At 44.4% G+C, this 144179-nt stretch overlaps 4 protein-coding genes and 1 long non-coding RNA gene across 23 annotated transcripts in view; 3 read left to right on the top strand and 2 right to left on the bottom strand.

The window, feature by feature from the left end:
* LOC149970669 (uncharacterized) overlaps nucleotides 1-19888 on the top strand; it is a 21064-nt gene extending 1176 nt beyond the window's left edge. Inside the window, exon 2 of the long non-coding RNA XR_016492965.1 lies at nucleotides 18835-19888. This is a non-coding gene — a long non-coding RNA (uncharacterized LOC149970669). The remainder of the gene's footprint in view (nucleotides 1-18834) is intronic.
* Nucleotides 19889-50487: 30599 nt separating this feature from the next.
* ccl20a.3 (C-C motif chemokine ligand 20a, duplicate 3) lies at nucleotides 50488-51717 on the bottom strand. Its single transcript, XM_021588639.3, has 4 exons — nucleotides 51544-51717; nucleotides 51296-51410; nucleotides 51045-51122; nucleotides 50488-50944 (listed from the first exon to the last, which is right to left on the bottom strand). Exons 1-4 carry the CDS (start codon nucleotides 51629-51631, stop codon nucleotides 50908-50910), a joined length of 318 nt encoding a protein of 105 aa, XP_021444314.1. The 5' UTR covers nucleotides 51632-51717; the 3' UTR covers nucleotides 50488-50907.
* Nucleotides 51718-63646: 11929 nt separating this feature from the next.
* On the top strand, nucleotides 63647-86404 carry capn10 (calpain 10). 10 transcript variants are annotated; one of them, XM_090225908.1, is made up of 16 exons: nucleotides 63685-63742; nucleotides 64103-64207; nucleotides 65214-65304; nucleotides 68278-68412; nucleotides 73279-73397; nucleotides 75089-75220; nucleotides 78784-78980; nucleotides 79179-79411; nucleotides 79675-79816; nucleotides 80285-80451; nucleotides 80621-80883; nucleotides 81028-81230; nucleotides 81451-81706; nucleotides 82011-82210; nucleotides 83949-83994; nucleotides 85272-86404. In XM_090225908.1, the coding sequence occupies exons 4-16, from the start codon at nucleotides 68394-68396 to the stop codon at nucleotides 85299-85301; spliced, it is 2007 nt and encodes a 668-aa protein (XP_090082034.1). In that variant the 5' UTR covers nucleotides 63685-63742; nucleotides 64103-64207; nucleotides 65214-65304; nucleotides 68278-68393; the 3' UTR covers nucleotides 85302-86404. The 10 variants fall into 10 exon arrangements, 7 of the variants coding, with proteins under 7 accessions (XP_036823027.1, XP_090082031.1, XP_090082030.1 ...); XM_090225909.1 differs by having other exon boundaries at nucleotides 65214-65307; XM_090225905.1 differs by lacking the exon at nucleotides 64103-64207 and having other exon boundaries at nucleotides 63653-63742.
* A 141-nt stretch (nucleotides 86405-86545) lies between these two features.
* eif4e2 (eukaryotic translation initiation factor 4E family member 2) lies at nucleotides 86546-105243 on the top strand. Of its 10 annotated transcripts, none has more exons than XM_021588814.3 (8): nucleotides 86546-86711; nucleotides 94079-94193; nucleotides 102320-102454; nucleotides 102574-102678; nucleotides 103113-103265; nucleotides 103394-103530; nucleotides 103637-103713; nucleotides 103937-105243. In XM_021588814.3, exons 1-7 carry the CDS (start codon nucleotides 86692-86694, stop codon nucleotides 103683-103685), a joined length of 714 nt encoding a protein of 237 aa, XP_021444489.1. In that variant the 5' UTR covers nucleotides 86546-86691; the 3' UTR covers nucleotides 103686-103713; nucleotides 103937-105243. The 10 variants fall into 10 exon arrangements, with proteins under 10 accessions (XP_021444489.1, XP_090082025.1, XP_021444491.1 ...); XM_090225899.1 differs by having other exon boundaries at nucleotides 86578-86711; nucleotides 103637-103696; XM_021588816.3 differs by having other exon boundaries at nucleotides 86583-86711; nucleotides 94079-94223; nucleotides 103394-103466; nucleotides 103637-103696.
* LOC110508355 (phospholipid scramblase family member 5) lies at nucleotides 104419-110076 on the bottom strand. Its single transcript, XM_021588811.3, has 8 exons — nucleotides 109947-110076; nucleotides 108445-108802; nucleotides 108236-108313; nucleotides 107859-108051; nucleotides 106324-106435; nucleotides 106039-106138; nucleotides 105840-105898; nucleotides 104419-105692 (listed from the first exon to the last, which is right to left on the bottom strand). The coding sequence occupies exons 2-8, from the start codon at nucleotides 108797-108799 to the stop codon at nucleotides 105666-105668; spliced, it is 924 nt and encodes a 307-aa protein (XP_021444486.3). The 5' UTR covers nucleotides 108800-108802; nucleotides 109947-110076; the 3' UTR covers nucleotides 104419-105665.
* Nucleotides 110077-144179: the final 34103 nt, after the last annotated feature.

Below are 144179 nucleotides of genomic sequence, written 5' to 3'. Positions count from 1 at the left end.
ACTATCTGAAGATGTTGAGATACTAAGTCGAAATGTCGAGATACCTACTGCAAATCAAAATGTGGGATACTAGAACATACATATAGTATTTGTGTCTTCATTTGGAGCGTTATTTCCATCTATCCACGTTGCAGACATCGGCACAGCAGGGTCGCTGGAAAATGTATGGCGAGCTGGCATTTGCCCCAACTCTTATCCTGTGCTTCAGTCTGATCAACTGTAGCCTACTGACAACAACCACAGCTGCAGGTAGCCTAGAGAAGCATATTAACTGATTCGAACAAATCTGGTCCCATCATAGCCCATATAAAACCGTTTTACAGCTGATTTATTACTGTCATACCCTACAACTAAGGTCCGGAGTTTTACCTAGTTAGGTTAGCCTACCAGTTCACGGAAAACTCTGGGCCCCAGGAAAACACTCCTGTGATGACACCTCTGAAATGACCACACAATGTTACAAATGAAGAAACGTGTCCTATAAGTTTGAGAAAGTATATTGCATTTTTTACTTAGGCATCTTGAAATTTTGACTTGGTATCTCGCAATTTTGAACTAGTATCTGGAAATGTTGAAATTATGAGGTAGTATCTAGAAATCTTGAGATAGTATTGATTAAATTTTTTAAATGGGGCCAGAATGGGCTTCTAAAGGATTTAAATGAACCATCCCATCCATAACAAGAGTTTATCAGGGCCATAATAAAGTCAAACCTATAGAGAGCCTCGTGGCCTGGACACACCAGCTTTGTCTACAGTATATATCATACACATCCCCCGACCAACCGCAGCCCAGCCAAGCAGACGAGAGACACCTGAAGTCCAGACGAATGATCAACAGTCTCCCTCCCTCCGTCTGTCAGTGACCACCCCCTCCCTCCCTCTCTCCGGTTACCGCACAGTCACAGGTCAGTGCACAATGTTCTCTAGTTGGTGCACCGCATTGGGCGCAGAGTGGTGGCGCGGTGGGCACACCTACGCAGGCGCAGTAAGGTCCTCGTAAAAATAATTTGTTAGAGTTAGGCTAGATAAAATCAAAGAAGAGCCTTAGGGTACAATACTTTCATGAATTAATGAGTGTAGTTGACAAAATGCCCACGTACAAGGAGGAAGGCTTCTTGCGCACTGCGTGTCCCACAAAGTTTTTGAGATTGGAGGCAAAATAGGACCCATGTTGTGCTCTAATTGCAGGATTTTAATTGATATGCTAGGGGTTATTAGGCTACTGTTTTGTTACCATCTGTCTGCCTGTAGCCTACTCACTTCAAAATGTATAAAGAAACGCAGAAATGCACATTTGTGGTTTTATGAATTCTTGCCAATCCATTCATGTCTCTGAAAGTTGAATCGGTTAGCTATTAGTCTAGACTAAAATGGCTAATGTGGATGCATTTCTATCAGCAACCCTATTGCTTTATACCCAGACTACAATGCCTGCAATGCTTTGATGCTTTTTGAAATCTAATACAAACGGCCGGAGTTCCTCTCTTTGTGCCTGCATGCAGGTTAATTAATGAGGCAATCTGCATAAATTCTTCTGCCGTCTGGGTAGAGATGCTTCGTGGCAGCGGATGTTTAATGTGTGGAGTGTTTCCATATAAACGTTGGTGAACAAATGTGGTAATGTGGTAATGACTATTCTATTGTTGACAGTGCATTATCCTCCACGTAATGAAAAGGACTCTGTATTTATAGCAGCAGGTAACGTAGTACAGAATAGTACACCAATGAGGTCGATTACTACTTACAGTGCTGGTGGTGGATGAACCATGGTTATTTGGAACAGGTAACGTAGTACAGAATAGTACACCAATGAGGTCGATTACTACTTACAGTGCTGGTGGTGGATGAACCATGGTTATTTGGAACAGGTAACGTAGTACAGAATAGTACACCAATGAGGTCGATTACTACTTACAGTGCTGGTGGTGGATGAACCATGGTTATTTGGAACTGGGCAGAGCAGGCCAGAGGGACTGAACAATATTGATTGGCGCAGAGAGGATGGTCTGAGATACTGTATCCTTACTTCCTCTATCCTCTCTGGGCTAAGTTACAAGTAATTTATTTTAGCCTCGTCTGTTGTCTGCACAGGAACGACAGAGTAGGACAAGATGTAGAGGATCAGTGTGTGTGTGTGTGTGTGTGTGTGTGTGTGTGTGTGTGTGTGTGTGTGTGTGTGTGCACTGTAAAAAGTGGGACGGCACTGTTGTTCATCTGAAGTGTTTTTTCTGATTGTTATGATCCAGAATTAGGATTTGGTTCGTTTAACCTGTTCTATTCAACTTGTCTGAAATCAGATTGTGAATTTGACAGATCAATGTGATTCTTTTTTATTGAATGAAAGCTTCTAAATTTATTTTAACAGCTCATGCGTATTAGCATTGCATAGCAGTGGGTGCAATGAAGCGGTGGCCTATTGGAGGTGTGGCCTATTGGGGGCGTGGCTTTTGGATGTTCTTTTTGGCCATCTGTGAGTCTGAATGTCATTCCACTTTGCTGCTATAATAGCCTCCACTGTTCTGGGAAGGTTTTCCACTAGATGTTGGAAGATTGCTGCTATTGTTCAGCCACAAGAGCATTAGTGAGATTGTGCACTGATATTGGGCAATTAGGCCTGGCTCTCAGTCGGCATTCCAATTCATCCCGATGGGGTTGAGGTCAGGGCTCTGTGCAGGCCAGTCAAGTTCTTCCACATCGATCTCAAAACTGTTCGTATGTCCCTCATTTTGTGCACGGGGCCATTGTCATGCTGAAACAGGAAAGGTCCTTCCCTGAACTGTTGCCACAAATGTGGAAGCACAGAATCATCTAAAATGTCATTGTATGCTGTAGCGTTAAGATTTCCCTTCACTGGAACTAAGGGGCCCGAACCATGAAAAACAGCCCCAGACTATTATTCCTCCTCCACCAAACTTTACAGTTGGCACTATGTATTGGGGCAATTAGCGTTTTCCTTGCATTCGCCAAACCCAGATTTGTCCGACGAATTGCCAGATGGTGAAGCGTGATTCATCACTCCAGAGAACGCATTTCCACTGCTCCACTGCTCGGCCATGGAAACCCATTTCATGAAGCTCCTGAAGAACAGTTCTTGTGCTGATGTTGCTTCCAGAGGCAGATTGGACCTTGGTGTTGCAACCGCAGACAGACGATTTTTACACGCAACGTGTTTCAGCGCTCGGCTGTCCCGTTCTGTGAGCTTGCGTGACCTACCAATTAGCGACTCCTAGACGTTTCCACTTCACAATAACAGCACTTACAATTGACAGGGGCAGCTCTAGCAGGGCAGACATTTGACGAATTGACTTGTTGGAAAAGTGGCATCCTACTGTATGACGGTGTCACGTTGAAAGTCACTGAGCTCTTCAGTAAGGCCATTCTACTGCCAATGTTTCTCTATGGAGATTGCATGGCTGTGTGCTTGATTTTATACACCTGTCAGCATCCACTAATTTGATGGGGTGTCCACATACTTTTGTATAGATAGGTTAATCGTAATTGCATTTTGGTACACCAGAAGTACATTCATTTCCAATGGAACACTGTTTGCATGCGTAGACGGCTTGACAGAAACGGTTGCAGAAGGTGAATGTTGAACTTTGGTTGCGCACATATCCAGTTTATGCTGCGTACCACTTTGCGCAAAGACACTCTAGGTGTGATCGAGGCGTGAAGAGTAGTGATGGAGAACAAAGCTACCTGAAGCATTGAGCATTAACAGAAAAGAGGTTCATTACTTGAGGCTTTGATCAACACAGAGTACACTAGAACATTATAGATGACGTCAGACAAGCCGTAGTACATGCTCAGCCTTTTTGTCTTCTACCGACACCAATCAGTTGGTTGTTCGACAAAACAAACCTTCGGACGTCGTTGATCACATGCTTCGGATAAAGTGATAAGTAAACTGCTTTGTGATTTCGACGCATGCCTCGCAGCTCCTGTATCAAACGTAGCATAACTACTAGAGACCCTGGAAAGGTTTCTGTTGATGAGATGGTCACCATTTGGTTACGATATTGTAACCAGTTAACGTGAAAGTCTAATGAAAAGAAAGTGTTTGAGGTCATTATTTCATGTTATGGAACCAACTTCATATCTCGATTAACAGGAAATTGAGTTTGTATTTACAGTGCCTTCAGAAATTATTCATAGCCCCTTGACTTATTTCACATTTAGTTTTGTTACAGCCTGAATTCAAAATGTATTAAATATTTTTTGAAATCTCACCCATCTACACACAATACCCCATAATGGCAAAGTGAAAACATGTTTTTAGAAATTGTTGCAAATGTATTGAAAATTAAATACAGAAATATCTAATGTACCTAAGTATTCAAACCCCTGAGTTAATAGATGTTAGAATCACTTTTGGCAGTGATTACAGCTGTGAGTCTTTCTGGGTAGGTCTCTAAGAGCTGTGAGTCTTTCTGGGTAAGTATCTAAGAGCTGTGAGTCTTTCTGGGTAAGTGTCTAAGAGCTGTGAGTCTTTCTGGGTAAGTCTCTAAGAGCTGTGAGTCTTTCTGGGTAAGTATCTAAGAGCTGTGAGTCTTTATGGGTAAGTGTCTAAGAGCTGTGAGTCTTTATGGGTAAGTTTCTAAGAGCTGTGAGTCTTTCTGGGTAAGTCTCTAAGAGCTGTGAGTCGTTCTGGGTAAGTGTCTAAGAGCTGTGAGTCTTACTGGGTAAGTGTCTAAGAGCTGTGAGTCTTTCTGGGTAAGTCTCTAAGAGCTGTGAGTCTTTCTGGGTAAGTGTCTAAGAGCTGTGAGTCTTTCTGGGTAAGTGTCTAAGAGCTGTGAGTCTTTCTGGGTAAGTGTCTAAGAGCTGTGAGTCTTTCTGGGTAAGTCTCTAAGAGCTGTGAGTCTTTCTGGGTAAGTCTCTAAGAGCTGTGAGTCTTTCTGGGTAAGTGTCTAAGAGCTTTGCACACCTGGAATGTACAATATTTGCACAATGTTATTTTTTAAATTCTTCAAGCACTGTCAAAGGTTTGCAACAAAGGGCATCTATTGGTTGGAGGGAAAATAATGTTTTAAAAAAGCAGACATTGAATATCCCTTTGAGCACGATGAAGTTATTAATTACACTTTGGATGGTGTATCAATACACCCAGTCACTACAAAGATACAGGTATCCTTTTTAACTCAGTTTCTGGAGAGGAAGGAAACCGCTCAGGGATTTCACCATGAGGCCAATGGTGACTTTAGAACAATTACAGAGTTTAATGGCTGTGATAGGAGAAAACTGAGGACAATGTAGTTACTCCACAACATTATAGTTACTCCACAATACTAACCTAATTGACAGAATGAAAAGAAGGAAACCTATCCAGAATACAAATATTACAAAACATGAATCTTGTTTGCAATAAGGCACTAAAGTAAAACTGCTAAACATGTGGCAAAGACATTAACTTTATGCCCTGAATACAAACCATTATATTTGGGGCAAATCCAACACAACATATCACTGAGTACCACTCTTCATATTTTCAAGCAAGAGGCCAATGGTAACTTTAAAACAGTCACAGAGTTTAATGGCTGCGAAAAGAGAAAACTGAGGATGGATTCACAACATATTTTCAATCATAGTGGTGGCTGCATCATGTTATGGGTATAGTTGTCATCGGCATGGACTAGGGAGTTTTTTTTAGGATAAAAAGAAACAAAATAGAGCTAAGCAACAGCAAAATCCTAGAGGAAAACCTGGTTCAGTCTGCTTACCAACAGACGCTGGGAGCCAAATTCACCTTTCAGCAGGACAATAACCTCAAACACAAGGCCAAATATACACTGGAGTTGATTACCAAGATGACATTGAATGTTCCTGAGTGACCTAGTTACAGTTTTGACTTAAATCGCATTGAATGACTATAACAATACTTCAAAATGGCTGTCAAGCAATGATCAACAACAACTTGACAGTGAAAACCTCCCTGGTCTTTGTGGTTGAATCTGTATTTGGAATTCAATGTTCGACTGAGGGACTTTTACAGATAATTGTATGAACATTTCTAAAAACATAATTCAATTTTGACATTATGGGTTGCTGTGTGAAGCCCAGTGACACAGAACCTCAATTGAATCAATTTTAAAGTCAAGGGGAGTTAATACTTCCTGTATGTTATTTATTAGGTTTAATCAAAGGGGAGTTAATACTTCCTGAAGGCACTGTATGTTATGTATTATGTTTAATCAAAGGGGAGTTAATACTTCCTGAAGGCACTGTATGGTATTTATTAGTTTTAATCAAAGGGGGGTTAATACTTCCTGAAGGCACTGTATGTTATTTATTAGGGTTAATCAAAGGGGAGTTAATACTTCCTGTATGCTATTTATTAGGTTTAATCAAAGGGGAGTTAATACATCCTGTATGCTATTTATTAGGTTTAATCAAAGGGGAGTTAATACTTCCTGAAGGCACTGTATGTTATTTATTAGGTTTAATCAAAGGGGAGTTAATACTTCCTGAAGGCACTGTATGTTATTTATTAGGTTTAATCAAAGGGGAGCTAATACTTCCTGTATGTTATTTATTAGGTTTAATCAAAGGGGAGTTAATACTTCCTGAAGGCACTGTATGTTATTTGTTAGGTTTAATTAAAGGGGAGTTAATACTTCCTGTATGTTATTTATTAGGTTTAATCAAAGGGGAGTTAATACTTCCTGAAGGCACTGTATGGTATTTATTAGTTTTAATCAAAGGGGGGTTAATACTTCCTGAAGGCACTGTATGTTATTTATTAGGGTTAATCAAAGGGGAGTTAATACTTCCTGTATGCTATTTATTAGGTTTAATCAAAGGGGAGTTAATACTTCCTGAAGGCACTGTATGTTATTTATTAGGTTTAATCAAAGGGGAGTTAATACTTCCTGAAGGCACTGTATGTTATTTCTTAGGTTTAATCAAAGGGGAGCTAATACTTCCTGTATGTTATTTATTAGGTTTAATCAAAGGGGAGTTAATACTTCCTGAAGGCACTGTATGTTATTTGTTAGGTTTAATCAAAGGGGAGTTAATACTTCCTGTATGTTATTTATTAGGTTTAATCAAAGGGGAGTTAATACTTTCTGTATGGTATTTATTAGGTTTAATCAAAGGGGAGTTAATACTTCCTGTATGTTATTTATTAGTTTTAATCAAAGGGGAGTTAATACTTCCTGTATGTTATTTATTAGGTTTAATCAAAGGGATGTTAATACTTCCTGAAGGCACTGTATGTTATTTATTAGGTTTAATCAAAGGGGAGTTAATACTTCCTGAAGGCACTGTATGTTATTTATTAGATTTAATCAAAGGGGAGTTAATACTTCCTGAAGGCACTGTATGGTATTTATTAGTTTTAATCAAAGGGGGGTTAATACTTCCTGAAGGCACTGTATGTTATTTATTAGGGTTAATCAAAGGGGAGTTAATACTTCCTGTATGCTATTTATTAGGTTTAATCAAAGGGGAGTTAATACTTCCTGAAGGCACTGTATGTTATTTATTAGGTTTAATCAAAGGGGAGTTAATACTTCCTGTATGTTATTTATTAGTTTTAATCAAAGCGGAGTTAATACTTCCTGTATGTTATTTATTAGGTTTAATCAAAGGGATGTTAATACTTCCCGAAGTATGTTATTTATTAGGTTTAATCAAAGGGGAGTTAATACTTCCTGAAGGCACTGTATGTTATTTATTAGATTTAATCAAAGGGGAGTTAATACTTCCTGAAGGCACTGTATGTTATTTATTAGGTTTAATCAAAGGGGAGCTAAAACTTCCTGAAGGCACTGTATGTTATTTATTATATTTAATCAAAGGGGAGCTAATACTTCCTGTATGTTATTTATTAGATCTAATCAAAGGGGAGTTAATACTTCCTGAAGGCACTGTATGTTATTTATTAGGTTTAATCAAAGGGGAGTTAATACTTCCTTTATGTTATTTATTAGGTTTAATCAAAGGGGAGTTAATACTTCCTGTATGTTATTTATTAGGTTTAATCAAAGGGGAGTTAATACTTCCTGAAGGCACTGTATGTTATTTATTATGTTTAATCAAAGGGGAGTTAATACTTCCTGTATGGTATTTATTAGGTTTAATCAAAGGGGAGTTAATACTTTCTGTATGTTATTTATTAGGTTTAATCAAAGGGGAGTTAATACTTCCTGTATGTTATTTACTAGGTTTAATCAAAGGGGAGTTAATACTTCCTGAAGGCACTGTATGGTATTTATTAGTTTTAATCAAAGGTGAGTTAATACTTCCTGAAGGCACTGTATGTTATTTATTAGGGTTAATCAAAGGGGAGTTAATACTTCCTGTATGCTATTTATTAGGTTTAATCAAAGGGGAGTTAATACTTCCTGAAGGCACTGTATGTTATTTATTAGGTTTAATCAAAGGGGAGTTAATACTTCCTGAAGGCACTGTATGTTATTTATTAGGTTTAATCAAAGGGGAGCTAATACTTCCTGTATGTTATTTATTAGGTTTAATCAAAGGGGAGTTAATACTTTCTGTATGGCATTTATTAGGTTTAATCAAAGGGGAGTTAATACTTCCTGTATGTTATTTATTAGGTTTAATCAAAGGGGAGTTAATACTTCCTGAAGGCACTGTATGTTATTTATTAGGTTTAATCAAAGGGGGGTTAATACTTCCTGTATGTTATTTATTAGGTTTAATCAAAGGTGAGTTAATACTTCCTGTATGTTATTTTTTAGGTTTAATCAAAGGGGAGTTAATACTTCCTGAAGGCACTGTATGTTATTTATTAGGTTTAATCAAAGGGGAGTTAATACTTCCTGAAGGCACTGTATGTTATTTATTAGGTTTAATCAAAGGGGAGTTAATACTTCCTGTATGTTATTTATTAGTTTTAATCAAAGGTGAGTTAATACTTCCTGAAGGCACTGTATGTTATTTATTAGGTTTAATCAAAGGGGAGTTAATACTTCCTGAAGCCACTGTATGTTATTTATTAGGTTTAATCAAAGGGGAGTTAATACTTCCTGTATGTTATTTATTAGGTTTAATCAAAGGGGAGTTAATACTTCCTGAAGGCACTGTATGTTATTTATTAGGTTTAATCAAAGTGGAGTTAATACTTCATGTATGTTATTTATTAGTTTTAATCAAAGGTGAGTTAATACTTCCTGTATGTTATTTATTAGGTTTAATCAAAGGGGAGTTAATACTTCCTGAAGGCACTGTATGTTATTTATTAGGTTTAATCAAAGGGGAGTTAATACTTCCTGAAGGCACTGTATGTTATTTATTAGGTTTAATCAAAGGGGAGTTAATACTTCCTGTATGTTATTTATTAGGTTTAATCAAAGGGGAGTTAATACTTCCTGAAGGCACTGTATGGTATTTATTAGTTTTAATCAAAGGTGAGTTAATACTTCCTGTACGTTATTTATTAGGTTTAATCAAAGGTGAGTTAATACTTCCTGAAGGCACTGTATGTTATTTATTAGGTTTAATTAAAGGGGAGTTAATACTTCCTGAAGGCACTGTATGTTATTTATTAGGTTTAATCAAAGGGGAAAAGTAAGGTGAGTGTTGAAAGAAATACAGTTCATTTCAAAATGAAATCTAAGTTAGTTAATAATCAAATATAACAGTTGGCATTGAATCGTATATTTTGTTTAGACAAATTTGTTTTTTTTCAAGTGACGAAACCTAAGTTATTTACTTGTAACCAGTTGACACCATTTTTTTCAGTTCACCCAAAGAGTCTTAATTATTTAATTTTTTTTACAGTGTGTGTGCATATGCCTTCATGTGGCGGGTGTAATTTTGCTTTGAGGGGAAATGGTTTTAAACGGACAGGATATTTTCTATTAAAGGGTTCCATTTGATATTTGGGTAACCCCATCCTGTCTTCCTCCTGGAGAGGAGAAAGAAGCAGACAGGTGGGTCCTGTCCTATCTCCTTTCCCCCTGTGGCGAACGATGGATCAGTGTCTGTCGCCCTGGAGGTACAGTCCATCTAATATGTGTGCTGAGTTTCAAAGTGCATTCTCTAATCACTACAGGGAGAGGAGAGAACTGAGTTTGACAGAGGAATGCACGTAAACCCTTTATTTGTAGGTAAATTATGTCCTTATCTGGATCTATGTCATGAATTACATTTTGGATAGAATCACAAGAATTACATTTTGGATGGAATCACAATAATTACATGTTGGATAGAATCACAAGAATTACTGAATTACTGTAGATGAATTGTAAATATATATATATATACAAAAAATCTTCCCATAAAGACTATTCTGTCATTTTAGTGCCGTTTTTATTTGCTGCTTAACCATTACATGATCACATGATTAAAGATACCCCTCCTAAACCCACATGCCCCTGTGTGTGTCCACAGTTCATAGGAAGGATATGAAACACACACATCCTCCTCGTTGGGCTTTCTACCCCAAATCATTTAAACATATGAAAGAGAATGAAGCGCCATCACCTAGAAGAGAGAAAAACAACAGGAAACTCCTTGGAGAAAACTGTACTGTACTCTACATCCAGTATTGAAGCAGTCAGAGGCAATGAGCTGACCTGACAGTTTTTTCCTTTGTATATTCACACCATCCCTCTGGAGGGAAACAGAGCTTCACATTACATTTAAACAATTGTGAAGAAAGATGTACTATTTCCGGTATCCAGGGATGCTGTAACCATAGTATAACAATTAATCATGGAATTAATCCATTAGTTGTTTTTTAATTCACAACCCTCTCTATCTGAGGCCTAACATGGCTTTAAGTAGTTGCTATTTTTAGAGGGGGTTAAGGGTCGAGGTACATTAATGAGTTAAGGAAATGGGATGAACCTCTGCACTGCGCCTGGGGCTTCAGCCTCTATGTCAGTATAGATGACTGTGTCACCTCTGATCTCTTGTGTACCCAATGGGCTGAGGTAACTCTCAGGTGTACCCCTACAGCTAGCCAGGTGTCGCTCCTGTGTCATCGCTCCGGTTCCCAGGAGCTGGTTGGTCACATCGGTGGCATTTCACCTTTGACCTTTGGTCCCTCTGACCCTTTATTGTAAAGCTGTCAGGGTCAGTATGCAAATGGTATATCTCAGATAACTGAAAAATTGTGTGTGTGCTCGCCCATGCGTGTGTGTGAGAGCCTCCTAAATTGATTTCACAAATGACCTGTATAACAGGTAAGACCTGGCTATTCCCCAGGGCCAAGTGACCCATGATCAGGTGGTTAGAGGTACCACCCCAACCCAATTACACCCCATTCATCTCTCAATTCATCGACTCCTCACCCCTCTCACCTGGCAGATCCCGAGCGGCTTAGCTGTGTCTGAAAACCTGCTCTCTAAAACGGACTCTAAAACTGTTGCGGTGTGTGAGCGTCGCCTTTCATTCCCCTTGACACCTTACGGTATCACACTGAATGAACTGAGAAACACCACAGAAGTCTGCGTAGCATCAAAACAGATAGCAGAGATACAGTAAAGGCAAAATGGTGGAGCAATGGAGAGATATTCTTACAACAACCTGGAGCCACCAATGTTCAGCATTTAAAATAAATGGACAAAGAGCTGCTAGTCAGTTAGGTCATGAAGACTCAAGGCAAGCCTCATTTCCATTATCATCCCTGCAGGATACTCATTCTGTAAGACTACCATTTATTGAGATACTCTCCTCATGCTGCCTTGAAAGTTATCAGACAATAGGCTAATAGGCAAAATATAGGCCCTGTTAGTCAGTACCTACTATCAGAGTCTAGTACTGGAATCAGAGTCTATGTAATACTGTCACCATTGGAGAAAATTCCATTTGGAAAGTTTTGAATCTCTCCCATTGTTCCAAAAAGAAACAGGGGGTTTCGCATGGAAGCAGGAATGCCAGGAAATGACAGGCATTCTTTGTGGATGATTCAAAACTAAACTTGGGTTGGAGTAAAGGGGGGAACCAGAAGACACAATCAGTTCTGTCTCTGCTGTGAGATGAAGTCAAGAACCCTTTTAGTGACGTTTTAGTTTTAGGTCACTTGCCCTAATTCCATACTCAATGCTTTCCCTGCACACTTATACCAAGTATACAAATGGGCATCTTGAATAGTCATTCTGGTGCAGATAGAAAGCCTCTGCCTGTAAATTAAGTGACGCTGCAGGTATGTTGCTCAGGGTCCTGTGTGGCTCAGTTGGTAGAGCATGGTGCTTGCAATGCCAGGGTTGTGGGTTTGATTCCCATGGGGGACCAGTATGAACATGTACTGTATGCACTCACTGCTGTATGTTGCTTTGGACAAGAGCATCTGCTAAATTGCACCTTTTTTTAAAGTAAAAATGTTTACAGATGTTGACATTTTAATAGTAGGCCTTCTATGTTTCTGTTAAGCAGCGAGGTTTAGTATCAATATAGTTTCTATTTGTTTAATTCCCGTGGTAGAACAACCTTGTAGGCCCCCATTTGTCCTTGTTTGCCTCTCATTTCCCTTGCCTTACTGCATAGCTCTCTGTATGTTACTTAATGAGGTGTTACAGTACAGTATCGTAGCCAAGACAGAGCTGGCTGTAACTTATACACTGTAAAGCTTTACATTCAGTCAACCATTCAGTTGGTGGTTGAGGGAGGAGTTTCAACCCGCCTAGTTTCACAAACCCCTTTGCTATTGCTGAGGTGGCAGGAAAGTGCAGAAACGAAAGAAGAAAAATAACGTTTGACTCCCCTCTTTCACCCTCAATGTCCTCAGTGACACTCATAACTAGAGAGAGAGTATGTGTGTGTGGGTGTGTCTGAGAGAGAGCGAAAAGAGAGATTACTTGGGCAAGAGCGGTGCATTTTCACTGTAAGAAAAGGTACATTTGGCCATTCATAAGTGACACAAAATGCATTTATTTACACAAAGAAAGGTCCTTCAAAATACGCCAGGCCATAGTCTTAAATCTGGACCTCCTCTATCATTCGTCTTCATTCTATCCAGACTACCTGGTCCCATGGTCTACATGTAGTAGTGCTTCTCTCACCCAGCCCCCCCCCCCCCCCCCCCCCACCCTTCCTCATCTTCTTCCTCCTACCCTTTTGGACAGCTTTTATTTCACAACCTCTTCCCTCTCCAGCTGTTCTCGGTTCCTACACACACGCACACACAAAGACACACACCCGTCCCTCGTTCCCGTTCCTCTACTCCTCCTCCTCTTGTTATTTAGTCCCACTGTGCAGGTAGTGGTAGTAGTTCCCGGTTCTTTGACCAGCGTAACGCGGCGGCACACAGTTCCGTCCATCTCCCGCCAGACAAAGGGGGGGGGCCTTGAGGAGGGGGATGAAAGGAAACAGGGACCGTGTGTGTGTGTGTGTGTGTGTGTGTGTGTGTGTGTGAGAGAGAGAGAGAGAGAGAGAGAGAGAGAGAGAGAGAGAGAGAGAGAGAGAGAGGTGTACGTAGCATTTAACTAGCACTTAAGATTCTTCCCAAAGAGCATTTGTTTTTGTTATCTTGTGGTTGCAACTGTAAGGAGTGAGTCCAAAATGAAGAGGGTTTTATCACCTGTTTTCTTGGATGGGAAAATAACAACATGTAAGCAATGTTTGGTTGCACATTACGAAACAACAAATGGTCAGTGGTGTAAAGTACTGAAGTAAAAATACTTAAAAGCACAACTTTGGGGGTCATCTGTACTTTACTTTACTTGTTGACAACTTTTACTTTTAGTTCACTGCATTCCTAATGAAAATAATGTCATTTTTACTCCATACATTTTCCCTGACACCCAAAAGTACTCGTTACATTTTGAATGCTTAGCAGGACAGGACTGGTCATCCCTACTACATCTGATCTGGAGGACTCACTATGCTTCATTTGGAGTGTGCCCCTGGCTATCCGTAAATACATTTTAAAAAACGTACCATCTTGTTTGCTTAATATAAGCAATTTTAAATTATTTATACTTCTACTTTTAAAAAAAATTACATTTACAAAATAATTGAAGCCTACATCTCTATTTACATGTAACACAGACACGTAGTCAGCAAAAAAGTCAGACCCAATGTCTTTGTTAGTTTTGGAGCCATATACAGTACAGTATCGGATGTAACACAAAAAAACATGTTGTTCCAGTCTTACCAGCCAGACATAGACTTTACTATAATTGTTCCTGCACAGTAGCAGCAGCACACAGTGCAGTGGCAGTTTCTGTAGCCTGGGGGAGGTAAAACCACAGGAGTATTTTATGGTCATAGACAACCTACAGTCCTGAGACAACCGGTTCCTTGAGACCTCTCTTCTGGCCCTCTTTTATGGCATCATAAACCCTTCCATTTCCTCTGGCCAGCCCTAGGTGGATATAACCGACATACCTGCACAGTAATTGTCTGTCTGGGTCTCTTCTCTGTCTGTCTCACCACCCCCGGATTGTTTGTTGCCCCCCTCTGGAGCCAGACACTACAGATGTCTGAACCTACTAACTTAGAGATCTTTCAGATCTGGGTTTTACAGTGCTACAGTGATGCAAATCTGAATTGACACTCTATTCCCTGTATTATGTACTACTTTTAACCTGAGCCAAGAGACTGATACCTAGGCTAGTGGTTTGGGTGTAGAAAGGAACGAGGCAGGCTGCCTATAATATACAGTTGAAGTCGGAAGTTTACAAGTTCACATCAGTTTTTCACAATTCCTGACGTGTAATAAAAATGTCCTGTCTTAGGTAAGTTAGGATCATCACTTTATTTTAAGAATGTGAAATGTCAGAATAATAGTAGAGAGAATGACTTATTTCAGCTTTTATTTCTTTCATCACATTCCCAGTGGGTCAGAAGTTTACATACACTCAATTAGTATTTGGTAGCATTACCTTTAAATTGTTTAACTTGGGTCAAATGTTTCAGGTAGCCTTCCACAAGCTTCCCACAATAAGTTGGGTGGATTTTGGCCCATTCCTCCTGACAGAGCTGGTGTAGCTGAGTCAGGTTTGTAGTCCTCCTTGCTCACACGCGCTTCTTTCAGTTCTGTCCACAAATTCTCTATAGGATTGAGGTCAGGGCTTTGTGATGGCCACTCCAATACCTTGACTTTGTTGTCCTTAAGCCATTTTGCCACAACTTTGGAAGCATGCTTCGGGTCATTGTCCATTTGGAAGACCCATTTGCGACCAAGCTTTAACTTCCTGACTGATGACTTGAGATGATGCTTCAATATATCCACATAATTTTCCTCCCTCAAGTGCACCAGTCCCTCCTGCAGCAAAGCACCCCCACAACATGATGCTGCCACCCCGTGCTTCACGGTTGGGATGGTGTTCTTTGGCTTGCAAGCCTCCACCTTTTTCCCTCCAAACATAACGATGGTCATTATGGCCAAACAGTTCTATTTTTGTTCCATCAGACCAGAGGACATTTCTTCAAAAAGAAAAGTACTTTTTCCCCATGTGCAGTTGCAAACCGTGGTCTGGCTTTTTTTCTTCCTTGCTTAGTGACTTTTTAGGTTATGTCGATATAAGACTTGTTTTACTGTGGATATAGATGCTTTTGTGCCTGTTTCCTCCAGCATCTTCACAAGGTCCTTTGCTGTTGTTCTGGGATTGACTTACACTTTTCGCACCAAAGTTCGTTCATCTCAAGTAGAGAGGTATGACGGCTGCGTGGTCCCATGGTCTTTATACTTGTGTACTATTGTTTGTACAGATGAATGTAGTACCTTCAGGCATTTGGAAATTGCTCCCAAGAATGAACCAGACTTGTGGAGGTCTACATTTTTTTTTTGGAGGTCTTGGCTGATTTCTTTTGATTTTCGCATGATGTCAAGCAAAGAGGCATTGAGGTTGAAGGTAGGCCTTGAAATACATCCACAGGTACACCTCCAATTGACTCAAATGATGTCAATTACCCTATCAGAAGCTTCTAAAGCCATGACATCATTTTCTGGAATTTTCCAAACTGTTTAAAGGCACAGTCAACTTGGTGTATGTAAACTTCTGACCCACTGGAATTGTGATACAGTGAATTATTAGAGAAATAATCTGTTTGTAAACAATTGTTGGAAAATTCATTGTGTCATGCACTAAGTAGATGTCCTAACTGACTTGCCAAAACTATAGTTTGTTAACAAGAAAGTTGTGGAGTGGTTGAAAAACAAGTGTATGTAAACATCCGACATCAACTGTATATACAGTACCAGTCAAAAGTTTGGACAGACCTACTCATTCAATGCTTTAAAAAAAAAAAAAAAAAACTATTTTCTACATTGTATCATAATAGTGAAGACATCAAAACTGTGAAATAACACATATAGAATCATGTAGTAACCAAAAAACAGTTAAACAAATCAAAATATTTTAGATTTGAGATTCTTCAAATAGCCACCCTTTGCCTTGATGACAGCTTTGCACACTCTTGGCATTCTCTCAACTAGCTTTATGAGGTAGTCACCTGGAATGCATTTCAATTAACAGGTGTGCCTTGTTAAAAGTAAATTTGTGGAATTTCTTTCCTTCTTAACGCGTTTGAGCCAATCAGTTGTGTTGTGACAAGGTAGGGGTGGTATACAGAAGATAGCCCTATTTGGTAAGTCCAAGACCAAGAATAGCTCAAATACAGTGCCTTGCGAAAGTATTCGGCCCCCTTGAACTTTGCGACCTTTTGCCACATTTCAGGCTTCAAACATAAAGATATAAAACTATATTTTTTTGTGAAGAATCAACAACAAGTGGGACACAATCATGAAGTGGAACGACATTTATTGGATATTTCAAACTTTTTTAACAAATCAAAAACTGAAAAATTGGGCGTGCAAAATTATTCAGCCCCTTTACTTTCAGTGCAGCAAACTCTCTCCAGAAGTTCAGTGAGGATCTCTGAATGATCCAATGTTGACCTAAATGACTAATGATGATAAATACAATCCACCTGTGTGTAATCAAGTCTCCGTATAAATGCACCTGCCCTGTGATAGTCTCAGAGGTCCGTTAAAAGCGCAGAGAGCATCATGAAGAACAAGGAACACACCAGGCAGGTCCGAGATACTGTTGTGAAGTTTAAAGCCGGATTTGGATACAAAAAGATTTCCCAAGCTTTAAACATCCCAAGGAGCACTGTGCAAGCGATAATATTGAAATGGAAGGAGTATCAGACCACTGCAAATCTACCAAGACCTGGCCGTCCCTCTAAACTTTCAGCTCATACAAGGAGAAGACTGATCAGAGATGCAGCCAAGAGGCCCATGATCACTCTGGATGAACTGCAGAGATCTACAGCTGAGGTGGGAGACTCTGTCCATAGGACAACAATCAGTCGTATATTGCACAAATCTGGCCTTTATGGAAGAGTGGCAAGAAGAAAGCCATTTCTTAAAGATATCCATAAAAAGTGTTGTTTAAAGTTTGCCACAAGCCACCTGGGAGACACACCAAACATGTGGAAGAAGGTGCTCTGGTCAGATGAAACCAAAATTGAACTTTTTGGCAACAATGCAAAACGTTATGTTTGGCGTAAAAGCAACACAGCTGAACACACCATCCCCACTGTCAAACATGGTGGTGGCAGCATCATGGTTTGGGCCTGCTTTTCTTCAGCTGGGACAGGGAAGATGGTTAAAATTGATGGGAAGATGGATGGAGCCAAATACAGGACCATTCTGGAAGAAAACCTGATGGAGTCTGCAAAAGACCTGAGACTGGGACAGAGATTTGTCTTCCAACAAGACAATGATCCAAAACATAAAGCAAAATCTACAATGTAATGGTTCAAAAATAAACATATCCAGGTGTTAGAATGGCCAAGTCAAAGTCCAGACCTGAATCCAATCGAGAATCTGTGGAAAGAACTGAAAACTGCTGTTCACAAATGCTCTCCATCCAACTTCACTGAGCTCGAGCTGTTTTGCAAGGAGGAATGGGAAAAAATGTCAGTCTCTCGATGTGCAAAACTGATAGAGACATACCCCAAGCGACTTACAGCTGTAATCGCAGCAAAAGGTGGCGCTACAAAGTATTAACTTAAGGGGGCTGAATAATTTTGCACGCCCAATTTTTCAGTTTTTGATTTGTTAAAAATGTTTGAAATATCCAATAAATGTCGTTCCACTTCATGATTGTGTCCCAATTGTTGTTGATTCTTCACAAAGAAATACAGTTTTATATCTTTATGTTTGAAGCCTGAAATGTGGCAAAAGGTCGCAAAGTTCAAGGGGGCCGAATACTTTCGCAAGGCACTGTAAGCAAAGAGAAACGACAGTCCATCATTACTTTAAGACATGAAGGTCAGTTAAGCCGGAAAATTTCAAGAACTTTGAACATTTCTTCAAGTGCAATCACAAAAACCATCAAGCACTATGATGAAACTGGTCTCATGAGGACCACCACAGGAAAGGAAGACCCTTTGCTGTAGAGGATAAGTTCATTAGAGTTACCGGCCTCAGAAATTGCAGCCCAAATAAATGCTTCACAGAGTTCAAGTAACAGACACATCTCAACATCAGCTGTTCAGATTAGACTGTGTGAATCAGGCCTTCATGTTCGATTTGCTGCAAAGAAACCACTACAAAAGGACACCAATAATAAGAAGAGACTTGCTTGGGCCAAGAAACACGAGCTATGGACATTAGACCAGTGGAAAATCTGTCCAAAGTCCAAATTTGAGATTTTTGGTTCCATTCCCCCGTGTCTTTGTGAGACGCAGAGTAGGTGATCCGATGATCTCCGCATGTGTGGTTCCCACTGTGAAGGATGGAGGAGGAGCTGTGGTGGTGTGGGGGTGCTTTGCTGGTGAGACTGTCTGTGATTTATTTAGAATTCAAGGCACACTTAACCAGCATGACAACCACAGCATTCAGCAACAATACGCCATCCCATCTAGTTTGTACTTTTTGGGACTTTCATTTGTTTTTCAACAGGACAATGACCCAAAACACACCACCAGGCTGTGTAAGGGCTATTTGACCAAGAAGGAGAGTGATCGAGTGCTGAATCAGATGACCTGGCCTCCACAATCACCCGACCTCACAATTGAGATGGTTTGGGATGAGTTGGACCGAAGAGTGAAGGAAAAGCAGCCAAGTGCCCAGCATATGTGAGTACTCCTTCAAGACTGTTGGAAAAGCATTCCAGGTGAAGCTGGTTGAGAGAATGCCAAGAGTGTGCCAAGCTGTCATCAAGGCAAAGGGTGGCTACTTTGAAAAATATTAAATAGATTTTGATTTGTTTAACACTTTTTTGGTTATTACATGATTCCATATGTGTTATTTCATAGTTTTGATGTCTTCACTATTATTCTACAATATAGAAAATAGTCAAAATAAAGATAAACCCTTGAATGAGTGTACACACTTTTGACTGGTACTGTATATATAGAGCCTGGGTCCCAAATCCCAAATTTCTCTGGCTTACACACAGTCAATGGAAGAAGAAACATGTTTAGTAGCAGCTTACTGCTTAAGACTGAACTGACCACGTTGTGAGAGTTGCTGATGTCTTTTGTTTGACAAAGCCTATGGCTGCTGAGGACAATAAGGAGGATTTACAGAGAGAGGCCTCAGGAGAGAGGACGTTGACACAGATGGTGCTTTGGGGCTCTTCAAAGAGGGACTACGAACCAAGTAACTTGACTAGATAGGATACTTTGTGGTTGTCTGACACTACTAACCCATTGTTCTCTGATATAACAGGCAGACACATGGACTAGTTCTCCTTTTCTGTTCCTTTTGATATATGCCAGCCATTGCGGCTCAAGCATTAAGTTTTACAAATTTTACTACTTGGATGAGACGAATGAGCAAATCTGTTTTTCACGGCTTTGATTTGACGAATGGAGCCTGAAATATCTTTCTCACCTCATGGTGATAGTGAGATGTGATTGCATATTCAAACAGGAGTTAGGATAAATCTGTCTTCAGGTAGTTTAATCCTGCTGGGCTCAGAGAGAGAGAAAGGATAAAGGAGAGAGAGAAAGAGAATGATGTGATCCTACTCAGCAGATGCAGCAACACCAGGAAATAGCAGTATCAGTAACAAGTAGTAACAACATTACCCTCAAAAGGATTGTTTTTGTCAGATGTTTAAAGTAGTTGTAGTGAAGTGGAAACAGTAGCTATACTATAGGGCCAGTGGTTTTTCCTGTGGCAAGAATAACTGCCACTTGTCATTCTGTATGATAAAAACTCCCTGACAGAGGTAGCAAATGAGGATTGAACTGAAACAGGGTCCTGGTCTTGTGTGTTGTATGCCACAGGCAATAACTTTACCACATGTTTACAAAGGCCAGACCCTCTTTAGGTAGTTAACCATCACAATGAACCATTCTCTCTAACCCCATCTGATTATGGCCCTTTACTGTAATGACTGCAGTACATGTAGTCACTCTGAGTAGGCCTAGAAGTGGATAAGAAAGCATTAGGAAGGCTACTGTTCAGTATCTAATGTTCACTGTTTAAGGGGCTGTAATAAGGTACTCCACAGCAGCAAAGCAGTTTTCTGACTCGTGTGAGGGTACTAAAAGGGTAGCCAATGCAGTGTATTTCTTTTTTTAATCTATTTTCGGGGACAAATATAGTTCTGGGTAATGGGACATATTTTGGAGGCCATTACTACAGAAGTCTTGTTTTAATCTATTTTCGGGGACAAATATAGTTCTGGGTAATGGGACATATTTTAGAGGCCATCACTACAGAAGTCTTGTTTTAATCTATTTTAGGGGACAAATATAGTTCTGGGTAATGGGACATATTTTAGAGGCCGTTACTACAGAAGTCTTTTTTTAAAGACCACATCCAAAACGCAGCAAATGTTTCTATAATTCTTTTTAGGTTGGGATGTGTGGTTGTGTGTACTATGTATATGTCAGAAGTCTGTTCTGTGTGATGCCCTTCCAGGCAAACTGTAGGTCGGTGAGTCTGTAAGTCATTATGAATAGATGCATACAGTGTATGGGACATACTGTAGCTAGCTACATTAAAGCTTCGCCCATGGCAGACCACCCTAGAGACAGACCAGTGGCACTTCCTGTTATGTTTTCATTGGCTGGCCCTCAGGGAAATGTTTTTATGACTTCCTGCTTGAATATACTGTGACATTGTTGGAGAAGATGTTCATCGCTTAAATATAAAACAACGGGGTGATTTGATCCCATTTCATCAGAAATATATGAATTCATATCTTACTGTGTTTCACATTAGGTTTCTACAAGAATCAGCCATCTGAGAATCCATGAACATTTAAACTCAGGTAATTCTTCCCAGGATAGACACACATGGCTGATTTCCTGGATACAGATGAAGCATAGTCTTGGAATATAAAGCACTTTGGATGGAAATTCTACATTTATTCTGTTTTTTAGTCCAGGACTTAATCTGTGTCTGTGAAACAGCTTCATAAAGTATAACTGCAGATACCCATTGGACATGCAGATACCCATTGGACATGCAGATACCCATTGGACATGCAGATACCCATTCTCACATTAATTGGCTTGTAGAGCATATAGATAGTGTAATGGCTAAACCAGTGGATCTATGTGAGTGTTATGCAAACAAAAACACATCTCGAAAAATCAAGAACCAAAGGCATGTGTCACAGTGTGTCTTGTTACTATTGAATAATGACTGGACACATGCCTTTGGTTCTTGATTTTTCGAGATGTGTTTTTGTTTGCATAACACTCACATAGATCCACTGGTTTAGCCATTACACTATCATTATGCGTTGAGTTAATTAAGCCAATTTTTATCATGTCCATAGAAGTACAGTAAAAATAAATAGTTCCCTTCCTGCCCGAAATGTAATGAAAGCCAATCTGGTGGCAGCTGTGGAGTTTTTCCAAGATGGCCAGCGTTTATTGTGCATTACAAATAGAGCCTTTTTATTTAGTCTATCATCTGAAGCCTCTCTCCACCCTCCCCTCTCTAAAGCTCTTTTGTCTGAGAGGGAAAGTGTCCTGTATAGACAGGCAAAGAGAGACACACTATCATATTCATAAGTGAATAAGCAGAAACCAGGGGTTGGACTGTAAATGCACTCCACAAAGGAAAGCCCTGCTGTTTGCCATATGGTGTAATTGTGAAGTTATTTCTGAAGTTTATCTCTGGGGGGGGGGGGGGGGGGGGTCCCTCTCATCGGTGCCTCCTGTGTAATGTCCAGGTCCAGACTCTTCAGCCTGCAGCTTGGCCCCTCATTCAGCAGTGGTTAGCTATGATCTCCCCTCGACACACACACACACACACACACACACACAATGGCAACATTCAGCTGTAGAATAAGGGTCCTCCCCTCTGCCCCCCACCCAACTCTGAGGGCACGACAATGAACGGGGGGATTAAGAAATGCCTGGCCGACACTGAGGTTGCCATGGAGAAACCGTTTTTCTCCCCTCCCTCCACCCTGCGACTGATTCTCATTTCAGGTCTCATTGGGGGACAAAGGGAATGTGTCTTTGTGTGTTGTTTTGTGTGTCTGTTTGTGTTTCTGTGTGTAATATAGATTATCATGTCTAATTATAAGGCCTTGATCCTGGCCTCTTATCAAGGATGGTGAATGAATGGGGTTATTTATCTCAGAGAGAACCCTTTACCTGTTGGTGTCTATAAGAAAAAATGAAAAAACCCACACTCCCTGTTGTAATGTCTTTTAAGCAGCAGAGGTCTTAGCAAACAACCAAGAAGCCTTCTATAGTATAAAGAGACTATGGGTATTTGTCATAGTCAGAGAGGGAGAACGATGACCATATTAGGATTATTATCCCATTGACAGTGATTACCTCAATCCATAAAGCATTGTTAGAGTGGTAGCGTGCAAGCATGACATATACTCCAGTTTGTGAAGTGTGGTAACAATACTGCTAGCATATTAGCATAGTCCTTCATTCATCCATTGTGGTAAAGCTACTAGCATGCTAGCATGACGTTAGTTTCCCAGTCAATGAGTTTCCCAGAGCCGTGGGCACGCTAGGCTAGCATCACTAACTCTAAGTCTATGAAAGAGATTGATGAATGAGCGCATTAACATGTAGCATCATGACCTCAGCCTCGGCCCATCTTGCTGTCTTGCTGGCCAGGAGGCTGGCAGGGGTCGTTTGTCCACCAAGCAATGACCTGCCAATGACAATTGGAGTATTCATTCGTGAGGGGATTGGGAGATATATACACACACACACACACACACACACACACACACACACACACACACACACACACACACACAGGCACACACACACGCACGAACGCACACACACACACACACACACACACAGTCTTGTTTTACTAACCTTGTGGGGACACACAATTGATTCCCATTCAAAATCCTATTTTCCCTAACCCCTAACCCTTTACCCTACCACTAACCCTAACCCTAAACCTAACCTTAAATCTAATTCCTAACCTTAAACCTTTAACCCCTAACCCTAATTCTAACCCTAACACTCATTCTAACCCTAACCCCCGTAGAAAATGTTCCAGTGTCTGGTAGATCTTTTGTTCATTTACGATTCTTGTGGGGAATTCTGGTCTTCACAAGTATGGTTAAACATGTCCACACACACACACACACACACACACACACACACACACACACACACACACACACACACACACACACACACACACACACACACACACACACACATACACACACACACACACACACACACACACACACACACACACACACACACACACACACACACACACACACACACAGGCTAGCTCAGTCTCACTGCTGGGACAGCACAGTGTGAGTCTGTTGTATTGTTCCCCGTGCAGCAAATCTATTAAAACTGTGACTGCTGGGGAAATGGTTCAACAATATCATTCTCCAACAATATCATTCTAACTCCGGGATTCAATTTACACGGGGTGTCCATTGGTGCTAGCAGAATAATTAAATAGTCCAACAATAGAATATCTTTGTCCATTCGTGGAGAAGGGAAATTAGTCATTTTGCATCTTTCAAATCAAATCAAATTGTATTGGTCACATACACACGGGTTAGCAGATGTTATTGCGAGTGTAGCAAAATGCTTGTGCTTCTAGTTCTGACATTGCAGCAACAGCTAACATGTAATCTAACAATTCCCCAACAACTACCTAATACACACACATCTAAGTCAAGGAATTGAAAAATAATATATACATGTAAATATCCAACCCCCTGAGACAACATATACCAGTAGACACGTCCCCCATTGTGTTGCTATTCATGTCAGCAAACTCTGTCTATACAGTATCTGTAATGCTTTTTCATACTGCATTTCTTCACACGGATTCAGCCATACTAGTGGAATGCTCTCCTTCTGTCTCTATTTCAGGTGCTTCTATGGATGCTCCGGACAGTGTGGCCCGTCGGTCAATGAACAGACGCCATGGATCCGGCCTTTCTTGTTGTGTCACAGCTTTTTCATTGGTTATAATGTTGTGGGAATACAAACAACTTTTCAATGTATGTAATAGAGCACTGTGGCTGTATATTTATGTGTAATGTGCATCCAACCCTGTAGACACTGCACTAATTCTGTCATTCTATCATTCTATGTACCTGTGCCTCGCTCCTGTCTCCTGCTGTCTCCCTCCTGTCCTGTTCCCTCCCCTCGGCCCTTAGTAAGCACATCTGTCAGCTCTGCTCACTCTCACGCACTCACTGCGGTCCTGCTCACCTCGGTGAACATTCAACGCTGTCGGTGAGTTTGGTATGGATCACATAAAAACCATCGACCGTTGACTGTGCCCCGCGGCCTGCCCTGACCACTTGAAGAATTGGTGCGGTTATGATGGACGAAAACCTGGAGGGAGGGGAATGTGTACAAACACACACATGCCACAGGCTGCCTTTCTTTCTTTGACTACAAGCATGCACACACACTCACACACACAGTCTTTTTTTCTCCCCATCTCGTCCCCCAGTCCAGCCCCTCCAAAGGCCTCTCAACTCCAAAGGTCACAATCAACATTCATTGCTGTCGCTGGGTTAGACTGTGAAAAAGCTCACTGAACAATGAGTGCAACTGTGGCCCAGTTTTTCCCTGACTAACATCGGATGGAATATCTCTGCCAGATCCTCCTGGATGTACCACGTTCTGATTTCTTCATTTATTTGATCTCTTCGTTTCCCTTTTCTCTCTCTTTCCATCTCTTCTCTCTCACCCTGGCTCTGGATGTCTTCAGGGGGGAGAGAAAGAGACGTAAATAGAGTCTTTGTCTGGGACTGCACCCTCATCCTCATCTTCCTCTCCTCTAATTGGTGGTTGTGTGTGCAATGAGGGGGAAGGAAGCCGAGTGAATGTGTAATCATCTGGAGTATCTTCTCCTTTAGCTGTTTCATCCTCTCTTTTTGTGTGTGTAATTATACAGTGGGCTGTGATAGCTCGGTGTGTGTGTGTGTGTGTGTGTGTGTGTGTGTGTGTGTGTGTGTGTGTGTGTGTGTGTGTGTGTGTGTGTGTGTGTGTGTGTGTGTGTGTGTGTGTGTGTGTGTGTAATTATACAGTTGGTTGTGTTAGCGCTTACTGAAATGGCCCTCAATAAAGCTGCTGTCTGATGCATCCTCAGCTGGAGTTCTGTTCTGCTCCGTTCCTGTGTGTGTGTATGTGTAGCATGTGTGTGTAGTGTATGTAGCAAGTGTGTTGTTGTATCTGTGTGTGTGTATGTGTGAGTTGTGTATGTGTGAGTGTTTGTCTGTGTGTGGAGCACGTGTGTAGCACAAATGTGTTGACGTATTTATGTGTGTGCATGTGTTTGTGTATGTGTGCGATAGATGAAGGGGTGTGTGAAAAAATATTCTGTTATAATGAATTCAGCTCACACACAACCCAAGACTGAGTTTTTCAGCAAGTTCCAAATGCAGAAATATGATCATTGCAATCTCTGTGACTTTGAATATGCTTTCTCATTCCCTGCCTCATTATCTGTGTTTGGGCAGCGGTAGAGAGGGAGTGTGAGTGAGTGAGTGAGTGTGTGTGAGTGAGTGAGTGAGTGAGTGAGTGAGTGAGTGAGTGAGTGAGTGTGTGTGTGTGTGTGTGTGTGTGTGTGTGTGTGTGTGTGTGTGTGTGTGTGTGTGTGTGTGTGTGTGTGTGTGTGTGTGTGTGTGTGTGTGTGTGTGTGTGTGTGTGTGTGTGTGTGTGTGTGTGTGAGAGAGAGAGAGACACGATCTTGCTGTCTGCGGGAGGTTAGCGCGTTAGGCCTATAACTGAAAAGTCGCTGCTTCGAATACCCGAGCCAACAAGTTGAAAATCTGTCAATGTGCCCTTCAGCAAGGCACTTAACCCTAATTTGCTCCAGGGATGCCGTACTACTATGACAACACATTTCACTGCATCTATCCAGTGTATGTGACAACAAAACATCTTATATTTGCATTTAGTTTTACACCCATATCGACTCACCACACACACACGCACCCTCACGCACCTAAACACACAAATACAGTGAAGGCTCATAACATGGGGGTCTAAGAGCCAAACGTATGATGACCACACTTTGGAATAATTACATTTGACATTTGACGTTTGGTTGGATTTGTATTTAGTATTTTATAATAACTGCTTAATAAAATGTTGAGATCCAAACATCTGTGCCTCATTCTCATTCCTTTATTCCAGCACATGTAGTGTTTCCTAGAAGGACGAATAGATGCGTACTTGACATGAGTAAGACATCCATCCAATACCTCTATAAACTTCCACATCCATCCAATACCTCTATAAACTTCCACATCCATCCAATACCTCTATAAACTTCCACATCCATCCAGTACCTCTATAAACTTCCACATCCATCCAATACCTCTATAAACTTCCACATCCATCCAATACCTCTATAAACTTCCACATCCATCCAGTACCTCTATAAACTGCCACATCCATCCAGTACCTTTATAAACTTCCACGTCCATCCAATACCTCTATAAACTTCCACATCCATCCAGTACCTCTATATACTTCCACATCCATCCAATACCTCTATTCACTTCCACATCCATCCAATACCTCTATAAACTTCCACATCCATCCAATACCTCTATAAACTTCCACATCCATCCAATACCTCTATAAACTTCCACATCCATCCAGTACCTCTATAAACTTCCGAATCCATCCAATACCTCTATAAACTTCCACATCCATCCAGTACCTCTGTAAACATCCACATCCATCCAGTACCTCTATAAACTTCCACATCCATTCAAAACCTCTATAAACTTCCGAATCCATCCATTACCTCTATAAACTTCCACATCCATCCAATACCTCTATAAACATCCACATCCATCCAATACCTCTATAAACTTCCACATCCATCCAGTACCTCTATAAACTTCCACATCCATCCAATACCTCTATAAACTTCCACATCCATCCAATACCTCTATAAACTTCCACATCCATCCAATACCTCTATACACTTCCACATCCATCCAATACCTCTATAAACTTCCACATCCATCCAGTACCTCTATAAACTTCCACATCCATCCAGTACCTCTATAAACTTCCACATCCATCCAGTACCTCTATAAACTTACGAATCCATCCAATACCTCTATTCACTTCCACATCCATCCAGTACCTCTATAAACTTCCACATCCATCCAATACCTCAATAAAGTTCCACATCCATCCAGTACCTCTATAAACTTCCACATCCATCCAATACCTCTATAAACTTCCACATCCATTCAAAACCTCTATAAACTTCCACATCCATCCAGTACCTCTATAAACATCCGAATCTATCCAAAACCTCTATAAACTTCCACATCCATCCAATACCTCTATAAACTTCCACATCCATCCAATACCTCTATAAACTTGCACATCCATCCAATACCTCTATAAACTTCCACATCCATCCAATACCTCTATAAACTTCCACATCCATCCAATACCTCTATAAACTTGCACATCCATCCAATACCTCTATAAACTTCCACATCCATCCAATACCTCTATAAACTTGCACATCCATCCAATACCGCTATAAACTTCCTCATCCATCCAATACCTGTATAAACTTCCACATCCATCAATACCTCTATAAACTTCCACATCCATCCAGTACCTCTATAAACTTCCACATCCATCCAATACCTCTATAAACTTCCACATCCATCCAGTACCTCTATAAACTTGCACATCCATCCAATACCTCTATAAACTTCCTCATCCATCCAATACCTGTATAAACTTCCACATCCATCAATACCTCTATAAACTTCCACATCCATCCAGTACCTCTATAAACTTCCACATCCATCCATTACCTCTATAAACTTCCACATCCATCCATTACCTCTATAAACTTCCACATCCATCCAATACCTCTGTAAACTTCCACATCCATTCATTACCTCTATAAACTTCCACATCCATCCAATACCTCTATAAACTTCCACATACATCCAGTACCTCTATAAACTTCCACATCCATCCAATACCTCTATAAACTTCCACATCCATCCAATACCTCTACAAACTTCCACATCCATCCAATACCTCTATAAAGTTCAAATCCATCCAATATCTCTATAAACTTGCTTTATAAACTAAACTAAACTGTTTAACTAAACAAGAAGACTATGTACACTACTGTTCAAAGGTTGTTTTTTTTTTAAGAAAAGCACATTTTTTGTCCATTAAAATAACATAAAATTGATCAGAAATACAGTGTAGACATTGTTAATTTTGTAAATGCTGGAAACAGCAGATTTTTAATGGACTATCTACATTGGCGTACAGAGGCCCATTATCAGCAACCATCACTCCTGTGTTCTAATGGCACGTTGTGTTAGCTAATCCAAATGTATTATTTTAAAAGGCTAGTTGATCATTAGAAAACCCTTTTGCACTTATGTTAGCACAGCTGAAAACTGTTCTGATTAAAGAAGCAATACAACTGGCCTTTTCCTGACTAGTTGAGTATCTGGAGCATCAGCATTTGTGGGTTCAATTACAGGCTCAAAATGGCCAGAACTACACTTTTAATTCTATTTAACTCAGCAAGTCAGTTAACAACTTCTTATTTTCAATGACAGCCTAGGGTTAACTGCCTTGGTCAGGGTCAGAATGACAGATTTTTACCTTGTCAGCTTGGAAGTTTGATCTTGCAACCTTTCGGTTACCAGTCCCACACTCTAACCACTAGGCTACCTGCCACCCCGGAAGCAGTTTATTCTGAAACTTGTCAGTCTATTCTTGTTCTGAGAAATTAAGGCTATTCCATGTGAGAAATTGCTGTATGTATGTACTTGTTCTCTTGCTCAGTTGTGCACTGGGGCCTCCCACTCCTCTTTTTATTCTGGTTAGAGCCAGTTTGCGCTGTTCTGTGAAGTGAGTAGTTCACATCTTTGTACGAGATCTTCAGTTTCTTGGCAATTTCTCACATGGAGTAGCCTTCATTTCTCAGAACAAGAATAGACTGATGAGTTTCAGAAGAAAGTCCTTTGTTTCTAGCCATTTTGAGCCTGTAATCAAACCCACAAGTGCTGATGCTCCAGATACTAGTCTGAAGAAGGCCAGTTTCATTGCATTCTTAATCAGAATAGTTTTCAGCTGTGTTAACATAATTGCAAAAGGGTCTTCTAATGATAAATTAGCCTTTTAAAATGATAAACTTGGATTAGCTAACACAACGTGCCATTGGAACACAGGAGTGATGGTTGCTGATAATGAGCCTCTGTACGCCTATGTAGATATTCCATTAATAATCAGCTGTTTCCAGCTACAATAGTCATTGCAATATTGGGGCGGAAGGGTAGCCTAGTTGATAGAGCATTGGACTAGTAACCAGAAGGTTGCAAGTTCAAACCCCTGAGCTGACAAGGTACAAATCTTTCGTTCTGCCCTTGAACAGGCAGTTAACCCACAGTTCCTAGGCCGTCATTGAAAATAATAATTTGTTCTTAACTGACTTGCCTGGTTAAATAAAGGTTAAACATTTTTTTGAGATTTTCTGATTTTTTGATGTTATTTTAATGGACAGAAAATGTGCTTTTCCTTCAAAAACGAGGACATTTCTAAGTGACCCCAAACTTTTGAATGGTAGTGTACTTCAGCCAGAGAGCGATGACAGCATGATGGGTTACTGATGGAATGTGTGTCCTTTGTCCCTGCAGGGAATCTCTCTTTTTCTCTCTTTCTCTCTTCTTTCTATCTTTCCCTCGCTCTCTCGCTTTTTCTCTCTCTCTGCTCTAGCTCTTTCTCTCTATCTGTCTCTTTATTTCTCTCTCTTTTTTGCTCTCTCAGCTCTCACTCTCTCTGTGTCTTTCTCTCTCTTGGCCCCTTCTCATCCCTGTCCCCAGTCCCCTGTATTATTCATGGAGAAGCACTCTGCTAAGTCGTGCAGAAATGGTGATCATGATGATGTAATAATGGCTGTGTGTGGGTGAAGAGCATCAGTTGGGAAGGCTTCACATGATTGGAGGAACGTGGCCACTGTAGAGATGGTCCGTCTCTTACAATGATGGGGGCTAGTGTAGTTAGGCCCCTCTCCAATTATTCACTGACATTTACAGCCGAATACTAAAGTATCTAGTTTGAGAAGGTCGAAAACTTGTCCAAACTACTTGGCAGTCACCAAATTATTCACCAGCCAGGCATCAACATGTGTCCAAAGATGAAGATGGAAGTGATTTGGAGCTCCTGATTGGCGCAGCAGTCTAAGGCACTGCATCTCAGAGCCAGAGGCGTCACTGCAGACCGTTGTTCAATTATGGGCTGTATCACAACCGGCTGTGATTGGGAGTCCAATAGGGCGGCACACAATTGGCCCAGCGTCGTTAGGGTTTGGCAGAGGTAGGCTGTCATTGTAAATAATAATTTATTCTTAACGGACTTGCCTGGTTAAATAAATACATTTAAAAAAAATTGTTGAGCAGCTCCCTATTCATCAGACTGATCCTTTATCCACAATCATTCACATATTATTTTCTAACATTGGGGACTGCTAGAAGGAAACCAGGGCATGAATAGAATACAGTCCATTTTGTGAAGTTGGTACTTGATACAAAAAATGACTGAGGGTTAGTACTGAATCCAACATGGCCAACCTATCAGGCCTAATGCAATGGTACTATACTCCCATCTAGTGTTGGTGGCCTGTACTACAGCTATTCCCTGCACAGTCCTACAGTAGTCTGGTTAAATTACAATAATGAAACGTGGTGATAAATCAATATGGCAGAGTCATTTATATCCACTTGAAAAATCTTAGCAGTCAGTAAAGAAGGCGAGATAATAATAATTTATACTGTCTCTTTAAGGTGTCCACCTTCACCTCCCTTAATTCTCTTGGCGTCTATTATTTTAGTAAAACCTTCAAATAAACTTTGCACCTCTTGGGCATGACAACAACAAAAAATATCTTTAGTGAGGGAATTCCATGGTCCTGCATGAACTGAAATTTTACAGCTTCGATAATAGAAATAATAGTTGGTGTTGTGACAGTTGGAAATATGGGAATTAACCAGTGATTGACATCTCAGTAGAGCTCTGCTATCCAAGACATTGTACATCGGGTTAGGGCCGGGTTGGGCCTGTTCTTCATCAATAATTGGGGTACACGCAGCGCTCAGAGATCACTAAATTTGAACCTGAGCCATTTACGTGTGCTCTGCTGTGCAGTACAGTCAGTACAGCTCTTCTAGTTTGAAAAGTCAAACAGTGTTTTTGTTCTCAGCTCCTTCTTTTCCCAGTCTCTCTTTTTCTTGCACTCCTGGTTTTGACCCTTGCCTGTCCTGACTCTGAGCCCGCCTGCCTGACCACTCTGCCTAACCTGACCCTGAGCCTGCCTGCCATCCAGTACCATTGCCCAACCTCTGGTTTACTGACCCCTGCCTGCCTTGACCTGTCTATAGCCTGCCCCTGCTGGAATATTAAACCATTGTCAATTCGACGTGTCTGGGTCTTACCTTGATTCCTGATGCTAAGATCATAACATGGTGTCAGAAGTGCTTCAACCTCGTCAAAAATAAGACAGGAGGAATGATTTCACCGAAAATAATATGGTTCCTTGAGTTTTGTCTGACTTTAGAGTGACGAAATGTAGCTAGCTGTTTACTGTTGTCCCATGTCTTTTAATTGAGCAGCCTAAGTGCAGCTGTTGCTATGGATACTTATATACTCAGAGCTGACAAGAGCAGAGCACATGCAGAACGAGCTGAGTCAGGGAGCAAGTGACAGATATAGAGGAGCAGTTAATAGATTTACTAACTTTTTGATTTTGGGCTTCAGGTCGGGCCTCAAATTTGTCAGAAGCATTCGTGGCTGGGTAGGGTAGGGCTTGGGGTGTCAGGGGCATTAAAATTTGTGCTCGCGCAGGGCCCTATATCTCAGTGCTGTTGTCGTTTGCTGCTCTTCATTTTGCAATCTTTAGATAGCTATTGTAAATGACAATATACTGTATCTAAATGTTTCCATTTCAAATGCATCTATAACAACATGCTTATAAGCAACTCTGGCCCAAACACCCAAAGCAGCAAGCAAAGAAGACTTCAAGGAAAAACTCCTCAAAAAGGAAGATTTTGAGGGGTCCCATCCTTCTCTAGTTGGCCAGGTATAAGTAATATATAACCATCAAGACCAGATCAATGTAGATTTCAATGTACATAAAAAAATGTAGGATTTGTATGTATATTGACTGATATAAACTGAATATAATGTATGCCACACTGTTAGAATGAATTGCTTTGTAACACTAAAACGTAACGTTATGACTATAATTACTTTACCCTGAAAGACAGAAACAACATATGTAGTGTTGCTTGAAGGATCAACTATCACACCTGACAAGGCCAATGAAATCCGTGCCTCGCTGGAAGCCCTGCCTTCCACAGGTGATAAGCCCTGCTTCCACAGGTGATAAGCGTGAGGCTCCAATTCATTCCTTCAATTTATTACCGCTCTTCACCAAGCACAGGAATGGGTGGTGCGGGGCCAAACAACCCCACGTCCAAGCAGACCAGATATTTGCTCCGACCACCCAATCCATCTCCGCTTCCCGTGCCTCGATCCCAGCCGTGGTACCGGCATCTGGTGAAAGTGGCCATTGGTAATTACAAGCTTCCTCAAGAATGCTACACGTCTTTCCAGGGAGTTTGCATGTAGTGCGTGGCAATGGGCACATGGACTGGTGCACAGGACTGGTTCGAGCGAGGACCACCTGAGCGTGATCCAAGCCAAGACAAACTGCTCATAGATTGGGAGTATCTTTCAGAGAAATGCTATTACCACATGACTGGGGGCATGTGCTTAACCCCAAACCCGTCTTAGGCAACACCGTCTCGAGTGTTTTCTTAGCCATCTTACTCATTGCACCAGCAAATTGAATAATAACTAATTGTTTGTTTTAGTAGTGTGAATCGTTCCTGTTTGCACCGAGGTGAAGAGTAGAATAATTGAAGGAATGAATCTGAGCCTCATGCTTATCACCTGCGTGATTGTAGATCTTTCAACCGAAGTCGCAAGAGTGCGACTACCCATATAGTATGTTGTAATGAAGTTGACAGACTGAAATGGAACTAGTGGCAACTGAGCTGCCACCAATGTTTAGGAGCGACTGCCCCTATAAATCAATTAATTATTTTGAAACAGCCTTGTGGCATCGATATGAGTCAGAAACATTGATTCACGAGTTAAAATTTACTACAAAGTTTAAATAGGATAATTATAGTCATAAAGTCAGTATTGTCTAAAATGGAGTTTAGAACCTAAGTGTGTCACAACAAGTACATTAAGGTTGGGTTTGGATTACAGTTGTGTCAACAAATCATGCTCCTTTTTGCCAAGCTCCAAGTGCAAATTGCCCCTCTGCCCACTTCGCTTCCCTTCATTGAATGGGGATTCTTTCTTTCATCTCCCCCTTCCAACGCGTTCAAAGGATCACGGACATTTGAGACTAGCTAGCTGGCTAACATTAGCCTGCCTCAATATGACTTAGATTTGGCTTGGAAACATGATAACATTGCACAAGAAGGAAAATAATTAGTAGGAAACCCTTTTCTTATGATTGTGATGTCGCCAAATTAACTTTAGATGCAGTATAACTTAAGCCAGCTAATTAAGATTGTGGGGACTTGTAGAGCCGGCTGAGGCGAGGGAACCTGTAGACCCGGCTGAGGCGCATGAACCTGTAGAGCCGGCTGAGGCGAGGGAACCTGTAGAGCCGGCTGAGGCGAGGGAACCTGTAGAGCCGGCTGAGGGGAGGGAACCTGTAGAGCCGGCTGAGGCGAGGGAACCTGTAGAGCCGGCTGAGGCGAGGGAACCTGTAGAGCCGGCTGAGGCGAGGGAACCTGTAGAGCCGGCTGAGGCGAGGGAACCTGTAGACCCGTCTGAGGCGCGGGAACCTGTAGAGCCGGCTGAGGCGTGGGAACCTGTAGACCCGGCTGAGGCGTGGGAACCTGTAGACCCGGCTGAGGCGAGGGAACCTGTAGAGCCGGCTGAGGCGAGGGAACCTGAAGACCCGGCTGAGGCGCGGGAACCTGTAGAGCCGGCTGAGGCGCGGGAACCTGTAGACCCGGCTGAGGCGCGGGAACCTGTAGACCCGGCTGAGGCGAGGGAGCCTGACGAGCCAACCGAGGCTTGTGAACCAATCGAGCCAGCTGAGGCATCCCCGTTTGCTTCGGCAGCCGCCCTTGGACCCGATGTCACCAGTAAAAAAATAAAACAATTCTGTTCCTTCCCATTGGGGAGCCGTTATTCTGTAGCGTGTACGCTAATAATCGGGAAGCATGTACAGGGAGCGAATTTTATAAATAAACTAACATGGAACAAAACAAGAAACACGAGTAGCGTACAGACATGAAACAGAAACAATAACGCCTCAGGACAGAACCAAGGGGAGTGTCATATATAGGGGAGGTAATCAGGATGGTGATGGAGTCCAGGTGAGTCTCATAAGGCGCAGGTGTACATAAAGATGTTGGCTGGTATGCGTAATAATGTGACTTCCGACGCCGACAGAGATGGCCGCCACGCTTCGCGTTCATAGGAAACTATGCAGTATTTTGTTATTTTACGTGTTATTACTTACATTGGTACCCCAGGTAATCTTAGGTTTCATTACATACAGTCAGGAGGAACTACTGAATATAAGAGCAACGTCAACTCACCATCATTACGACCAGGAATATGACTCTCCCGAAGTGGATCCTGTGTTTTGCCTTCCACCCAGGACAATGGATCGGATCCCTGTAGGCGAACCTAAACAACGTCGCTGTAAAAGGGGCAAACGAAGCAGTCTTCTTGTCAGGCTCCGGAGACGGGCACATCGCGCACCACTCCCTAGCATACTACTCGCCAATGTCCAGTCTCTTGACAACAAGGTTGATGAAATCCGAGCAAGAGTAGCATTCCAGAGAGACATCAGATACTGTAACATTCTTTGCTTCACGGAAACATGGCTCACTCGAGAGACTATCGGAGTCGGTGCAGCCAGCTGGTTTCTTCATGCATTGCGCCGACAGAAACAAGCATCTTTCTGGTAAGAAGAGGGGCGGGGGGGGGGGGGGTATGTCTTATGAGACGTGGTGTGATCATAACAACATACAGGAACTCAAGTCCTTCTGTTCACCTGACTTAGAATTCCTCACAATCAAATGTCGACTGCATTATCTACCAAGAGACTTATCTTTGATTATAATCACAGCTGTATATATTCCCCCCCAAGCAGACACATCGATGGCCCTGAACAAACTTTATTTGACTCTATGTAAACTGGAAACAACATATCCTGAGGCTGTGTTCATTGTAGCTGGGGATTTTAACAAGGCTAATCTGAAAACAAGACTCCCTAAATTCTATCAGTTTATCGATTGTGCAACCAGGGCTGGTAAAACCCTGGATTGTTATTCTAACTTCCGCAACACATATAAGGCCCTCCCCCACCCTCCTTTTGGAAAAGCTGACCACGACTCCATTATGTTGCTTCCAGCCTACAGACAGAAACTAAAACAAGAAGCTCCCGCGCTCAGGTCTGTTCAACGCTGGTCCGACCAATCTGATTCCACGCTTCAAGACTGCTTCGATCACGTGGATTGGGATATGTTCCGCATTGCGTCCAACAACAACATTGACGAATACGCTGATTCAGTGAGCGAGTTCATTAGAAAGTGCATCGGCGATGTCGTACCCACAGCGTCTATTAAAACATTCCCAAACCAGAAACCGTGGATTGATGGCAGTATTCACGCGAAACTGAAAGCGCGAACCACTGCTTTTAACCAGGGCAAGGTGACCGGAAACATGACCGAATACAAACAGTGTAGCTATTCCCTCCGCAAGGCAATCAAACAAGCTAAGCGTCAGTATAGAGACAAAGTAGAGTTGCAATTCAACGGCTCAGACGCAAGAGGTATGTGGCAGGGTCTACAGTCAATCACCGATTACAAAAAGAAAACCAGCCCGGACCAGGATGTCTTGCTCCCAGACAGACTAAATAACTTCTTTGCTCGATTTGAGGACAATACAGTGCCACTGACTCGGCCCGCTACCAAAACCTACGGACGTGAGTAAAACATTTAAATGTGTTAACCCTCGCAAGGCTGCAGGCCCAGACGGCATCCCCAGCCGCGTCCTCAGAGCATGCGCAGACCAGCTGGCTGGTGTGTTTACGGATATATTCAATCAATCCTTATCCCAGTCTGCTGTTCCCACATGCTTCAAGAGGGTCACCATTGTTCCTGTTCCCAAGAAAGCTAAGGTAACTGAGCTAAATGACTACCGCCCCATAGCACTCACTTCCGTCATCATGAAGTGCTTTGAACGACTAGTCAAGGGCCATATCACCTCCACTCTACCTGACACCCTAGACCCACTCCAATTTGCTTACCGCCCCAATAGGTCCACAAACGACGCAATCGAAACCACACTGCACACTGCCCTAACCCATCTGGACAAGAGGAATACCTATGTGAGAATGCTGTTCATCGACTACAGCTCAGCATTTAACACCATAGTACCCTCCAAACTTGTCATCAAGCTCGAGACCCTCGGTCTCGACCCTGCCCTGTGCAACTGGGTACTGGACTTCCTGACGGGCCGCCCCCAGGTGGTGAGGGTAGGTAACAACATCTCCACCCCGCTGATCCTCAACACTGGGGCCCCACAAGGGTGCGTTCTGAGCAGGGAGTTCTCCTGTACTCCCTGTTCACCCACACAGACAGCGTTGTGAAGAAGGCGCAGCAGCACCTCTTCAACCTCAGGAGGCTGAAGAAATTCTACAGCTGCACAATTCTACAGATGCACAATCGAGAGCATACTGTCGGGCTGTTTCGGCGCCTGCTACGGAAACAGCTCCGCCCACAACCGTAAGGCTCTCCAGAGGGTAGTGAGGTCTGCACACCCCATCACCTGGGGCAAAATACCTGCCCTCCAGGACACCTACACCACCCGATGTCACAGGAAGGCCATAAAGATCATCAAGGTCAACAACCACCCGAGCAACTGCCTGTTCACCCCACTATCATCCAGAAGGTGAGGTCAGTACAGGTGCATCAAAGCAGGGACCGAGAGACTGAAAAACAACTTTTATCTCAAGGCCATCAGACTGTTAAACAGCCACCACTAACACTGAGTGGCTGCTGCCAACGTACTGACTCAACTCCAGCTCACTTCAATAATGGAAATTGATTGAGCTGTCAAGGTTGTGTGGAGAGACGGACCAAGGCGCAGCGTGATTAAAGTTCCACATATTTATTTACGCAAAACTTCCAAACAAAAAGAAACAAACAGCGAACTGTGACATCAGAGGTGCCACATGCACTAACTCATAACAATATCCCACAAAACACAGGTTGGAAAAAAGGCTACTTAAATATGATCCCCAATTAGAGGCAACGATTTCCAACAGCCCGACAGTATGCTCTCGATTGTGCATCTATAGAATTGTGCACCGTGCCTGTACAGGTAGCACCGGACTGGTGACACGCACTTCAGGGCGAGTGCGAGGAGGAGACACAGGACATACCGGACTGGGGAGGCGCACTGGAGGCCTGATGCGTGGGGCCGGCACAGATGCGTGGGGCCGGCACAGAAGTTTGCGACTATCAAGATTCTTCCTAGAGCTGGCCGCCTGACCAAACTGAGCAATCAGGGGAGAAGGGCCTTGGTCAGGGAGGTGACCAAGAACCCGATAGTCACTCTGAGAGAGCTCTAGAGTTCCTCTGTGGAGATGGGAGAACCTTCTAGAAGGTCAACAATATCCGCGGCACTCTACCAATCAGGCATTTATGGTAGAGTGGCAAGACGGAGGCCAATTCTCAGTAAAAGGCACATTACAGACCGCTTGGAGTTTGTCAAAAGGCACCTAAAGAAACAATATTCTCTGGTCTGATGAAACCAAGCTTGAACTCTTTGGCATGAATGCCAAGCGTCACATCTGGATGAAACCTGTCACCATCCCTATGGTGAAGCATGGTGGTGACAGCATCATGCTGTGTTTTTCAGCGGCAGGGACTGGGAGACTAGTCCGGATCGAGGCAAAGATGAACTGAGCAAAGTACAGAGAGATCCTTGATGAAAACCTGCTCCAGAGCGCTCAGGACCTCAGACTGGGGTGAAGGTTCACCTTCCAACAGGACAATGACCCTAAGCACACAGCCAAGACAACCCAGGAGTGGCTTCGGGACAAGTCTCTGAATGTCCTTGAGTGGCCCGGCCAGAGCCCGGACTTGAAAATAGAGACCTGAAAATAGCTGTGCAGCAGCGACGCTCCCCATCCAACCTGACAGAGCTTGAGAGGATCTGCAAATACAAGTGCGCCAAGCTTGTAGCATCATACCCAAGTAGACTCAAGGCTGTAATTGCTGTAATCGCTTCAACAAAGTACACCCACTCTCTGAGTGTTGGCCCCCCTTCTCCCTGGGTTGTTCCCATCCCTCGATCTCCCTAGTGCAGGGAGCTAGGTGGATATAATGACCATAAGCGTTCTCATCACCTGTAAATGCACACTGGACAGGTGTAATGAACATGTGTAAAATGACCAAGACAAGCTTTCTAATCCCCTGTAAACACACACTTGACAGGTGAAAAAAGTCACGTGCACATTTTTTTTAACCGGCCGTGATTGGGAGTCCCATAGGGCGGCACACAATTGGCCCAGCATCGTTCGAGTTAAGGTTTGGCCGGGGTAGGCCGTCATTGTAAATAAGAATTTGTGACTTGCCTAGTTAAATAAAGGTTACATTTTTTTGAAATTAAACATTTGACACTTGAATAAAGCAAGTGAAAAACTTGCATTACTAGTGTTTAAATCACCTGTCAACACACAATGGACAAGTGAATAAAACACCTGTAAATGATATTTGACACTTGAAAAAAGCAAGTGAGAAAATATAATTATAATATGTTAAGATATGTTCCGGGTAAGACGATTTGAACTTTTTGGGTATCCATAACTCCTTGGCCAGAGCGTCCATTGTGTGCTATGAACGCTCTGAGAGTGAAACACTCTGAACTTACAAACAGACAATCTGACAACGCTCTGGATTCTCTCTGATTTGAAACTCCGGCAGCTGCGACAATAGTCTTCCTCCTCATCTCGGGCCAGTGGAACCGGACGGCGATCCGTTCCTGGGTCTTCTCCATTACCAGGTGCGCACCCAACAGGTGGGTGTGGGCCAACTGAAGAACGGTTCCCACGTACCCTCGGGGAAAAACAGTACCTCTCGAAGTTCCCCCTGTTGGCGCAACAGCTGATACAAGAGGTTATTCTTGATTTGGAAACGGGGGTATCGCCAGTCACTCACCCCCAGAAGTAGCTGTCCATCCACCAGCATCACTTGGGCTGCGGCGGCTTTCAAGTTTGTATCCTCCCAATGGGTCTCGACTGGTCCCTCGAAATCGAGGAGAGGGAGAATGGGCTCCTCCTCCAGTGGTTCACCAGGGGGTTCGGGCTCTGGCGCCCCCTTCCGACTCCGACTCCAGTCACATAGATCTGCGTTTGTCAACCGCTTGCTTCGGGTTGTCCTCGCTCTTGTCTCCGGCCGGCTCGTACCTTTTTCCTCAGCTCGTGCCTCCACAGTTCCGCGAACAGCGGACAATCTCGTCCCACGAGGAGGGGTACCGGCAACACCGGTACAGCACCCACCATCATCTTGCAGCTCCCTTGTGGTGTCACGATATTAGCTCGTACGGTTGGATACCGCTTTTTGTCACAGTGGACACAGGAAATGGACATCTCCCTACCACATTCGGTCCCCTGGTTCAGCAGGCTCGTGGTTACGAGCGTAACCACACTTCCGTAGTCTAATAGAGCTTCTGTGTCGTGTCCGTGGGTGCCGTTGGTTTGTGGTGCGCCCAACAGGAGATGACGTAGTTCACTGCGGGACCCACCTCGCCTCCGGGGCTTGCTGACAGCATCGACTCTTCTCGAACCGGACAATTCCAGGCCACACTCAAAACACGTCCTTTGGTCTCCAACTACCTGAGGTCGTTGGGGGCGGGTCAGCTCTCCCCCAGCCATCTGTCCACGGGTCTGCAGCCCTTTGGCCCCTCCGGCGGTCAGTTCTGAGTATACAGAGGTGGGGCTGTCCTTCCGTCCACTCGGACGGGTCCCCAAATCGGCCTCAGTGTTCTGATGCGTCTCCACTGCTCCCAGCAGGCGCTCCAAGGTCTGGGGCGTGTATAGACTCACTGCTCTTTTCGTGTTGTGGGGTAGCGCCCATAAGACGCGATCCAGGACCACTTTGTCTAGGATGGAGAGGGTGAATATGTTGGTTAGGAGCCATGCCCTGGTTACGCTCAGTGGGCCTCTCATCTGGGCTTGGGGGGGATGTGTCAGCCACGAACCTCCAGTGGTGGAAGAGTTGGGCCCGATGGGCCAGGCTATACCCGTAGTGGCTGAGTATCTCCCATTTGAGTCCATCATAGTTAGCCGCCTGTTCGTCGTTAAGGTCCCAACATGCCTTTTAGGCATTCCCGGAGAGGAGTGGGACCAGCAGACTTGCCCACTTTGGCCTTGGCCATCCTTCCCGTAGTGCTGTCCGTTCAAACATACAGTGGTATGTTTCGATGTCCTCGTCTTCCGTTAGCTTGATTTAAAATGGTTTGGATGTGATTCAGTAGGCGCTCCTCCTTGGAGCTTCCTGATTTCCTCAACGAGGTGGATGAGCCGATTTGGACATATTTGTATAAAAGACTGAACATACGGAGCTCCATGTACATTTGTGTAAATATATTAAATATTAATGTACATGATGAAATATTAGGTACGTACCTTTATGATTTATATTTACCCTATTGAGATGTATTCATTTGTTGTTAGTGTAACTCATTTTTTGGCCCCCCCTCTTGCCCATTCGTTGTATTGTGGTAAGTGTGTTAGGATAAAGCCAGGAAGTTGGGCCTTCGGGGGAGGGAGTTCTTGCTAGAAGCGGGAGCGGTATAGTTTTTTGACCATACAGACATACAGACATACATACAAACAGGTCATATTATGTATTTTCCATATCAAGTAATCTATGCTTTAAGTTGATTGGATAATCATTTCTTTGATATAAGAAGAATAAACATTTTTGTTGCACCATATCACTGGATGTCATTGAATGTTTGGCCATTTTGAAACCTTCAGTGTGAACTGTATGTGTACCAAACAACCCCGCTTCAGGCTTGGGCAGTGGCTATGGTAAAGAGGAAAGGAAGCCACAACAACCCTGATCTGACCACGTTATCAGAATCAAATAAAATCAATTTATTTATATAGCCCTTCTTACATCAGCTGATATCTCAAAGTGCTGTACAGAAATCCAGCCTAAAACCCCAAACAGCAAGCAATGCAGGTGTAGAAGCACGGTGGCTAGGAAAAACTCCCTAGAAAGACCAAAACCTAGGAAGAAACCTAGAGAGGAACCAGGCTATGAGGGGTGGCCAATCCTCTTCTGGCTGTGCCGGGTGGAGATTATAACAGAACATGGCCAAGATGTTCAAATGTTCATAAATGATCAGCATGGTCAAATAATAATAATCACAGTAGTTGTCAAGGGTGCAGAAAGTCAGCACCTCAGGAGTAAATGTCAGTTGGCTTTTCATAGCCGATCATTAGGAGTATCTCTACCGCTCCTGCTGTCTCTAGAGAGTTGAAAACAGCAGGTCTGGGACAGGTAGCACATCCAGTGAACAGGTCAGGGTTCCATAGACGCAGGCAGAACAGTTGAAACTGGAGCAGTAGCACGGCCAGGTGGACTGGGGAAAGCAAGGAGTCATCATGTTAGGTAGTCCTGAGGCATGGTCCTAGGGCTCAGAAAGAAAGAGAGAAAGAGAGAATTAAAGAGAGCATACTTAAATTCACACAGGACACCGGATAAGACAGGAGAAGTACTCCAGATATAACAAACTGACCCTAGCCCCCCGACACATAAACTACTGCAGCATAAATACTGGAGGCTGAGACAGGAGGGGTTGGGAGACACTGTAGCCCCATCCGATGATACGCTGTTAGAGGAATTAAATTCCTATATGTTTATTACCCAATTCAGTTAATACACTCAGCCCATTTCTAAGGATTTGTAAGAAACTTATTTGCATAAAATGGGCGGAGACCAGTCTCAAAATCAAGCACTAGCGTTTATTCTCGAGAGTACTGAACATGATACAATTTACAACAGGTTATAAACTGAAAATAACGTTGTTAGGTTTCAAACCGTCCCGTCCCTCCTCCACTCCGGTACAATGGCAGTATAGTTTATGACCAGGCCAAGGCCTTCCTGTGTAGATAAGCATTCGATAAGACGATAAGTTCATTCATTTCTACCAAGGAAAAAAACAGTCATTGTTCTAATTCTTGATTATAATTACACACATTATATTCAGTACTAGGATTCAAATAAAATTCATACATCTATACAGAAACATAATAGTATTCTGATTAGTCAGTCCTGATTGAAATGTATACATAATTAGTCATTATTGATAAAAAAAATACTTTAACATATCCACCCAATGATTAAATACGTATATCCCCTATTCAGATTAAGTTCTGCTTTAAATTCTATCGAAAAAGTAAAACCAACCGAACTTCTCAACTTTCTATACCCCAAAATTTAAACGTAAATGTTCTTTGCTAAATTTATATCATATGTCAGTCGATTCATAAAAAAATATAACTGATCGCACAAAACTGTATCGTATCTCTCCGTTATTCCCTACATTTAACTTTAGGTGACTTTCTCATCTATGATACATTTATTTAAATACGACTCCCGTCTCAATATATTATTCCAGCAGATCATTTTGGGCAACACAACGTATTACATCGAAATTGCCTCGCCATTATTTTGAATGAATTATTCTCGTATTTCAACCTAAACAACCTATTAAAAACGTTCAGTTCATATCTTATACAAACACTAGCGACCGTATTTTTCCAGGCAAAATAAATAAATAGCTGAATCACATTCTAAAATCTATTTTAGTCTATCGGTGTCAAAGCTGAGATACGAAACTCAGTCTCCCGCATTGTAGGCAACAACTTTACCACTGAACCACCAACGCTATTGAAATGATTGAGTTTCCCCGCCAATAACTACAGTGCCTTGCGAAAGTATTCGGCCCCCTTGAACTTTGCGACCTTTTGCCACATTTCAGGCTTCAAACATAAAGATATAAAACTGTATTTTTTTGTGAAGAATCAACAACAAGTGGGACACAATCATGAAGTGGAACGACATTTATTGGATATTTAAAACTTTTTTAACAAATCAAAAACTGAAAAATTGGGCGTGCAAAATTATTCAGCCCCCTTAAGTTAATACTTTGTAGCGCCACCTTTTGCTGCGATTACAGCTGTAAGTCGCTTGGGGTATGTCTCTATCAGTTTTGCACATCGAGAGACTGAAATTTTTTCCCATTCCTCCTTGCATAACAGCTCGAGCTCAGTGAGGTTGGATGGAGAGCATTTGTGAACAGCAGTTTTCAGTTCTTTCCACAGATTCTCGATTGGATTCAGGTCTGGACTTTGACTTGGCCATTCTAACACCTGGATATGTTTATTTTTGAACCATTCCATTGTAGATTTTGCTTTATGTTTTGGATCATTGTCTTGTTGGAAGACAAATCTCCGTCCCAGTCTCAGGTCTTTTGCAGACTCCATCAGATTTTCTTCCAGAATGGTCCTGTATTTGGCTCCATCCATCTTCCCATCAATTTTAACCATCTTCCCTGTCCCAGCTGAAGAAAAGCAGGCCCAAACCATGATGCTGCCACCACCATGTTTGACAGTGGGGATGGTGTGTTCAGCTGTGTTGCTTTTACGCCAAACATAACGTTCTGCATTGTTGCCAAAAAGTTCAATTTTGGTTTCATTTGACCAGAGCACCTTCTTCCACATGTTTGGTGTGTCTCCCAGGTGGCTTGTGGCAAACTTTAAACAACACTTTTTATGGATATCTTTAAGAAATGTCTTTCTTCTTGCCACTCTTCCATAAAGGCCAGATTTGTGCAATATACGACTGATTGTTGTCCTATGGACAGAGTCTCCCACCTCAGCTGTAGATCTCTGCAGTTCATCCAGAGTGATCATGGGCCTCTTGGCTGCATCTCTGATCAGTCTTCTCCTTGTATGAGCTGAAAGTTTAGAGGGACGGCCAGGTCTTGGTAGATTTGCAGTGGTCTGATACTCCTTCCATTTCAATATTATCGCTTGCACAGTGCTCCTTGGGATGTTTAAAGCTTGGGAAATATTTTTGTATCCAAATCCGGCTTTAAACTTCTTCACAACAGTATCTCGGACCTGTCTGGTGTGTTCCTTGTTCTTCATGATGCTCTCTGCGCTTTTAACGGACCTCTGAGACTATCACAGTGCAGGTGCATTTATACAGAGACTTGATTACACACAGGTGGATTGTATTTATCATCATTAGTCATTTAGGTCAACATTGGATCATTCAGAGATCCTCACTGAACTTCTGGAGAGAGTTTGCTGCACTGAAAGTAAAGGGGCTGAATAATTTTGCACGCCCAATTTTTCAGTTTTTGATTTGTTAAAAAAGTTTGAAATATCCAATAAATGTCGTTCCACTTCATGATTGTGTCCCACTTGTTGTTGATTCTTCACAAAAAAATACAGTTTTATATCTTTATGTTTGAAGCCTGAAATGTGGCAAAAGGTCGCAAAGTTCAAGGGGGCCGAATACTTTCGCAAGGCACTGTATATTATTATAGTTGTCTGTAGTCGCAAATCCCGGCCCCGAGAATTCCCAGAAAATAGTTATATTTTAAACCCTTCCTGATTATTTTAGCAGCATCAGTTTCTATTCAGGGTTCATCATCGTCTTTGTCTGAGTCAGATTTTGGACGCCTCCCTTCCTTTTCCTTTGTTCTCAGCTCTCTTCCTCGCCTCGGCTAACCATATCCTAGCTGTATTTAGCCCCTCTGCCCGTTGCTTATCTGTCTTGTCTCCACTAACCCTATTTATTTGTTTAATCATTGATTCCAGTTTTTCTTTATTTAAACGTTCATCAAATTCGTACTTACTCCTCCATGTCTAGCTAAAATAGGTGTTCCTCTTATCTTCTTCCTACATATATTTCTCATCTCCCGTTAATTTCGGGGCCTCCTCTGAGGATTTACTACTCATGTTTAATAAATCCTTGCCGCTCCTAGTAGAAATGTTCGTACTTACTATCTATGTGTATGTATTTCTATGTTCTATGTATGTGTTGTTTACCCTTACCTAGTTCTCTCCTTTGTTTTCTCCTTTGTGGAAACGTTGTCTATAGCTTTGACTCTCGATCAGATACCATGTCTCACCCTTACAACTATAAGCTATTACCCAGGGGTCGTAAATCCCTAGTTAACCTGCTATTTCATGTTGCCTCATAGGACTTTTAAAGTACACCAATATCTTGTATCTCACTTCGCTAAATTAGGCTTCCCTCTCTCCTGTCTAGAGATTTGGCTTTTATCCCATTCCTCTAGATTTTGGCTTCCCTCTTCTCCTCATTTGGACTGCCTGTCCCGTCTTAATAACCCCTCTGGCCTCCAAGGCACCCGAATCTATTAAGCTAGTTTATTTATGGTGTGCACTTAACCCCAGGTTGTCGCGAACTTGCCAGTGTATATACAAAACCCAGTGTATATCGGTCATACACAACCCAGTGGATCTGTTTGGAATAGCAAAGCTCCTATTCTTGATCAATTCTAAACCTTTTAGAACATCAAATCAAAGATAAGTTAAATCATTCCCCCCAGAATCGAGAATATAGGCTACTGACCTTGTCGCCGACTGGGAAAAGTAATGTTCGTTGGATCTAGTCACTGTCCCTGTCAGTCTGGGGTGTATACCGGCCTGTTCTTTAACCTCAATTCAGAGGCCAGGTCTTAAAATAACGGGACTAGACCGGTTGCACGGTTTTCAGCATACTACCATCAGATGACAGAGACAGATATTTAGACTCGCCGTTCGAAGGACCAATTGTTAGAGGAATTAAATTCCTATATGTTTATTACTCATTTCAATTAATACACTCAGCCCATTTCTAAGGATTTGTAAGAAACTTATTTGCATAAAATGGCCGGAGACCAGTCTCAAAATCAAGCACTAGCGTTTATTCTTGAGAGTACTGAACACGATACAATTTACAACAGGTTATAAACTGAAAATGACGTCATTAGGTTTCAAACTGTCCCGTCCCTCCTCCACTCCGGTACAATGGCAGTATAGTTCTCAAGCCTTCCTACATCGACCCCCACTAGTATAGATAATTTATGACCAGGCCAAGGCCTTTCTGTGTAGATAAGCATTCTAGCCAGTCTGACAATAAGTTCATTAGTTTCTACCAAGGAACAGACAGTCATTGTTCTAATTCTTAATTATAATTACACACATTATATTCAGTACTAGGATTCAAATAAAATTCATACATCTATACAGTAACATAATAGTATTCTGATTAGTCAGTCCTGATTGAAATGTATGCATAATTAGTCATTATTGATAAAAAATCCCTTAACATACCCCCGGACAGGGCCAAACAGGAAGGATATAACCCCACCCACTTTGCCAAAGCACAGCCCCCACACCACTAGAAGGATATTCAGTAGTTTAGTTGGAATAGGGTCCAGTATGCAGCTTGACGGATTAGAGGCCATGATTGTTTTCATCATTGTGTCAAGAGATATAGTACTAAAACACTTGAGTGTCTCTCTTGATCCTAGGTCCTGGCAGAGTTGTGCAGATTCAGGACAACTGAGCTTTGGAGGAATACGCAGATTTAAAAAGGAGTCCGTAATTTGCTTTCTAATGATCATGATCTTTTCCTTAAAGAAGTTCATGAATTTATTACTGCTGAAGTGAAAGCCATCCTCACTTGGGGAATGCTGCTTTTTAGTTAGCTTTGCAACAGTATCAAAAAGATTGTTCTTATTTTCCTCAATTAAGTTGGAAAAATAGGATGATCGAGCAGCAGTGAGGGCTCTTTGATACTGCACGGTACTGTCTTTCCAAGCTAGTCGGAAGACTTCCAGTTTGGTGTGGCGCCATTTCCGTTCCAATTTTCTAGAAGCTTGCTTCAGTGATGAGGATATTGGAGATTTTCTGTATACCAGAGAGCTAGTTTCTTATGACAAATGTTTTTAGTTTTTAGGGGTGCAACTGCATCTAGGGTATTGCGCAAGGTTAAATTGAGTTCCTCAGTTAGGTGGTTAACTGATTTTTGTCCTCTGACGTCCTTGGGTAGGCAGAGGGAGTCTGGAAGGGCATTAAGGAATCTTTGTGTTGTCTGAGAATTTATAGCACGACTTTTGATATTCCTTGGTTGGGGTCTGAGCAGATTATTTGTTGCGATTGCAAACGTAATAAAATGGTGGTCCGATAGTCCAGGATTATGAGGAAAAACATTAAGATCCACAACATTTATTCCATGGGACAAACCTAGGTCTAGAGTATGACTGTGACAGTGAGTAGGTCCAGAGACATGTTGGACAAAACCCACTGAGTCGATGATGGCTCCGAAAGCCTTTTGGAGTGGGTCTGTGGACTTTTCCATGTGAATATTAAAATCACCAAAAATGTGAATATTATCTGCTATGACTACAAGGTCCGATAGGAATTCAGGGAACTCAGTGAGGAACGCTGTATATGGCCCAGGAGGCCTGTAAACAGTAGCTATAAAAAGTGATTGAGTAGGCTGCATAGATTTCATGACTAGAAGCTCAAAAGCGAACACCGCCATGTTTAGTTTTGCCCAACCTAGGTCAAGGCACAGACACGGTCTCAATGGGGATAGCTGAGCTGACTCCACTGACTGTGCTAGTGGCAGACTCCACTAAGCTGGCAGGCTGGCTGGCTAACAGCCTGCTGCCTGGTCTGCACCCTATCTCATTGTGGAGCTAGAGGAGATAAGTAGATAAGCTAGGTAGATAAGATGAGAGCACCCCTCCAGCTAGGATGGAGTCCATCACTCCTCAGCAGGCCAGGTTTGGTCCTGTTTGTGGGTGAGTCCCAGAAAGAGGGCCAATTATCTACAAATTCTATCTTTTGGTATGGGGCAGAAAGCAGTTTTCAACCAGCGATTGAGTTGTGAGACTCTGCTGTAGAGCTCATCACTCCCCCTAACTGGGCCAGAGACAAGTACTCGATGCAGACACATCTTTCTAGCTGATTTACATGCTGAAGCTATGTTGCGCTTGGTGACCTCTGACTGTTTCATCCTAACATCGTTGGTGCCGACGTGGATAACAATATCTCTATACTCTCTACACTCGCCAGTTTTAGTTTTAGCCAGCACCATCTTCAGATTAGCCTTAACGTCGTTAGCCCTGCCCCCTGGTAAACAGTGTATGATCGCTGGATGATTCATTTTAAGCCTAATACTGCGGGTAATGGAGTCGCCTATGACTAGGGTTTTCAATTTGTCAAAGCTAATGGTGGGAAGCTTCGGCGTCTCAGACGGGAGGAGTCTCTACTCCCTAGTCTCTAGTCTCTACTCTACAAGAGAAGGCTCGGCCTCTGACTGCGACTCGTTGCTTCAGGGGGAAAACCGGTTGAAAGGTTCAATATCTGTAGCTGTTTCATCCTTTCCTACACTGAAATTACCCTTGCCTAATGATTGCGTCTGAAGCTGGGCTTGCAGCACAGCTATCCTCGCCGTAAGGCGATCATTCTCCTGTACATCATGAGTACAGCGACTGCAATTAGAAGGCATCATGTTAATGTTATTACTTAGCTTCGGCTGTTGGTGGTCCTGACGAACCATGTCCAGATAAAGCATCATGTTAATGTTACTACTTAGCTTCGGCTGTTGGTGGTCCTGACGAACCATGTCCAGATAAAGCATCATGTTAATGTTACTACTTAGCTTCGGCTGTTGGTGGTCCTGACGAACCATGTCCAGATAAAGCGTCTGGAGTGAAAAAGTTGAATGAAAAAAAGTTGAGTGAGGGGAAAAACTACAAATATAAACGGTAATTAAAAAGAAAAAAACATAAAGTTGTCAGGTAGCAAAGTAAGGTTGGCAACAAAACGCACAGCAACACGTAAACAAGTCTGCAAGTTGTGACCGGAAATGAGCGGAAATGCACTTAAGGCAGACCAGGGGGTTTGGTCAAGACGTTTACACAGATCAGACACAGACAGAGTTGGGTTAGCTTGGTTTCAGGGGTGTTTATTTAAGTAACAAACAAAAAGAAAAGATAGGTCTCCCCCAGGAGACCTTCTCTGGGATACCGTCTTCTGGGCTCCGGGTCTTGCTGTATCCTGTGGGGAACAATACTGAACTCCTTCCGTTATCCCTGGGACTGCACACGACTATACAGGAGTAAACTCTCTTCCCCCAGTCCCCTCTCCTGTGTGCTGCCCTACCGGCAGCTTTATGGGACTCGTCCAGCTGGTGAGCGATCAGCCCCTTGATTACACACTAACCACAATCAGCCCAAATTAGTCCAGGCCGGAGAGCCCATCGAGACCTGGCATGTCCAGTAGAGGGAGCCATCGCCTCGTGATGTAGACTCCGTCTGTCACCAGCCCTCGATGAGTCTTCCCCTGGTGGCTGACCTGCTGTACGCCACAATTACTTAAAATATTTTCTTAAAAATCATCGTCAATCAATATTTACGCTATAAATCCTTTGCAATTTATAACCATTTGATTGTATGAGAGACTGCGGAAACGTACTTTTTGTGTTTTGATGATGCCTTTTACATGCACTAAAACACCAACAACGGTTTTCACAGTCCTAACAAGAACACACCAAAGTTCAGATTGATGGACCGCTGTCAGTGTTTCAGAGTACTTCTATTCTGTTTCGAAATACATTCAGTGTATTATAACACTTACACTGAAGAACACACCAACGTTCAGATTGATGGACCGCTGTCAGTGTTTCAGAGTACTTCTATTCTGTTTCGAAATACATTCAGTGTATTATAACACTTACACTGGGGTTACATTCAAACACCCTCCAAACACCAGATCTCAGGTAAGGACGCACTTCTTTTCATGGTTTCACTACACCATCATGGTGTTTTGAGTCTTTCTGTTCTCACATACAAGGACTATCTTTATGAGAAGCACAATAAGTGATCCATCCACTGGTGAACTCTCATGGTGTAGTGCACTTCACACAGTAACTAAGACGACACAATATCTTCTCTATCTGCTTTATCTGTCGTTATCTGTCACTGTGCTTCCTCTTCCTTCCACCAGACACAAGATGAAAACAGAAGTATTCTTAGTAAAATATAAGACATTTATTATAGATGAAAAAATTTAACAGAAGCAACCAAAGTTAATGAATAAAAACATACAAAGTCTGAATTTTCTGATGCTCTTACAATGAGATCAACAACAAAAAAAAGTATTATATTATAACAATATCCTTCATATTTACAAAATATATTTACATAAAATCACCCCAGAAAATATAGAACTAAGAAGAAACAGGGTCTTGTGACACCCTTGTCATTGATTTGGTTCTTGGTGCTGAGAGGAAAGATTAACAGTAGGTGTTCAGTTTTTGACTGCGTACTATTCCTTTATATCCTGAGTTGTGATGACGTCATTGGATTAGGCCTGTGAGGTCTTGATGTGAGACGCTTTGGTCCTAAAACAGATTTAAAATGTCAAATGGATATCATTCATTTGTATTGTCTACAACCACACTTTTAGTCTTACAGTTCTCTGTTCATGAGAATGATTCATACCCCAGTCGGATGACGTGCTCTATCACCCAGTTCTGGTCAGGGTCTGCACACACATCATTACCCTTTTCAGTGTGGAACCTGGAAGAGACATAAAGTTCATATTCAACTCTTTGTTTTTACACGTACAGCATTATATAATTGTTTGATTGCTAAAACTACAGTATAGTAGGCTATTTATAGTAGCTATAATGGCATTCTTCTGGCTTTATTACTTGCCATACAATGCAATCAGATACTCCAAAGATACTCACATGATGGCAAAGATACGGCAGGTTTCTGATATGGTCTGTATGGTATAGCCTTCGATAACTGCGAAAGGTGTTTTACGAAGAGTATAACTCTCACAGCATCCTCTCCTACGACGTGCTGTCAAAAAGGAACAAATAAAGGATTTACGAGGAATGTTGAGAAACACAAAATATTACCCTATTTGTCCAGTTGTTCATTTCTGTTTTTCAGTAATTACACACAGACTAAACTTTCACAGCAGAATATTTACGTCGTTTAGCTGCAGAAGTTTCCGTAGCAAAGAGTCCCAAAGCCAGTAGCACCAGCAGTACAATCACAGGGGCTCTCATCTGGGCCATGTCTTCTTCTGTGATGCTGTGGTTAGTGATGAGCTGAGTTGAGATGCTGTCTTGTCTTCAAAGAGAAAGCTTCAGTGGCTGTGTGAGGTCCTACTCTCTACATATATATATACTCCTTCTGCAGGGGGAAACTTCTGCTTTGAGAGGTGAAATGGGCGTTCTTACCCACCCCTTAATGGCAACGTCCCACGAAAGAATTTCCCCATCACTATCCCACATTGATCAAAAAAAGGAACAACATTACTCAACAGAGGGACAACAAGGGATGTTTTAACACAACTTTTATTTGTTTATTCAAACATTTATCCTTAGATGGTTAAAATATACTACAAAGTACAATGAGTTGATACTCTATCCCATGATCCTTTATGAGCTTGCCAAACATATTTCCAAGTGTCAATTTTATTTTTTACAGTATAGACTATTGAGTGGTGCAGTGGTCTAAGGCACTGCATCTCAGTGCTAGAGGCATCACTACAGACCCTGGTTTGAGTCCAGGCTGTATCACAACTGCCTGTAATTGGGAGTCCCATAGGGCGGCGCACAATTGGCCCAGCGTCGTTAGGGTTTGGCCGGGGTAGGCCGTCATTGTAAATAATAATTTGTTCTTAACTGATTTAAGAACAGTTAAATAAAGTTTAAATAACTTTGGAAGCTTTCAACTTTCCAGCTGAAATAATACATTTTATTAAAATATGATATACATGTCCTAAAGCTAAAATATACACAAATAATACATTATCTGATAAAATTGCTTTAGAAAGGGACACAAGACAGGGAAGTCCCCTCTCCCCCCTCCTGTTTGCACTGGCAATTGAACCGCTTGCAGAAAGAATTAGACAGCACCCAAACCAAAGTATCAGTATTGGTAAAAGGGAATATAAACTAAACTTATTTAGAGATGATCTCCTGATATACCTGACCAATATTGGAAACTCAATGCCCCCTTTGCTAAAATTATTTTCAGAATACGTGGAGACATTTTTTTATTTTACAAGAACCAATATCACTCCCTAAAAACACAACCTTATGGAATAATCCTTGAATATTTTTTCAGAATTCACAGTTAAATTGGGCCACATGGAAAACTATAGGCATAGAAACCATAAATGGAAATACATTTATTTCCATGACAGCTTTAAAAAGCAATTTCAGATTGGCCATTGTAGATATTGTCAAATACATGCAAATTAAATCTCATTTTGACTTGAAAAAATCCCCAAATTTCAACTTGAATTTTTTTTGGACATAAGACCTTGAGGGAATTCTATTTGAGTCAGAAAGGGATATTCATATGATAGGTAAGCTATACAAAACTTATGCATTCAGTTTATCCAACTGACTCTTAGAAAAAAATATAAACAATTGGATTCAAGACTTGAAAATAACAAATATTGACACAAGATGGAGAGAATGTTGGAACATAACTAACGAGATTATAGTTAAGGAAAATGTATGTTTAATACAGCATAAATGTATGTATAGAATTGATTATACAAAAGACACAATTCGCAAATTCTACAGCACAACGGCAAAGTCATGTCTGAAGTGTAAAACTAATAATGCATGCCTTCTGGGAATGTTAGAAAATCCAAAAGATATGGGTGGAGTTAGTGTAGGGACCAATGCTGGGAGACGAGAAGCAAGTATAGGGAGTGCACATTTAATGGATAACAGACAATAGACAAACAAGGACAGCGTCTGGACAGGGGAAAACGTAATGACGTCAATGCAGACACGGAAGAAACTGAGGAAGTGACAGATATAGGGGAGGTAATCAATAAAGTAATAGAGTCCAGGTGAGTCCCATGAAGGGCTGATACGTGTAACGATGGTGACAGGTGTGCGTAATGATGGGCAGCCTGGTGCCCTCGAATGCCAGAGAGGGGGAGCAGGAGCAGGCGCAACAGTACCCACCCAATGGGCGCCACCCGGCGTCCCAACTGGACGACCCGGCTGAGTCGAGGTGAGTCCCATGAAGCGCTGATGCGCGTAACGATGGTGACAGGTGCGCGTAATGATGAGCGCCAGACGAGGGGGTGCAGACGTGACAGATAGAAAGTTTACTTTTAATCAATCTATCTGCATATTTCAAGACATGGCATATGATGGAACAGTGAGATACCCCATGGCTTGGACGATACTTCTCATGTCAATCATCTTAAATAAACGTATACTTAAAAACAGGAAATGAACCAATCCTCCATTAGTAACGCAATGGTAAGGTAAAATGCTTTATTATCTAAAAAATGTAAGTGCGTGGGCTACCGTGAAAAACAAAATGGTGCAGTTTGAGGCCATGTGGTGTAAAGTGACGTGAGCATTGGATATGGGGATGTGTGCTAGTGGGTCTGGGCAGATGTGATGTAGTTGATGTTTGTATGATGGTGTCGTTTGTATGTGTGTGTTTTGTATTGTTCATAAAAACAATTACAAAGTCTTACAACAACAAAAAAGTGTCACAGCACTTTTGGCTTCATAACCAAATCAAGGCCTATATTCAAACAGAACAACACTTTGGTCTCAAATTCACACCTTTGCAGTGATTTGTGTTCTGGAACCAAAAAGGTTTCTTCAAAGGGATCTCCTATGGGGAAAGCCGAAGAACTATTTAAGGTTATAGATAGCACCTTATTTTTTCTAAATGTGTGTACACACATTTATCAGATGTTTCAGTTGATCTACCCCAGTGAGTAAGTAAGTTTTCTAAATGTGTGTATACACATTTATCAGATGTTTCAGTTCATCTACCCCAGTGAGTAAGTGTTCTGTAAGGCTATACAGTCATACCAAGGGATTGCCGCTGTTTGTGGCCTATGAAGTGGTGAATGGCAAATTTGAGATTGTGATATTGATCAGAAAATAAACTTAGCAAAAAAAGAAACGTCTCTTTTTCAGGACCCTGTCTTTCAAAGATAATTCGTAAAAATCAAAATAACGTCACAGATCTTCATTGTAAGGGGTTTATTAAACACTGATTCCCATGCTTGTTCAATGAACCATGAACAATTAATGAACATGCACCTCGTTAAGACACTAACAGCTTACAGACGGTAGGCAATTAAGGTCACAGTTATGAAAACTTAGGACACTAAAGAGGCCATTCAACTGACTCTGAAAAACACCAAAAGAAAGATGCATGCTGCAAGGAGGCATGAGGTCTGCAATTGCAATTTCCGTACTGTGAGACGCCTAAGGCAGCGCTACAGGGAGACAGGACGGACAGCTGATCATCCTCGCTCTGGCAGACCACGTGTAATAACACCTGCACAGGATCGGTACATTAGAACATAACACCTGCGGGACAGGTACAGGATGGCAACAACAACTGGCTGACTTACACCAGACGAGGCACAGTCCCTCCATCAGTGCTCAGACTGTCCACAATAAGCTGAGAGATGCTGGACTGAGGGCTTGTAGGCCTGTTGTAGCAGGTCCTCACCAGACATCACCAGCAACTACATCGCCTCTTCACTGATGAGTCGTGGTTTCGTCTCACTAGGGGCGATGGTCACATTCACATTTATCGTCGGAGGAATGAGCGTTACACCTAGGCCTGTACTCTGGAGCGGAATTGATTTGGAGGTGGAGGGTCCGTCATGGTCTGAGGCGGTAAACCAAATAAACCATAATAGCACCACAGAGCCCGTAAGAAAACTAGGAATTCAGGTTGAGTGTTGCACTGAAGATGATCAAAAACTATATGCTTACAAAAGGTATGACAGCTATTGAACTGTTTACATAGACAAGATTACATAATGACCTCAGAGTTCTGATGTATGGTCCAAATTCCACACTACCGCCTCCCGAGTGGCGCACTGCTAGCTGTGCTTCTAGAGATCCTGGTTTGAGTCCAGTCTCTGTTGCAGTCGACCGCGACCGGGACACCCATGAGGCGGCGTCCAATTGTCCCAGCGTCGTCCGGGTTACGGGAGGGTTTGGCCGGCAGGGATGTTCTTGTCCCATCGTGCACAAGCGACCCCTGTGCCGGGCCAGGCGCAATGCACGCTGACACGGTCGCCAGGTGCATGGTGTTTCCTCCGACACATTGGTGCGGCTGGCTTCCGGGTTAAGCGGGCATTGTGTCAAGAAGCAGTGAGGTTGGCTGGGTTGTGTTTCGCGCAGCTCTCGACCTTCGCCTCTCCCGAGTCCGTAGGGGAGTTGCAGCGATGGGACAAGACTGTAACTACCAATTGGATGCCACAAAACTGGGGAGAAAAAGAGATAAAACATTTACAAAAATAAACAAATACAAAAAACAATAATTGTACACACTATAGGATCCCTCCTAGAGCCTGTGGAGGATTGGGGAGTTATGAGGGAAAATGTCATGTGTAACTTTGTTTGGGTAGTGCTGTAAATCTACACAGCATTGAAATACAATACACTGAAAGACAAAGAAAAGTAATATCTTATCTGTTCAATCTAATAGTCATGTCTGTGTGTGTGTGTGTGTGTGTGTGTGTAACTTGCATGGATGTGGGCTGTTGCATGTAGGTTGTCTTGAGGTATAATATGGTTATTTTCTAGGTCAGAGGAACACATAGAAGTGATGCTGTGACAACTAAATAGGTCATTATGAAGTGGTTTTGAGTTCTTCTTCATTTGTTGCATCATAGCTGTCCCTGTGACAACCACAACCTTTTTACCCATGCATATGTCACGCAATGCTTTAATTGGGACATTTTATCATGTTCATATGAATACTGAAACATTTCCAATGTTGGTGTTGCTTTAGCACTACAAACATGTATTTGCATGGTTATTACAATGGTAGGTACAATGTGAAAACTGCAGTTAAGCTGTTGTTACATACAACTTAACCTTAAACAAGGTTAAGATAGAAGGCTACTTACACTACCGTTCAAAAGTTTGGGGTCACTTATAAATGTCCCTTGTTTTTGAAAGGAAAGCACATTTTTGTCCATTAAAATAACATCAAATTGATCAGAAATACAGTGTAGACAATCTCAATGTTGCAAATGACTACTGTAGCTGGAAATGGCTGGTTTTTAATGGAATATCTACATAGGCGTACAGAGGCCCATTATCAGCAACCATCACTCCTGTGTTCCAATGGCACGTTGTGTTAGCTAATTCAAGTTTATAATTTTAAAAGGCTAATTGCTAGCCCAGCTGAAAACTAGTGTTCTGATTAAAGAAGCAATATAACTGGCCTTTTTTTGATTAGTTGAGTATCTGGAGCATCAGCATTTGTGGGTCGATTACAGGCTCAATATGGCTAGAAACAAAGGACTTTCTTCTGAAAATCATCAGTCTATTCTTGTTCTGAGAAATTAAGGCTATTCCATGCAAGAAATTACCAAGAAACTGAAGATCTCTTACAACGCTGTGTACTACTCCCTTCACAGAACAGCGCAAACTGGCGCTAACCAGAATAGAAAGAGGAGTGGGAGGCCCCGGTGCACAACTGAGCAAAAGGACAAGTACATTAGAGTGTCTAGTTTGAGAAACAGATGCCTCACAAGTCCTCAACTGGTAGCTTCATTAAATAGTACCCACAAAACACCAGTCTCAATGTCAACAGTGAAGAGGCGACTCTGGAATGCTGGCCTTGGGAATGTTTATCTGTTTAAAGGTCTTACTCACATCGGCTACAGAGAGTGTGATCGCACAGTCTAAAACAACTGGTGCTCTCATGCGTGGTTCAGTGTTGCTAGTCTCAAAGCGATCATAGAAAAGGTATTTACAGTGCCTTGCGAAAGTATTCGGCCCCCTTGAACTTTGCGACCTTTTGCCACATTTCAGGCTTCAAACATAAAGATATAAAACTGTATTATTTTGTGAAGAATCAACAACAAGTGGGACACAATCATGAAGTGGAACGACATTTATTGGATATTTCAAACTTTTTTAACAAATCAAAAACTGAAAAATTGGGCGTGCAAAATTATTCAGCCCCTTTACTTTCAGTGCAGCAAACTCTCTCCAGAAGTTCAGTGAGGATCTCTGAATGATCCAATGTTGACCTAAATGACTAATGATGATAAATACAATCCACCTGTGTGTAATCAAGGCTCCGTATAAATGCACCTGCACTATGATAGTCTCAGAGGTCCGTTAAAAGCGCAGAGAGCATCATGAAGAACAAGGAACACACCAGGCAGGTCCGAGATACTGTGGTGAAGAAGTTTAAAGCCGGATTTGGATACAAAAAGATTTCCCAAGCTTTAAACATCCCAAGGAGCACTGTTCAAGCGATAATATTGAAATGGAAGGAGTATCAGACCACTGCAAATCTACCAAGACCTGGCCATCCCTCTAAACTTTCAGCTCATACAAGGAGAAGACTGATCAGAGATGCAGCCAAGAGGCCCATGATCACTCTGGATGAACTGCAGAGATCTACAGCTGAGGTGGGAGACTCTGTCCATAGGACAACAATCAGTCGTATATTGCACAAATCTGGCCTTTATGGAAGAGTGGCAAGAAGAAAGCCATTTCTTAAGGATATCCATAAAAAGTGTCGTTAAAGGTTTGCCACAAGCCACCTGGGAGACACCAAACATGTGGAAGAAGGTGCTCTGGTCAGATGAAACCAAAATGTAACTTTTTGGTAACAATACAAAATGTTATGTTTGGCGTAAAAGCAACACACCATCACCCTGAACACGCCATCCCCACTGTCAAACATGGTGGTGGCAGCATCATGGTTTGGGCCTGCTTTTCTTCAGCAGGGACAGGGAAGATGGTTAAAATTGATGGGAAGATAGATGGAGCCAAATACAGGACCATTCTGGAAGAAAACCTGATGGAGTCTGCAAAAGACCTGAGACTGGGACGGAGATTTGTCTTCCAACAAGACAATGATCCAAAACATAAAGCAAAATCTACAATGGAATGGTTCAAAAATAAACATATCCAGGTGTTAGAATGGCCTAGTCAAAGTCCAGACCTAAATCCAATCGAGAATCTGTGGAAAGAACTGAAAACTGCTGTTCACAAATGCTCTCCATCCAACCTCACTGAGCTCGAGCTGTTTTGCAAGGAGGAATGGGAAAAAAATTCAGTCTCTCGATGTGCAAAACTGATAGAGACATACCCCAAGCGACTTACAGCTGTAATCGCAGCAAAAGGTGGCGCTACAAAGTATTAACTTAAGGGGGCTGAATAATTTTGCACGCCCAATTTTTCAGTTTTTGATTTGTTAAAAAAGTTTGAAATATCCAATAAATGTCGTTCCACTTCATGATTGTGTCCCAGTTGTTGTTGATTCTTCACAAAAAAATACAGTTTTATATCTTTATGTTTGAAGCCTGAAATGTGGCAAAAGGTCGCAAAGTTCAAGGGGGCCGAATACTTTCGCAAGGCACTGTAGCTCGTCTGGTAGGCTTGCGTTACCAGACAGCTCGCAGCTGTGTTTCCCTTTGTAATCCATGATAGTTTGCAAGCCCTGCCACATCCGACGAGCAACAGAGCCCGTGTAGTAGGATTCGATCTTGGTCCTGTATTGATCCTTTGCTTGTTTGATGGTTTGTCAACGGCGTAGTGGGATTTATTATAAACTTCTGGATTAGTTTCCCACTCCTTGCAAGCGGCAGCTCTAGCCTTCAGCTCAGTGCGGATGTTGCCCGTAATCCATGTGTGAGGTTTATCACTCGGTTGGATTTTAACAGTGAGAAGGCAGAAGGCAACAAGGTAGAGCTGACTTTCTGCCCAGGGTGAGGGATTTTTATTAGCAAAGGTGAAGATAATAGCCAGCGAAATGTACAAGTATTTACAAAAATAATTAACTGGATCAAATAGCGTCCTTCAAACAAAATCCAGCAGCATGCTGACTTGTCTCTGTTTCTTTCTCTCCCTAAATGAAAATGACAGGTGCTTAAATAGGACTGCCCATCATGGAGAAGTGACTCACACAGGCTTACTAATCACAATGATCAACACTTTTTCTGTATGAATTGAACACTCCAGCTCATTTTAAGGTAACTGTACATCACATTATGTAACACAATCCTAACATTATGTAATCATCTAGTACAAGAATAACTTCTTCCTTAAATTTGATCTGACACGCATCAACATATAGTTGCTGTTAATTCTTGATGCAGACAGAGTGGAAGGGGGTTTTGTATCAAGTTACCAACAATGCGGCCTGTGCCATTCTTCCCATCTGAGAACTTTCCACCTTGTTCTTCAACCACTGAGTCTGCGGTCCAGAAAAGGCAGCATATTTCCAACTGTGTATTTAAACTACATTACAATGCCAGATCATTGTATCAGATTATCTTTGTATCTTATTCAGACACTAGAGTTACATGTATCTATCCAACTTTACTGCCTGCCTAGAACTCTGAACCTGACAAGATGGCAAATCTTCTGGTGACTCTCTCTACTCTGCATGTGCTGCTGGTGGCACTGATGACTCTGTGTGAAAGTAGTAAGTAGGACATGAACGGTCATTTATTGTGGGTTTAGTCATATTTTAGTAGAGAAAAGGTTGTGCATTGCTTCTGTTTTGAGCTATGCTTTATTTTTTCTTTTTACTTTGAAAATGACAATCTATTTTTACGTTGTCTTTTCTACTAATACGTCTAAATATCTGTGATGCTGTCTGTCAGAATACACAGAGAAAGCTATCCCTGTGACAAAAGCTGAAAGAGTGCAGAATGAGACTGGGATCTGCGACATCAATGCTGTGATGTAAGCACATAGCTATATTATTTGTCTTTAAACAGTTTCAGTACATAGAGTTTTTAATTTTTTTTTATGTTTAAGTGACATTATTGGATTGATTGTTGAATCTGATGTAACATTTCTAAATCCACCCCTCCTCTCTTTTATAAAGGTCTACCACTGTGAAGGACAGACATGTCTGTGCTGACCCCGACAGCAAGTGGGTACAGGACAACATTTAGCACATAAGTAAGATTAACTTTGTTTTTTATTTTATTGATCACAGTAGCAACACTTTTCCATTTTATTAAACAGTAACACAAAAATGTTTGAATTGTATATGATGTTGTAAATGACCAAACACTCTTTTTTTCTTCCCAAGGACCAGAAGAACTGCAGCCTGAACGTGATGGCATCTACACAAACATAATCTGTTGGGTGATGACAGACATGACATACGTCTCTTTCCCAGTTACGGTGTCTGTCTGTCCACTGTTAAGAACAACATTGAATGTCTAGTTATGCCTGGAAAAAAGTACTTCAATGTCAAGATGTAAATGTTCAGCACAAGAAGTTATAATGTAGCTATATTTTTTGGAATCATGGTGTGGTTCACTGAACACTACAGGTCAATTGAAACCAACACAGAGCACCAGCTCAACACAAGGTAATATCTCGTCCCTGTGCTGATCTCGATTGCAGCCATCATTGGCCGCCATATTATCGCTCCCTGCAGTTGATGTCAGTGTTTAACTTGAAGTCCTGGTTGCTGCCAACATTTTTCAAGACTATTTATGCCTCTGGTGGGTAATATGTTCGGTATAAATGAAACCTAATATTTGAGCAGACTAAGTCCAAATTGAACTATTTCACATCATTTCATACAAGTGAAATTAGGTATTTCCTCATTTACCAGAGAGAATCTACTGTGACAATGTACTCTACACATTTTATTAATGTAAAGCTTATGTTGGTATACTTACTTGTAATTTTCAAATAATTTAACCCATGAATAAAACCTTAATAGAGTATGGTCATTTCTTATCAAAAGGGAAAAATAAAGTATTCCTGTATTGTCTACATCTAAAATTGGTAACTTATTGAAGACAATTATGATTGAACTAATACTGGCAAATCTGTTTTCATTCAATTATAATCTAATCAAGGTATGTCAAATGACAAATTAGTATATTCTAATGTGGCCCAAACATAGATGTCTATAATGTACTGTATTGTACTTTACAGTAAACTCAAGTATAGTTCAGTGCAGTACAGTACAGGAAAGTACAGTACAGATCAGTACAGTATAGTTCAGTACAGTACGGTACTCTACTTTTCTATACGATTTAAACTGTACTGTACTTAACTATACTCTACTTTCCTGTAAAATCAAATAAAATGTATTTTGTTACATGTGCCGAATACAACCGGTGTAGACTTTACTGTGAAATGCTTGCTTACGAGCCCTTCCCAACAATGCAGTTTAAAAATAAAATAGTAACATGAGGAATACAATAAAATACACAAGAACGGAGCTATACTGAACTATACTGTACTAAATTGTACTGTACTATAGTTTCTTACAATTCACGGGGTCTATAGTCTTACAATAAATAGTTTTAATTAAATACTAGCCTTGCTTTTTTCAATGGTCCTGGTAGGTCATATGTCATTGGGGCCTGGAGTAGAGAACCTAGACACAGCTGTCTGATATCAAACTTGTTTGACACAGTGACAACGGGAGATCAACTGATCTGCTGGTTTATTCTTGTGGGTTTTTGGTTGCAAGCAAGTCTGTTTTAACACGCAGGTGCATGTGATCTCCCATTAGTAACGTTTCAAGTCTGTTTTAACACGCAGGTGCATGTAATCTCCCATTAGTAACGTTTCAAGTCTGTTTTAACACGCAGGTGCATGTAATCTCCCATTAGTAACGTTTCAAGTCTGTTTTAACACGCAGGTGCATGTCATCTCCCATTAGTAACGTTTCAAGAAATACAGCGCTAAAAGTTCTGCCTGTTGGTTGCAATTGACCATTACTTGTTTTATGATGGACACACAAACAATGATACAGAGCATAGACAGTACACCTTGGGATCAAAATGGATCTACAGGGTTATAACCAACCTCAACACACACCATAGGGTAATGTCTAAAAAAACACTATATTCTGGATATCATTTAGTCATCTCAGAGCTCTAGCAAAACCAGAACTTTACTGAGACTGTCTCATAGGAACCACTGTGGCACTGTGAAGGATGCTGTTTGACTAATTCCTTGTATCCAGATTTTCAAGATTGCTCTGGTAGGTAGTGATGACTGATCGCACTGGGCCACTTTGGCCCCATCCAGTCTGCCCAGGTGAATCAGCATCTGGACATGGAGGGACGCTCCGTTGACCCACATCCTCAGAGCCCACAAGCTCATCTGTCCGTCCAGCAGCAAGGAGTTCTTCAACTGAGTCAGGGCAAAGCTCAGGTTACGCTCCACGTGCTGGATGTCACTCTTAAACTCTGCCTTGTTGCGTATGTGCATGAGGTGTCTCTTGAGGTACTCATTCATTTGGTCTCTCACAGCGGAGGCCTCTGCAAAGATACAACGCAGCAGATAATCTGTGCTATCCTCTGGGGGCTCTATGGCAGCTACAGATCTGTCTATTACTATAGAGATAACCAGGGACGTATTCATGCTGCAGCATTTTCATTCGGTTCCATCTCTCTTTGTTTGTAGTGTTTGAGCAGCTTATCCAAGGACCTAGGACCTGAGAATTGCAGCAGAGCTTTGTCTATGCCCACACCGGGAAAGTATTTTGAGCTCATCTGATTATTGAGTTCATCTGATATCATTTGCCTTTCTTCCTTTATCTTTTATTCTGTACTCTTTGATTGACCCATGTTTTCTTTGTTCTGGTCTCTGGTAAAGGGTGTTAGAGTAATTTCCTTTGGTGTGAGCAAGCAGTCGTTGGTCTCTGTTGAGCATGTCTTGTCTAGGGCACTTAGACAGGTTCCTTCAGTGAAAACACAAAAACAAAAGGACAAGTCCAAATCAGATTCAGAATACAAATCAGAATTAAATATCCTGTGTAGGGCAGTAGCTGGATTGTGTGCAAACACATATTAAGAAACAGAAGAGGGCATTGATCTCAAGATGATTAAGCACTTAACCGTGATTGCTCCTGTAATTCGGTTTGGATAAGAGCGTCTGCTAAACGTTGGCTAAATATTATTCGAAGTAGCCTACAGCAGTAACCCTCTTAACCTCAACCTGTTTTCTTATATCCAAACGTCCATCCAAGCAAGCGAATGTTGCTATGTCATGTGATGTGATGCCTGTCCATTCCAGATAAACCTTGTGTAATGCAATGTATAGCCACGGGGTGGGACCATAATACCAAAAACTGGAAGGATTCGCATAATGAATGGGCCGCTTGCTGTCACTGTCCTTCCGGGAGAGATTTGGCAGGACTATATTCAGGTATTTGCCTGCTACGTTTCTTTTCAGAGTTTTCTCAATTGTATTTATGCACTCTTATGGTAAAAATGTGATTTCAGCGTTTCAAGTAGTTTTTATCATTGTCTAATAGCGATGTAAAACGTAGTTAGCTAACATGCCTAGTTTACTAACGTTAGCTAGCTAGCTGGCTAACGCTAAATAACTAACGTTAGCCAGCTAGCCATCATCCACATTATTTAAAAAACGCTGACTGCAGTCAACGATGCACGACTTTGGCAAGGAGCTAGCTAGACCTCTCACTCTGAGGCTGTAACCCAGGGTTCTTTAATGACTAGTCTGATATGCATTGTGTTTCTTCTCTATTTGGGATTACCTTTATAGCTAGCCTACTACCAAAGATGTTTATAACCAACCCAAGATAGACCAGAGCCTGTCGTTTCCCATGGGAGCAGATTAATCATAGTAGTGGGCAGAACAAACAAGGAGGTGGGCAGAGCCAAGCGTGAGCTACTATTGGCGCATTCTATCATTGATTTGCATGTATCCGTTAGAGAACGCCTCACTTGTGAAATGCGTGTGTGCACACACTTAATTCGACCTTGCACTCCTAAACAACGCAATTAAAAATATAACTACACTTTGGCAAAGTGCCAAGTCTAAAAACGTAGTGCAATGTGTTGGTAATATATTTGTAGTTATGTGAACCGAATTTATTTTGAGAAGATGTTTCATCGATGAGAAAATTTGCAGAATGTCCGGCAGTTTCACCTAGTTCTATCCTCTTCCAATACCCTCGACTGGACTTCACCTCACTACCACATTCGGTGGTTAGAAAACCTTCTGAACGATGCTTCATCTTTATAGCCCCATGTGACGTGCCCCGGTTACCCCCTCTGTGCTTGCACTCCTAAACAACGCCATTTTTTGAAACTTTGGAAAGGGGTAAAGTCTACAAATCGCAGTCCACCCTGCTTGTTACACATTATAGTTTTGGTAATGTAAAACTGTGTGGCCACTGGGCTTCCTCTCGTCCCCGTATTTGTTATTGAGTGGAAACGCAAACGGAATGCTTCACATTTAATACATCCGGCGAAATATCTGTCTCTTTGTTCTATCAGTGTTACTACTGTTCTCCAGAGACAAACTCCACTCCGTTGATCTACGTGTGATTTTTGGAGTAGCAGCAGGGTTGCCAAGTCGAGCAATACTTTATGACGCAATGACAACTCAACCCGCCCACAAAGCTTAAACTAGCACCCACATTTTTTACGCAGCATGTGGAGTTGGCACATGTTTCCAAAAGGTGTCTCTATAATGACAATCTATGTAAATACAACTGGTAAAATTGCTCTAACTTTAAATTGTTCTCTTCATATCTCCCTTTGTTATTGGTTTACACCAAATTATTTAATATGAACTATAGAAGGGAAAACCCGAAAAGCCCCAACATTTTGCTATTTGTCTTTTATTGAATACATTTTTTTAAATTAAGGTGTGGCTGCAGGCAGCTTGACGTACCAGTTATCCATCCCTCTGGAGCTAAATGGAAAGAAAAGAGCGAAAGGAGATCCATCACATCAAGAGTTGTATTCTACTATTAATCAATCACAACTATTATCGTTTTTATTTTACCTTTACCGCAAGTCAGTTAAAAACAAATTCTTACTTTCAATGACGGCCTAGGAACAGGGGCAGAACGACAGATTTTTACCTTGTCAGCTCGGGGATTCGATCTTGCAACCTCGCGATTACTAGTCCAACGCTCTAACCACTAAGCTACCTGTCACCGCTGACTACTTAGTCAGTAATTAAGTTAATTGGCTCCTCTCTGTCCTCACCGCCGCTGTGCTCCGCACTGCTGCACGCTGCTCTCTCTCTCCTCTGTCTTCAACTTTCTAGCCAATGTTAGCTAGCTAGCTTGCTACATACAGGGCTCAATACTAACTTTTTTCATCACTGTCCCAGAATTGTCCTGAAGTGCAATTTAAATTGTCCCAAACTGAACATGAACTTCCCAAATTCAAATGCGTGTTGATGTTTTTTGATATGCCAACATGGGTCTACTTTAGAACATATAGGTAATTCATTCATAGGGATTTAAACGACTAATAAGAAGAGCCTACTAATAAAAGAAATGCATGCAACTGTCAACTGAGCCAGAAATTCACATACAATTGCCTCTAAAATGGCCAACAAAATATTTACATATATTGTGCATAAATATACGTAAATAATTAGTCTACATGTAAAAGTGTAGTCTAGGTTATTTAAGCAATAAGGCCAGAGGGGGTGTGGTATATGGCCAATATATAACGGCTAAGGCTGTTCTTATGAACGGCGCAACACCGGAGTGTCTGGACACAGCCCTTAGCCGCAGTATATTGGCCATATACAGTGCCTTCGCAAAGTATTCAGACCCATTGATTTTTTTCCCCCACATTTTGTTATGTTACAGCCTTATTCTAAAATGGTTTTAATTAAATAAAATCCTCAGTAATCTACACACAATACCGAATACGGATCCAAATCTCCTGAGAGGGAAAAGGTTTTTGTCGTGCCCTCTTCACGACTATCTTGGTATGTTTGGACCAAGATAGTTTGTTGGTGATGTGGACACCAAGGAACTTGAAACTCTCGACCCGCTCCACTACAGCCCTGTTGTTGTTAATGGGGGCCTGTTCGGCCCTCTCTTTCCTGTAGACCACAATCAGCTTCTTTGTCTTGCTCACACTGCTGCCTCAGTGTCTTTAGATATTTTTGTCAGATGTTACTATTGAATACTGAAGTATAATTACAAGCATTTCATAAGTGTCAAAGGCTTTTATTGACAATTACATGAAGTTGATGCAAAGAGTCCATATTTGCAGTGTTGACCCTTCTTTTTCAAGACCTCTGCAATCCGCCCTGGCATGCTTTCAATTAACTTTTGGGCCACATCCTGACTGATGGCAGCCGATTCTTGCATAATCAATGCTTGGAGTTTGTCAGAATTTGTGGGTTTTTGTTTGTCCACCCGGGCCTTGAGGATTGACCACAAGTTCTATATGGGATTAAGGTCTGGGTAGTTTCCTGGCCATGGACCCAAAATATTGATGTTTTGTTCCCCGAGACACTTAGTTATCAATTTTGCCTTATGGCAAGGTGCTCCATCATGCTGGAAAAGGCATTGTCCATCACCAAACTGTTCCTGGATGGTTGGGAGAAGTTTCTCTCTGAGGATGTGTTGGTACCATTCTTTATTCATGGCTGTGTTCTTAGGAAAAATTGTGAGTGAGCCCACTCCCTTGGCTGAGAAGCAACCCCACACATGAATGGTCTCAGGATGCTTTACTGTTGGCATGACACAGGACTGATGGTAGCGTTCACCTTGTCTTCCCCGGACAAGCTTTTTTCCAGATGTCCAAACAACCGGAAAGGGGATTAATCAGAGAAAATGACTTTACCCCAGTCCTCAACAGTCCAATCCCTGTACCTTTTTGCAGAATATCAGTCTGCCCCTGATGTTTTTCCTGGAGAGAAGTGGATTCTTTGCTGCCCTTCTTGACACCAGGCCATCCTCCAAAAGTCTTCGCCTCATTGTGCGTGCAGATGCACTCACACCTGCCTGCTGCCATTCCTGAGCAAGCTCTGTACTGGTGGTGCCCCGATCCTGCAGCTGAATCAACTTTAGGAGACGGGCCTGGCGCTTGCTGGCGCTTGCTGGACTTTCTTGGGCGCCCTGAAGCCTTCTTCACAACAATTGAACCGCTCTCCTTGAAGTTCTTGACGATCCGATAAATGGTTGGTTTAGGTGCAATCTTACTGGCAGCAATATCCTTGCCTGTGAAGCCCTTTTTGTGCAAGGCAATGATGACGGCGCATGTTTCCTTGCAGGTAACCATGGTTGACAGAGGAAGAACAATGATTCCAAGCACCACCCTCCTTTTGAAGCTTCCAGTCTGTTATTCGAACTCAATCAGCATGACAGAGTGATCATGCGGCAGGGTAGCCTAGTGGTTAGAGTGTTGGACTAGTAGCGGTTGCAAGTTCAAACCCCTGAGCTGACAAGGTACAAATCTGTTGTTCTGCCCCTGAACAAGGCAGTTAACCCACTAGGCCGTCATTGAAAATAAGAATTTGGTCTTAACTGACTTGCCTAGTTAAATAAAGGTATATAAAAAAAAATGCCTTGTCCTCTTCAACACTCACACCTGTGTTAACGAAAGAATCACTGGCATGATGTTAGCTGGTCCTTTTGTGGCAGGGCTGAAATGCAGTGGAAATGTTTTTTTTTTAGGATTCAGTTCATTTGCATAGCAAAGAGGGACTTGGCAATTAATTGCAATTCATCTGATCACTCTTCATAACATTCTGGAGTATATGCAAATTGCCATCATACAAACTGAGGCAGCAGACTTTGTGAAAATTAATATTTGTGTCATTCTCAAAACTTTTTGCCACAACTGTAGTCTATATTTGCATCAAAGCTCATCTGTTCATCTGGCTGTTTGTTTTGATATGAAAATGCTGGCTACCAATTTATCTTGTCATTACAGTCTGTTCTGATTATTTTGAAGAAAACATAATGCTGTATCTTCAAGAATGGTGGGGTCATGAAAAACCCAGCTCCTTGGTTGTGGAGTAGAGGAGAAGTAGTGCATCGTGGGTGATTCACAGACAAGACAGGGAGGCGATGGAGGAAGATGAGCGGGGTAAGTTTGAGGGTGACAGTCTCTTTTTAGTAAACAACTGTTGGTAACTTGACATTACGTTGCCCCTATACCTGTGTACTGCTGTTATTAGCCTATGAATTTATTTCGCTTTACTGTTATGTTGAACGATCAATTACAGTTGAAGTCGGAAGTTTACATACACCTTAGCCAAATACGTTTAAGCTCAGTTTTTCACAATTCCTGACATTTAATCCTGGTAAGAAATTCCTGTCTTAGGTCAGTTAAGATCACCACTTTATTTTAAGAATGTGAAATGTCAGAATAATAGTGGAGAGTGATTTACAGTGCCTTGCGAAAGTATTCGGCCCCCTTGAACTTTGCGACCTTTTGCCACATTTCAGGCTTCAAACATAAAGATATAAAACTGTATTTTTTTGTGAAGAATCAACAACAAGTGGGACACAATCATGAAGTGGAACGACATTTATTGGATATTTCAAACTTTTTTAACAAATCAAAAACTGAAAAATTGGGCGTGCAAAATTATTCAGCCCCCTTAAGTTAATACTTTGTAGCGCCACCTTTTGCTGCGATTACAGCTGTAAGTCGCTTGGGGTATGTCTCTATCAGTTTTTCACATCGAGAGACTGACATTTTTTCCCATTCCTCCTTGCAAAACAGCTCGAGCTCAGTGAGGTTGGATGGAGAGCATTTGTGAACAGCAGTTTTCAGTTCTTTCCACAGATTCTCGATTGGATTCAGGTCTGGACTTTGACTTGGCCATTCTAACACCTGGATATGTTTATTTTTGAACCATTCCATTGTAAATTTTGCTTTATGTTTTGGATCATTGTCTTGTTGGAAGACAAATCTCCGTCCCAGTCTCAGGTCTTTTGCAGACTCCATCAGGTTTTCTTCCAGAATGGTCCTGTATTTGGCTCCATCCATCTTCCCATCAATTTTAACCATCTTCCCTGTCCCTGCTGAAGAAAAGCAGGCCCAAACCATGATGCTGCCACCACCATGTTTGACAGTGGGGATGGTGTGTTCAGCTGTGTTGCTTTTATGCCAAACATAACGTTTTGCATTGTTGCCAAAAAGTTCAATTTTGGTTTCATCTGACCAGAGCACCTTCTTCCACATGTTTGGTGTGTCTCCCAGGTGGCTTGTGGCAAACTTTAAACAACACTTTTTATGGATATCTTTAAGAAATGTCTTTCTTCTTGCCACTCTTCCATAAAGGCCAGATTTGTGCAATATACGACTGATTGTTGTCCTATGGACAGAGTCTCCCACCTCAGCTGTAGATCTCTGCAGTTCATCCAGAGTGATCATGGGCCTCTTGGCTGCATCTCTGATCAGTCTTCTCCTTGTATGAGCTGAAAGTTTAGAGGGACGGCCAGGTCTTGGTAGATTTGCAGTGGTCTGATACTCCTTCCATTTCAATGTTATCGCTTGCACAGTGCTCCTTGGGATGTTTAAAGCTTGGGAAATCTTTTTGCATCCAAATCCGGCTTTAAACTTCTTCACAACAGTATCTCGGACCTGCCTGGTGTGTTCCTTGTTCTTCATGATGCTCTCTGCGCTTTTAACGGACCTCTGAGACTATCACAGTGCAGGTGCATTTATACGGAGACTTGATTACACACAGGTGGATTGTATTTATCATCATAAGTCATTTAGGTCAACATTGGATCATTCAGAGATCCTCACTGAACTTCTGGAGAGAGTTTGCTGCACTGAAAGTAAAGGGGCTGAATAATTTTGCACGCCCAATTTTTCAGTTTTTGATTTGTTAAAAAAGTTTGAAATATCCAATAAATGTCGTTCCACTTCATGATTGTGTCCCACTTGTTGTTGATTCTTCACAAAAAAAATACAGTTTTATATCTTTATGTTTGAAGCCTGAAATGTGGCAAAAGGTCGCAAAGTTCAAGGGGGCCGAATACTTTCGCAAGGCACTGTATTTCAGCTTTTATTTATTTCATCACATTCCCAGTGGGTCAGAAGCTTACATACACTCAATTCGTATTTGGTAGCATAGCCTTCAAATGGTTTAACTTGGGTCAAATGTTTTGGGTAGCCTTCCACAAGCTTCCCACAATAAGTTGGGTGAATTTTGGACAATTCCTCCTGACAGAGCTGGTGTAACTGAGTCAGGATTGTAGGCCTCCTTGCTCTCACACACTTTTTCACTTCTGCCCACAAATGTTCTATAGGATTGAGGTCAGGGCTTTGTGATGGTCACTCCAATACCTTGACTTTGTTGTCCTTAAGCCATTTTGCCACAACTTTGGAAGTATGCTTGTGGTCATTGTCCATTTGAAAGACCCATTTGCGACCAAGCTTTAACTTCCTGAGTGATGATGTCTTGATGAGAGGTCGACTGATTAATCAGAATGGGCGATTTTAAAGTTTTCAGAACGATCGGAAATCGGTAATTTTGGACGTCGATTTTGCAGATAAAAAAAAAAAAAAAAGTTTTATTTTATTTTTCTCTCTATTTTTCCCACCTTTATTTATCCTTTATTTAACTAGGCAAGTACTTTAAGAACACATTCTTATTTTCAATGACGGCCTACGAACGGTGAGTTAACTGCCTTGTTCAGGGGCAGAACGACAGATTTTTACCTTGTCAGTTCAGGGATTCAATCTTGCAACCTTACGGTTAACTAGTCCAACGCTCTAACCACCTGCCTCACGAGGAGCCCGCTTGTTACGCGAATGCAGTAAGAAGCCAAGGTAAGTTGCTAGTTAGCATTAAACTTATTCAATCATAACCACTAGTTATAACTACACATGGTTGATGATATTACTAGTTTATCTAGCGTGTCCTGCGTTGCATATAATCGATGCAGTGCGCATTTGCGAAAAAGGAATGTCGTTGCTCCAACGTGGACCTAACCATAAACATCAATGCCTTTCTTAAAATCAATACACATAAGTATATATTTTTAAACCTGCATATTTAGCTAAAAGAAATACAGATTAGCAGGCAATAATTAACCAGGTGAAATTGTGTCACTTCTCTTGCGTTCATTGCACGCAGAGTCAGGGTATATGCAGCAGTTTGGGCAGCCTGGCTCATTGCGCATTAATTTGCCAGAATTTTATGTAATTATGACATAACATTGAAGGTTGTGCAATGTAACAGGAATATTTAGACTGATGGATGCCACCCGTTAGATAAAATACGGAACGGTTCCATATTTCATTGAAAGAATAAATGTTTTGTTTTCGAGATGATAGTTTCCGGATTCGACCATATTAATGACCTAAGGCTTGTTTTTCTGTGTGTCGTCATGTTATAACTAAGTCTACGATTTGATAGAGCAGTCTGACTGAGCGATGATGGGCACCAGCAGGCTCATAAGCATTCATTCAAACAGCACTTTCGTGCGTTTTGCCAGAAGCTCTGCTGTTTATGACTTCAAGCCTATCAACTCCCGAGATTAGGCTGTTGTAACGATGTGGTGTGAAATGGCTAGCTAGTTAGCGGGGTGCGCGCTAATAGCGTTTCAAACGTCACTCGCTCTGAGACTTGGAGTAGTTGTTCCCCTTGCTCTGCATGGGTAAAGCTGCTTCGAGGGTGGCTGTTGTCGATGTGTTCCTGGTTCGAGCCCAGGTAGGAGCGAGGAGAGGGACGGAAGCTATACTGTTACACTGGCAATACTAGTGCCTATAAGATCATCCAATAGTCAAAGGTATATGAAATACAAATGGTATAGAGAGAGATTCCTATAATAACTACAACCTAAAACTTCTTACCTGGGAATATTGGAGACTCATAATCGGTTGACCTCTAGTCTTGATGTTGCTTCAATATATCCACATAATTTTCCATCCTCATGATGCCATCTATTTTGTGAAGTGCACCAGTCTCTCCTGCTGCATAGCACCCCCCACAACATGATGCTGCCACCCCCGTGCTTCACGGTTGGGATGGGGTTCTTCGGCTTGCAAGCCTCACCCTTTTTCCTCCAAACATAACAGTGGTCATTATGGCCAAACAGTTCTATTTTTGTTTCATTGGACCAGAGGACATTTCTCCAAAAAGTACAATCATTGTCCCAATGTGCAGTTGCAATCCATAGTCTGGCTTTTTTATGGCGGTTTTGGAGCAGTGACTTCTTCCTTGCTGAGCGGCCTTTCAGGTTGTCAATATAGGACTCGTTTTACTGTGGATATAGATACTTTTGTACCTGTTTCCTCCAGCATCTTCACAAGGTCCTTGTGTTCTGGGATTGATTTGCAATTTTCGCACCAAAGTACGTTCATCTCGAGGAGACGGAATGCATCTCCTTCCTGAGCAGTATGACGGCTACATAGTCCCATAGTGTTTATACTTGCGTACTACTGTTTGTACAGATGAACATGGTACCTTCTGGCGTTTGGAAATTGCTCCCAAGGATGAACCAGACTTTTCTTCTGAGGTCTTGGCTGATTTCTGTTGATTTTCCCATGATGTCAAGCAAAGAGGCACTGAGTTTGATGGTAGGCCTTGAAATACATCCACAGGTACACTTCCAATTGACTCAAATGATGTCAGAAGCCATGACATAATTTTCTGGAATTTTCCATGCCGTTTAAAGGCACAGTCAATTTAGTGTTTGTAAACTTCTGACCCACTGGAATTGTGATACAGTGAAATAATCTGTCTGTAAACAATTGTTGGAAAAATTACTTGTGTCATGCACGAAGTAGATGTCCTAACCGACTTGCCAAAACTATAGTTTGTTAACAAGAAATTTGTGGAGTGGTTGAAAAATGACTTTTAATGGCTCAAACCTAAGTGTATGTAAACTTCCGACTTCAACTGTATATGTTGCAGGAAATTACATTTTATAAAATAGAATTGAATATCCCTTCTAGTGTTGATAACATGCTCCTCCATCACTGTTTTAGCTGTAGAATTCAAGGGTCTGTTTGAGGACCCTGCCTTCATCTGTGAGGACTCCCTGTTCTCAGACTACTCCACCCCTATCGCCAGGTTCCAGGATGACATCACATGGCTCCGGCCACAGGTGAGACCCGGGCCTACAACTTATCCAATCAGAATTGGCCTTCGGCATGTCAAAATATACAGTGCCTTCTGAAAGTATTCAGACCCTTTGACTTTAACATTTATTTTGCTACTTTACAGCATTATTCTGAAAATGATTAAATAGTTTATATATACACAATACCCCATAATTTACTGATTTATAAAAAATAAAAAATTGAATGACATTTACATAAGTATTCTGACACTTTACTCAGTTCTTTGTTGAAGCGCCTTTGGCAAGGATTACAGCATCAACTCTTCTTGGGTATGACACAACAAGCTTGGCACACCTGTATTTGGGGAGTTTCTCCCATTCTTTTCTGCAGATCCTCTCCTGCTCTGTCAGGTTGGCTGCTGCACAGCTATTTTCAGGTCTCTCCAGAGATGTTCGATCGGGTTCAATTCTAGACTCTGGCTGTGCCACTCAAGGACATTCAGAGACTTGTCCCGAAGCCATTCCTGCGTTGTCTTGGCTGTGTGCTTAGGGTCGTTGTCCTGTTCGAAGGCGAACCTTCGCCCCCAGTCTGAGTTCCTGAGTGCTCTGGAGCAAGGATCTCTCTGTACTTTGCTCCGTTCATCTTTGTCTCCATCCTGACTAGTCTCCCAGTCCCTGCCGCTGAAAAACATCCCCACAGCATGATGCTGCCACCACCATGCTTCACCGTAGGGATGGTGCCAGGTTTCCTCCAGACCTGACACTTGGCATTCATGCCAAAGCGTTCAATCTTGGTTTCATCAGACCAGAGAATCTTGTTTCTCTTGGTCTGAGAGTCTTTAGGTGCCTTTTGGCAAACTCCAAGCATGCTGTCATGTGCCTTTTACTGAGGAGGGGCTTCCGTCTGGCCACTGTAACATAAAGGCCAGATTGATGGAGTGCTGCAGAGATTGTTGTCCTTCTGGAAGTTTCTCCCATCTCCACAGAGGACGAGAGCTCTCTAGAGCTGTGTCAGAGGGACCATCACATTCTTGGTCACCTCCCTGACCAAGGCCATTCTCCCCTGATTGCTCAGTTTGGCTGGGTGGCCAGCTCTAGGAAGAGTCTTGGTGCTTCCAAACTTCTTCTATTTAAGAATGATTGAGGCCACTGTGTTCTTTGGGACATTCAATGCTACAGACATTTTTTAGTACACTTCCCCAGATCTGTGCCTCAACACAATCCTGTCTCGGAGCTCTACGAACAATTATTTTGACCTCATGACTTGGTTTTTGCTCTGACATGCACTGTCAACTGTGGGACCTTTATATAGACAGGTGTGTGCCTTTCCAAAACATGTCCAATCAATTGAATTTACCGCAGGTGGACTCCAATAAAGTTGTAGAAACATCTCAAGGATGGTCAATGGAAGCAGGATGCACCTGAGCTCAATTTTCAGTCTCATAGCATAGGGGCAGAATACTTATGTAAATAAGGTATTTCTGTTTTTTATTTGTAAATTTGCTATAATTTCTAAAAAAAGTTTTTTCACTTTGTCGTTAGTAAAAAGGGTTCTGAATACTTTCCCGAATGCACTGTATATGCGATTTATATTCTGTGTTCCTTCCATTCATGTTATTTTTTCCTCAACACCGTGTGAACACTTGATCACATAATGGAAACAAGCATGTCCAATCTGCTCACAATGATTCTGTGTGTCTGTTAATGGTGACATATTTCTCTCTCTGTCCTTACAGGAGATCTGCCCGTCTCCTGCACTCTTCCCTGACAACACCAATGACGGCCATGCAAAGCAAGGCCTCCTGGGAGACTGCTGGTTCCTCTGTGCCTGCACAATCTTACTGAAGTACCAGCATTTGATGAACAAGGTAAAGCTCCACAAATTTGTAACGTATATGTGACCGATCAGCTCGATTCCGTCTTATGTAGCAACATTTGAAATGGTTTTTAACAAACACGTTTGAGAAAATGGCCCTTGAATGTTTTGGTACCTACTGGACAGCATCGTTCACACCCTTTTGAGCTTTAGCCCCACATGTGAGGCTATGTACTAAACAACCAAAGATGTCAATACTAAAGGCTGGTTTATACTACGGGTGTGTTCGTACATTTTATCTGGAGTGGTGCCAGAGTGTTCTCTGGCGTTCGTAATCTCAGAGCGTTGTAAGATTCGCTCGTAAATTCAGAGTGTTTCGCTCTCAAAGTGTACGCTGGACTTTCTGGCCAAAAAGTAGGGTTGACCCGAACGTTCTGTCCTAACAACAGCAGTCAAGCACCCAAGCTAACTGGCTAACATTGGCTAGCTTGCTAGCTACTTCCAGACACAAATGAGAGAACAGCTCACTCTGACCATTTTACTCACCCTAGCAGAGCTGGTTAGGCTGTTTTTATGTTATCCAGAGTGTTGATGACTGCAACTGTGCTGCTGGCAACAATTTAATTACGCTTTTTTTGCCAACGTTTACTGACACCGGCCATATTCAACGGGTGTTGAGCGTTCGTAAATTCGTCAGTTATTCTGCGCTCTGGCACACTCAGACGAGGGTACTCTGATATCGGACTAGATAGCCAGAGCAAATTTTCCAGCTACGTCTATCGACGGTTGTTGCAGTGACGTCATACAAATTCTATTGGAATAGTTACTTGCATAGCGGAGTCTTTTGTTTAGACATGTAGCTAGCTAGCTAAACAATTAACCATAATCCCAAGTCATAAGGTTACTTCTTTGCATGAATCTTCAGGTAGCTAACCAGGTTCAATGTTAGCTAGCTAACATTAGGCTATATCTAGCAATGCAAATGGCTTTGAGATACAAATAACATTACTACACAGACCATACACGTAAGTTAGCTAACTAGGCAGCCAGCTACAGTGCCTTGCGAAAGTATTCGGCCCCCTTGAACTTTGCGACCTTTTGCCACATTTCAGGCTTCAAACATAAAGATATAAAACTGTATTTTTATGTGAAGAATCAACAACAAGTGGGACACAATCATGAAGTGGAACGACATTTATTGGATATTTCAAACTTTTTTAACAAATCAAAAACTGAAAAATTGGGCGTGCAAAATTATTCAGCCCCTACTTTCAGTGCAGCAAACTCTCTCCAGAAGTTCAGTGAGCATCTCTGAATGATCCAATGTTGACCTAAATGACTAATGATGATAAATACAATCCACCTGTGTGTAATCAAGTCTCCGTATAAATGCACCTGCACTGTGATAGTCTCAGAGGTTCCTTTAAAAGCGCAGAGAGCATCATGAAGAACAAGGAACACACCAGGCAGGTCCGAGATACTGTTGTGAAGAAGTTTAAAGCCGGATTTGGATACAAAAATATTTCCCAAGCTTTAAACATCCCAAGGAGCACTGTGCAAGCGATAATATTGAAATGGAAGGAGTATCAGACCACTGCAAATCTACCAAGACCTGGCCGTCCCTCTAAACTTTCAGCTCATACAAGGAGAAGACTGATCAGAGATGCAGCCAAGAGGCCCATAATCACTCTGGATGAACTGCAGAGATCTACAGCTGAGGTGGGAGACTCTGTCCAAAGGACAACAATCAGTCGTATATTGCACAAATCTGGCCTTTATGGAAGAGTGGCAAGAAGAAAGCCATTTCTTAAAGATATCCATGAAAAGTGTTGTTTAAAGTTTGCCACAAGCCACCTGGGAGACACACCAAACATGTGGAAGAAGGTGCTCTGGTCAGATGAAACCAAAATTGAACATTTTGGCAACAATGCAAAACGTTATGTTTGGCGTAAAAGCAACACAGCTGAACACACCATCCCCACTGTCAAACATGGTGGTGGCAGCATCATGGTTTGGGCCTGCTTTTCTTCAGCAGGGACAGGGAAGATGGATGGAGCCAAATACAGGACCATTCTGGAAGAAAACCTGATGGAGTCTGCAAAAGACCTGAGACTGGGACGGAGATTTGTCTTCCAACAAGACAATGATCCAAAACATAAAGCAAAATCTACAATGGAATGGTTCAAAAATAAACATATCCAGGTGTTAGAATGGCCAAGTCAAAGTCCAGACCTGAATCCAATCGAGAATCTGTGGAAAGAACTGAAAACTGCTGTTCACAAATGCTCTCCATCCAACCTCACTGAGCTCGAGCTGTTTTGCAAGGAGGAATGGGAAAAATTGTTAGTCTCTCGATGTGCAAAACTGATAGAGACATACCCCAAGCGACTTACAGCTGTAATCGCAGCAAAAGGTGGCGCTACAAAGTATTAACTTAAGGGGGCTGAATAATTTTGCACGCCCAATTTTTCAGTTTTTGATTTGTTAAAAAAGTTTGAAATATCCAATAAATGTTGTTCCACTTCATGATTGTGTCCCACTTGTTGTTGATTCTTCACAAAAAAATACAGTTTTATATCTTTATGTTTGAAGCCTGAAATGTGGCAAAAGGTCGCAAAGTTCAAGGGGGCCGAATACTTTCGCAAGGCACTGTAACATTAGCTAGCTAGCTAACAGTACACTTTAACTTGAAATGAAAACGACTTTCTGACAATTTGAAACGTGTAATATCTGAAAATGTAGCTAGCTAGACTCTCATACCCATACATGGATGGACAATTCTCCCTCTCTGTCACGGATGCCATGATTGCCCTTAGCTTGAAGATGTAATCCGGAGCCTTCTGTGTTCTCTTTTTGACTCCGTCTGCTTATTTGCAATCAAACGCCAGAATTTTCTCCATCTCCTTAGCTATCACACTCTAATTGCAATGCTTTCAAAACTATGTCCCCTAGAAAGTGGAGAGCAACACTTATGCAGTTCTACTACGTTATATCTTCCAAAAAAGCTGCATTAGAAAGGATTACCTACACATATTGACCAGCTCATATTATAAACAGAAGCATGCTACATGGCAGACCAATCCAAACTCGGTCCTCCAGAAAGTTGAGAGCATCTTTATAAAAAGCCGCATTAGAAAGGATTACCTACACATACTGACCAGCTCATGTTGTAGACAGAAGCATGCTACATGGCAGACCAAATCCAACGCATCTCTTGGCATGTCCAGCCCACTCATTATCTCAGTCAATCATGGCTAGCGGGAAGGTTCCTGTCTCTTTCCATGGCTAAACCAACTAGGCTTGTAACATAACATTTTTTTTGTATTTACAGATTGCATACAAGTTTGTTATTAAGACCCATGAAAGTTCACGTTTCAGAAGGCATTTCTGCCAAAAAACACATTTTGATCAAAAATGTAAAAGAAAAATGGTGTTCCTGTGAAGTAGTTTCCTGAAACGAGTCACATATGTTATTGCATACCACAAATTCAAGTCTTACAGCAAATACGCCATGCTTCTGCCACTGACCTAGTCCGTTAAGTACTTGGTGACTTTTATCAATACCACCAAAATACTGTGATAAACACAGTGCTCTGTACCCTTTCTGTCCCCCAGGTGGTGCCCCCTGCCCAGCCCCAGTGGGGGGAGAGGGGGTACCGGGGCTCCTTCCTCTTCCGTCTCTGGCAGCATGGCTGCTGGACAGAGGTAACCGTTGATGACCGGCTGCCCTGCCTCAACGGAAAGCTCTGCTTCTCGCGCTGCCAATCCCCCACTGCTTTTTGGGTTGCTCTGCTGGAGAAGGCCTACGCCAAGTGAGTGACAGGTGGAAGGTTGAAATTGACCTCAAAAAAATTACTAACAGCGTTTCTGCATCTAGTCATTAATATTGGGTCTCCAAATATTCTATACTGTTCCAATCACATACCATTACATACCATACAATACTCAGTTAGGTTTTGTGACATTCTCTGATACACCCATGTTGTCTCCTGTCCCTACTCCTCCCCCAGGCTGCAGGGGTCATATGAGCGCCTATGGGCGGGGCAGGTCTCTGAGGCCCTGGTAGACCTGACAGGGGGGCTGGCGGAGCGCTGGAGCCTGGGGGATTGTGGGACAGAGGAGGACCAGGGTCGGGGGTCATCTGACAGTGACTGGGTCAGGAGGAGGAGGCTGGATCTGGACCTGCTGCATGCGGTCAGAGAGGGCTGTTCAGTCAGCTGCTCTGTACACAGCGCCCCCGGAGGTAAGGAGGAAAAATGACTGGTCTGGGAATATTCTGCTGTTTTCACATTTTAAACACAAAAATAGCTCTGGGCTGTGCAGACCATTGTTCTCCAATGGAGAAGGAATGCAGTTTTCTAAGAATCTTACTGAAAGCCTTCTATTGAAATCTTGTGACTGACCTTTCAAAGTAAGGGACTGGCACACCCCCAAGTCTGCTAATAGGCAAGTAGCTAAAATATTGTTTAGGGCTATATTTACCCCAACTGCCCCCTTATACCCTAGGTGCCAGTGAGTTGGGGCAGTTCCATGCCCTGAGTGTGATGGAGTGGGTGGACGTGAGGACGGTGGAACGGGGAGGAGTACGTCTAATCAGGATCAGAAACCCCTGGGGCAGACGCTGCTGGGAGGGAGCATGGAGAGAGAGGTAGGGTGTTTGTGTTAGAGCTGTACTACCCGAGCCCGCACAGCTGCGGTCCCAGGGGTAAGGTTCCCCCCTCTCCCACTAGACCCCCCCCCCCCCCTTCTGCTTTTCTGCCTGTGTGTTCGCCATTTCTGTGACTTCTGTTGCACAGACAGCTTCTCCCACTCTCGTTTGCAGCAGAATTTAGTGGGAAATGTGTAGCTAGAATCCTTTAACGATTTAAAGTCACTGGAAGGGTCTGAAAAAACTCACTACATATAATTACATTTGGGCAGGGCTGGGCCTTAAATTTGTCAGAATTTAAGGCCCAGGGCATGAACACTGCGGGCATGGGTAGGGCTTAAAATTCATGCCCGTGCAGGGCTCGCGCGTGTGTGTGTTCTTTTGTGTCATTTTGAGCCTGAATCCATCTATAATTATTTTCTTAAGAACCCCTGTCTCAGTAATAAACTGGCCACTCTCACCTGGCAGTGGAGAAGGCTGGAACTCTCTGGACCCGGCCTGTACTCTGAACTTGCTGGGCCGGGCCCAGGAGGCAGAGTTCTGGGTGGACGAGACTGAATTCCTGTTGCAGTTTGATGATGTCACAGTGGGGTATCCTATCAATGAGGAGGGACACCTGCAGAGCATCTATTCTGGTATACTCACTCAATACTTCCTCATTATACAAGCATGAGACAAAGTTGAATAGTTTTGAATGTATGAGAACGTCTGACGATATTTGGTTTGGGGGTGAACTATCCCTTCATAAAAGCAAAGCCAGTGTTGTTGTGAAAGGGGCTGTGAATCACACAATCTGTCCAATAGGAAAGCTGCTGACTCATAGCCACCAAACCAGCGATCGCTGGGTCAAAGGTCACTCAGCAGGTGGTTGCCGTAACAACAGTAGCTTTGGCAGCAACCCTCAGTTCTGGCTTCGGGTGTTTGAGAGGGGAGAGGTGCTGGTGTCTCTGCTACAACACAGAAGGTATAGCAGGAACACAGGACACCACTACACACAGTCACCAGAAGAGGGCAGCAGCACCACACAACACCAGCACTACCAGGCCATCGCTTTGCACATGTGGAAGGTTGGTACTGCACTGTAACCTTGTAGCTGATAGATGTTAAAATAAGAATGTGTGTGTGTGGCTTTTAATTATTTCATATTTATCTCCCTGTGTGTGTGTGTGTGTGTGTGCAATACGTACATCTGTCTGTCTGTCAATCCCCAGGTAGAGAAGAAGTGTTTGAACCTGTCTGGGACTCTGAACAGCCCTCCCTGTGCCTCCACACACTGCCACGCCTACGAGCGTGAGGTGGTACTACACACACACCTGGACCCTGGCTGCCACCTGCTCATCCCCAGTACCTTCCTCCAGGGGGGTGAGGGGAGCTTCCTGCTCAGGGTCTTCTCCTCTTCCCCCACCTCACTCAGGTCAGTGGGACTAACATGTACACTTCATTTAGCAGAAGACTGTGACCATAAAGAGATGGGTCGAATAGGGAGCCAGGACCAAATACTGAATCAAAATGTATCAGAAGTTTTGCTTTTCATACATCAAAAGTGGTTTATATATCATTCCATTTGTTTTGTAGATCATGTTGTCTTACAAGTCTAGGAAACTGGATCTATATGTTCCCCCATCCTCCTGCAGTGCTGTGAAGACCCCGGGGCCCTCTTTGCCATTGGTAACAGAGGGGGAGTGGGAGACAAACTACTTACGGGGCGCATGGGTCACAGGGTCATCGGCCGGGGGGAGCAGGAACTTCCTGTCTCACTGGCAGAACCCAAGGTTCCCGGTCACCATGGGTGACAACATAGCGGGGTCAACAGGGGTCAATGTTAGGGTCACCCTCCACCAGAACTGCCCTGACACTGACCTCCAGGCCATCGGCTTTCACCTGTACAAGGTGAGCTGAGTTGTATTCATTAGGGAATACTCTAGCAAAACGTTTTGCAATGAAAAACACTAAATGAGTTTATTATTGAAGTCCAAGTAGTCCCTCTTTGTCTTAGTCCATTTTCTTCTGCTTGTTCCTAATAAAATATGACCCTGGTTTATTAACAGTATGTGGTTAGACTATCTAAAATATGTCCTTAATGTAGAATCTATGGTTTAGCCTGTTGATATGTTGTTTTAATCCTCCTTTAAAATCTGTCTATATGAAGATGATTCTGTTGTGACAAGTTACATGTGAACCTCTGTGTATCCAGACTCCAGAGGGACAGGAGCAGGCCGAGTCGACAGTACCCAGGGAGGAGGAACCGGTGGCCAGCTGCATTCCTCACTGCTACACCCAGGCTGTCAGTCTGGCCTGCTGCCTTCCTCCAGGGGCCTATGTCATAGTGCCCTCCACCTACCAGCCTGACTCCCCAGGCCAGTTCACACTCACTGTGGCTCGCAAAATACACAGGTAGACCTGGTTCTATTCCACTCCCTACCCCCTTAATACAGTGCCTTGCGAAAGTATCCGGCCCCCTTGAACTTTGCGACCTTTTGCCACATTTCAGGCTTCAAACATAAAGATATAAAACTGTATTTTTTTGTGAAGAATCAACAACAAGTGGGACACAATCATGAAGTGGAACGACATTTATTGGATATTTCAAACTTTTTTAACAAATCAAAAACTGAAAAATTGGGCGTGCAAAATTATTCAGCCCCTTTACTTTCAGTGCAGCAAACTCTCTCCAGAAGTTCAGTGAGGATCTCTGAATGATCGAATGTTGGCCTAAATGACTAATGAGGATAAATACAATCCACCTGTGTGTAATCAAGTCTCCGTATAAATGCACCTGCACTGTGATAGTCTCAGAGGTCCGTTAAAAGCGCAGAGAGCATCATGAAGAACAAGGAACACACCAGGCAGGTCCGAGATACTGTTGTGAAGAAGTTTAAAGCCGGATTTGGATACAAAAATATTTCCCAAGCTTTAAACATCCCAAGGAGCACTGTGCAAGCGATAATATTGAAATGGAAGGAGTATCAGACCACTGCAAATCTACCAAGACCTGGCCGTCCCTCTAAACTTTCAGCTCATACAAGGAGAAGACTGATCAGAGATGCAGCCAAGAGGCCCATGATCACTCTGGATGAACTGCAGAGATCTACAGCTGAGGTGGGAGACTCTGTCCATAGGACAACAATCAGTCGTATATTGCACAAATCTGGCCTTTATGGAAGAGTGGCAAGAAGAAAGCCATTTCTTAAAGATATCCATAAAAAGTGTTGTTTAAAGTTTGCCAGAAGCCACCTGGGAGACACACCAAACATGTGGAAGAAGGTGCTCTGGTCAGATGAAACCAAAATTGAACTTTTTGGCAACAATGCAAAACGTTATGTTTGGCGTAAAAGCAACACAGCTGAACACACCATCCCCACTGTCAAACATGGTGGTGGCAGCATCATGGTTTGGGCCTGCTTTTCTTCAGCAGGGACAAGGGAAGATGGTTAAAATTGATGGGAAGATGGATGGAGCCAAATACAGGACCATTCTGGAAGAAAACCTGATGGAGTCTGCAAAAGACCTGAGACTGGGACAGAGATTTGTCTTCCAACAAGACAATGATCCAAAACATAAAGCAAAATCTACAATGGAATGGTTCAAAAATAAACATATTCAGGTGTTGAATGGCCAAGTCAAAGTCCAGACCTGAATCCAATCGAGAAGCTGTGGAAAGAACTGAAAACTGCTGTTCACAAATACTCTCCATCCAACCTCACTGAGCTCGAGCTGTTTTGCAAGGAGGAATGTGAAAAAATGTCAGTCTCTCGATGTGCAAAACTGATAGAGACTTACAGCTGTAATCGCAGTAAAAGGTGGCGCTACAAAGTATTAACTTAAGGGGGCTGAATAATTTTGCACGCCCAATTTTTCAGTTTTTGATTTGTTAAAAAAGTTTGAAATATCCAATAAATGTCGTTCCACTTCATGATTGTGTCCCAGTTGTTGTTGATTCTTCACAAAAAAATACAGTTTTATATCTTTATGTTTGAAGCCTGAAATGTGGCAAAAGGTCGCAAAGTTCAAGGGGGCCGAATACTTTCGCAAGGCACTGTACCTTCTCCTAGCCCCTATGCCCTTGTGATTGTGTTCATTTTTAATTTAATTTTATGGAATAATATGATGGTGTGTTGTACTTGTGTTTCAGGAGAGTGGTGAAGAGTCAGGAAAGACTGGGGAGAGCCATTCAAGAGGTGAGTGAGTGTTGGGCTATGTGTACAAGACCTATACTTTGCAACAAACACACTTCCTAAACCAATTTAGTGTACCATAGTGCACAAACACTTTTCAACTGTGTTGAATGGCAGTATTTAATCACTGTCTGTTAGCGGTGTGGGTCAGTTATGTGTTCCCCGCACCCGTCCGCAATTGCTAATAACCCATCCGCAACCGCCCGACTATATGATAAGGTGAACATCTGAGGCCCGCACCCGCCCCTAACCCGCTAATATAGGAAATGCGCTGTAGGCTACATTCAGAGACGGCAGAACGATGTTTTGACAGGGGGTGCAGGATTTATTTTGCCTGATTTGAATGTTGAATGTTTGTGTTTTTAATATACTACATTTTGGTAGGCTATTTGTTATAATTAGATACATGCAGCTTCTCTTCTGCAATTATATGTTGCCCTAGAAGACTAAATAAACCCTTGGTCACCAGAATAATTTATAGAATCTAAAGTCTCTGCTTCTTTCGCAGAGCAAAATGTCCAAATGACATCAGTTTGAGCTGTTGTGGGGAAATAGAAATCTGTGAAAACAACCCAACATGTTTCTGATGAGATTTCAGTTCGAGTTGGGTGCATATTTTATGTGGTTGAAATGCTATTTTATGATGCAGATAAAGATAGATATCATCTGTAGAGGTGGCAACTGCGCATTCGCATTCTCTCAAGATGCTGAAAGAAAGTAACCATATTTCTCCACTCCTGTTCCCCAGTCAAGATTTTGTTGCAAGAAATGGTTAATTCTGCAGGAGTTAATATTAAGGCTATGTGAGAGGTTACAGGCCTACAGTCAGTGTCCAGTCAGTTTCCATTTAACCCATCTGAACAGTAGACTATTGTTCCCTTGACGTTCCGTAGGCCTATAGGAAGTCCCCATCTTGTGACTGCGCTTCACAATCATCACACATAACACTGCTATCATCCTCTTTTACCACATCACCAAGACTTTCCCAAACATACCCTTCTCTTTACTTTCAACTCACCATTTTGCAGATATTCTCTTATTGAATTAAACTCGGACGTTTCCCTTTTGCTCGTCCCCAAAGGCATTTGGCGATTGGCGTGGAGGCTATTTTGCGGGTGTGCAGCTGATTATAACATACTAATACCAGATGACCTCAAATAATTAAAGAAAAACCTCAATGTAGCCTGTAGATATATATTGCACAAGAATGATACATTTATGGATTTTATAAGGTCTCCCTCTCTCTCTCTCTCTCTCTCTCTCTCTCTCTCTGGCGACAGGTCTCTCACATATCTGTGATGCGTAGTTAGCTCTGGGAGCTGTGCTGCCGCTCTGCTGACGTGGGCTCACATCACTTCGGCCCTTGGCCACACATGAAAGGAGCGGGTCTCCCCCCCTCTTCCCCATGCCGAACACTGTGTGTGTTTGTGTGCGCACGCACGGCCTGGGCTCAGGGCCTTTATCCCCAGCCTGGCGAGGCTCAGGGAGCCGATCGGCATCTCTTCTTTCTTTCTGTCTCTCTCTCTCCCTTTCTCTCTCTCTCCCGGCTGCGATTAGCACATCACAGGTTGTCGTTGGGCCAGGCGCTAATGGGAGCTGACGGGGCTGGCCGGTGTAAACAAACAGCCGCCATTGAAGAGGCCCGCTCACTATGCTCACTCGCTGGCCCGTCGGCCTGGGACAAAGGGCCCACTCATGGAGCTCCTTGCTGGGGCAGAGAGGGCAGAAGCAAGGGGTCGGACCTCACCACACTGCAGTGCACCCACCCAGCCTCAGACCCAAACCCCAGGGCTGCCTGTGACTGAACTTTGCCTTCATCCATGCCCCCAGAGTAGATAGAAGTTTCCCCTAACCATTGATATTTTGTCATCCCCTTAATGTTTGAGTTTAGGATTAAGGGTGTGGTGAATGTGATTATAAATATTTGGCTAAGGACAGCTTTAACATCAAGCCCTTGTCCTCCGACCACAAACAGAGTAGCCCCCTCACCCCACAACCCCCACACCTGAGACTCTGCTGCAGCCCCCCCGTCCCTATCACCCTCACACCCATAGAACTGGACCTGGACTGCTGTTTGAAGTGGCTGCATGATGAACAGTACAGGGGGCGATATGGGGCGAAGCGGCACTACTTAAGGCAACAGATTCTTTGGAAGAAGCCGCCAGTGTTTTGGCTCTGCACGCAGTGGCTGAAAAGGCAGGGTGTGTGTGTGTGTTTGTGTTTGTGTGTTGCTGGTGTGGTAACTAACTTGGGTACCACTGCCACTCCAACTGTTGACTGATTACAATGGTTTTATTATCTGAGAGTATTACTGTGTTATTGTACTTTTGTTGTCAGTGTGTTTGTGTGTTTAAATATACAGAAGATGCAGGTGCTGATTGAACTATAATAAAGTTGTATCCTGCAAACCACACTTCAGCTGTGACCATCATGATTGCACTATTTGTGTTATCTAATGATGATTTTTAGTGTCCACAGATGAGGGACAGTACGTTTTCTGCAACAGACAGCCCCACAGTAGCAGAATGCAGTTAATCTACTCATTAATCTGTAGGCAATATGCTCACTGGGGCACGTCAACATCGCACGATACTGTAGCCTACGCGCGCGTGCCCCGCTTCGGTCGTGCGCGCCGCCGTTCCTGCGGAATTCAGGGAGCTGTGGTCGGACTCTGAAGACTCCCACCCCACCTAGAGAATAATGAACAACAAATTTGATGCGTGAGTAATCAAAGCTATTTTGAATATTTGGTGGACAATGGGCGCCCCGCTGTGAATGCAAATTCGTTGAGCAATTAGGCCTATGCCTTGCTCGTGGGTTGCTTGGAGAGAAAGAGGTGTGTCCGGTCTGGTCTGCATGCCTTGCAGGGACTGGGGGACACGCGAGTGCTTGTCATGTCTCATCGTAGTTACGCATTTCACATAACAAGATTCATGGTGACAACGAATAAATCGTTTAATAGGGAATGCTTTCCCCTTCTTGCGATAGCCCTTTTAGCGTTGAGGCCCCGCGGGCCGTGGATGAATCCTCGGCTTGCAAGTGGTTGAAAGTCAGGGGCAGGTGTGCGCAGAGTCGGCTAAAACTATCCCCCATGTCCCTGATCACATTTAGTTATTTTAGGAGGGACAGATGGGGAAAGGTTTTTATTTAGCAAATGTTAATACGCTATTCCGCTTGGAAACGTTGACAGCGACAAGCAGCCGTGTGTTATGTGTATATTGGAACCACTGTGGAACCACTCACCAGTGCTACAATGTTGCACATGCTTATAAATGTCAGCACTGCACATTCGACCACATTGCTAGTGAGAGATGTTGACAAGACCCTGTTACTATACACAAATACGAAGCAATGAAAAGCCAATCACTTTCAGCTGTGACCTATAGTATTCACATTTATATAGTGATTATTACAATGTAATAAATTAGTACATGTACACTGAACAAAAATATAAATGCAACATGCAACAATATCAACGATTTTACTGAGTTATAGTTGATATAAGGAAATCAGTCAATTTAAATAAATTAATTGGGCCCTAGTCTATGGATTTGGGAATGAATATGTTGGTCACAGATACCTTAAACATTTTTTAGGGGCGTGAAATCAGAAAACCAGTCAGTATCTGGTGTGACCACCATTTGCCTCATGCAGCGCTACACCTCTCCTTCGCATAGAGTTGATCAGGCTGTTGGTTGTGGCCTGTGGAATGTTGTCCCGCTCCTTTTCAATGACTGTTAGAAGTTGCTGGATATTTTCAGGAACTGGAACACACTGTTGTACACGTTGCACCCCAAACATGCTCAATGGATGACATGTCAGGTGAGTATGCAGGCCGTAGACGGACTGGGACATTTTCAGCCTCTAGGAATTGTGTACAGATCCTTGCGACATAAGGTGATGGCTGCAGATGAACGGCACGACAATGGGCCTCAGGATCTATGCATTCAAATTGCCATCGATAAAATGCAATTGTGTTCGTTGTACGTAGCTTAAGCCTATTCATAGCATAACCACACCTCTGCCATGGGGCACACGTTGACATCATTAAACCGCTCGCCCACACGACACCATACAGTACATGATGTCTGCCATCTGTCCGGTAAAGTTGACACCGGGATTCATCCATGAAGAGCACACTTCTTCAGCATGCCAGTGGCCATCAAAGGTGAGCATTTGCCCACTGAAGTCGGTTATGATGCCGAACTGCAGTCAGGTCAAGAACCTGGTGAGGACGATGAGCACTAAGATGAGCTTCCCTGAGACGGTTTCTGACAGTTTATGCAGAATCTTTTTCAGTTGTGCAAACCCACAGTTTCATCAGCTGTCCAGGTGGCTCGCAGTTGAAGAAGCCGGATGTGGAGGTCCTGGGCTGGCGTGGTTACACGTGGTTTGCAGTTGTGAGGCCGGTTGAACGTACTGCAACATTTTCTACAACAACCGTAGAGTTGAGTAATTATCGTAGAGTAATTGACCTTAAATTCTCTGGCAACAGCTCTGGTGGACATTCCTGCAGTCAGCATGCCAATTGTACGCTCCCTCAAAACTTGAGACATCTGTGGCATTGTATTGCGTCACAAAACTGCACATTTTAGAGTGGCCTTATATTGTCCCCAGCACAAGGTGCATCAGTGTAATGATCATACTGTTTAATGAGGTTCTTGATATGCCACACCTGTCAGGTGGATGGATTATCTTGGAAAAGGAGAAATGCTCACTAACAGGAATGTAAACAAATGTGTAAACAAACATTTTAGAGACAAAAGCTTTTTATGTGTATGGAAAATGTCTGGTGTCTTTTATTTCAGCTCATGAAACATGGGACCAAAACTTTACATGTTGCGTTTATATTTTTGTTCAATGTAGTAACTAATATTTTACAATAACCTAGTTAGATAAGACTATTCAAAGTGTGTACTCAACAAGGACCTTCATTGTTGTAAGTAATTACAGTTCAATATCATGCTTTGCTTATGTGAATGAGTACAGAATTTGTGTGGATGGATGGATTAGTCTTGTCATGATGTCCCATTGTATTTTTGATAAGGTTCTGTACAGTATCTTGTGGTCTTGTTCTCCTCACTGACTAGATATCCCATTTCCTCTCCTCTATATATTCTATCTATCCTGTTTATCCTCCATATATTCTGTCTGTGTACTGTTTATCCTCCATATATTCTATCTATCCTGTTTATCCTCCATATATTCTGTCTGTGTACTGTTTATCCTCCATATATTCTATATATCCTGTTTATCCTCCAGATATTCTGTCTGTGTACTGTTTATCCTCCATATATTCTGTCTGTGTACGTACTGTTTATCCTCCATATATTCTGTCTGTGTACGGTTTATCCTCCATATATTCTGTCTGTGTACTGTTTATCCTCCATATATTCTGTCTGTGTACTGTTTATCCTCCATACAGTGCCTTGCGAAAGTATTCGGCCCCCTTGAACTTTGCGACCTTTTGCCACATTTCAGGCTTCAAACATTAAGATATAAAACTGTATTTTTTTGTGAAGAATCAACAACAAGTGGGACACAATCATGAAGTGGAACGACATTTATTGGATATTTCAAACTTTTTTAACAAATCAAAAACTGAAAAATTGGGCGTGCAAAATTATTCAGCCCCCTTAAGTTAATACTTTGTAGCGCCACCTTTTGCTGCGATTACAGCTGTAATTCGCTTGGGGTATGTCTCTATAACTTTTGCATATCGAGAGACTGAAAATTTTTCCCATTCCTCCTTGCAAAACAGCTCGAGCTCAGTGAGGTTGGATGGAGAGCATTTGTGAACAGCAGTTTTCAGTTCTTTCCACAGATTCTCGATTGGATTCAGGTCTGGACTTTGACTTGGCCATTCTAACACCTGGATATGTTTATTTTTGAACCATTCCATTGTAGATTTTGCTTTATGTTTTGGATCATTGTCTTGTTGGAAGACAAATCTCCGTCCCAGTCTCAGGTCTTTTGCAGACTCCATCAGGTTTTCTTCCAGAATGGTCCTGTATTTGGCTCCATCCATCTTCCCATCAATTTTAACCATCTTCCCTGTCCCTGCTGAAGAAAAGCAGGCCCAAACCATGATGCTTCCACCACCATGTTTGACAGTGGGGATGGTGTGTTCAGCTGTGTTGCTTTTACGCCAAACATAACGTTTTGCATTGTTGCCAAAAAGTTCAATTTTGGTTTCATCTGACCAGAGCACCTTCTTCCACATGTTTGGTGTGTCTCCCAGGTGGCTTGTGGCAAACTTTAAACAACACTTTTTATGGATATCTTTAAGAAATGGCTTTCTTCTTGCCACTCTTCCATAAAGGCCAGATTTGTGCAATATACGACTGATTGTTGTCCTATGGACAGAGTCTCCCACCTCAGCTGTAGATCTCTGCAGTTCATCCAGAGTGATCATGGGCCTCTTGGCTGCATCTCTGATCAGTCTTCTCCTTGTATGAGCTGAAAGTTTAGAGGGACGGCCAGGTCTTGGTAGATTTGCAGTGGTCTGATACTCCTTCCATTTCAATATTATTGCTTGCACAGTGCTCCTTGGGATGTTTAAAGCTTGGGAAATCTTTTTGTATCCAAATCCGGCTTTAAACTTCTTCACAACAGTATCTCGGACCTGCCTGGTGTGTTCCTTGTTTTTCATGATGCTCTCTGCGCTTTTAACGGACCTCTGAGACTATCACAGTGCAGATGCATTCATACGGAGACTTGATTACACACAGGTGGATTGTATTTATCATCATTAGTCATTTAGGTCAACATTGGATCATTCAGAGATCCTCACTGAACTTCTGGAGAGAGTTTGCTGCACTGAAAGTAAAGGGGCTGAATAATTTTGCACGCCCAATTTTTCAGTTTTTGATTTGTTAAAAAAGTTTGAAATATCCAATAAATGTCGTTCCACTTCATGATTGTGTCCCACTTGTTGTTGATTCTTCACAAAAAAAAACTGTTTTATATCTTTATGTTTGAAGCCTGAAATGTGGCAAAAGGTCGCAAAGTTCAAGGGGGCCGAATACTTTCGCAAGGCACTGTATATTCTATCTATCCTGTTTATCCTCCATATATTCTATCTATCCTGTTTATCCTCCATATGTTCTATCTATCCTGTTTATCCTCCATATATTATATCTATCCTGTTTATCCTCCATATATTCTGTCTGTGTACTGTTTATCCTCCATATATTCTATCTATCCTGTTTATCCTCCATATATTCTGTCTGTGTACTGTTTATCCTCCATATATTCTATCTATCCTGTTTATCCTCCATATATTCTATCTATCCTGTTTATCCTCCATATATTCTGTCTGTGTACTGTTTATCCTCCATATATTCTATCTATCCTGTTTATCCTCCATATATTCTATCTATCCTGTTTATCCTCCATATATTCTGTCTGTGTACTGCTTATCCTCCATATATTCTGTCTGTGTACTGTTTATCCTCCATATGTTCTGTCTGTGTACTGTTTATCCTCCATATATTATGTCTGTGTACTGTTTATCCTCCATATATTCTGTCTGTGTACTGTTTATCCTCCATATGTTCAGTCTGTGTACTGTTTATCCTCCATATGTTCTGTCTGTGTACTGTTTATCCTCCATGTATTCTATCTGTACTGTTTATCCTCCATATATTCTGTCTGTGTACTGTTTATCCTCCATATATGCTATCTATCCTGTTTATCCTCCATATATTCTGTCTGTGTACTGTTTATCCTCCATATATTCTGTCTATGTACTGTTTATCCTCCATATGTCCTATCTATACTGTTTATCCTCCATATATTCTATCTATCCTGTTTATCCTCCATATGTTCTGTCTGTGTACTGTTTATCCTCCATATATTCTATCTATCCTGTTTATACTCCATATATTCTGTCTGTGTACTGTTTATACTCCATATATTCTGTCTGTGTACTGTTTATCCTCCATATGTTCTGTCTGTGTACTGTTTATCCTCCATATGTTCTGTCTGTGTACTGTTTATCCTCCATATATTCTATCTATCCTGTTTATCCTCCATATATTCTGTCTGTGTACTGTTTATCCTCCATATATTCTATATATCCTGTTTATCCTCCATATATTCTATATATCCTGTTTATCCTCCATATATTCTATATATCCTGTTTATCTTCCATATGTTCTAGCTATCCTGTTTATCCTCCATGTGTTCTGTCTGTGTACTGTTTATCCTCCATATATTCTATCTATCCTGTTTATCCTCCATATGTTCTGTCTGTGTACTGTTTATCCTCCATATATTCTATCTATCCTGTTTATCCTCCATATGTTCTGACTGTGTACTGTTTATCCTCCATATATTCTATCTATCCTGTTTATACTCCATATATTCTGTCTGTGTACTGTTTATCCTCCATATGTTCTGTCTGTGTACTGTTTATCCTCCATATATTCTATCTATCCTGTTTATCCTCCATATGTTCTGTCTGTGTACTGTTTATCCTCCATATATTCTATCTATCCTGTTTATCCTCCATATATTCTATCTATCCTGTTTATCCTCCATATGTTCTATCTGTCCTGTTTATCCTCCATATATTATGTCTGTGTACTGTTTATCCTCCATATATTCTATCTATCCTGTTTATACTCCATATATTCTGTCTGTGTACTGTTTATCCTCCATATATTCTGTCTGTGTACTGTTTATCCTCCATATGTTCTATCTATCCTGTTTATCCTCCATATATTCTATCTATCATGTTTATCCTCCATATATTCTATCTATCCTGTTTGTCCTCCATATATTCTGTCTGTGTACTGTTTATCCTCCATATATTATATCTATCCTGTTTATCCTCCATATATTCTATCTATCCTGTTTATCCTCCATATGTTCTATCTGTCCTGTTTATCCTCCATATATTATGTCTGTGTACTGTTTATCCTCCATATATTCTATCTATCATGTTTATCCTCCATATATTCTATCTATCCTGTTTATCCTCCATATATTCTGTCTGTGTACTGTTTATACTCCATATATTATGTCTGTGTACTGTTTATCCTCCATATATTCTGTCTGTGTACTGTTTATCCTCCATATATTCTGTCTGTGTACTGTTTATCCTCCATATATTCTATCTATCCTGTTTGTCCTCCATATATTCTGTCTTTGTACTGTTTATCCTCCATATATTCTATCTATCCTGTTTATCCTCCATATATTCTGTGTACTGTTTATCCTCCATATGTTCTATCTATCCTGTTTATCCTCCATATATTCTGTCTGTGTACTGTTTATCCTCCATATGTTCTGTCTGTGTACTGTTTATCCTCCATATATTCTATATATCCTGTTTATCCTCCATATGTTCTATCTATCCTGTTTATCCTCCATATATTCTATCTGTGTACTGTTTATCCTCCATATGTTCTATCTATACTGTTTATCCTCCATATATTCTGTCTGTGTACTGTTTATCCTCCATATGTTCTGTCTGTGTACTGTTTATCCTCCATATATTCTATATATCCTGTTTATCCTCCATATGTTCTATCTATCCTGTTTATCCTCCATATATTCTATCTGTGTACTGTTTATCCTCCATATGTTCTATCTATACTGTTTATCCTCCATATATTCTGTCTGTGTACTGTTTATCCTCCATTAATTCTGTCTGTGTACTGTTTATCCTCCATATATTCTATCTATCCTGCTTATCCTCCATATGTTCTGTCTGTGTACTGTTTATCCTCCATATATTCTATCTATCCTGTTTATCCTCCATATATTCTGTCTGTGTACTGTTTATTCTCCATATATTCTGTCTGTGTACTGTTTATCTTCCATATATTCTATCTATCCTGCTTATCCTCCATATGTTCTGTCTGTGTACTGTTTATCCTCCATATATTCTATCTATCCTGTTTATCCTCCATATATTCTGTCTGTGTACTGTTTATCCTCCATATATTCTGTCTGTGTACTGTTTATCCTCCATATATTTTGTCTGCATTCAGTTTATTATCTCACAAGGTCAAATTCCTGGTATATGTAAGTGCACCTGGCGAATAAAGGCAATTCTGATTTAATTCTGTGTGTTCAGTCTGAAAGATGATGACAGTGGGGACCACGACCAGGATCAAGGCTCACAGAAAGACTGTGAGAAGGAAAAAAATGACAATGATGAGGACAATGATCAGAACACTGCCAAGAAGAAGGTGTGTGTGTCGCCCAAATATAATGCTACAGTATGTATTGTTTGTTATCCTTTCTAAATTAGATACATTATAGATGTGATGGCTCAGTTTGTTAGAGCCAAGGTCGGACTACTGCATTTGGGGCCACGGGGCACCACCCCACAACCCAAAAAATAATATATATATATATATATATATATATATATATATATATATATATGTGACTAGAGATCGACCGATCAATCGGAATGGCCGTTTAATTAGGGCCGATTTCAAGTTTTCATAACAATCGGAAATCTGTATTTTTGGGTGCCAATTTTGCATATTTAAAAAAGAAAAATTGTATACCTTTATTTAACTCGGCAAGTCAGTTAAGAACACATTCTTATTTTCAATGACGGCCTAGGAACGGTGGGTTAACTGCCTTGTTCTGGGGCAGAACGACAGATTTCCACCTTGTCAGCTCGGTGGATCCAATCTTGCAACCTTACAGTTAACTAATCCAACGCTCTAACCACCTGCCTCTCATTGCACTCCACGAGGAGCCTGCCTGTTACGTGAATGCAGTAGAAGCCAAGGTAAGTTGCTAACTAGCATTAAACTTATCTTATAAAAAACAATCAATCAATCATAATCACTAAGTTAGTTACACACGGTTGATGATATTACTAGTTTATCTAGCGTGTCTTGCGTTAGGTAACGTTAAAAGGAACCACCAACTTTCATATGTTCTCATGTTCTGAGCAAGGAACTCAAATGTTAGCTTTTTTACATGTCACATATTGCACTTTTACTTCTCCAACACTTTGTTTTTGATATTTTTTAAACCAAATTGAACATGTTTCATTATTTATTTGAGGCTAAATTAATTTTTATTTATGTATTATATTAAGTTAAAATAAGTGTTCATTCAGTATTGTTGTAATTGTCATTATTACAAATAAATTAATAAAAATCGGCCAATTAATCAGCTTTTTTTTGGTCCTCCAATAATCGGAATCAGTGTTGAAAATCATAATCGGTCGACCTCTATGTGACCGACTGGCTCGATTCAGTCTTATGTAGCACAAATTGAAATGGTGTTTTTAACATTGGATAAAAGTATAAACTCTGAGCAAAACAATTGTATATCATACACTACAGTTGAGGAACAATGAAAAGTAATTCTGCTTTGAAAGTTGGTAAGCTTGAAAACCCCACTTTTGAGAAAATGTCTCTTGGTACATTTTGGTACACCTACTGGAGAGGTCTTCTTTGTCTACACCCAGACAGCGTCGTTCACACCCTCTTAAACCTTAGCCCCACCCATCTCTTTAAGGAATCATGTGATGCCATGTGCTATACAGAGTGAGTAAGGTAGTGTACTAAACAACCAAAGATTTCAATACTAAAGGCTGGTTTAAACTACGTCTATCGACATGTCTGTAGACAGTTGTCACGGTGACCTCATGAATGTTCTATAGTCGTCGGACATCAAACTTGTCGTTATGAATAAGTATAAACACAAACAAATGACAGGCTGCATGGAGGTCCAAAATAGCATAACTGGTGTATTTTAACACCAATAAACTCATCTGTTTAAAAATGAATTCAGTATATGTCAATCTAGCAAACCAGGCAACTAAAATAAACTTTCTGAACAATGTTTTGTTTTGTTTCTAGCTTGTTAGCTAGCTAACATTAACCACATCATATAGCTGACGCCTTAGCTTTAGCTAATTTGTATTCATTATTACAGGAAAATAATCTCTCAACAAGATCATTATTTACACGTTAATGGCGAGCGAATTACAGAAAATAGCTTACGATTGTGAGTGTGACGAAATATAAGCATTCATGTTGTTCTTCACATTCCGTCTCTGGAAAACACACATATCAAATAAAATCGACGTTTATTTGTAACATGCACAGGATACAGTAGGTGTAAACAATACAATGAAATGGTTACTGTAAGCTAATGCACTTCTGTACATCGCGCTGTAACGTACAATTGACCTTATTTTAGCTCCCCAAAAACATAATACTTCCAGGTCAACTGTAGTATGAATACCATTGTAAAGCACAATTTCTCCTCTTTTTTGCTGCCCGGCTCTGCATGATTCAACAAGGAAATGAGCTCCGTCGGGTCTTTTTAAAAATGGCAGGTGGGGAAGCGAAACCTACTGCGTGATAGTGTTAGGGGGAGATAAGCCGTGTGGGGAAATGTTTTTTTTTCACCCGATCTGTCCAACTTATCACCTTTAAAATGTAAATAAAACACGATTTGAAGGTTTGTGTCAAATTTGAATCAGGTTTTTAGGGCTGAGCTAAAGTTATCTTCAGAAGTAAACAGCGGCTATTGCAGCTTTTGAGAGTCATGACGGCTTGCAGTAATGATGCAAAAAATGAATGCATTCAGTTGTACAATTGACTAGGTATCCCCCCTTACCCTGTCACTGTCCATTTCTTGTTTTTAAACGATGAGAGAAGTGCTAAACCTGGTGGAGAGAGATTGTAAGACAGAAATAGTAGCTTTATGCGTGCTGTACGTTACGACATGACACGTCTCGTCTTTTCTCCAATACTATAGATTCATATATATAGATTCATATTTATAGATATATATAGATTCATTACCATGTCGATCAATGCTTGAATAGAAACGCAGTTCACCTCCCCGGTTTTGAAGTCAACACAGTCACTACAGTCCCATTAGTTTTCTTTGCATCCTCGTTTGAATGCCACGGTTGCGCAAATTTGTACGGAATGGGGTGAGTCGACAGTACTTGCATAGTGGAGTCTTGTTTAGACATGTAGATAGCTAGCAAGCTAAACAATGAACTATAATCCCAACTCATAATGTTACTACCCTGCATGAATCCGCTGGTAGCTAAAGCTAACCAACCAACCAGGTTCATTGTTAGCTAGCTAACATTAGGCTATAACTAGCAATGCAAATGGCTCTGAGATACAAATAATATTACTACACAGATCATACACGTAACGTTAGCTAGCGAGACAGCCAACTACCATTAGCTAGCTAGCTAACAGTACGCTTTAACTTCAAGGAAAACAACTTTCTGAAAAAATGTGTAACGTATAATATCTGAAAATATAGCTAGCTATACTCGCATACCTGTATAACGTAAACTCACCCCATTCCATACAAATGTGCACAAACGCGACATTCAAAACGAGGCTGCAAAGAAAACTAATGGGACTGTAGCGACTGTGTTGACTTCAAAATCTGGGGTGTGAACTATGTTTCTATTCAAGCGTGGATCGACATGGTAACGGCTCTGTAGTATTGGAGAAAAGTTGAAAAAACGGACCCTCCGTTACATTATGACGTGTCATGCCGTAACGTACAGCACGCATAAAGCTACTATTTCTGTCTTACAATCTCTCTCCACCAGGTTTAGCACTTCTCTCATCGTTCAAAAACAAGAAATGGACGGTAAGGGGGGGATACCATTTTTAAAAAGACCCGACGGAGCTCATTGCCTGCTTGAATTATGCAGAAACGGGCAGTGTTTAGGGTAATTCATTTTGTTGGAAAGGGGATAAATTGTGCTTTACAATGGTATTGACATTAAAGTTGATCTGGAAGTATTACGTTTTTTGGGCGCTAAAATAAGGTCAATTGAACGGACCAAGGCGATGTACATAAGTGAGTGAGTTTGTATTACATGGATGAACGCTTCTCCCTCTCTGTCACGGATTTCATGGTTGCCCTTAGTTTGAAGATGCAATACAACAGCATTCTTCTTTTCTATTTTCGAATCCCTCTTATTTGCAATCAAATGCCTGAATTTTCTCCATCTCCTTAGCTATCATACTCTGCTTCCACCGGGTATTCCACTGATTTCAAAACTCGGTCCTGCAGAAAGTGGAGAGCATTAGCAACACTTATGCAGTTCTTCGTGATAGATTTTTAAAACGCTGAGCAGCTCATGTTATAGACAGAAACGTGCTACATGGCAGACCAATCCGAACTCATCTCTCGGCATGTACAGCCTATCCATTATCTCAACCAATCATGGCTAGCTGGAAGGTTCCTGACTTTTTCTGTGGCTAAACCAACTAGGCTCGTAATTTTACAATTGTATTCATGTTTACAGATGGCATACACATTTTATTAAGGCACATGAAAGTTTACATGTTCCAGAAGGAATGTCTGCCACAAAAACAATTTTGCTTTCCTGAAACAAGTCACATATGATTATTATTATTATTTTTTTTTGGTAGGGGGGAGTTGTTTTCATTTGGGGCGGCAGGGTAGCCTAGTGGTTAGAGCATTGGACTAGTAACCGAAAGGTTGCAAGTTCAAATCCCCCAGCTGACAAGGTACAAAATCTGTCGTTCTGCCCCTGAACAGGCAGTTAACCCACTGTTCCTAGGCTGTCATTGAAAATAAGAATTTGTTCTTAACTGACTTGCCTAGTAAAATAAAGGTAAATAAATTGAAAATGTGCAATTTTATAATGCTATTCTACATATTTTGTCATGAGGCTGACAGAAAATATTACTTTTTAAAACACATTTACTGCAATTCTACACATTTTGCCATGGGGCAGATTGAAACGTTTGCTGTTTTATAGATATTCTCATGCTATTTTTCTAAAAAATGTAAAGCAAATTTCCTGCTATTTTACTAATTTTGCCATGAGGCTGAGAGAAAATGTTACAGTTTCAAAGCAAATTTCCTGCAATTCAACACATTTCGCCATTGCTTATGACCCTGGAGGTTGTTGGCCCCAGGGCACGTGTCCTTTCGGTAATCCGGCCCTCGAAACGAGCACAATATTGATATCGGAACTTCAAGCTGTATGAGTACAACTCCTGCCTCATATGGTGTACTGAATAAAGGAGTTACCATGCCTTCAGAAAGTACTCATTCTCATTGACTTATTCCACATCTTGTTGTGTTACAGCCTGAATTCAAAATCTATTCAAAAATGTTTTTTCTCACCTATCTGCACACAATACCCGATAATGACAAAGTGAAAACATGTTTTTATACATTTTTGCAAATGTATTGAAAATAACTACATGAATATTGAATTTACATAAGTATTCACACCCTTGAGTCAGTACTTTGTAGAAGCACCTTGGGCAGTGATTACAGTTGTGAGTCTTTCTGGGTAAGTCTATAAGAGCATTCCACACCTGGATTGTGCAACAATTGCCCTTTATTCTTTTTTAAATTCTTCAAGCTCTGTTAAAATGGTTGTTGATCATTGCTAGACAACAATTTTCCGGTCTTGCCAAAGATTTTCAAGTTGATTTAAGACAAAACTGTAACTCGGCCATTTAGAAACATTCACTGTCTTCTTGGTATGCAAAACTCAAGTGTAGATTTGGCCTTGTGTTTTAGGTTATTTTCCTGCTGAAAGATGAATTCATCTCTCAGTGTCTGGTGGAAAGCAGACTGAACAAGGTTTTACTCTAGGATTTTGCCTGTGCTTAGCTCCATTCCGTTTCTTTTTTTACTCCAACCATACCCATAACATGATGCAGCCACCACTATTCTTGAAAATATGGAGAGTGGTACTCAGTAATGTGTTGTATTGAATTTGCCCCATTTTTTTTGCAGGATTCCTTTAGTGCCTTGTTGCAAACAAGATGCATGTTTTGGAATATGTTTTTTCTTTGTGGCCGATGTGAAATGGCTAGCTAGTTAGTGGGGTGGGCGCTAATAGTGTTTCAGTCGGTGACGTCACTCACTCTGAGACCTAGAAGTAGTTGTTCCCCGCTGATTTTGTGGCGCGATGGGTAACGATGCGTCGTGAGTGACTGTGGTTGATGTGTGCAGAGGAACCCAGGTTGGGGCGAGGAGAGGGACAGAAGCTATTCTGTTACATTTACATGCTTTCTTCTTTTCACTCTGCCAAGTAGGTTAGTATTGTAGAGTAACTAAAATGTTGTTGATCCAGTCTCAGCTTTCTCCTATCTAAAGTCACCATTGGCCTCATGGTGAAATCCCTGAGCGGTTTCCTTCCTCTCCAGCAACTGAGTTAGGAAGGACGCCAGTATCTTTTTAGTGACTGGATGTACTGATACATCATCCAAAGTGCAATTAATAACTTCACCATACGCCATGTGCAAGGGATATTCAATGTCTGTTCATTATTTTCTCCATCTACCAATAGGTGCCCTTCTTTGCGAGGCATTGGAAAACCTCCACTCGTTACCTGTATATATATATATCTATATATATACAGTGGGGCAAAAAAGTATTTAGTCAGCCACCAATTGTGCAAGTTCTCCCACTTAAAAAGATGAGATACTGTAATTTTAATCATAGGTACACTTCAACTATGACAGACAAAATGAGAAGAAAAAAATCCAGAAAATCACATTGTAGGATTTTTAATGAATTTATTTGCAAATTATGGTGGAAAATAAGTATTTGGTCAATAACAAAAGTTTTTCTCAATACAGAGGTCAAATGTTTTCTGTAAGTCTTTACAAGGTTTTCACACACTGTTGCTGGTATTTTGGCCCATTCCTCCATGCAGATCTCCTCTAGAGCAGTGATGTTTTGGGGCTGTTGCTGGGCAACACGGACTTTCAACTCCCTCCAAAGATTTTCTATGGGGTTGAGATCTGGAGACTTGCTAGGCCACTCCAGGACCTTGAAATGCTTCTTACGAAGCCACTTCTTCGTTGCCCGGGCGGTGTGTTTGGGATCATTGTCATGCTGAAAGACTCAGCCACCTTTCATCTTCAATGCCCTTGCTGATGGAAGGAGGTTTTCACTCAAAATCTCACGATACATGGCCCCATTCATTCTTTCCTTTACACACATCAGTCGTCCTGGTCCCTTTGCAGAAAAACAGCCCCAAAGCATGATGTTTCCACCCCCATGCTTCACAGTAGGTATGGTGTTCTTTGGATGCAACTCAGCATTCTTTGTCCTCCAAACACGACGAGTTGAGTTTTTACCAAAAAGTTATATTTTGGTTTCATCTGACCATATGACATTCTCCCAATCTTCTTCTGGATCATCCAAATGCTCTCTAGCAAACTTCAGACGGGCCTGGACATGTACTGGCTTAAGCAGGGGGACACGTCTGGCACTGCAGGATTTGAGTCCCTGGCGGCATAGTGTGTTACTGATGGTAGGCTTTGTTACTTTGGTCCCAGCTCTCTGCAGGTCATTCACTAGGTCCCCCCGTGTGGTTCTGGGATTTTTGCTCACCGTTCTTGTGATAATTTTGACCCCACGGGGTGAGATCTTGCGTGGAGCCCCAGATCGAGGGAGATTATCAGTGGTCTTGTATGTCTTCCATTTCCTAATAATTGCTCCCACAGTTGATTTCTTCAAACCAAGCTGCTTACCTATTGCAGATTCAGTATTCCCAGCCTGGTGCAGGTCTACAATTTTGTTTCTTGTGTCCTTTGACAGCTCTTTGGTCTTGGCCATAGTGGAGTTTGGAGTGTGACTGTTTGAGGTTGTGGACAGGTGTATTTTATACTGATAACAAGTTCAAACAGGTGCCATTAATACAGGTAACGAGTGGAGGACAGAGGAGCCTCTTAAAGAAGTTACAGGTCTGCGAGAGCCAGAAATCTTGCTTGTTTGTAGGTGACCAAATACTTATTTTCCACCATAATTTGCAAATAAATTCATTAAAAATCCTACAATGTGATTTTCTGGATTTTTTTTTCTAATTTTGTCTGTCATAGTTGAAGTATACATATGATGACAATTACAGGCCTCTCATCTTTTTAAGTGGGATAACTTGCACAATTGGTGGCTGACTAAATACTTTTTTGCCCCACTGTGTGTGTATATGACTAATGCCATTCTAAATTCAGGCTCTAACACAACAAAATAGAAAAAGTTAAGGGGTGAATACTTTCTAAAGGCTGTAAGTGTGAATAAGTGGCACAGTGGTCTAAGGCTCTACATCTCAGTGTAAGAGGCGTCTCTACAGTCCATGGTTCGAATCCAGGCTGTATCACATCCGGCTGTGATTGGGAGTCCCATAGAGCGGTGCACAATTGTCCCAGGGTCGTCCAGGTTTGGTGGTGGTAGGCCTTCATTGTAAATAAGAATTTGTTCTTAACTGACTTGCCTAGTTAAATAAAGGATAAATTACTTTAGGATAAAAGTGCCTGCTAAATGACCATATCTTGTCTGTCTCTGCTCTGTTGTTCAGATTGCAGTTCCAGGGGTAGGGGAGCACCCCCTCCAGTATAACTACTCCTTCTGGTACTCCAGACGCACCCCCGGCCGGCCCGCCAGCACCCAGAGCTACGAGTCCAACATCAAACAGATCGGCAGCTTCGCCTCGGTCAGTCCCTATTGGGAACCATTGTTCTTTGCCTTTCACCTTTGCAGTTTCTAGACTCAGCTGATCTAGTTTAGTATATTTCTTGGGTTCTAGACTAAATTTGTCCTCCGGTCCACCAGGTGGAGCAGTTCTGGCGTTTCTACAGTCACATGATCCGCCCGGGCGACCTGACGGGCCACAGCGACTTCCACCTTTTCAAGGAAGGTATCAAACCCATGTGGGAGGTGGGTAGCAAAGATGGTGGATAAATGGAGATAGTTCACCATTGAACATCTTTTTCAGTTTCTGTCTACTTAAATGGGTGGCTCTCCCATAGACACCAATGCGATAGCAGCTGGGTCTTGCCTACTTTTCATTGGGGGAGTGGGATGTCTCACTTCCTGTATTCTTTTGATCTATCCTTACCTTTATGAGCTCACTCAGCTGATCTTAGATCAGTTTTCACCTGTTGATACTGTTATACCATTACCAGGGTTGTATTCATTAGGAAGCAAATAGAAGAAAACAGACGGGATCAGGAAGGGACTGCCTAAACTAATAAGGAATGCTAATTTTCCTTTTCAATTGTAGAACATTTTGTTTCGGTGTGCCCTAAAGAATATGACACATTTGTTTCCTGCCTAATGGCCCTGTCTATCTTCTCTCTGTGTCTCTCTAGGACGATGCTAATAAGCTAGGTGGGAAATGGATCATCCGGCTGAGGAAGGGCCTGGCGTCTCGTTGCTGGGAGAATCTGATTCTGGCCATGCTGGGGGAACAGTTCATGGTGGGGGGGGAGATCTGTGGCGCTGTGGTGTCTGTACGCTTCCAGGTACACACATACATAGAGCCAGACGTGCAAACACACGCACGCACGCACACACAGACAAGCACACACACATTCACTGTTCCAGTGTCTATTGTTGCCAACACCATGCTTCCCTCATGTCTTTCCTCCAGGAGGACATCATCTCCATCTGGAACAAGACAGCCAGTGACCAGGCCACCATTACCCGGATCAGAGACACTCTACGTAGGGTCCTCAACCTACCCCCCAACACCATTATGGAGTACAAGACACACACCGACAGCATCAAGTAAAAACACACACACACAAACACAGAGCTAATGCCTGAGCTACTAGGCTTTAGCTCAGTAGGCTAACACCGTCTGTGATACCTGGGGGGTTCTGTCTGTTCTCAGGGCCTGGGAGGACTTCCATGGTCTGGTGAACGCTGTTGGTGGTCGCTAGTCTCTAAAGCTGTGAGTTTCTGCCAAGGGTAGGAGCGGCTAATTCTTAATTCATATTCCTACATGCACACACTGGCTTGCCTCATGTTCTTACTTCTGTTGTGCCTCTGTGCATGGAAATCATGACACTAGTCATGGTCAGTACTATTATTAGTACTACTGCATTAGTACGCTAGTAGTCAATTATAGGAACTGAGTGTTTCAATAACCTAACTGTCTCTGTTCATGTTTGTCTCTCTCTCATATCTCTAGATTTGTGTGTAGTGTCTTTTGGATGAAATCCGGAGGAATAATACCTTTAAGGATCAGTACTGTTTTACATGGCGACAGCGAGGGAGAGATAGGGAGATAAAGAGAGGGGGGACAGTGGCCTTCCTTTCTATGGCTCATGGAATCTACTGTATGGAACACGGAACCAAGCTGTTGGTTGGTTGGAGCTTTTTATCTGCCTGTCAGTCAGAGATTAATGAAACCTCAGTGGATGTATTTTTTCAAGTGACACTGTCCCTGATCTGCCAACAGAGGGAGACTGTGCGACAAGCATTTGGTGATTTGGCCAATGACTGTTGACGGAATCTTCTTCTAACAGAATATTAAACCAAACCCTTCCCATAAATAGGTATAGGCAGTATATTCATCATTGTGTAGCACAATCACAGTTCCCTCTGGTAGAGTTTTAAATGTACAGCAGAGAAAATGTATCTGTTTTTTTAAAACTCTGAAACTTAACAGGGTTGCAGGTGGAAGTTATTTTATTATAGTGCAGTATTTTAACTACAATGCCTCTAGTCATTTAAACTAGAAATATTATGGCGTACAAAAATATATTTCTAGAAAAAGCTATGTCCTTTTGAGAAAATCTATTTACTTAACCAGAAAGTTTTCAACCCAAAGGATGGGGCCCATCCTAAAGGGGGACCGTGGGTAACGTGAACCGGTCTCTTTAGAATGGACTGCCTAGCTGCCTATATCACTGTGCCTGGCCTCGAGACGGACGCAACCCAGATGAAACATTCAAAATGCCTTTCAAGATCCCACCGTGAAGACGGACATAACAATACAACTGTAACAACAATGTAACAATGTTGTAACAATGTTGTAACAATGTTGTAACAATGTTATCCGTGACAACATCATCTCTCCAGTGTGGAATGGTGGTAGCCTGGGTGTCAGTCTGTTTCTGCTCTCTTGCCAACTCCTCATGCAAAACAGTTTGGCTTGACAATGATCATGGAGTTAGTCAAAATCACCAACAGATCTGGGACCAGGCTAGAATGGTGGCCCTGCTGTGATATTTCCCCCGGGTAGAAGGAGTCCCTGAACACTGACCTGGAATCAGCTCATCTGACCCCCTCACCATTTAGTGCCACAGAACAGAAACTGGTCCCAGGCCAGAGCTTGGGCCTCCTTCTATCTTCTCCCCCCTGATGAAATACTGCCCAGGATTGGGTGGGTGGTGCTGGAAAAAGGGTGTCTTGTCAAATCGAGGAAAGTACTGTCTGATGGATATACACCTGATGGATTATAGCAATAAATGTTGATTATGCATCTGCTGCTAACCAATGGCTTCAGTGTTCTATTCTGTGATGTCACCGGTGGCGTATGTTGGATGAGGAAAATGTATCTTTCCAAACAAAGATAGTTTGAACTGATTGTCAGTCAGTCAAATTGTTGTGATGGGAGCATAAGCCAATGCAAGGTAACTATTAAGATGTATTGGATGTATCTCTTCTACTAGGACAACTAAATGAGGACTAAATAAAGGAAAGGAGGCCATGCCATGCAGGCTAGTACATCTTTGGTGTCGCTAACATTTGCACCCCTCCCCCAAACAACTGTCCATGTGTTCAATCTCTGATGGTGCTGCGGCGTGGCATCGGGCGAAGCTGTGAATCTCGCCGATGGTCATTTGGCTTCTGCAGTTCTCATGGTCCACTTTTGATTACCTACATTTTCTCATCTCTGATTGTCTGGTGCCGGTTCAGCTCATCTCAAAGAACATATAATTCTAAAGAGAGAGGGAGAGAATGAGAGAGAGAGATGGAAGGGTCAATGTAGGGAGTACAGAGTTTGTCAGGTTCACGTTGTATTCATTGATTCCCACAGTATTTTATCTGGGGTTTTTTTTTCTGGGAGAGTTTTTCTTCGTGCTTACCAGTAGGAACGTGGCCGCCAGCAGAATAAGTTTGGTCTGTGATGTCATATCCTGTGGAACTGCAGGAATGAGACATTTTAGGAGGAGAGGGGGTTTTGCAGTGTTCTTGAACAGTAGATACTTCTATTTGTTTTGAAGGTAAAGCTATTAAGCCAAGGTTTAACTATATGGCTTCGGGTGTAAACGAAGGATAACTCACCCTCTAACCCAAAGTATTCATGATCCATGTTGCACTCTTCGTTAAACCCAGGCCATTTCTTCCATATGGAGCCAATTTTCTCACCAATGGCTGAGACCACCTGACGTTTGACAAAGAGATAAAAATGCATACAGTAGAACGGAAGTGGTGAAAAAGATTGAATGTGGCATAAATTACCTAATGAAATAATTATTCTAAAATGAATGAAATATGATAATCAACCAAATATCAGACTAATCAAAGTCAATCAGATAATGGCTGGTAATGACCTGAAATGATAATGACCTGGAATTCTTGGTTAGAGAGGCATCGGTAGGGGCAGCACGATCCCTGGATTCTTATAGTGGAGGTTCCATCGGAGTCACACACTTCCAGGAGAGGGGTGAACATACTCCATCTGTTAACAGGTAGAACTGGTGAACACACACACCTCCCTCCATACACACAACCCCTCCTGCACCCACTCACAGATGCTGATAAGAGACCAATCCTGGGTGGTGATTGTTCTTGTTGTTTTGTATTTCCTAGCGTGGGTTGATTGGTTGCATGGTCGGTTGGATGATTAAGGTTTCAGCTGGTCAGTTTTCTATTGCATTGTACCACTGAGACCATTTTCCACTTGGTGTCATAAGAGGTCTACCGGGGTGACCCCTCCATACTGTAGAATAGAGATACAACACAGATCTAATTTAAACTTCTACTTTGCTCTGAGCTCTGTTAATTAGATACAGTGATTCTGGTGGCCTTGTCTGCAAGCTCTACTAAATGAACACACAAAGGAGACCTCTTCTAACCCTAGAGAAATACTTGGGAGAGAGAGGGGTTGGGCATTTCAGAGAGAGCGAGGGAAAGAGAGATGGAACACAATAGAGAGTTTGGGCATTTCAGAGAGAGAGAGAGAAATAGAGGAAACGATGGAGAGGGGGTGGGCATTTGGTCAAAAATAACTAGGCCTACAGTCTTTTCCATTTTTTCCACTAAATTAGCCACCATTTTGATTGAGTGGTGTGGAAACGGTGATGTAATGAGGGAAAACAAGAGGCGCAGCCGCTGTTTTTCCGAGTAGGAATGTGTCAGAGTGGGCGCAACTGGTCGAAGGAAGTCAGGTGCAGGAGAGCAGAGATGAGTGAACACTTTAATCAGGCAGAGGAAAACAGCCGGACGCAACTGCGTCACAACTCTGGCCCAAGGAAAAGGGCGGTAGCGCACAAAATCACACAACATGGTAGAAAATAACAAAACCACGGCTTAACAATACCCGGCGCAAAACCAGCCTGTAGCGTCACACACATAACGAACAAACAAAACCACACACAGATATGGGGGGAACAGAGGATAATATACACGTATAGTAATGAGGGGATGTAAACCAGGTGTGCTGGAAAACAAGACAAAACAAATGGAAAATGAAATGGAGATGGCCGGTGACGTCGATCACCGACGGAACAAGGAGAGGGACTGACTTCGGCGGGAGTCGTGACAGAATGAAGCCACATTCCTTCCCACCCAGGACACCAGCAACCCAGGTTATCCATCCAGACAGCTGTGCTATGTGCTAACTCCCCCCAGTTTAGCCTCCCTGGAGACTAGGCGGGAGAGAGGAGCACCACCCATTCTATTTACAGTCCTGGGTCGTATTCATTAAGCCCCAAAAAGAGGAAACAGTCTGAAATGGAGGGACTATCTGAACATTAACAAACACTCTTTTCGTTGTCCGTTGCACAGCGTTTTGATTCTGGAGTGAGTGGGGGTAGGGATAAATGTGAGAAATATTCTGGGAGAGTGGTAGAGGTTAGAGGTTGATTTCAGAATAGACCTACCGCTGTCGTACGCTCCCTATGAGCTGCCGTTGGGGGGTGTAGACCCTCATTTCCATCAAGCAGCAGCCAAGGCAGCACGCGTCCACCCTGAGGGGTCTTTCAAACAGGAAGACCTGGCGGGCCTGGCGGTCAAAACCTTGTAGGGAGCAGGACCGGGCCGGACCGCAGCACTGCAGACACATACAGGAACTCTCTGAGAAGGAGAAACACAGAGGGCCCAGTTTGAATAATGAAATGGTAACTAGAAAAATGTCCATCCCAGGTGGGCAATAAAATTATATTCTATAGATACTATTCTATGGCCACAGCTCTGTCTGTCTGCAGACACATTCAGGATCTATACGTGTAATGGCTGTATGTTACTGTTAGTATTGTACCTTCTACAGCCACAAAGAGCTGCTCACTGCTGTCCCCTGTGGCAATGCTGTAGGTCCTGCGGGACACACATTGTGGACCTGGAACACAGCAGCATGACATGACCAGGTCAGAGGGACTATCACTAATATAATCCATAGGCAAATTGTTAGCAGAAAATCATTATTTAATCTGATGTAACTGTATATTTCACACATGAAGTTGCACTAACCTTGCAGCTCTGGCCTGGCTATGATACGTAGTTGGCTGACTGCGTCCAGGAGAGCCAGACCCTCATGTCCACCCACACCATTCAACCACTGCTCCCCTGCCATCTCTGGCCCTCCAGAAGCCCTGGGCCTCATGTGGCCATTCTCCCCTTTACCCCCCGGACCTCCAGGGCCAAGGCCCAGCTGCTGGTCCTCTGAGCCCAGGTCAGGTGCCCCGTGGTGGGGTATGGAGCCAGGCAAACCCTGGGGATTGGTGGAGAGCCTCCTTTGACTGTGGAAGGCTCTGAAGAGCCTCTCGATGTGCTTCTCTCTCTCCAGACGGCCGAAGGGAAGGGGCTGGGTGGTCACTGCTGACATAGTCTGGGACAGGATGCAGGAAGTAATGACAGGAAGTACTGTTCAAGGTTGGGGATAATTTATATATATATATATAAATAGAGGACTCTGCGCACACAGACACCAAAATGGGACAGATACAAAGTAAAAAAGAGTCCTCTATCATTCTCTATGGGTCAATTACATTTGAATCCCAGTCTATTCTCAATTCAGGAAGTACACTGAAATTCCAATTGTCATCAATGCTCTTCAATGAGGAAATATTGGAATTGGGTTTACTTTCAGAATTGACTGGAATTGAGATGGAATTGTCTATCACTCACTTTATCCCAATATCATCACAATATTGACCCCAATAATCTGCAAATTAGATCAGAACAATCCAAAGGATTAGACCCCAAAATTACCAAAAAAACAAATGTCTCTAAACATGTGTCTGCCTCCACAGCCAACACATCCCTGGCACTAGGACAATCTCACCTCTCTGAAGACGGAATGGGGAAGCAACACGGTGGCCAGCTCCTGGCTATTTCATATTCACGTCACAGCATCACTGAAACCACTACATCCATCTCCTATTGAAAACCTGTCACAATCTACAATACCTCTGGTTCAGACACTCAACTCTATGGTAATATACCACTGTCGATTTGTATTTGGTGACACTTTAAGTTGCTCTTTACACTTCGTGTTTCTCAAACCTATGTAGTTACACCGTAGTTACTCTAGTAACGACATTTTATTAAGGTATTGCTTCTGTTGCTACTTGAATAATTAGTGTAACTACAGAGGTATTAGAGCCATTTAGCATGTATCTAACCCATGTCTGAAACCTACTGCACATAGTCTGACTCCATGGACTCACAGCAAAGTGTAGCACATTGCCCAGTTGTTCCGTTAACAGTCGTGGTGACACTCTGTTTGAAAGCCCTGTGTATTCCGCTCCAGAAGCAACAAGTGTTCAACGCTGTTCAATGGAGTGAGATCAACCTCTCTATGTCTGTCTTTCTCCTCATATGGTAAAAAATAAATACAAAATCCTCCACAACATTATTGTCATGATAAGTTACATAACAGCAAAGTATGTACAGTGTTGGTGGTTAACAATGAATATAGATGGAAGTAAGTATGTTTTTTAAACAAATGTTGCCATTTGTCAAGCTCTTACCGTCTAAGGTCCACTCCCTGGTATCTCTTGATTGAAATAAGTGTCTAGCAGGCAAGCATCTGGGTTTTTGAAAAAGGGATGGGTGAAGTAGGCTTCTATCTAACATTCTAGTGTGTGTGGGTGTGTGTATGTGTGTGTGTTTGCGAGGAGTGTTATGGAGGGGGGGGGGGAGACCCACTGGTCTCTCTGACTCTGTCTCGCCCCGTCCAGTTTCCATCCCAACCAGCCGGATTTTTCTTTTGTTGGGCCAGAAAGGCACCACTCACCCATGTAATTGAGATCCTGCTTCTGGGAGAGGGGGTGGGTGGTGGGGGTGAGGGGGGCAGGAGAGAATCGGGGGATGGCTGTGTGAGAGAGGGCGTATAGGGAGACACCCCCCATCTCTCTCCATGCCTCCGGAATTTATACAACCCAAATGTGATTGGTTGGCATTTGGTTATGATGAATGGCATTGATCCTTACATGGAGGTTTGGCTGATTTCTAGAAATTATGTTGAATGTGTGAACAAAAAGTTGTTATACCATGACCTTTAATTAATAAGAAAAAGTTAATATTTGAACAAAACACACTGTATGTTCAACACACTAGATTTCAAGTAAAATAAAAATCATTAAGTCAACCATTTTACAAAAAACATGAAGAATGATGGTTGCCTTAAAGTAAGTACATATTTATTTTTATTTCACCTTTATTTAACGAGGTAGGCCAGTTGAGAACAAGTTCTCATTTACAACTCGACCTGGCCAAGATAAAGCAAAGCAGTGCTTTACACTGAGATAAAACATTAAGAACTAACTGAACCATCAGTAGACAAGGCATATTGACATTAGCGAGGGGAATAAAGCAATCACAGGAGTTGATCAGGAGAGCTAAGACAACAACGGGTAAATGGCGATGAATGGGCAGAGGGTCAGTTAGCTACACACAGGACCTGAATTCGAGGTTCGACAGATAAACAAAATGAGGTACCTTGTTAGTGAACAGTCCAGCAGGCATCAGCTGTGTAGCTGAGGGATCATAGGGTCCAATGATCAGCAATGGGTGAGTCAGGGAGCCGTTCGGTAGTCGCAACTATGCTAGGCGAGCGGGAGACACGGCGTTCAGAAAGCTAGCGGGCCGGGGCTAGCAGATGGGTCTTCGGCGACATCGCAATGGAAAAGCCTGTTGAAACCACATATGACGATTACGTCAGCAGACGAGTCGTGATGGGTCGGCGGGGCTCCATGTCGACAGTAAAGGGTCCTGGCCAATTGGCAAAAGAGGTATTGTAGCCCAAGAATTAGCTGGTATACTTTGTCGGCTAGCGGGGAGATGGGCCAAGCTCGAGGCTAGCTCAAGGCTAACTGGTGCTTGCTTCGGGACAGAGGCATTAGCCACTCGGTTGCAGCTAGCTAGCTGCGATGATCCAGTGTAATGGTCCAGAGCTTGTGGCAGGAATCCGGCGATGTGGTAGAGAAAAGCAGTCCGATATGCTCTGGGTTGATATCGCGCTGTGCAAACTGGCAGGAATTGACCCAAACTAAGGCTGGCTGGTGTCCGAGCTGAAGGTGAAGACCGCTAGCAGTGGCTAACAATGACTAATAGCTAGTAGCTAGTTAGCTGGCTAGCTGCTGATGGAGGTTCCGGTAATAAAGTATAAAAATAGCAGATCAGTACCACATTGGGTGAGGCGGGTTACAGGAAAGTATATTTAGTTCGTAGATGGAAAGTGAGATTAAGATATATATGGAAAAAAACCCAGAAGAAACAGACTATTTACATGGGACAAGACAAACACATGTCCAACTGCTGCGCCATCTTGGAATTGTTAACAGTGTGATAAAAATGTTGCATATTACTCCGTGGTAATATCTCTGTTTAAAAAACACCTTCAACCATTGCTTTGAATCACACATATCATGCTTCTAGCATATAAGGCATCAGTGCCTATGGTCAAGCCCTCTGTACACAGCACGGGTATCTACTGCCAAAACCCTTCTCATCTCAGTGAATGAGCAAACTCATAGACTGCAAAACCTGTGACAGACCCACATGGTTTAGTTTCAGTCTCAGACCCCCAGTGCATACATAACCATAGATCTTTCAAAGCATTCTCTAGCCACAAAAACCGGTGCTAAACCCCATTCATTACATGCCACCTTGTTTATGGATATGTCATGCCCTTTCATATAGTGTTACCCCAGTAGATTTGCTCCAGTTTCATTCCTAGAGGGATTGGTGATGTTATTCCCTAAAGGAGGAAGGCACTTCCAATGGTACCCATGAGGAACGACAGCGCCATGGTGATGAAGCACACCCTGTCAATCACCTGTCCAACCAGGAACCACATCTTCTGGCACAAAATAGTAGCCGTGCATCACCCAGGTGGGTGCAACACTTTGGGGAGACTCACACTCTCTAAGTAATTTTGTTGCTGGGCACTCTCAGCGGTATGTTTGTAGGATGCCAAACTCTGGCGCACCTCCAGTGAAGCCTAGGCCAGGCTGGCCCCCAATTCTTGGGTCGTACCCCCCTCCAGACCGATATCTAGGGTCAAATGTCAAACAGAAAGCTATAGTGATAAGGAATCAACCGATACATATTTTTCAAATTTTCTTGCTGCTAAAATGGAAAATGTTGTAACATTTTACATTACACTGTCCTTATTAATGTGTAATTATTCCTGTCAGTGCAGTGCAACAAGTATTGTAGGTACTCATTGTCAGGGGCGGACTGAAACAAAACTAGTTATAAATTTGGCCACTGTGTTCATCTGGGAAGAAAAGTATTCACATGACAAAATACAAACATGTGGGACTGACCAACATGTAGCCTCTCTGAATACTGAGTTCTCAAGGTATGCTATGGCTATGGGTGCACCCTCAAACACTCACTAGGAATATACCAATCATAGCACATACAAATGTACAAGGCTATACACACAAAACTATTAGCCTACACTTTTTAAAAAGAGAAGGAGATATACAGAGTTAGCTCAAATGATTATCTTCATATTCAAGCATCAAGCATATCAAAAGTATCAAAAAACATCACACATTCACTGAACTTGAACATAAGCTACCACAATGTAAGTAAGTATGATTAGATTACAATGTTCACTAACTGATGTCCATAAAGCAAACAACACACAAAAAAACACATCTCTACACTGAGTCAATGAAATTGAACATTGGCTACATAACTGCAAGTATAATACGAAAGTCCAAAAAACATGCCTTAGTACAAAATCTTTAACTCACAGCAAATTTTATTTCAACTTTGTCAGCCTGTTAAGGAAGAGTCATAGCATAGCGACGAGTAACCATTAAGTAATTACCACTAGTAAACCAGTAGGCAGCGCAGCAACTCACTACTCTCTGCCATCTTGTCAATGATGTCATCTTTGTCAAGTGCCATTCTCTGATCTCAGGAAATGGATTGGGATTAATGCAGGAGACATCTGCACACAGCGCTGCATTTGCTGCATAACGGCGGTGAATACATTCAACAACAGTGTCCAGTACCACATTGTGGATCTTGATTTTGTAATCCCATGTCTGCATTAAGCAATGGGCTCGTCTTCTTCCAACTCACCTGGTTTTCTCTTCTTTTTCCTGTTGTTGTTCTCTTCTCTGAGAGAGCAGTCTGAGCTTCGGCATCACAGTCCTGCTGCTCCTCCAGAATGCCATTGGCCCACTCAACAAAGTCATCTGCTGCCCTCTTCACACCCTCCATGTCTCGGGCACACTTTCTCAGGTTATCCTCTGTTCTCGTCACCGAGTGTTGTGCTGTTACGATATCCATGCCACTTGTTTGCAAGTATTTAGAGAGATGGGGACTTCTGCTCAAAAATCATGAGAAAAACCTCAGCTGTAGGTATGGTTTCAAACTTTAGGAGAGCATCCTTGTACCCTTGGGCCTTGCTTCGGATGGCAGGTTTTATGGTCACATCCTGCTCAATTATTTCCATAGTGATGACCACATCCGCGTAAAGTGAACGGTCAGGCTTTGCAAAGCTTCCAAATACTTTCCTCAAGGCCTCGTCTTTGGCCCACCAGCATGTTTCACCAATTACATCAAGCCGCCTGTGTCTCCTGTCCTCACATCTTTGGAGTGGAATACATTGGGAGTGACTCTTTGAGGGGTTTGTTTTGGGTGGTACTGAAAAAATAAGTCAAAATCCTTGGACTGAGGACGGGCAAAATAATCAAATGGATTTTCAGTGCTTTCGCTGTGCCTTTCTATTTTCCCTGTACTGGGCTCTGAACGAGATTAACATGGTAAATAACCTAAACTTAAACTTGTATTACTTGTGTGGTCATCGATTGTCTGCCCCCCCCCCCCGATTTACAGTCCCCCTGATAATCTCATAAATAAAACACTTTTTATTCTAAAAGAATAGCCTACATGTTTAGGTTTGTGCTCTTAAGTTGTACCTGAAGGTTCCTGCTCTGAGTCTGACTCTGAACTGGCCACCTCCAGTTCTGCAGGAGCACCTGGAACTCTAGTGCTGCTGCTGCTTCCTTCTCCACCTTTCATTAGTGTATCAGTAGGCTACATTAATACGGCTTTGTAAAAAGGGGGGGGGGGGGGGGGGTCTCTTAATTTGGAGTGGTCTCTTAATTTTTCCCAGAGCGGTAAATTATTGTAGTAACTTGTAATGCTGGTACTAATGGTGTTAATGATCTTTGCCATTTCCTGTGCTGTGTCACACAGGCTACTGTGTTACGTTCATGGATGTATTATGGTTACATTACTGTAGCCTGTTTCGCTGTACAGTGGATGTGCACTTTCTCCAGCTTATGTGACATGAGTCATGATCGAGTCCTAGCAAGTCCATAGTCTAGGTTTACTATTAGTGTAAACATATTGCCTTCGATGTCATATTTTGATCGCTATGTTGCACTCATTGCTATGATGTAATTCCTGAAGACGTAAGATGTGCAAACTGTTTAGCCTTCCGGCCGCTGTATCACTATTATTAGCTAGGCTACTTAGCTAGCCATGCTGGGTGTTGTGTGTGTGTATCAGTGTGTGTGTTTTTGACTGACCTGGTCCCTTACTGGTGAACTTGTCGCTTATTTTGCAGCATTTAGCTGTGTCTGTGGCAAGGGCCTTTCTCTTTTTTATTCTCTCCCTCTCTGCTCCACCTTTGCTTTTCTGACCGTCCATTTCGCCATGCAGCTTGTCTAAAAGGTAGAGAAGCAGGTAGACGGTTGCTATGTGCGTCACGGAGAGACCTGATGTCCTTTTTGACGCGGGGACACTGCAGCGAGAGAGTGATTTGTGGATTCTCTGTCAACTCATTCCTGCTTGCTATATTATCGCTGGTCAAGTTGACTATTCATGGCAGGCCAAAACGACCCTCGGGTCAGTGCTCCCGACGGCCAGTCCGCCACTGCTCATTGGAACACTGTACTGACAGCATGAACCCTAGCTCTAACCTTAACCCTAACCCTAGCTCTAACCTTAACCCTAGCTCTAGCTCCAACCTTAACCCCAGCATTAACCCTAACCCTAGCATTAACCTTAACCCTAAACCCTAGCTCTAACCTTAACCCTAACCCTAGCTCTAACCTTAACCCTAACCCTAGCTCTAACCTTAACCCTAACCCTAGCTCTAACCTTAACCCTAGCTCTAACCTTAACCCTAACCCTAGCTCTAACCTTAACCCTAACCCTAGCTCTAACCTTAACCCTAACCCTAGCTCTAACCTTAACCCTAACCTTAGCTTCATGTCAACATCCTGGTTCAACCCTTAACTGTAAGCTCAGGGTAGGTACAGTGGAACCAAAGATTCCCATCAATTCCCCTGGAAAATATCCTAGTAACCCTACTCACAGGTCTTCTCCAGTGCAGATTTCATCAGGCTGTCCCTCTCTGAGCTTGTAGAACATGAGTTCCAACCGGGCTGTATTCATGGTGTATTCCTCCGCCTTGGGTATGAGTTCCAACCGGGCTGTATTCATGGTGTATTCCTCCGCCTTGGTGATGAGTTCCAACCGGGCTGTATTCATGGTGTTTTCCTCCGCCTTGGGGATGAGTTCCAACCGGGCTGTATTCATGGTGTATTCCTCTGCCTTGGGTAGGAGTTCCAACCGGGCTGTATTCATGGTGTATTCCTCCGCCTTGCGGATGAGTTCCAACCGGGCTGTATTCATGGTGTATTCCTCCGCCTTGCGGATGAGTTCCAACCGGGCTGTATTCATGGTCTATTCCTCCGCCTCGGGGATGAGTTCCAACCGGGCTGTATTCATGGTGTATTCCTCCGCCTCGGGGATGAGTTCCAACCGGGCTGTATTCATGGTGTATTCCTCCGCCTTTGGTATGAGTTCCAACCGGGCTGTATTCATGGTGTATTCCTCCGCCTTGGGGATGAGTTCCAACCGGGCTGTATTCATGGTGTATTCCTCCGCCTTGGGTATGAGTTCCAACCGGGCTGTATTCATGGTGTATTCCTCCGCCTTTGGTATGAGTTCCAACCGGGCTGTATTCATGGTGTATTCCTCCGCCTTGGGGATGAGTTCCAACCGGGCTGTATTCATGGTGTATTCCTCCGCCTTGCGGATGAGTTCCAACCGGGCTGTATTCATGGTGTATTCCTCCGCCTTGGGGATGAGTTCCAACCGGGCTGTATTCATGGTGTATTCCTACGCCTTGGGAATGAGTTCCAACCGGGCTGTATTCATGGTGTATTCCTCCGCCTTGCGGATGAGTTCCAACCGGGCTGTATTCATGGTGTATTCCTCCGCCTTGGGGATGAGTTCCAACCGGGCTGTATTCATGGTGTATTGCTCCGCCTTGGGGATGAGTTCCAACCGGGCTGTATTCATGGTGTATTCCTCCGCCTCGGGGATGAGTTCCAACCGGGCTGTATTCATGGTGTATTCCTCCGCCTTGGGGATGAGTTCCAACCGGGCTGTATTTATGGTGTATTCCTCCGCCTTGGGTATGAGTTCCAACCGGGCTGTATTCATGGTGTATTCCTCCGCCTTGCGGATGAGTTCCAACCGGGCTGTATTCATGGTCTATTCCTCCGCCTCGGGGATGAGTTCCAACCGGGCTGTATTCATGGTGTATTCCTCCGCCTCTGGGATGAGTTCCAACCGGGCTGTATTCATGGTGTATTCCTCCGCCTTTGGTATGAGTTCCAACCGGGCTATATTCATGGTGTATTCCTCCGCCTTGCGGATGAGTTCCAACCGGGCTGTATTCATGGTGTATTCCTCCGCCTTGGGGATGAGTTCCAACCGGGCTGTATTCATGGTGTATTCCTCCGCCTCGGGGATGAGTTCCAACCGGGCTGTATTCATGGTGTATTCCTCCGCCTCGGGGATGAGTTCCAACCGGGCTGTATTCATGGTGTATTCCTCCGCCTTTGGTATGAGTTCCAACCGGGCTGTATTCATGGTGTATTCCTCCGCCTTGCGGATGAGTTCCAACCGGGCTGTATTCATGGTGTATTCCTCCGCCTTGGGGATGAGTTCCAACCGGGCTGTATTCATGGTGTATTCTTCCGCCTTGGGTATGAGTTCCAACCGGGCTGTATTCATGGTGTATTCCTCCGCCTTGCGGATGAGTTCCAACCGGGCTGTATTCATGTTGTATTCCTCCGCCTTGGGGATGAGTTCCAACTGGGCTGTATTCATGGTGTATTCCTCCGCCTTGCGGATGAGTTCCAACCGGGCTGTATTCATGGTGTATTCCTCCGCCTTGGGGATGAGTTCCAACCGGGCTGTATTCATGGTGTATTCCTACGCCTTGGGTATGAGTTCCAACCGGGCTGTATTCATGGTGTATTCCTACGCCTTGGGTATGAGTTCCAACCGGGCTGTATTCATGGTGTATTCCTCCGCCTTGCGGATGAGTTCCAACCGGGCTGTATTCATGGTGTATTCCTCCGCCTTGGGGATGAGTTCCAACCGGGCTGTATTCATGGTGTATTGCTCCGCCTTGGGGATGAGTTCCAACCGGGCTGTATTCATGGTGTATTCCTCCGCCTCGGGGATGAGTTCCAACCGGGCTGTATTCATGGTGTATTCCTCCGCCTTGGGGATGAGTTCCAACCGGGCTGTATTTATGGTGTATTCCTCCGCCTTGGGTATGAGTTCCAACCGGGCTGTATTCATGGTGTATTCCTCCGCCTTGCGGATGAGTTCCAACCGGGCTGTATTCATGGTCTATTCCTCCGCCTCGGGGATGAGTTCCAACCGGGCTGTATTCATGGTGTATTCCTCCGCCTCGGGGATGAGTTCCAACCGGGCTGTATTCATGGTGTATTCCTCCGCTTTTGGTATGAGTTCCAACCGGGCTATATTCATGGTGTATTCCTCCGCCTTGCGGATGAGTTCCAACCGGGCTGTATTCATGGTGTATTCCTCCGCCTTGGGGATGAGTTCCAACCGGGCTGTATTCATGGTGTATTCCTCCGCCTTGGGTATGAGTTCCAACCGGGCTGTATTCATGGTGTATTCCTCCGCCTTGCGGATGAGTTCCAACCGGGCTTTATTCATGGTGTATTCCTCCGCCTTGGGGATGAGTTCCAACCGGGCTGTATTCATGGTGTATTCCTCCGTCTTGCGGATGAGTTCCAACCGGGCTGTATTCATGGTGTATTCCTCCGCCTTGGGGATGAGTTCCAACCGGGCTGTATTCATGGTGTATTCCTCCGCCTTGGGTATGAGTTCCAACCGGGCTGTATTCATGGTGTATTCCTCCGCCTTGGGGATGAGTTCCAACCGGGCTGTATTCATGGTGTATTCCTCCGCCTTGCGGATGAGTTCCAACCGGGCTGTATTCATGGTGTATTCCTCCGCCTTGGGGATGAGTTCCAACCGGGCTGTATTCATGGTGTATTCCTCCGCCTTGGGTATGAGTTCCAACCGGGCTGTATTCATGGTGTATTCCTCCGCCTTGCGGATGAGTTCCAACCGGGCTGTATTCATGGTCTATTCCTCCGCCTCGGGGATGAGTTCCAACCGGGCTGTATTCATGGTGTATTCCTCCGCCTCGGGGATGAGTTCCAACCGGGCTGTATTCATGGTGTATTCCTCCGCTTTTGGTATGAGTTCCAACCGGGCTATATTCATGGTGTATTCCTCCGCCTTGCGGATGAGTTCCAACCGGGCTGTATTCATGGTGTATTCCTCCGCCTTGGGGATGAGTTCCAACCGGGCTGTATTCATGGTGTATTCCTCCGCCTTGGGTATGAGTTCCAACCGGGCTGTATTCATGGTGTATTCCTCCGCCTTGCGGATGAGTTCCAACCGGGCTTTATTCATGGTGTATTCCTCCGCCTTGGGGATGAGTTCCAACCGGGCTGTATTCATGGTGTATTCCTCCGTCTTGCGGATGAGTTCCAACCGGGCTGTATTCATGGTGTATTCCTCCGCCTTGGGGATGAGTTCCAACCGGGCTGTATTCATGGTGTATTCCTCCGCCTTGGGTATGAGTTCCAACCGGGCTGTATTCATGGTGTATTCCTCCGCCTTGGGGATGAGTTCCAACCGGGCTGTATTCATGGTGTATTCCTCCGCCTTGCGGATGAGTTCCAACCGGGCTGTATTCATGGTGTATTCCTCCGCCTTGGGGATGAGTTCCAACCGGGCTGTATTCATGGTGTATTCCTCCGCCTTGGGTATGAGTTCCAACCGGGCTGTATTCATGGTGTATTCCTCCGCCTTGCGGATGAGTTCCAACCGGGCTGTATTCATGGTGTATTCCTCCGCCTTGGGGATGAGTTCCAACCGGGCTGTATTCATGGTGTATTCCTCCGCCTTGCGGATGAGTTCCAACCGGGCTGTATTCATGGTGTATTCCTCCGCCTTTGGTATGAGTTCCAACCGGGCTATATTCATGGTGTATTCCTCCGCCTTGCGGATGAGTTCCAACCGGGCTGTATTCATGGTGTATTCCTCCGCCTTGGGGATGAGTTCCAACCGGGCTGTATTCATGGTGTATTCCTCCGCCTCGGGGATGAGTTCCAACCGGGCTGTATTCATGGTGTATTCCTCCGCCTCGGGGATGAGTTCCAACCGGGCTGTATTCATGGTGTATTCCTCCGCCTTTGGTATGAGTTCCAACCGGGCTGTATTCATGGTGTATTCCTCCGCCTTGCGGATGAGTTCCAACCGGGCTGTATTCATGGTGTATTCCTCCGCCTTGGGGATGAGTTCCAACCGGGCTGTATTCATGGTGTATTCCTCCGCCTTGGGTATGAGTTCCAACCGGGCTGTATTCATGGTGTATTCCTCCGCCTTGCGGATGAGTTCCAACCGGGCTGTATTCATGTTGTATTCCTCCGCCTTGGGGATGAGTTCCAACTGGGCTGTATTCATGGTGTATTCCTCCGCCTTGCGGATGAGTTCCAACCGGGCTGTATTCATGGTGTATTCCTCCGCCTTGGGGATGAGTTCCAACCGGGCTGTATTCATGGTGTATTCCTACGCCTTGGGTATGAGTTCCAACCGGGCTGTATTCATGGTGTATTCCTACGCCTTGGGTATGAGTTCCAACCGGGCTGTATTCATGGTGTATTCCTCCGCCTTGCGGATGAGTTCCAACCGGGCTGTATTCATGGTGTATTCCTCCGCCTTGGGGATGAGTTCCAACCGGGCTGTATTCATGGTGTATTGCTCCGCCTTGGGGATGAGTTCCAACCGGGCTGTATTCATGGTGTATTCCTCCGCCTCGGGGATGAGTTCCAACCGGGCTGTATTCATGGTGTATTCCTCCGCCTTGGGGATGAGTTCCAACCGGGCTGTATTTATGGTGTATTCCTCCGCCTTGGGTATGAGTTCCAACCGGGCTGTATTCATGGTGTATTCCTCCGCCTTGCGGATGAGTTCCAACCGGGCTGTATTCATGGTCTATTCCTCCGCCTCGGGGATGAGTTCCAACCGGGCTGTATTCATGGTGTATTCCTCCGCCTCGGGGATGAGTTCCAACCGGGCTGTATTCATGGTGTATTCCTCCGCTTTTGGTATGAGTTCCAACCGGGCTATATTCATGGTGTATTCCTCCGCCTTGCGGATGAGTTCCAACCGGGCTGTATTCATGGTGTATTCCTCCGCCTTGGGGATGAGTTCCAACCGGGCTGTATTCATGGTGTATTCCTCCGCCTTGGGTATGAGTTCCAACCGGGCTGTATTCATGGTGTATTCCTCCGCCTTGCGGATGAGTTCCAACCGGGCTTTATTCATGGTGTATTCCTCCGCCTTGGGGATGAGTTCCAACCGGGCTGTATTCATGGTGTATTCCTCCGTCTTGCGGATGAGTTCCAACCGGGCTGTATTCATGGTGTATTCCTCCGCCTTGGGGATGAGTTCCAACCGGGCTGTATTCATGGTGTATTCCTCCGCCTTGGGTATGAGTTCCAACCGGGCTGTATTCATGGTGTATTCCTCCGCCTTGGGGATGAGTTCCAACCGGGCTGTATTCATGGTGTATTCCTCCGCCTTGCGGATGAGTTCCAACCGGGCTGTATTCATGGTGTATTCCTCCGCCTTGGGGATGAGTTCCAACCGGGCTGTATTCATGGTGTATTCCTCCGCCTTGGGTATGAGTTCCAACCGGGCTGTATTCATGGTGTATTCCTCCGCCTTGCGGATGAGTTCCAACCGGGCTGTATTCATGGTGTATTCCTCCGCCTTGGGGATGAGTTCCAACCGGGCTGTATTCATGGTGTATTCCTCCGCCTTGCGGATGAGTTCCAACCGGGCTGTATTCATGGTGTATTCCTCCGCCTTGCGGATGAGTTCCAACCGGGCTGTATTCATGGTCTATTCCTCCGCCTCGGGGATGAGTTCCAACCGGGCTGTATTCATGGTGTATTCCTCCGCCTTGCGGATGAGTTCCAACCGGGCTGTATTCATGGTGTATTCCTCCGCCTTGGGGATGAGTTCCAACCGGGCTGTATTCATGGTGTATTCCTCCGCCTTGCGGATGAGTTCCAACCGGGCTGTATTCATGGTGTATTCCTCCGCCTTGGGGATGAGTTCCAACCGGGCTGTATTCATGGTGTATTCCTCCGCCTTGGGTATGAGTTCCAACCGGGCTGTATTCATGGTGTATTCCTCCGCCTTGCGGATGAGTTCCAACCGGGCGGTATTCATGGTGTATTGCTCCGCCTTGGGGATAAGTTCCAACCGGGCTGTATTCATGGTGTATTCCTCCGCTTCGGGGATGAGTTCCAACCGGGCTGTATTCATGGTGTATTCCTCCGCCTCGGGGATGAGTTCCAACCGGGCTGTATTCATGGTGTATTCCTCCGCCTTTGGTATGAGTTCCAACCGGGCTGTATTCATGGTGTATTCCTCCGCCTTGCGGATGAGTTCCAACCGGGCTGTATTCATGGTGTATTCCTCCGCCTTGGGGATGAGTTCCAACCGGGCTGTATTCATGGTGTATTCCTCCGCCTTGGGTATGAGTTCCAACCGGGCTGTATTCATGGTGTATTCCTCCGCCTTGCGGATGAGTTCCAACCGGGCTGTATTCATGGTGTATTCCTCCGCCTTGGGGATGAGTTCCAACCGGGCTGTATTCATGGTGTATTCCTCCGCCTTGCGGATGAGTTCCAACCGGGCTGTATTCATGGTGTATTCCTCCGCCTTGGGGATGAGTTCCAACCGGGCTGTATTCATGGTGTATTCCTACGCCTTGGGTATGAGTTCCAACCGGGCTGTATTCATGGTGTATTCCTCCGCCTTGCGGATGAGTTCAACCGGGCTGTATTCATGGTGTATTCCTCCGCCTTGGGGATGAGTTCCAACCGGGCTGTATTTATGGTGTATTCCTCCGCCTTAGATATGAGTTCCAACCGGGCTGTATTCATGGTGTATTCCTCCGCCTTGCGGATGAGTTCCAACCGGGCTGTATTCATGGTCTATTCCTCCGCCTCGGGGATGAGTTCCAACCGGGCTGTATTCATGGTGTATTCCTCCGCCTCGGGGATGAGTTCCAACCGGGCTGTATTCATGGTGTATTCCTCCGCCTTTGGTATGAGTTCCAACCGGGCTATATTCATGGTGTATTCCTCCGCCTTGCGGATGAGTTCCAACCGGGCTATATTCATGGTGTATTCCTCCGCCTTGGGGATGAGTTCCAACCGGGCTGTATTCATGGTGTATTCCTCCGCCTTGGGTATGAGTTCCAACCGGGCTGTATTCATGGTGTATTCCTCCGCCTTGCGGATGAGTTCCAACCGGGCTGTATTCATGGTGTATTCCTCCGCCTTGGGGATGAGTTCCAACCGGGCTGTATTCATGGTGTATTCCTCCGCCTTGCGGATGAGTTCCAACCGGGCTGTATTCATGGTGTTTTCCTCCGCCTTGGGGATGAGTTCCAACCGGGCTGTATTCATGGTGTATTCCTCCGCCTTGGGGATGAGTTCCAACCGGGCTGTATTCATGGTGTATTCCTCTGTCTTGCGGATGAGTTCCAACCGGGCTGTATTCATGGTGTATTCCTCCGCCTTGGGGATGAGTTCCAACCGGGCTGTATTCATGGTGTATTCCTCCGCCTTGGGTATGAGTTCCAACCGGGCTGTATTCATGGTGTATTCCTCCGCCTTGGGGATGAGTTCCAACCGGGCTGTATTCATGGTGTATTCCTCCGCCTTGCGGATGAGTTCCAACCGGGCTGTATTCATGGTGTATTCCTCCGCCTTGGGGATGAGTTCCAACCGGGCTGTATTCATGGTGTATTCCTCCGCCTTGGGTATGAGTTCCAACCGGGCTGTATTCATGGTGTATTCCTCCGCCTTGCGGATGAGTTCCAACCGGGCTGTATTCATGGTGTATTCCTCCGCCTTGGGGATGAGTTCCAACCGGGCTGTATTCATGGTGTATTCCTCCGCCTTGCGGATGAGTTCCAACCGGGCTGTATTCATGGTGTATTCCTCCGCCTTTGGTATGAGTTCCAACTGGGCTGTATTCATGGTGTATTCCTCCGCCTTGGGGTTGAGTTCCAACCGGGCTGTATTCATGGTGTATTCCTCCACCTTGCGGATGAGTTCCAACCGGGCTGTATTCATGGTGTATTCCTCCGCCTTGGGGATGAGTTCCAACCGGGCTGTATTCATGGTGTATTCCTCCGCCTTGCGGATGAGTTCCAACCGGGCTGTATTCATGGTGTATTCCTCCGCCTTGGGGATGAGTTCCAACCGGGCTGTATTCATGGTGTATTCCTCCGCCTTGGGTATGAGTTCCAACCGGGCTGTATTCATGGTGTATTCCTCCGCCTTGCGGATGAGTTCCAACCGGGCGGTATTCATGGTGTATTGCTCCGCCTTGGGGATAAGTTCCAACCGGGCTGTATTCATGGTGTATTCCTCCGCTTCGGGGATGAGTTCCAACCGGGCTGTATTCATGGTGTATTCCTCCGCCTCGGGGATGAGTTCCAACCGGGCTGTATTCATGGTGTATTCCTCCGCCTTGCGGATGAGTTCCAACCGGGCTGTATTCATGGTGTATTCCTCCGCCTTGGGGATGAGTTCCAACCGGGCTGTATTCATGGTGTATTCCTCCGCCTTGGGTATGAGTTCTAACCGGGCTGTATTCATGGTGTATTCCTCCGCCTTGCGGATGAGTTCCAACCGGGCTGTATTCATGGTGTATTCCTCCGCCTTGGGGATGAGTTCCAACCGGGCTGTATTCATGGTGTATTCCTCCGCCTTGCGGATGAGTTCCAACCGGGCTGTATTCATGGTGTATTCCTCCGCCTTGGGGATGAGTTCCAACCGGGCTGTATTCATGGTGTATTCCTACGCCTTGGGTATGAGTTCCAACCGGGCTGTATTCATGGTGTATTCCTCCGCCTTGCGGATGAGTTCCAACCGGGCTGTATTCATGGTGTATTCCTCCGCCTTGGGGATGAGTTCCAACCGGGCTGTATTCATGGTGTATTGCTCCGCCTTGGGGATGAGTTCCAACCGGGCTGTATTCATGGTGTATTCCTCCGCCTCGGGGATGAGTTCCAACCGGGCTGTATTCATGGTGTATTCCTCCGCCTTGGGGATGAGTTCCAACCGGGCTGTATTCATGGTGTATTCCTACGCCTTGGGTATGAGTTCCAACCGGGCTGTATTCATGGTGTATTCCTCCGCCTTGCGGATGAGTTCCAACCGGGCTGTATTCATGGTGTATTCCTCCGCCTTGGGGATGAGTTCCAACCGGGCTGTATTCATGGTGTATTGCTCCGCCTTGGGGATGAGTTCCAACCGGGCTGTATTCATGGTGTATTCCTCCGCCTCGGGGATGAGTTCCAACCGGGCTGTATTCATGGTGTATTCCTCCGCCTTAGGTATGAGTTCCAACCGGGCTGTATTCATGGTGTATTCCTCCGCCTTGCGGATGAGTTCCAACCGGGCTGTATTCATGGTCTATTCCTCCGCCTCGGGGATGAGTTCCAACCGGGCTGTATTCATGGTGTATTCCTCCGCCTCGGGGATGAGTTCCAACCGGGCTGTATTCATGGTGTATTCCTCCGCCTTTGGTATGAGTTCCAACCGGGCTATATTCATGGTGTATTCCTCCGCCTTGCGGATGAGTTCCAAACGGGCTATATTCATGGTGTATTCCTCCGCCTTGGGGATGAGTTCCAACCGGGCTGTATTCATGGTGTATTCCTCCGCCTTGGGTATGAGTTCCAACCGGGCTGTATTCATGGTGTATTCCTCCGCCTTGCGGATGAGTTCCAACCGGGCTGTATTCATGGTGTATTCCTCCGCCTTGGGGATGAGTTCCAACCGGGCTGTATTCATGGTGTATTCCTCCGCCTTGCGGATGAGTTCCAACCGGGCTGTATTCATGGTGTTTTCCTCCGCCTTGGGGATGAGTTCCAACCGGGCTGTATTCATGGTGTATTCCTCTGCCTTGGGTAGGAGTTCCAACCGGGCTGTATTCATGGTGTATTCCTCCGCCTTGCGGATGAGTTCCAACCGGGCTGTATTCATGGTGTATTCCTCCGCCTTGCGGATGAGTTCCAACCGGGCTGTATTCATGGTCTATTCCTCCGCCTCGGGGATGAGTTCCAACCGGGCTGTATTCATGGTGTATTCCTCCGCCTCGGGGATGAGTTCCAACCGGGCTGTATTCATGGTGTATTCCTCCGCCTTTGGTATGAGTTCCAACCGGGCTGTATTCATGGTGTATTCCTCCGCCTTGCGGATGAGTTCCAACCGGGCTGTATTCATGGTGTATTCCTCCGCCTTGGGGATGAGTTCCAACCGGGCTGTATTCATGGTGTATTCCTCCGCCTTGGGTATGAGTTCCAACCGGGCTGTATTCATGGTGTATTCCTCCGCCTTTGGTATGAGTTCCAACCGGGCTGTATTCATGGTGTATTCCTCCGCCTTGGGGATGAGTTCCAACCGGGCTGTATTCATGGTGTATTCCTCCGCCTTGCGGATAAGTTCCAACCGGGCTGTATTCATGGTGTATTCCTCCGCCTTGGGGATGAGTTCCAACCGGGCTGTATTCATGGTGTATTCCTCCGCCTTGCGGATGAGTTCCAACCGGGCTGTATTCATGGTGTTTTCCTCCGCCTTGGGGATGAGTTCCAACCGGGCTGTATTCATGGTGTATTCCTCCGCCTTGGGGATGAGTTCCAACCGGGCTGTATTCATGGTGTATTCCTCCGTCTTGCGGATGAGTTCCAACCGGGCTGTATTCATGGTGTATTCCTCCGCCTTGGGGATGAGTTCCAACCGGGCTGTATTCATGGTGTATTCCTCCGCCTTGGGTATGAGTTCCAACCGGGCTGTATTCATGGTGTATTCCTCCGCCTTGGGGATGAGTTCCAACCGGGCTGTATTCATGGTGTATTCCTCCGCCTTGCGGATGAGTTCCAACCGGGCTGTATTCATGGTGTATTCCTCCGCCTTGGGGATGAGTTCCAACCGGGCTGTATTCATGGTGTATTCCTCCGCCTTGGGTATGAGTTCCAACCGGGCTGTATTCATGGTGTATTCCTCCGCCTTGCGGATGAGTTCCAACCGGGCTGTATTCATGGTGTATTCCTCCGCCTTGGGGATGAGTTCCAACCGGGCTGTATTCATGGTGTATTCCTCCGCCTTGCGGATGAGTTCCAACCGGGCTGTATTCATGGTGTATTCCTCCGCCTTTGGTATGAGTTCCAACTGGGCTGTATTCATGGTGTATTCCTCCGCCTTGGGGATGAGTTCCAACCGGGCTGTATTCATGGTGTATTCCTCCGCCTTGCGGATGAGTTCCAACCGGGCTGTATTCATGGTGTATTCCTCCGCCTTGGGGATGAGTTCCAACCGGGCTGTATTCATGGTGTATTCCTCCGCCTTGCGGATGAGTTCCAACCGGGCTGTATTCATGGTGTATTCCTCCGCCTTGGGGATGAGTTCCAACCGGGCTGTATTCATGGTGTATTCCTCCGCCTTGGGTATGAGTTCCAACCGGGCTGTATTCATGGTGTATTCCTCCGCCTTGCGGATGAGTTCCAACCGGGCGGTATTCATGGTGTATTGCTCCGCCTTGGGGATAAGTTCCAACCGGGCTGTATTCATGGTGTATTCCTCCGCTTCGGGGATGAGTTCCAACCGGGCTGTATTCATGGTGTATTCCTCCGCCTCGGGGATGAGTTCCAACCGGGCTGTATTCATGGTGTATTCCTCCGCCTTTGGTATGAGTTCCAACCGGGCTGTATTCATGGTGTATTCCTCCGCCTTGCGGATGAGTTCCAACCGGGCTGTATTCATGGTGTATTCCTCCGCCTTGGGGATGAGTTCCAACCGGGCTGTATTCATGGTGTATTCCTCCGCCTTGGGTATGAGTTCCAACCGGGCTGTATTCATGGTGTATTCCTCCGCCTTGCGGATGAGTTCCAACCGGGCGGTATTCATGGTGTATTGCTCCGCCTTGGGGATAAGTTCCAACCGGGCTGTATTCATGGTGTATTCCTCCGCTTCGGGGATGAGTTCCAACCGGGCTGTATTCATGGTGTATTCCTCCGCCTCGGGGATGAGTTCCAACCGGGCTGTATTCATGGTGTATTCCTCCGCCTTTGGTATGAGTTCCAACCGGGCTGTATTCATGGTGTATTCCTCCGCCTTGCGGATGAGTTCCAACCGGGCTGTATTCATGGTGTATTCCTCCGCCTTGGGGATGAGTTCCAACCGGGCTGTATTCATGGTGTATTCCTCCGCCTTGGGTATGAGTTCTAACCGGGCTGTATTCATGGTGTATTCCTCCGCCTTGCGGATGAGTTCCAACCGGGCTGTATTCATGGTGTATTCCTCCGCCTTGGGGATGAGTTCCAACCGGGCTGTATTCATGGTGTATTCCTCCGCCTTGCGGATGAGTTCCAACCGGGCTGTATTCATGGTGTATTCCTCCGCCTTGGGGATGAGTTCCAACCGGGCTGTATTCATGGTGTATTCCTACGCCTTGGGTATGAGTTCCAACCGGGCTGTATTCATGGTGTATTCCTCCGCCTTGCGGATGAGTTCCAACCGGGCTGTATTCATGGTGTATTCCTCCGCCTTGGGGATGAGTTCCAACCGGGCTGTATTCATGGTGTATTGCTCCGCCTTGGGGATGAGTTCCAACCGGGCTGTATTCATGGTGTATTCCTCCGCCTCGGGGATGAGTTCCAACCGGGCTGTATTCATGGTGTATTCCTCCGCCTTGGGGATGAGTTCCAACCGGGCTGTATTTATGGTGTATTCCTCCGCCTTAGGTATGAGTTCCAACCGGGCTGTATTCATGGTGTATTCCTCCGCCTTGCGGATGAGTTCCAACCGGGCTGTATTCATGGTCTATTCCTCCGCCTCGGGGATGAGTTCCAACCGGGCTGTATTCATGGTGTATTCCTCCGCCTCGGGGATGAGTTCCAACCGGGCTGTATTCATGGTGTATTCCTCCGCCTTTGGTATGAGTTCCAACCGGGCTATATTCATGGTGTATTCCTCCGCCTTGCGGATGAGTTCCAAACGGGCTATATTCATGGTGTATTCCTCCGCCTTGGGGATGAGTTCCAACCGGGCTGTATTCATGGTGTATTCCTCCGCCTTGGGTATGAGTTCCAACCGGGCTGTATTCATGGTGTATTCCTCCGCCTTGCGGATGAGTTCCAACCGGGCTGTATTCATGGTGTATTCCTCCGCCTTGGGGATGAGTTCCAACCGGGCTGTATTCATGGTGTATTCCTCCGCCTTGCGGATGAGTTCCAACCGGGCTGTATTCATGGTGTTTTCCTCCGCCTTGGGGATGAGTTCCAACCGGGCTGTATTCATGGTGTATTCCTCTGCCTTGGGTAGGAGTTCCAACCGGGCTGTATTCATGGTGTATTCCTCCGCCTTGCGGATGAGTTCCAACCGGGCTGTATTCATGGTGTATTCCTCCGCCTTGCGGATGAGTTCCAACCGGGCTGTATTCATGGTCTATTCCTCCGCCTCGGGGATGAGTTCCAACCGGGCTGTATTCATGGTGTATTCCTCCGCCTCGGGGATGAGTTCCAACCGGGCTGTATTCATGGTGTATTCCTCCGCCTTTGGTATGAGTTCCAACCGGGCTGTATTCATGGTGTATTCCTCCGCCTTGCGGATGAGTTCCAACCGGGCTGTATTCATGGTGTATTCCTCCGCCTTGGGGATGAGTTCCAACCGGGCTGTATTCATGGTGTATTCCTCCGCCTTGGGTATGAGTTCCAACCGGGCTGTATTCATGGTGTATTCCTCCGCCTTTGGTATGAGTTCCAACCGGGCTGTATTCATGGTGTATTCCTCCGCCTTGGGGATGAGTTCCAACCGGGCTGTATTCATGGTGTATTCCTCCGCCTTGCGGATAAGTTCCAACCGGGCTGTATTCATGGTGTATTCCTCCGCCTTGGGGATGAGTTCCAACCGGGCTGTATTCATGGTGTATTCCTCCGCCTTGCGGATGAGTTCCAACCGGGCTGTATTCATGGTGTATTCCTCCGCCTTGGGGATGAGTTCCAACCGGGCTGTATTCATGGTGTATTCCTACGCCTTGGGTATGAGTTCCAACCGGGCTGTATTCATGGTGTATTCCTCCGCCTTGCGGATGAGTTCCAACCGGGCTGTATTCATGGTGTATTCCTCCGCCTTGGGGATGAGTTCCAACCGGGCTGTATTCATGGTGTATTGCTCCGCCTTGGGGATGAGTTCCAACCGGGCTGTATTCATGGTGTATTCCTCCGCCTCGGGGATGAGTTCCAACCGGGCTGTATTCATGGTGTATTCCTCCGCCTTGGGGATGAGTTCCAACCGGGCTGTATTTATGGTGTATTCCTCCGCCTTAGGTATGAGTTCCAACCGGGCTGTATTCATGGTGTATTCCTCCGCCTTGCGGATGAGTTCCAACCGGGCTGTATTCATGGTCTATTCCTCCGCCTCGGGGATGAGTTCCAACCGGGCTGTATTCATGGTGTATTCCTCCGCCTCGGGGATGAGTTCCAACCGGGCTGTATTCATGGTGTATTCCTCCGCCTTTGGTATGAGTTCCAACCGGGCTATATTCATGGTGTATTCCTCCGCCTTGCGGATGAGTTCCAAACGGGCTATATTCATGGTGTATTCCTCCGCCTTGGGGATGAGTTCCAACCGGGCTGTATTCATGGTGTATTCCTCCGCCTTGGGTATGAGTTCCAACCGGGCTGTATTCATGGTGTATTCCTCCGCCTTGCGGATGAGTTCCAACCGGGCTGTATTCATGGTGTATTCCTCCGCCTTGGGGATGAGTTCCAACCGGGCTGTATTCATGGTGTATTCCTCCGCCTTGCGGATGAGTTCCAACCGGGCTGTATTCATGGTGTTTTCCTCCGCCTTGGGGATGAGTTCCAACCGGGCTGTATTCATGGTGTATTCCTCTGCCTTGGGTAGGAGTTCCAACCGGGCTGTATTCATGGTGTATTCCTCCGCCTTGCGGATGAGTTCCAACCGGGCTGTATTCATGGTGTATTCCTCCGCCTTGCGGATGAGTTCCAACCGGGCTGTATTCATGGTCTATTCCTCCGCCTCGGGGATGAGTTCCAACCGGGCTGTATTCATGGTGTATTCCTCCGCCTCGGGGATGAGTTCCAACCGGGCTGTATTCATGGTGTATTCCTCCGCCTTTGGTATGAGTTCCAACCGGGCTGTATTCATGGTGTATTCCTCCGCCTTGCGGATGAGTTCCAACCGGGCTGTATTCATGGTGTATTCCTCCGCCTTGGGGATGAGTTCCAACCGGGCTGTATTCATGGTGTATTCCTCCGCCTTTGGTATGAGTTCCAACCGGGCTGTATTCATGGTGTATTCCTCCGCCTTGGGGATGAGTTCCAACCGGGCTGTATTCATGGTGTATTCCTCCGCCTTGCGGATAAGTTCCAACCGGGCTGTATTCATGGTGTATTCCTCCGCCTTGGGGATGAGTTCCAACCGGGCTGTATTCATGGTGTATTCCTCCGCCTTGGGTATGAGTTCCAACCGGGCTGTATTCATGGTGGATTCCTCCGCCTTGCGGATGAGTTCCAACCGGGCTGTATTCATGGTGTATTGCTCCGCCTTGGGGATGAGTTCCAACCGGGCTGTATTCATGGTGTATTCCTCCGCCTCGGGGATGAGTTCCAACCGGGCTGTATTCATGGTGTATTCCTCCGCCTCGGGGATGAGTTCCAACCGGGCTGTATTCATGGTGTATTCCTCCGCCTTTGGTATGAGTTCCAACCGGGCTGTATTCATGGTGTATTCCTCCGCCTTGCGGATGAGTTCCAACCGGGCTGTATTCATGGTGTATTCCTCCGCCTTGGGGATGAGTTCCAACCGGGCTGTATTCATGGTGTATTCCTCCGCCTTGGGTATGAGTTCCAACCGGGCTGTATTCATGGTGTATTCCTCCGCCTTGCGGATGAGTTCCAACCGGGCTGTATTCATGGTGTATTCCTCCGCCTTGGGGATGAGTTCCAACCGGGCTGTATTCATGGTGTATTCCTCCGCCTTGCGGATGAGTTCCAACCGGGCTGTATTCATGGTGTATTCCTCCGCCTTGGGGATGAGTTCCAACCGGGCTGTATTCATGGTGTATTCCTACGCCTTGGGTATGAGTTCCAACCGGGCTGTATTCATGGTGTATTCCTCCGCCTTGCGGATGAGTTCCAACCGGGCTGTATTCATGGTGTATTCCTCCGCCTTGGGGATGAGTTCCAACCGGGCTGTATTCATGGTGTATTCCTCCGCCTTGCGGATGAGTTCCAACCGGGCTGTATTCATGGTGTATTCCTCCGCCTTGGGGATGAGTTCCAACCGGGCTGTATTCATGGTGTATTCCTACGCCTTGGGTATGAGTTCCAACCGGGCTGTATTCATGGTGTATTCCTCCGCCTTGCGGATGAGTTCCAACCGGGCTGTATTCATGGTGTATTCCTCCGCCTTGGGGATGAGTTCCAACCGGGCTGTATTCATGGTGTATTGCTCCGCCTTGGGGATGAGTTCCAACCGGGCTGTATTCATGGTGTATTCCTCCGCCTCGGGGATGAGTTCCAACCGGGCTGTATTCATGGTGTATTCCTCCGCCTTGGGGATGAGTTCCAACCGGGCTGTATTTATGGTGTATTCCTCCGCCTTGGGTATGAGTTCCAACCGGGCTGTATTCATGGTGTATTCCTCCGCCTTGCGGATGAGTTCCAACCGGGCTGTATTCATGGTCTATTCCTCCGCCTCGGGGATGAGTTCCAACCGGGCTGTATTCATGGTGTATTCCTCCGCCTCGGGGATGAGTTCCAACCGGGCTGTATTCATGGTGTATTCCTCCGCCTTTGGTATGAGTTCCAACCGGGCTATATTCATGGTGTATTCCTCCGCCTTGCGGATGAGTTCCAACCGGGCTGTATTCATGGTGTATTCCTCCGCCTTGGGGATGAGTTCCAACCGGGCTGTATTCATGGTGTATTCCTCCGCCTCGGGGATGAGTTCCAACCGGGCTGTATTCATGGTGTATTCCTCCGCCTCGGGGATGAGTTCCAACCGGGCTGTATTCATGGTGTATTCCTCCGCCTTTGGTATGAGTTCCAACCGGGCTGTATTCATGGTGTATTCCTCCGCCTTGCGGATGAGTTCCAACCGGGCTGTATTCATGGTGTATTCCTCCGCCTTGGGTATGAGTTCCAACCGGGCTGTATTCATGGTGTATTCCTCCGCCTTGCGGATGAGTTCCAACCGGGCTGTATTCATGGTGTATTCCTCCGCCTTGGGGATGAGTTCCAACCGGGCTGTATTCATGGTGTATTCCTACGCCTTGGGTATGAGTTCCAACCGGGCTGTATTCATGGTGTATTCCTCCGCCTTGCGGATGAGTTCCAACCGGGCTGTATTCATGGTGTATTCCTCCGCCTTGGGGATGAGTTCCAACCGGGCTGTATTCATGGTGTATTGCTCCGCCTTGGGGATGAGTTCCAACCGGGCTGTATTCATGGTGTATTCCTCCGCCTCGGGGATGAGTTCCAACCGGGCTGTATTCATGGTGTATTCCTCCGCCTTGGGGATGAGTTCCAACCGGGCTGTATTTATGGTGTATTCCTCCGCCTTGGGTATGAGTTCCAACCGGGCTGTATTCATGGTGTATTCCTCCGCCTTGCGGATGAGTTCCAACTGGGCTGTATTCATGGTCTATTCCTCCGCCTCGGGGATGAGTTCCAACCGGGCTGTATTCATGGTGTATTCCTCCGCCTCGGGGATGAGTTCCAACCGGGCTGTATTCATGGTGTATTCCTCCGCCTTTGGTATGAGTTCCAACCGGGCTATATTCATGGTGTATTCCTCCGCCTTGCGGATGAGTTCCAACCGGGCTGTATTCATGGTGTATTCCTCCGCCTTGGGGATGAGTTCCAACCGGGCTGTATTCATGGTGTATTCCTCCGCCTTGGGTATGAGTTCCAACCGGGCTGTATTCATGGTGTATTCCTCCGCCTTGCGGATGAGTTCCAACCGGGCTGTATTCATGGTGTATTCCTCCGCCTTGGGGATGAGTTCCAACCGGGCTGTATTCATGGTGTATTCCTCCGTCTTGCGGATGAGTTCCAACCGGGCTGTATTCATGGTGTATTCCTCCGCCTTGGGGATGAGTTCCAACCGGGCTGTATTCATGGTGTATTCCTCCCCCTTGGGTATGAGTTCCAACCGGGCTGTATTCATGGTGTATTCCTCTGCCTTGGGGATGAGTTCCAACCGGGCTGTATTCATGGTGTATTCCTCCGCCTTGCGGATGAGTTCCAACCGGGCTGTATTCATGGTGTATTCCTCCGCCTTGCGGATGAGTTCCAACCGGGCTGTATTCATGGTCTATTCCTCCGCCTCGGGGATGAGTTCCAACCGGGCTGTATTCATGGTGTATTCCTCCGCCTCGGGGATGAGTTCCAACCGGGCTGTATTCATGGTGTATTCCTCCGCCTTTGGTATGAGTTCCAACCGGGCTGTATTCATGGTGTATTCCTCCGCCTTGCGGATGAGTTCCAACCGGGCTGTATTCATGGTGTATTCCTCCGCCTTGGGGATGAGTTCCAACCGGGCTGTATTCATGGTGTATTCCTCCGCCTTGGGTATGAGTTCCAACCGGGCTGTATTCATGGTGTATTCCTCCGCCTTTGGTATGAGTTCCAACCGGGCTGTATTCATGGTGTATTCCTCCGCCTTGGGGATGAGTTCCAACCGGGCTGTATTCATGGTGTATTCCTCCGCCTTGCGGATGAGTTCCAACCGGGCTGTATTCATGGTGTATTCCTCCGCCTTGGGGATGAGTTCCAACCGGGCTGTATTCATGGTGTATTCCTCCGCCTTGGGTATGAGTTCCAACCGGGCTGTATTCATGGTGTATTCCTCCGCCTTGCGGATGAGTTCCAACCGGGCTGTATTCATGGTGTATTGCTCCGCCTTGGGGATGAGTTCCAACCGGGCTGTATTCATGGTGTATTCCTCCGCCTCGGGGATGAGTTCCAACCGGGCTGTATTCATGGTGTATTCCTCCGCCTCGGGGATGAGTTCCAACCGGGCTGTATTCATGGTGTATTCCTCCGCCTTTGGTATGAGTACCAACCGGGCTGTATTCATGGTGTATTCCTCCGCCTTGCGGATGAGTTCCAACCGGGCTGTATTCATGGTGTATTCCTCCGCCTTGGGGATGAGTTCCAACCGGGCTGTATTCATGGTGTATTCCTCCGCCTTGGGTATGAGTTCCAACCGGGCTGTATTCATGGTGTATTCCTCCGCCTTGCGGATGAGTTCCAACCGGGCTGTATTCATGGTGTATTCCTCCGCCTTGGGGATGAGTTCCAACCGGGCTGTATTCATGGTGTATTCCTCCGCCTTGCGGATGAGTTCCAACCGGGCTGTATTCATGGTGTATTCCTCCGCCTTGGGGATGAGTTCCAACCGGGCTGTATTCATGGTGTATTCCTACGCCTTGGGTATGAGTTCCAACCGGGCTGTATTCATGGTGTATTCCTCCGCCTTGCGGATGAGTTCCAACCGGGCTGTATTCATGGTGTATTCCTCCGCCTTGGGGATGAGTTCCAACCGGGCTGTATTCATGGTGTATTGCTCCGCCTTGGGGATGAGTTCCAACCGGGCTGTATTCATGGTGTATTCCTCCGCCTCGGGGATGAGTTCCAACCGGGCTGTATTCATGGTGTATTCCTCCGCCTTGGGGATGAGTTCCAACCGGGCTGTATTTATGGTGTATTCCTCCGCCTTGGGTATGAGTTCCAACCGGGCTGTATTCATGGTGTATTCCTCCGCCTTGCGGATGAGTTCCAACCGGGCTGTATTCATGGTCTATTCCTCCGCCTCGGGGATGAGTTCCAACCGGGCTGTATTCATGGTGTATTCCTCCGCCTCGGGGATGAGTTCCAACCGGGCTGTATTCATGGTGTATTCCTCCGCCTTGGGGATGAGTTCCAACCGGGCTGTATTCATGGTGTATTCCTCCGCCTTGCGGATAAGTTCCAACCGGGCTGTATTCATGGTGTATTCCTCCGCCTTGGGGATGAGTTCCAACCGGGCTGTATTCATGGTGTATTCCTCCGCCTTGGGTATGAGTTCCAACCGGGCTGTATTCATGGTGGATTCCTCCGCCTTGCGGATGAGTTCCAACCGGGCTGTATTCATGGTGTATTGCTCCGCCTTGGGGATGAGTTCCAACCGGGCTGTATTCATGGTGTATTCCTCCGCCTCGGGGATGAGTTCCAACCGGGCTGTATTCATGGTGTATTCCTCCGCCTCGGGGATGAGTTCCAACCGGGCTGTATTCATGGTGTATTCCTCCGCCTCGGGGATGAGTTCCAACCGGGCTGTATTCATGGTGTATTCCTCCGCCTTTGGTATGAGTTCCAACCGGGCTGTATTCATGGTGTATTCCTCCGCCTTGCGGATGAGTTCCAACCGGGCTGTATTCATGGTGTATTCCTCCGCCTTGGGGATGAGTTCCAACCGGGCTGTATTCATGGTGTATTCCTCCGCCTTGGGTATGAGTTCCAACCGGGCTGTATTCATGGTGTATTCCTCCGCCTTGCGGATGAGTTCCAACCGGGCTGTATTCATGGTGTATTCCTCCGCCTTGGGGATGAGTTCCAACCGGGCTGTATTCATGGTGTATTCCTCCGCCTTGCGGATGAGTTCCAACCGGGCTGTATTCATGGTGTATTCCTCCGCCTTGGGGATGAGTTCCAACCGGGCTGTATTCATGGTGTATTCCTACGCCTTGGGTATGAGTTCCAACCGGGCTGTATTCATGGTGTATTCCTCCGCCTTGCGGATGAGTTCCAACCGGGCTGTATTCATGGTGTATTCCTCCGCCTTGGGGATGAGTTCCAACCGGGCTGTATTCATGGTGTATTCCTCCGCCTTGCGGATGAGTTCCAACCGGGCTGTATTCATGGTGTATTCCTCCGCCTTGGGGATGAGTTCCAACCGGGCTGTATTCATGGTGTATTCCTACGCCTTGGGTATGAGTTCCAACCGGGCTGTATTCATGGTGTATTCCTCCGCCTTGCGGATGAGTTCCAACCGGGCTGTATTCATGGTGTATTCCTCCGCCTTGGGGATGAGTTCCAACCGGGCTGTATTCATGGTGTATTGCTCCGCCTTGGGGATGAGTTCCAACCGGGCTGTATTCATGGTGTATTCCTCCGCCTCGGGGATGAGTTCCAACCGGGCTGTATTCATGGTGTATTCCTCCGCCTTGGGGATGAGTTCCAACCGGGCTGTATTTATGGTGTATTCCTCCGCCTTGGGTATGAGTTCCAACCGGGCTGTATTCATGGTGTATTCCTCCGCCTTGCGGATGAGTTCCAACCGGGCTGTATTCATGGTCTATTCCTCCGCCTCGGGGATGAGTTCCAACCGGGCTGTATTCATGGTGTATTCCTCCGCCTCGGGGATGAGTTCCAACCGGGCTGTATTCATGGTGTATTCCTCCGCCTTTGGTATGAGTTCCAACCGGGCTATATTCATGGTGTATTCCTCCGCCTTGCGGATGAGTTCCAACCGGGCTGTATTCATGGTGTATTCCTCCGCCTTGGGGATGAGTTCCAACCGGGCTGTATTCATGGTGTATTCCTCCGCCTCGGGGATGAGTTCCAACCGGGCTGTATTCATGGTGTATTCCTCCGCCTCGGGGATGAGTTCCAACCGGGCTGTATTCATGGTGTATTCCTCCGCCTTTGGTATGAGTTCCAACCGGGCTGTATTCATGGTGTATTCCTCCGCCTTGCGGATGAGTTCCAACCGGGCTGTATTCATGGTGTATTCCTCCGCCTTGGGTATGAGTTCCAACCGGGCTGTATTCATGGTGTATTCCTCCGCCTTGCGGATGAGTTCCAACCGGGCTGTATTCATGGTGTATTCCTCCGCCTTGGGGATGAGTTCCAACCGGGCTGTATTCATGGTGTATTCCTACGCCTTGGGTATGAGTTCCAACCGGGCTGTATTCATGGTGTATTCCTCCGCCTTGCGGATGAGTTCCAACCGGGCTGTATTCATGGTGTATTCCTCCGCCTTGGGGATGAGTTCCAACCGGGCTGTATTCATGGTGTATTGCTCCGCCTTGGGGATGAGTTCCAACCGGGCTGTATTCATGGTGTATTCCTCCGCCTCGGGGATGAGTTCCAACCGGGCTGTATTCATGGTGTATTCCTCCGCCTTGGGGATGAGTTCCAACCGGGCTGTATTTATGGTGTATTCCTCCGCCTTGGGTATGAGTTCCAACCGGGCTGTATTCATGGTGTATTCCTCCGCCTTGCGGATGAGTTCCAACTGGGCTGTATTCATGGTCTATTCCTCCGCCTCGGGGATGAGTTCCAACCGGGCTGTATTCATGGTGTATTCCTCCGCCTCGGGGATGAGTTCCAACCGGGCTGTATTCATGGTGTATTCCTCCGCCTTTGGTATGAGTTCCAACCGGGCTATATTCATGGTGTATTCCTCCGCCTTGCGGATGAGTTCCAACCGGGCTGTATTCATGGTGTATTCCTCCGCCTTGGGGATGAGTTCCAACCGGGCTGTATTCATGGTGTATTCCTCCGCCTTGGGTATGAGTTCCAACCGGGCTGTATTCATGGTGTATTCCTCCGCCTTGCGGATGAGTTCCAACCGGGCTGTATTCATGGTGTATTCCTCCGCCTTGGGGATGAGTTCCAACCGGGCTGTATTCATGGTGTATTCCTCCGTCTTGCGGATGAGTTCCAACCGGGCTGTATTCATGGTGTATTCCTCCGCCTTGGGGATGAGTTCCAACCGGGCTGTATTCATGGTGTATTCCTCCCCCTTGGGTATGAGTTCCAACCGGGCTGTATTCATGGTGTATTCCTCTGCCTTGGGGATGAGTTCCAACCGGGCTGTATTCATGGTGTATTCCTCCGCCTTGCGGATGAGTTCCAACCGGGCTGTATTCATGGTGTATTCCTCCGCCTTGCGGATGAGTTCCAACCGGGCTGTATTCATGGTCTATTCCTCCGCCTCGGGGATGAGTTCCAACCGGGCTGTATTCATGGTGTATTCCTCCGCCTCGGGGATGAGTTCCAACCGGGCTGTATTCATGGTGTATTCCTCCGCCTTTGGTATGAGTTCCAACCGGGCTGTATTCATGGTGTATTCCTCCGCCTTGCGGATGAGTTCCAACCGGGCTGTATTCATGGTGTATTCCTCCGCCTTGGGGATGAGTTCCAACCGGGCTGTATTCATGGTGTATTCCTCCGCCTTGGGTATGAGTTCCAACCGGGCTGTATTCATGGTGTATTCCTCCGCCTTTGGTATGAGTTCCAACCGGGCTGTATTCATGGTGTATTCCTCCGCCTTGGGGATGAGTTCCAACCGGGCTGTATTCATGGTGTATTCCTCCGCCTTGCGGATGAGTTCCAACCGGGCTGTATTCATGGTGTATTCCTCCGCCTTGGGGATGAGTTCCAACCGGGCTGTATTCATGGTGTATTCCTCCGCCTTGGGTATGAGTTCCAACCGGGCTGTATTCATGGTGTATTCCTCCGCCTTGCGGATGAGTTCCAACCGGGCTGTATTCATGGTGTATTGCTCCGCCTTGGGGATGAGTTCCAACCGGGCTGTATTCATGGTGTATTCCTCCGCCTCGGGGATGAGTTCCAACCGGGCTGTATTCATGGTGTATTCCTCCGCCTCGGGGATGAGTTCCAACCGGGCTGTATTCATGGTGTATTCCTCCGCCTTTGGTATGAGTACCAACCGGGCTGTATTCATGGTGTATTCCTCCGCCTTGCGGATGAGTTCCAACCGGGCTGTATTCATGGTGTATTCCTCCGCCTTGGGGATGAGTTCCAACCGGGCTGTATTCATGGTGTATTCCTCCGCCTTGGGTATGAGTTCCAACCGGGCTGTATTCATGGTGTATTCCTCCGCCTTGCGGATGAGTTCCAACCGGGCTGTATTCATGGTGTATTCCTCCGCCTTGGGGATGAGTTCCAACCGGGCTGTATTCATGGTGTATTCCTCCGCCTTGCGGATGAGTTCCAACCGGGCTGTATTCATGGTGTATTCCTCCGCCTTGGGGATGAGTTCCAACCGGGCTGTATTCATGGTGTATTCCTACGCCTTGGGTATGAGTTCCAACCGGGCTGTATTCATGGTGTATTCCTCCGCCTTGCGGATGAGTTCCAACCGGGCTGTATTCATGGTGTATTCCTCCGCCTTGGGGATGAGTTCCAACCGGGCTGTATTCATGGTGTATTGCTCCGCCTTGGGGATGAGTTCCAACCGGGCTGTATTCATGGTGTATTCCTCCGCCTCGGGGATGAGTTCCAACCGGGCTGTATTCATGGTGTATTCCTCCGCCTTGGGGATGAGTTCCAACCGGGCTGTATTTATGGTGTATTCCTCCGCCTTGGGTATGAGTTCCAACCGGGCTGTATTCATGGTGTATTCCTCCGCCTTGCGGATGAGTTCCAACCGGGCTGTATTCATGGTCTATTCCTCCGCCTCGGGGATGAGTTCCAACCGGGCTGTATTCATGGTGTATTCCTCCGCCTCGGGGATGAGTTCCAACCGGGCTGTATTCATGGTGTATTGCTCCGCCTTGGGGATGAGTTCCAACCGGGCTGTATTCATGGTGTATTCCTCCGCCTTGGGTATGAGTTCCAACCGGGCTGTATTCATGGTGTATTCCTCCGCCTTGCGGATGAGTTCCAACCGGGCTGTATTCATGGTGTATTCCTCCGCCTTGGGGATGAGTTCCAACCGGGCTGTATTCATGGTGTATTCCTCCGCCTTGCGGATGAGTTCCAACCGGGCTGTATTCATGGTGTATTCCTCCGCCTTGGGGATGAGTTCCAACCGGGCTGTATTCATGGTGTATTCCTCCGCCTTGGGTATGAGTTCCAACCGGGCTGTATTCATGGTGTATTCCTCCGCCTTGGGGATGAGTTCCAACCGGGCTGTATTCATGGTGTATTCCTCCGCCTTGCGGATGAGTTCCAACCGGGCTGTATTCATGGTGTATTCCTCCGCCTTGGGGATGAGTTCCAACCGGGCTGTATTCATGGTGTATTCCTACGCCTTGGGTATGAGTTCCAACCGGGCTGTATTCATGGTGTATTCCTCCGCCTTGCGGATGAGTTCCAACCGGGCTGTATTCATGGTGTATTCCTCCGCCTTGGGGATGAGTTCCAACCGGGCTGTATTCATGGTGTATTGCTCCGCCTTGGGGATGAGTTCCAACCGGGCTGTATTCATGGTGTATTCCTCCGCCTCGGGGATGAGTTCCAACCGGGCTGTATTCATGGTGTATTCCTCCGCCTTGGGGATGAGTTCCAACCGGGCTGTATTTATGGTGTATTCCTCCGCCTTGGGTATGAGTTCCAACCGGGCTGTATTCATGGTGTATTCCTCCGCCTTGCGGATGAGTTCCAACCGGGCTGTATTCATGGTCTATTCCTCCGCCTCGGGGATGAGTTCCAACCGGGCTGTATTCATGGTGTATTCCTCCGCCTCGGGGATGAGTTCCAACCGGGCTGTATTCATGGTGTATTCCTCCGCCTTTGGTATGAGTTCCAACCGGGCTATATTCATGGTGTATTCCTCCGCCTTGCGGATGAGTTCCAACCGGGCTGTATTCATGGTGTATTCCTCCGCCTTGGGGATGAGTTCCAACCGGGCTGTATTCATGGTGTATTCCTCCGCCTTGGGTATGAGTTCCAACCGGGCTGTATTCATGGTGTATTCCTCCGCCTTGCGGATGAGTTCCAACCGGGCTGTATTCATGGTGTATTCCTCCGCCTTGGGGATGAGTTCCAACCGGGCTGTATTCATGGTGTATTCCTCCGTCTTGCGGATGAGTTCCAACCGGGCTGTATTCATGGTGTATTCCTCCGTCTTGCGGATGAGTTCCAACCGGGCTGTATTCATGGTGTATTCCTCCGCCTTGGGGATGAGTTCCAACCGGGCTGTATTCATGGTGTATTCCTCCGCCTTGGGTATGAGTTCCAACCGGGCTGTATTCATGGTGTATTCCTCCGCCTTGCGGATGAGTTCCAACCGGGCTGTATTCATGGTGTATTCCTCCGCCTTGCGGATGAGTTCCAACCGGGCTGTATTCATGGTGTATTCCTCCGCCTTGCGGATGAGTTCCAACCGGGCTGTATTCATGGTCTATTCCTCCGCCTCGGGGATGAGTTCCAACCGGGCTGTATTCATGGTGTATTCCTCCGCCTCGGGGATGAGTTCCAACCGGGCTGTATTCATGGTGTATTCCTCCGCCTTGGGGATGAGTTCCAACCGGGCTGTATTCATGGTGTATTCCTCCGCCTTGCGGATGAGTTCCAACCGGGCTGTATTCATGGTGTATTCCTCCGCCTTGGGGATGAGTTCCAACCGGGCTGTATTCATGGTGTATTCCTCCGCCTCGGGGATGAGTTCCAATCGGGCTGTATTCATGGTGTATTGCTCCGCCTTGGGGATGAGTTCCAACCGGGCTGTATTCATGGTGTATTCCTCCGCCTCGGGATGAGTTCCAACCGGGCTGTATTCATGGTGTATTCCTCCGCCTCGGGGATGAGTTCCAACCGGGCTGTATTCATGGTGTATTCCTCCGCCTTTGGTATGAGTTCCAACCGGGCTGTATTCATGGTGTATTCCTCCGCCTTGCGGATGAGTTCCAACCGGGCTGTATTCATGGTGTATTCCTCCGCCTTGGGGATGAGTTCCAACCGGGCTGTATTCATGGTGTATTCCTCCGCCTTGGGTATGAGTTCCAACCGGGCTGTATTCATGGTGTATTCCTCCGCCTTGCGGATGAGTTCCAACCGGGCTGTATTCATGGTGTATTCCTCCGCCTTGGGGATGAGTTCCAACCGGGCTGTATTCATGGTGTATTCCTCCGCCTTGCGGATGAGTTCCAACCGGGCTGTATTCATGGTGTATTCCTCCGCCTTGGGGATGAGTTCCAACCGGGCTGTATTCATGGTGTATTCCTCCGCCTTGGGTATGAGTTCCAACCGGGCTGTATTCATGGTGTATTCCTCCGCCTTGGGGATGAGTTCCAACCGGGCTGTATTCATGGTGTATTCCTCCGCCTTGCGGATGAGTTCCAACCGGGCTGTATTCATGGTGTATTCCTCCGCCTTGGGGATGAGTTCCAACCGGGCTGTATTCATGGTGTATTCCTCCGCCTTGGGTATGAGTTCCAACCGGGCTGTATTCATGGTGTATTCCTCCGCCTTGCGGATGAGTTCCAACCGGGCTGTATTCATGGTGTATTCCTCCGCCTTGGGGATGAGTTCCAACCGGGCTGTATTCATGGTGTATTCCTCCGCCTTGCGGATGAGTTCCAACCGGGCTGTATTCATGGTGTATTCCTCCGCCTTGGGGATGAGTTCCAACCGGGCTGTATTCATGGTGTATTCCTCCGCCTTGGGTATGAGTTCCAACCGGGCTGTATTCATGGTGTATTCCTCCGCCTTGGGGATGAGTTCCAACCGGGCTGTATTCATGGTGTATTCCTCCGCCTTGCGGATGAGTTCCAACCGGGCTGTATTCATGGTGTATTCCTCCGCCTTGGGGATGAGTTCCAACCGGGCTGTATTCATGGTGTATTCCTACGCCTTGGGTATGAGTTCCAACCGGGCTGTATTCATGGTGTATTCCTCCGCCTTGCGGATGAGTTCCAACCGGGCTGTATTCATGGTGTATTCCTCCGCCTTGGGGATGAGTTCCAACCGGGCTGTATTCATGGTGTATTGCTCCGCCTTGGGGATGAGTTCCAACCGGGCTGTATTCATGGTGTATTCCTCCGCCTCGGGGATGAGTTCCAACCGGGCTGTATTCATGGTGTATTCCTCCGCCTTGGGGATGAGTTCCAACCGGGCTGTATTTATGGTGTATTCCTCCGCCTTGGGTATGAGTTCCAACCGGGCTGTATTCATGGTGTATTCCTCCGCCTTGCGGATGAGTTCCAACCGGGCTGTATTCATGGTCTATTCCTCCGCCTCGGGGATGAGTTCCAACCGGGCTGTATTCATGGTGTATTCCTCCGCCTCGGGGATGAGTTCCAACCGGGCTGTATTCATGGTGTATTCCTCCGCCTTTGGTATGAGTTCCAACCGGGCTATATTCATGGTGTATTCCTCCGCCTTGCGGATGAGTTCCAACCGGGCTGTATTCATGGTGTATTCCTCCGCCTTGGGGATGAGTTCCAACCGGGCTGTATTCATGGTGTATTCCTCCGCCTTGGGTATGAGTTCCAACCGGGCTGTATTCATGGTGTATTCCTCC

This window comes from Oncorhynchus mykiss, chromosome 28, assembly GCF_057628025.1.
Source record: "Oncorhynchus mykiss isolate SJ-2025 chromosome 28, ASM5762802v1, whole genome shotgun sequence".
Classification (NCBI taxonomy): domain Eukaryota; kingdom Metazoa; phylum Chordata; class Actinopteri; order Salmoniformes; family Salmonidae; genus Oncorhynchus; species Oncorhynchus mykiss.
The sequence above is the reverse complement of the archived record's forward strand: the minus strand, read 5'-3'. Positions and strand labels throughout refer to the sequence as shown.

Bases quoted from the DNA above. Each gene is read 5' to 3' on its own strand.
- LOC110508355 (XM_021588811.3), bottom strand. From the start codon at position 108,799: ATGTCAGCAGTGACCACCCAGCCCCTTCCCTTCGGCCGTCTGGAGAGA. The intron at 108,052-108,235 runs GTACAATACTAA...TCTCCTTCTCAG, and splicing joins GCTCTTTGTGGCTGTAGAAG to AGAGTTCCTGTATGTGTCTG. The intron at 106,436-107,858 runs GTAGGTCTATTC...ACCTGTTAACAG, and splicing joins ATAGGGAGCGTACGACAGCG to ATGGAGTATGTTCACCCCTC.
- ccl20a.3 (XM_021588639.3), bottom strand. From the start codon at position 51,631: ATGGCCCAGATGAGAGCCCCTGTGATTGTACTGCTGGTGCTACTGGCT. The intron at 51,411-51,543 runs GTAAATATTCTG...CCTTTTTGACAG, and splicing joins AACTTCTGCAGCTAAACGAC to CACGTCGTAGGAGAGGATGC. The intron at 50,945-51,044 runs GTATGAATCATT...AATCTGTTTTAG, and splicing joins GAGCACGTCATCCGACTGGG to GACCAAAGCGTCTCACATCA.
- eif4e2 (XM_021588813.3), top strand. From the start codon at position 86,692: ATGAACAACAAATTTGATGC. The intron at 102,679-103,112 runs GTGGGTAGCAAA...GTGTCTCTCTAG, and splicing joins GTATCAAACCCATGTGGGAG to GACGATGCTAATAAGCTAGG. The intron at 103,266-103,393 runs GTACACACATAC...TCTTTCCTCCAG, and splicing joins TGGTGTCTGTACGCTTCCAG to GAGGACATCATCTCCATCTG.
- capn10 (XM_036967132.2), top strand. The intron at 78,981-79,178 runs GTGAGTGACAGG...CTCCTCCCCCAG, and splicing joins CTGGAGAAGGCCTACGCCAA to GCTGCAGGGGTCATATGAGC. The intron at 81,707-82,010 runs GTGAGCTGAGTT...CTGTGTATCCAG, and splicing joins TCGGCTTTCACCTGTACAAG to ACTCCAGAGGGACAGGAGCA.